This window comes from Chanodichthys erythropterus, chromosome 11 (assembly GCF_024489055.1).
Source record: "Chanodichthys erythropterus isolate Z2021 chromosome 11, ASM2448905v1, whole genome shotgun sequence".
NCBI lineage: Eukaryota > Metazoa > Chordata > Actinopteri > Cypriniformes > Xenocyprididae > Chanodichthys > Chanodichthys erythropterus.
Genome location: NC_090231.1, coordinates 4,332,336 through 4,476,514, shown reverse-complemented (window position 1 = coordinate 4,476,514; position 144,179 = coordinate 4,332,336). Strand labels below are relative to the sequence as shown.

Sequence of the window (144,179 nt, the reverse complement as noted above, 5' to 3'; positions counted from 1 at the left end):
TGTCTGAAGTGGACGTAAACAGTTGACAAAGAAAACGCATGTGTATCAGTATATTGGATCTGTGCAGCTCTTAAAGTGACAGCAGCCTAATATTCCTGCTGCCGTCTCTATAATAACATCAAACAACTAAAGACAAAGAGAAATTCACTCGCTGTTCTTCACTGAATATCTTTTTTAACTATATCTGTAATGTAGATTTTATTTATAAAGTGCAGTGTTACTTATTTTACATTTGATTACAGTTTCTGTACCTGAATACCTGAAAATCTTTGTCCAGTCGTATTTATTTGTGCAATTGCTAATTTGTTTATTTGTTCTTTTTTAATTACTGAGTGTTTACTTGTCTTTAATAATTCTTGAAATGTATATTAGTGAGGCTAGTTGTTTTTTTAAACCACAGGCAAAAGTTCCTTGTCTAAATGTTCTTTAGCCTATTGATTATTGCTCATGGTATTCAGCTACAATGAAATGTTTGTCAGTGACCTAGAATAAATGTGAATGATATCAGACATGTTTTTTTTTTTTTTACCTTATTATTGGAATCAAAAGTAGGAATCGATAAGAATCTGAACCATTCAAATTCAAATGATACCCAACCCTAAACACACTCAGGTAATCAACAGTAACATTATTCATGGATGTTCCACTGAATCTTTTTCTGGTTGGTCTAAATAAGTACAATGCATTGTTAACATGAAGTACTAGACTGTAATTTAGAATGGGAAAAAAAAGGAAAAAGAAAAAAAAACAATTATAGTCATGACAATTATAGTCAATACCACAGCTAGAGTTAAATATAGTAAGTCCTGCCACATCCAAGCAGTGCCAAACATCAATAATACAGTCATGCAATTTCATGCAGTGCGTAAACTAGGGATGCATAGATTCTTGTAGATACGACAAAATGATAATTATTTTCATGTAATGGCCAATAAAGGAATACATGGACATTTAAAATGACACTTTATGTAAATAAAAAATAAAAAAAAACACTAAAAACCAGAAATCATGCACAATTAATATGCAACCTCAATAAAACCTAAAACCTGCAAAGCAATATATGCAAAGAAACATGTTTAAGTGATCAATAGTTGTATTTTAGCACCACAAAATGCATGTTTTGTTACCAGTGGACACTTATTTGAACTCTGGTTCAGTATAAAGTGGGATTTTCCTAGTGCTGCGTACAACAAAAGTACAATCCATTGTTAGCATAAAGTAGTAGACTGTAATTGAGATGTGAAAATACAACCCAAGCCAATTCCACATTGGCAGCCACTCAAAACACACACTAGAGACAAATAAAATAAGTCACACGTACATCTGCCAAATGCCAGGATGCACTGCGAATATCAAAGTTATGATTTCTACGCAATGGTTTGCGCAAACGAGGGATGCACAATATCAAAAACTTTCACAGATACTATTAAGATGATAATTATTTTCTGGCTATGGATGTTAGATTTTATATAGATATGAGATTTTATAACCATTACACTTTAAATTATTACTGTAGTGTTTCTAAAGATCAACTTCAAGTGAGCGTTAGATGGCGACAAATCTGACTGTTACGTTTTACAGTATATTACTGTATTTTCCTTGATTACGGTAACCTGCTGGCAGCAGAGTTGCAAGTTTTTTTCTATAGTTTGTTCCCATAAATTAATTTACAGTTTATTACTGTTTTTCCTTGATTTTACAGTAATATACAGGCAGCAGGGTTGCAAGTAAAGTACTGTTATTTTACAGTTTGTTGTTGTAATTAAATATATAGTTTATTACTGTTAAATTATGTTTCACTCTGTTTTTTTCTCATATTACACCTTTAACCCTTTTAAACCCAACAGCAAAATCCTCGGTTTTAAATGAACACTTATATGTGTCCACACTATAGAGTGTTAGAGTAACACTGAAGCAGTGTTGAAATTAATGAGAGAATTCAGTGATTAATTAAGTGATGATTGAGCAGTATTGATGAACACCTACTGTTAGCAAGCAGAATCACTGAAGGAAAGAGAAACAACAAGAACAACAAAAAAAAAAAAAAAAAGATGAGCAAAAACACAATAACTACAACTGACTTCAGCCACAAGTCACACATGTCTGCCAAACACCAGGATGCATGTGAATATCAAAGTTAATACCCACCAATGTTAATCGATTTGGTGCAGATATATTTTGCATCTCTTAGTTGTAAACAATCAGTGCAATGCAATTAATGCAAAAAAAATAAAAAAAAGGTTGTATGTTAATGCCACAAAATGCAAGTTTTGTTGCTTCGAATATGAATTTGTATCCTAGCACTGAATGCAACAATGGATTATTCATAAATGAGATCTGACTGACAAAAGAAAGCTTGGCAAACCAAATACGAAAGACCAAATGTAAAAGTTTAACAAGCTGCCACTGGAAAAAAAAAAACAGAAAACTTCATATCGATCGACACTAATCTGAATATTGAGGGGGTCAAGCTTTTATGTCTTTGCTGGTTACAGCCCCGCTTGACAACAAAATCAAAGTCAATACCACACTGGCAGCCGTTCAACGATGTGCTAGAGCCAGAAACGCTAAATTAGGCTCAAGCAGTGGCAAACAACAATAATGGCTCTACAACAATATGAAGGTCAGATTTATGACTGCCATGCAACGTGTAAACAATCACAGCCATGCAATAAATATGAAAAAACATGCTGAAACAATCAATAATTGTGCTTTGTAATGGAGAAAGGCTGATTGATTGTGCATTAGTATGTCTCTTCAACTCTTTCTCTGAAAGATAGCTCCCTTTCTCTTGGTTATTATCCCCTGTCCATCGCATCCGTATACTAAACTTAGCTTCAGCAGGCGGGAAATATCGATTATGAGAGTATCATGGCCACTGCAACAGCATTAGACTTTCATGAAGACTGATTGGTTCGTTCTCGTCCCTTACTCAGCTCGGCATATAATGTTTCAGCAGTGTATCGTTTATCGGCTATTATTATTATTAGACAACAGTTCTGTCATTTCAGTCCGCTGTACATATGGAAGTAACTTGAGGACACAGTATGACCAGCCAAGACACACACCATATTCCTCCCATCCATCCATCTGTCCGTCAATGCATCGGTGCCACCGATGAGTTTGTCGTGTGTCTTCTCTTCATGTCACACTCCTCCCATATCTCTCATTTTTCAGTATGTGCCAGTCATTCTTTATCTCTGCCAGTGCCACCCCCTCTTCTTCTTGACACCAGTCAGACGCCATCCTGAAACATCGATTTCTTCTCTTTTTTACCTCACACACACACACACACACACACACACACACACACACACACACACACACACACACACACACACACACACACACACACACACACACACACACACACACACACACACACACACACACAGAAGAGTGTGGTGAACTTTTGAAATAAAGAGAAAAGCCTCCACTCTTGGCTCAAGTTGATTTAGCCCACTGTAAACCCTAACGCTCAAAATAATTCATTGGTTTGAGTAGGACAAACTTAAATTAAACAAATTAGTTCGGTCAAATTAACTTTTATGAATATTTTGCACTTGCACTTGCTCTTTTTCTTTCAAGTTCACAGAACTGATATATTTTAAGTAAACTGAACTGCTCCATTGTTTGAGATCATTTGGGATTTCAATTTCCCAGCATGCTTTGCCCATGGGACTTGAAAGGTAGAGTAAATGCCAAAATTGAGTGTTATAGAATTTTTTTTTTTTTTGTGCAAAATTAATGTTAAGTGTAAGATTTAGTAGTGATTGTTTTGTTATGCTAATTTAGAAGTTTCTGTTAATGTGTAATTGATTGATTGATTGATTGATTGATTGATACAATTTTCATCCTTACCAAGATTGCATTTATTTGATCAAAAATACAGTAATTAATTAATTTATTAAAGTATTAATTTATTATTTTTTTTAATCTTACTGCGTTTATTATTTATTAAAAGTCTCAAAGTTTATGCATTTTAAACATTATGCACTGCTTTAAAATAGTTTCTATACAGGGTGATTTGCAGACCGGTTGTGATAATTATTATGTTATTAGGGTAATGAGCCAATCACATGGTGGTCATTTGGTATATACTGTAAATATCAATCTGGCTGCAATATTTATATTTGGTATGGTGTCTCTGCAAGAGATTTTTGAACCTGATTGTAAAAATAGTCTGATTTAGAGGTTTATGAGACATTTATTCTTCTATTTGACAGATTAAGATGTACACCATGTCTCTCAGTCAGAAAGAAATTTCATTTGGATCAAGCTCAAGTGGATATTTTTTTTTACACTGAGGTGCTTACATGTTTTTTATTTTTTAAATTGAGCTTCAGCTGGGATTACTATTGGATTATTAGCCTGCATGTAAGCATGTCTTATGGGACCAGATGAGCTTAAAACATGTTGCTTCCTCCTGAAACTTCATCCGCTTTAGTGTAACTTCACAGTGCTTTACACACTATTTGATCTCATATTACATAATATTTGTTTTGTTTTATTTTTGTTCTGTTGATTATTTTCTCATTTAAATTTTGTGGGAGGGCACCGCCTTCCTCATTCCTCTGAGAAAATGCCACACGCACTCCTTTCAAGCTCTGCTTATCCCACCGCGTTCCCTAAAGCTCAAAGCCGAGGAACCGTAAAACAACACTCAGGTCCCACAAGACCGCAAAACAAAACCAAACCCCTGCTGTCTGTGCTGCCTCTTCCCAGATTCACCCATTAAAGGCATTTAAAGAGAAAATCAGGCCAGAACATAGAAAATGTGTGGGACTGTGTGGATGCAAATGCAAATGTACCCTTAAAGACAATGAAACCAAAACCGAGCTTATATTACTATATTAAAGAAATGCTCCTGGGCTTACTAATCAGTGCATGTGCATATTAATTATAAAAAAATAAATAAAATCAAGTCATTATTTTGTCATTTACTGCTCAATATTCTATTGCAGTGGTGTCCGAACTCGGTCCTGGAGGGACACTGTCCTGCAGAGTTTAGCTCCAACCCTAATTAAACACACCTGAAGCAGCTAAACAAGGTCTAATAGGCATACTAGAAACATCCAGGCAGGTGTGTTGGAGCTGGCTGGAGCAAAACTCTGCAGGACAGTGTCCCTCCAGGACCAAGTCTGGACACCCCTGTTCTATTGCAATTTAAAATACATTGATAGCAGGTTTAAATGTGTTTTCTTTAACATGCCAATATGAAATGCTGATCTCAAAACATTTTACTTCTATAACAAGCATAGATGAATCCTGCAAAATACAAGCGCCTCTGCAAAAGAAATCATAACGTCGCTCTCGGGCGTAAAAAATCTCCATATTTACTCTTTTTTTCCATAAATCATTACTATTGGTCATCTTTTATGTGTGTCTGCAAATATTTAACCAATGAAAAGTATTAGAAAGAGCATGTGACTAAACCTTGTAGCTCCATTGGATCTTCAAACTGGCTCCACCTCTATTGCGAATTAAGACTTTTGGAGACTCTGTCATTCGAATGACTGACAAAACAAGTATGTCCAACGAAACACACTGTTCAAAAACCTCGTAATACCATTTGAGCTTGATTTTGGTAAAATGTTTATAATATAATGAAACATGCAAGTGTCTGACCATATATAAAGCCACAATATCAACTTTTACAACAGTGGGGTTTTTTTTCAATTTCCTGAGAAGTAGCAGTTTTGGAAATAGGAGGTTTCCACCCAACAGTGGTGATAACTTTCTATTTTATTTGCATACACATGCATATACATTTGCATAAACAAAGACATACATACAGACATATATATACACAGACATAGACTTCCATAAACATACACATTGACATACATATAGATATATATGCATAGCATAGCATACACGTATGCATATACATATACAGCATATGCATAGAAATATGCAATGAGACATATGCATACACATAGGCACATGAATAGCATACACACATGCTGTACATGTACATAAACATGTACATATGCATACATACAGACCAACATTATGCATATGAATACACGCACATATGCACAATATGCAGACATAGATATATGCATACACATAGGCAAATACAAAGCGTATACAAAGAAATATACATATAGACATTTGCATATACACACATGCTATACATATACACATAGACATACAGTATACATATAGACGTATGCCTACACATAAGCTCATGAATAGCATACACTATACACACACCTATACATATATATATATATATATATATATATATATATATATATATATACACACATATATGTATGTATATATATATATATATATATATATATATATATATATATATATATATATATATATATATATATATATATATATATATATATATATATATATATATATATATATATATATATATATATATATATATATATATATATATATATATATTTACATGTACATTCCAAACCAGAATTATCTAAGAAATATGGGTAAATATGTTCAGATATGATTTTGTCGCGTATATGGTGGTACTTAGAAGTTGCGTGACGCAGGTAATCCAAGATAACACTTTAATAACAATAATCATGGAGAATACACAAGGTAAAGAAACTCAAGTTCAGGAAGTACTTGCACATAGGGAACTTAACTGGACACATGTGGGATTAATTAGTAACCTAGGTGACAAACATGGAGAACTTAGTAACTATAGAAATGAGAACTGAACTCAATAGGAACACAGTGAAACATAGCATAACCCTGACAGATGTTGGCCCGAATAGCTGGAAGACACTCACATATAAACAAGATAAACAGTGGCATTATGTTCCTTACTCAAGGCCACAGTGTATCTTATGATTGTCATGTGGACTGACCTTGATTACAGGGACCATCTCCTCGTGATTGTGGGCGAGGAACACCGAATCTGTGATTAAAGAGCTCCAAAGACTTGAAATAATGCAAGGTTTGCGGCACACACATTTGTTGAAGAGCTAATTTCACAGTCACATTCATATTTGTGAATGGCACAAGTATATTTTTAATATCGAAGGGTGTGTTTGAAATGCGTGTGGCCTCTGAAGTATTCGGTTATTGAGGGGTTGAAACATAGCCATGGAGTCAAAATTAGATCCTAAAGCAGCCACAAAGTGCAGGGTTGGTGCTTTCTAACAGCTACTCAAACCTAACCAGCCCTGGAGAAAAAGGTTAGATATGTGGGTCAGTGTCTGCGTACATGACGACGAGTGGAGGGAAAAAGTGCTGCGACAGCAGTTTGACTCAATCATGAGTGTATTTTTACTACTGAGCTTCATGCTGAATAAATATACATCCAAGTTCAAATGGTTTTCTGAGTGGATTTGAAATGATTTCCCCTGAAAAATATTAAAATGGTGGAGATGAAGCATTTACTTATGGGTATTTGGTAGGGGTGTAACTGTAACGGTACATGTATTTGTCCTGAACCGAAGGGTATGGACGTCACGGTTCGGTGCATACAGTCAGACGACCAATAAAGGCGATTCACACTCCAATCCAGAAGGGGGCGCTCGCAGTAATGCAACGCTGTTTGCAACCAGTAAAAAGAGCAGAAGAAGAGACAATTGATCGCTATTGCTGCGTCCCAATTCGCCTACTTATACTACGTCCTAAAAGTATGTACTGTTTTTGTAAAGAAAAAGTACATACTTTTGAGTGTGTAGCAGAAGAGTATGCAAGCTTTGGGACATACTACCTTGTCATAATTGCGTCATTAACGGACGTTTTGTCGCTTAGTTACGCAACCTGTAACTGTTTAAACTACACTGTCAATCATCTTGTCACAGTTAAAATCCTCCACATTTATTTAAATTTTATTTCCTACCGTTTCGAAGATAAATGTAGTCGCACGTTGATCTGCCAGTCATGGGTCTTTCATGCAATAACTCTCCTCGTCTTTGCATAATGATGCATTTAAAAATTAATGAACAAACGCATCGTTATAAAATATAATTTGGATAACATTTAATAAACATATTTTCGTCAGGTTAGATACTGATTATTAATCATTCAAGCCCCTTTATCTTTACCGCTCTGCTTAACCGGCGGACTCGCACATCCGCCATGTTTGTAGTTTTTTAACACTTTTTACTCGTATTTGTAGTTCTAATCGAATCCTCGTCCACAGCGCAATGTGTTATGGGCAATATTACCGGTTAGAAGTGTGCACGGATCTGCACTTCGAATTCTAACCGGAAAAAGTAGACCATCCGGGTATCTTTGGAATACTCATTTCAACATACTACGATTTGGGACATACTAATTCTTTTTTCGAATACTATTTAGGACGGATAGTATGCGAATTGGGACGCAGCATATGTTTACATGTAATCTCTCAACCAGTGTTTCAACTGTGGAACGACATCAATAAAACAGCTTGAGAATAATATCTCACATAGCATTACATTTACCTCAGGCAAGTCATTTAGTGTCCACAGCATGTTAGTTCACTAGTGAAATGACGTATTTCACCTAATATATGCACTATGTCAGCTTATACCTGTTAGTAATATCTTATGTAATGTATGTTTAAATAAATTTGTCATGAAAACAAGTTGACAACCACTGTGTTAATGATTATATTTCAAAAATTAATTGGAGTAGAAAAATAACTTTGTAAATAGATTTAGAAGTTGAAAAACCTGCTTTATGTGCAATTTACGTCTTTCTTCTCAATCATTTGAGTGTTGATTATTATAATTTAATAGTTTGGGCTCTGTTGTTAACTGTAACCTTTAATATTACAGGCACATTTGTTCAAAAAAACAAAAATCTGTGACTTTAATACTGAGGTACCAAACTGTCATGTTTGTGTACCATTACACCCCTAGTATTTGATATTAAAGGGGTCCTATTATGCTTTTTTACCATTAGTTAGTGTGCAATGTTGCTGTTTGAGGACAAAAAAAGATCTGCAATGTTACAAAGCTCAAAGTTCACTCCAAAGGGAGATTTTTAATTTTTTTAAAAGGTGCCATCGAACGTTTTTTTATAAGATGTAATATAAGTCTAAGGCGTCCCCTGAATGTGTCTTTCAAGTTTCAGCTCAAAATACCCCATAGATTTTTTTTTTTATTAATTTTTTTAACTGCCTATTTTGAGGCATAATTAGAAATGTGCCAATTCATGCTGCGGCATGTTCTTGCTTGCTTACCTAGTCTGATGATTCAGCTGTGCACAGATCCAGATGTTAATACTGGCTGCCCTTGTGTAATCCCTTGAACATGAGCTGGCATATGCAAATATTGTGGGCGTACATATTAATGATCCCGACTGTTACGTAACAGTCGGTGTTATGTTGAGATTCGGCTGTTCCTCAGAGGTCTTTTAAACAAATGAGATTTAAATAAGAAGGAGGAAACAATGGTGTTTGAGACTCACTGTATGTCATTTCCATGTACTGAACTCTTGTTATTCAACTATGCCGAGGTAAATTCAAATTTCAATTCGATGGCACCTTTAACAGAATCCACTTTCCAAGAACTACAATGAACGACTCGTTTGGACTACAGCATGTTTTTTCTGGGCTTTGTAAAGTCACAATGTTACTCATTTAAATAATCCCCGCCCACAGAATATGCAAAAAGGGGGGCGGGGCCTGTTTGAGCTGCATTAGAGAAGACAGTGTTATCAAAGAACACTGTGTTATCAGTATTTTCCAAAACTCATTTGTTTGACCTTCCTAAGGCTGACAAACTTTTATTTTAAACACTATTCCTGGACATTATAACCCCAACGTTTATCTGTGTGCTACGCATTTTATGGAGGACAACTTCCAGAACCTAAGAGAGCACAACGCCGGCTACACACAAAAGCTTCTCCTGAAACGGAGCAGTTCCCACATTGTCAGGACAATCTGTTGTTTGTGGATCACAACTTATAAGTATGTCTTATTATTTGTAGTTGCATTTTCTATTAACAATTTTATGTTGTAACTACGATGTAAACAAAGGGCCTCCTCCCGCCTGCTAGCCAACATTAGCGTTGATATAGTGTTTACTGTAGCTTTTGTAAGGCTGTTCATCACCCCTTAGGAAAATTAACAATGCTTTTGTGATCAGTTACTGTTTGTAATACCATAGTTTTCTGACAAATGTCATGATTATATGGCGTGTAACATTGTATCTAAAATTGTTGAAAAAATTAAAAAAAAAAAACAACAACATACCACTCTGAAACATCCTGTGAAATTTGTGCTTGCGAAGTCCGTGCACAAACTATGTTCTGCACAACCCTCTTGTTTAACATTCTTTAGTCTGAATCAGGCTTGAATTGGTTTGAAATTGACAACATCCTTAATACTGACATCGGAGGAGAGCTTGCAGTTATGAAGGGGTGTAAGCCCCTCCGGTTCGCACCTGCTCGCTCCAAGCGGGATACGAACCCGGGCCCGTCCGCATGGGAGTCGGACGCTCTAACAAGGAGGCTAAAGGCTGCAACCTTTAGCGTCAGTCGTGACATTTCCAAAACACGCGGTGCCAATCACAACACACTGGGCCAGCTAACCAATCACAGCACATTTTGTGTTTCGGAAGGAGGGGCTTTATCAAAACAGGAACTATTCAGTGCATTCGAGAGTGTGAAGATAGATGCTATAAACAATCAAGCATGAAAGCATATTCTAGTACACCCCAAAATCAAGACATTGTAAAACGGCATAATAGCACCCCTTTAAAGGAATAATTCACCAAAAAAGAACAACTTGTCATCATTTACTCACTTTAATTTCATTCCAAACTGACTTTATTTCTGCTGTGAAACACAATGAAATGTTTGGCAAAAAGTCTGAGTGTTCATATAATGAACGTGGATGGTTTCTACCAAGCTCCATAAGAGCATCACAAAAGCAGTACAAAAGTCTTTTAAAGACATATGATAACTTCAATTTAAGTTGCTGTTGCTCTCAAATCTGTTTGTGTTAAAAAATAAACACTACCATTTGTGTATCACACAGAATACAGAAAATTACATGGGGATAAGAAATTGTTCTACTTTGGATGAACTACTCCTTCAGTAGCTGAGTTTAACTATAAAAAAGACAGACTTGTGATGAAGAGAAAGACTACAATTTCTGTGAAGGAGATCATTATCGTTTTACCACAGAGACATCCAGCACACACACACACACACACACACTTATTTCAGACACATATTTTAGCACTTTACAATACAGACGTCCAGACAGCAGATAAGGGCTGTGAAGTGAAGGAGAGGAGAGAAATCTGAATGTGAAAAAAACTCATGTAAAAGAGATGGCAAGGACGAAAGAGAAATGAGAGAATAGGAGAGAAAGAAAGGCATTTGTGTGAAGGTAAGGCGGAGATGTTGGACAGGCGCGGTGCAGTGAGTATCCCTGCGGACCTGGACAGAATTTACACGGAACAAAAGAGCTCAGAAAGCCACACACACACACACACACACACAGACACCCACATGGTCATGTTCAGCACTGATTACACCATTGTACCAAATTCATTAGCGTCAATCATTCTTCCAGCCCTCCACTGGGGCTATTGTTGCACCTGTAGACTCCTAATTACGCGCTGGAAGACCAGCGGAGCTACAGCCACCTCCACCGCTGAGAAGCGAACAAAAAAACCCTGAGGTAGAGCAGCAGCGAGATGTGCGGCCCACAGAAAAGATGGCACGATCGAGTCAAATCATTTCCGGTAATTACCGCGACCGCCCGAGATCCAGAACCGCAGTTGAACGGCAATATCGCACAGCAACCAGAGCATCGCAATCACACGCTCCATGGATGACTGCTCTCAAATCTCCATAGCTGCTAATTATCCCGCAGACTAGGACAGGTTAGTTTTAGAAAGTTCAAGCGAAATTGAACGGTGGAGAACAGCAGATAAAATTACCCTTTTGGAGAGAAAAGATGAAAAGCATCGTGTAACAAGCACAACTTGGCTCGAGCTGAAGCTAGGTAATGTTTTTCATAAACACTTTCTGTTATACAGTTTTGTTTCGGAGGAGGCGTGGCTTTGGAGACGCTCTGAAGGGAGGGCGGGATCTTATGCGTTTAAAGCTGGCTCGCTATTGCTAGCCTCTACAAAACAGCTTTAATGTCAGTCTACGGAGTGTGGTGATAACCAAACAAACAACGGTCCTTTTTTTTTGCAATTCTGTTTGGTATTTTTAGTGGTGCACAAATTACACTAACGTTCAAGAGTTTGGTGTCGTGTGTCTACACCGGATGCGACCATTGACGCGCTGTCCTCACTGGACACGACAAAGCGACTGTTGCAAATCCATTGGTTCTTCCAGTGAGAAATATCTCAAGTGCTTGGAGTACGTCAGAACGAGGCAGATTACTGTCGGGGATTTGTCGTGTCGCGTGACGTCCAGTGTAGACAGCATCGCTGATTATAATGGGTTCTACTGTCTTTTGTTGCACCGCTTGTGTCCGGTGTAGACACGGTGTAAGATTTTTAATGTTTTTAAAATAAGTCTCTCACCAAGGCTGACCAAAAATACAGTAAAAACAGTAATATTGTGAAATATTCTTACAATTTAAAATAACTGTTTTCTATAGAAGCTTGTTTCCTCCATGAAATAAAAAAATAAAAAAGGGTAATTGCGACTTTTTATCTCACAATTCTGACTTTTTTTCTTGTAAATATGAGATTTATATGATTTTGAGTCATTATATGAGCTATTAATAGATTATCATTGAGTTAATATGAATTAATATGAGAAATGTGTGATAAAAACTCAGTTGCGAGGAAAAAAAGTCAGATTTGTGACTTAAAATCTCACAATTCTGACTTTATAATGCAATTTTGACTTAATATCTTGCAATTCTGACTCATGATAATCTCATAATAACTCATAATGACTCGTATAAATCTTGCAATTGTGAAAAAAATTTGTCAGAATTGTGAGATAAAAAGGCACAGTTACCTTTTTATTTATTTATGTATTATTATTTTTTGTGACGGAAACAAGCTTCCATAGTTTTCTGTTTAAATATATGTTAAAATGTAATTTATTCCTGTGATCAAACATCAAAGCTGAATTTTCAGCATCATTACTCCAGTCTTCAGTGTCACATGATCCTTCATTCTAATATGATGATTTGATGCTCAAGAAACATTTATGATTATTATCAATGTTGAAAACAGCTGTGATGCTCAACAATTTTGTGGAAATCATGATACATTTTTTGTTTTGTTTTTCAGGATTATTTGATGTATAGAAAGTTCAAAAGAACAGCATTTAGAAATCTTTTGTAACATTATAAATGTCTTTACTGTCACTTTTGATCAACTTAATGCATCCTTGATGAATAAAAGTATTAATTTCTTTTAAAAAAAATCTTCTGACCCCAAACTTCTGGATAGTAGTGTACATACTTCACCTTTTAATTCAGCTAATTAGATTAGCTTTAAGGCTACCAATGACAATGTAGCATTTCCTTTTCCTACACTTGCCAAAACATTTCCAAAGAGAAAAAAAAATAAGAGAAAGAGGGACAATGGCAGTCAGAAGAGAAGAAGGTCCTCCATCGCAGTTTATAAGTATATACGCACTTCAAGCCATCAAAAAAAGTTTTTTTGCAACTCAAATGTATTTTTTTATTAATAATTCAGACTGCCACTAAAACCATGTGTGTAATGAAGCCATAAACTCTATCGCAGCAGTAATGTCTTCCACTGTTGTGTAAAGAGTCTCTCCGCTGTGTGTCACAGTCATGGGTTGATTCAGAAAACATTCTGATCAAATGCACAGTACACTGCAACAATGAGCTGGAATCTGATATTGAGTAACTGAACAGAATCTCAGACAGTCTGCGGTCCTCTGGTCGAGGGTGTTACGGTGAAAGGACACTGGTCTCATCATCCCCATAGATACCCTTTACCCTGCAATTTTTACATTCTTCCATCGCCCCGAGACCAAAACTGTGCGTTTAGTCAGAACATGCTGGTGGAAAAATCATTCCAGCAATAATGTCAAATATGTTACATAATAAAGAGAGAGAGAGAGAGTTAAAAAACAGACTTAATTGAGTTATTTCTGCACAGGTCTGTTTCTCCATACATGAGGCTCACACACTGTAACATACAAGCGTAACTAACCCGAGCTCCCCATGGCGCTCTCTCAATGCACCGCTGGAGGCATTCAACCTCCTCCAGCCGTGACCTGCGTTACACACGGGACACCCGGATTCTGCCATGCACATGTCCATCTTTAAATTCAGCTATTTTTCATACACCATCACTCAAAAGTATGGGGTCTTTTTTTGTTGTTGTTGTTGTTGTTGAAAGAAATTAATACTTCTATTCAGCAAGGATGAATTAAATCGATCAAACGTGACAGTAACAGTTATAAGATTTATGTTTCAAATTGATACGGTTGTTGTATACAATATTGATCAATATATTATTATTGATTGATAAGAATCAGAAATGTTTCTGGAGCAGCAAATCATCATATTAGAATGATTTCTGAAGGATCATGTGACACTAAAGACTGGAGTAATGATGCTGAAAATTCATGATGCTTTGATCACAGGAATAAATTACACTTTAATATATTGTCAAATAGAAAGCACTTACTTAAGTGTAATAATATTTGAAAATATTGCTGAGTTTAATGTATTTTTAATCAAATGAATGCAGCCTTGCTGATCATAAGAGATTAAAAACATTAAAATATGAATAAAAAATGAATGAACATGGGTACTCAAATGGGTTGCACATTCAAACCTCAATCACAACTTATTCTGATACTGTTCCCACGGTAACACTTTATTTTAGGGTCTTTTAACTAGTTGCTTATTAGCATGAATATTACTAGAAAATTAGTACTTATAAAGCACATATTTATGCTTTATTCTGCATGACCTTATTCAACATTCTTAATCATACCCAATACCTAAACTTAACTATTAATAAGCAGTAAATTAGGAGTTTATTGAGGGAAAAGTCATAGTTAATAGTTTAATGTGTTTCCTATACTAAAGTGTTACCATTCTCACATCTCTTTCTCTATTTTTATGACATTTACAAATATTTGGATATGCACTACTGGTTTAAGAATAAATCAAAATTGACCCCAATTACGTCCTCATGCATGTTGTGTTAGCGCACAATTATTCAAATGAATAATACGTTTAACATCATGAACAAATTGCAACACAACAATGCAGATTTTTTTATGGTCCGATCAATTGAATTATTTTCAATTAGGGGTGTAGCGGTACATGTATTTGTCCCGAACCGTACAGTACAGACGTGCATATAGTCAGACGATGAACACAGTCATTCACAGGCGATCCACACTCCAGTCCAGAAGGGGGTGCATGTGGTAATGCAATGCTGTTTGCTAACCAAACAACTGGAAAAAGAGCAGAAGAAGCAGAACAGAAGATCTATGCATAGATATGTTTACGTGTAATCTCTCAACCAGTGTTTCAACCGCAAAACAGCTTGAGAATAATATCTCACGTAGCATTACATTTACCTCAGGCAAGTCATTTAGTGTCCTCAGCATGTTAGTTCACTAGAGAAATGAAGCGTTTCACTAAATATATGCACTATATTAGCTTATATATTAATTATATTTACTTAGTTATTATTAGTGTTTTTTTATTTTTTATTAGTAGTAGTAGTTATTTAATAGTAAATTAAATAAATTTGTCATGAAAATACAGGTGCTGGTCATATAATTAGAATATCATCAAAAAGTTGATTTATTTTACTAATTCCATTCAAAAAGTGATATTTGTATATTATATTCATTCATTACACACAGACTGATATATTTCAAATGTTTATTTCTTTTAATTTTGATGATTATTCAGTATCTCAGAAAATTAGAATATTACTTAAGACCAATACAAAGAAAGGATTTTTAGAAATCTGAAAAGTCTGAACATGAAAAGTATGAGCATGTACAGCACTCAATACTTAGTTGGGGCTCCTTTTGCCTGAATTACTGCAGCAATGCGGCGTGGCATGGAGTCGATCTGTCTGTGGTGCTGCTCTGGTGTTATGAGAGCCCAGGTTGCTCTGATAGTGGCCTTCAGCTCTTCTGCATTGTTGGGTCTGGCATATCACATCTTCCTCTTCACAATACCCCATAGATTTTCTTTTTTTTTTTCTGTGCGACACACAAAAGTAAAGACTCATAACTCCAAAACTGTAGCAAGGAGAGTCAAAAGGTAGGTAACATTTTATAGAACACTTTTAAAATTTACATTACATTTGGACATATTCATGCTGAGAAACAGCTGATAAAAGACAAAAATATATACAATATTTTTAAATAATTTTTCTTTTTTTATTATTTGACATGGAATAACTCAGGAACGCAATAAGATCAGATAAAAAATATTTTTGGTGATGCTCTCCTACATGTGAGCTGCATCTGGTTCAAATTTCATGGTGATAGCATAAAGTATAGTTGAATAAATCATACATTTTTTCCGCAGCCAGGTGGCACCAATGGGCGGTAAACTCTGGTTTAGAGGCACTTCTCAACACTCGTTATTCCACGTTGGAAAATGAACAGGATGGGTCCGGGAACATTGGATACACACTGCATCCCAGAAAGCTGAGAGACATGTTTTTAGCCAAATATGTTAAATCATTCCGTGAGTAATATCTTGTGATCAACGCATATATTATGTTTTTATATTATGATATAATTATGTTTTTATATGATATATTAATATCATTTTGGGCATTTTGAGCATGTGAAATCTACATATTTGTATTCAGTTAGCGGCTGTATTATTTTTGTTGTAAACGCATATTACTCAGACTTAGAGGGTGAAAACAATGCAACAGAAGCATGTTGGAGGACCATTCAGCAGCAGTCCAGTCCTTTTTGTCTTTAGGCCAGACGCTTCTGACGCTGTCTGTTGTTCAAGAGTGGCTTGACACAAGGAATGCGACAGCTGAAACCCATGTCTTGCATATGTCTGTGCGTAGTGGTTCTTGAAGCACTGACTCCAGCTGCAGTCCACACTTTGTGAATCTCCCCCACATTTTTGAATGGGTTTTATTTCACAATCCTCTCCAGGGTGCGGTTATCCCTATTGCTTGTACACTTTTTGCTGACGCATCTTTTCCTTCCCTTCACCTCTCTATTAATGTGCTTGGACACAGAGCTCTGTGAACAGCCAGCCTCTTTTGCAATGACCTTTTGTGTCTTGCCCTCCTTGTGCAAGGTGTCAATGGACGTCTTTTAGACAACTGTCAAGTCAGCAGTCTTCCCCATGATTGTGTAGCCTACAGAACTAGACTGAGAGACCAATTAAAGACTTTTGCAGGTGTTTTGAGTTAATTAGCTGATTAAAGTGTGGCACCAGGTGTCTTCAATATTGAACCTTTTCACAATATTCTAATATTCTAACATTTGAAATATATCAGTCTGTGTGTAATGAATGAATATAATATACAAGTTTCACTTTTTGAATGGAATTAGTGAAATAAATCAACTTTTTGATGATATTCTAATTATATGACCAGCACCTGTAAGTTATGACAGTAACTGTGTAAATGATTATATTTCAAAAATGAACTGGTGTAATAATTGTCACGTTTGTGTACTATTACACCCCTGTTTTCAATGAATATCCTATTTACATGAATGAAATGAGTTGCAAACAGCCTTTATTAATGCTATTAGTATTACAATTTTAGATAATCATTATGATTTTTATTATTTTCAGCAGGTGTTGATGTGCCATTAGAGCATGTAACTGTCCAAATCAGATAACTCACCCTCAAGGACAAGTATACTGCCTGATAGAGACTCCTGAACGATCGGCGCTGTGTATCTTGGCAGACTTCAGTTGAGATTTACACCACCAGATGTGTGTTGATGTGTTTTCTGCTGATGCACTGCAGCTGCGACGTGGCTGGGCCTTTTGAATTGCCAGCGACACCTGCTGCTCTAAGCAATGTGTGAGGATTTCAGAGAGACTATTGACTTGACCCACGGGTCAGTCCAAGCAGCCAGCTGATTACATGAGCCGCAAAACTCCCGATGCCGGGACTTTTCTTGGGATGTTGCAGGTGAGTTCAATCTACAGAAGTATTTGGACAAGTTACACTTACAAATGTCTAAATGTCACTGCGTTGTTTTGACCCAACCGCTGGGCCAAAACAACAACAAACAAAAAAACAAACAAACAAACAACAAAAGCTCACCAAAACCTGCCCAATCTGGGAACACTGCTTACAGCAGCTTTAAAGGTGCAGTATGTAATATTGACAGCTAGAGGTTGAAATGGGTACTGCAGTCCATATTCAAAATATTTGAGAGAGTTGTTCCCCGACCCTCCTCCTCAGACTTGACACTCAATCTGGGTTGCCAGATTGAGGACATGCAAACAGGAATGAGCGCAGTTGACAATGGAAGGCGATGAGCCTTATTCTGTAAGTTGATGAGTTGATTTACCCACACTTGAAAAGCCATCTGTCCAGGGGCATATTAAAGTTGGTTAGAATCTGTGATCTCTGAACCAGTTCATTTGCTTGAGTCCACAGCCGCAATACGCTGTGTTTTCCAACTGGCTCCCCGGGTGTTGAAATGCTATTGGGTATATTGGCAGTGGGTGGAGTCACACAGACCAAAACAAAAACAGACATTCCGACACGGAAGGCACATTTGAAAGTAGAATAACTGGCTGTATAGAATTGCTTTTCAGAGAAACAAGTGGACATAGTTTGTTTCCAAAATATCTGCAAACATATCATGGTATTTTTGTGCTTTAGTACAGTCAAAAAAAATTACATACAGCACCTTTAATATTTTGAAATTATAACTACTAAAAAAAAACAGGCATGTCCTCAGGCATGACTTTAAATACTGTTGCCTATATTCACTACAAAATCTAAAAACATTGTATATGTGGTTGAACTTGAGGAGTTGATTAGAAGTCATTAAAGGATTAGTTCACTTTCAAATAAAATGTTCCTGATAATTTACTCACCCCCATGTCATCCAAGATCTTCATGTCTTTCTTTCATCAGTCGAAAAGAAATAAAGGTTTTTGATGAAAACATTCCAGGATTATTCTCCTTATAGTGGACTTCAGTGGACTCCAAATGGATGAAGGTCATAATGACCATTTCAGTGCAGCTTCAAAGAGCTTTAAACGAAACTATAATTTTGACCTTCAACCGTTTGGAGTCCACTGAAGTCCACTATAAGGAGAATAATCCTGGAATGTTTTCATCAAAAACCTTTATTTCTTTTCGACTGATAAAAGAAAGACATGAACATCTTGGATGACATGGGGGTGAGTAAATTATCAGGAAAAGTTTATTTGAAAGTGAACTAATCCTTTAAGCAAAAATGGTGAAGAAAAGAAAGGGAGGTTAGAAAAACTTGCTACTTGGTTTAATATTTAGTTATCTAATGCAATTAAATTTTTAAGTGTTCAAATACTGTTTAAGGCCACTGTAGGAGAAGGTAAAACTATAAAAGGGGGAAAGTTGGCTTTAGATGCCTTTTTAGCTGAAAGAATAATGGGAGAGAGCCAGAGAGACGGAGAAAACAGATAAATCCATGCAGAGAGAGTGACAGTTGCCAGGTTATCTCAAACAGAAACTCACATACACACAAAGCCAACACGTCAGCAGTAATATGACTCACTGTACAAATAAACTGCTAAATCTGTTCAGTACATGAGGCTGAAGGTCACAGGGGGAAAAAAACACCTCTGAAACAAAACACAAACAATCAAACAATTAATAAGTCAATCAGTATCTTAAAAAAATGCCACCGATGTTAGATAAGCATTCATGAATATGGACAAAAGTTGTCCTTTACCCAAGGGTACCTCAAAAAAAAAAAATGTTAGTAGCCAAGACAGTCAAAAATGATACAAAACTGAACATCTATTCAAGAGTACCTCATTATAACTCTACAATGTATTGCCATTTGCCTTCAAAACACAATACTTTCAAACTCCCCTGTGACTGAAGCGTTCATCTGCAGGGAAAACACCTTAAACTGTTGCACTAATCTTATTTAAAACACTGGAAGCACACCGGTAGAACGACTGCAGCTTGGCTCCTAACAAAAGGTGTAAAATATTCAATTAACAGCCACTAATGATTTGCAAATCTTTCTCTTGTCCCCGCAGACCGCGTGTGACCCCTTAAATCAGGTTATAGGCCTGGTTTAAGTATCGCTTTTGTACTCACTTAAATTGCTCAGTCTCTTGTAGCTCTCTTTAATTCAATGTTGTTTTATAAGATTTCATGGATGATTGTGCATTACTCTAATTGCAAATCCGCTTAAGTCGCCCGAGGTGGTCACCAGGCAAACAGGTCTGGCGTTGGTTTTTAACGAAGGTTGTGCTAGAGAACTGAAATGATGACAATGGAGTCAGTGATAAAGCTGTGCATATCAGACAATGGATTAAACATTTATCTGAAGCGAAATCTCACAGTGGAGCTCCAGGGCTTCAGTCTTGGCTTCAACGCTTGGGCGAAATTCCAGCAGAAAGTCAGAGTTACACAACGCAGCACGCTGGCTAATAGCGGATTCCTTTTCACTGCGAGCAGACTTGACTGACATCCCACAATCCTGTAGGTTTACTGGCCTGAGAGAGCATATGTTTGAAATCAAGCAATAACTTTTACACTCAAGGCCATATGGTGGAAATTAAGGCCATAGATCAACTCATCGCTTCGTTTGCCCGAGCTTTGCCACGTTCTACCTCCGCCAATCTCTTGATTTTTATACTCCCTGTAAAAAAAGTATTTGCCAACAAACTTTTTGATTGATGGGTTTGTTATGAATGGAAACTGAGAACACAGGTTTTTAATTGTGTTATCAGAGTTGAGAATAGGGTAGTAGGGCTGCATCATAAATCGGGACGTAAAAATCACACTAGTCACTAACTAGTAGTAATAACTAAGTATTGTTGAAAAACAGAGCATTTAAGTCGTCAGCCAATCACAGACATATATGTTGAGTGCGTGAACACAATGGCCAATCAGAGGTGTTTTTCAAATCATATTTTTAAAATTTCTGTACTTTTAGGAACACTATGTGCAACAAAACATTCAATCAAATCAGTTTTCACTGCATCTCTTGTCTTGTTTTCTAATATCTAAATGTCTTTAAAACAAGGTAAACTTACTTGAGAAGTAAAAGGGTGTAAGTTAAGTAATGTGTGTGTGTGCACACAAAAAAAAAATCACTTTCAAAAATTGGAGTGACTATTTACACTAAGTGCAAATTGTCTGCCTTGTTGGCAGAGGCTATTTACACTAACTCTGCCCACTAATGTCTGGTTGAGTACCAAAAATGGCTGAGACCTGACAGCAGCAGTGGAGTAGAGATGAAGTCGCAGATACTTTTAAAGCAGAACTAAGTAACTTTTTACCTTCATAAATAGTTTTCTAAGTCCTTACGATGGTTAATTGACTTGTAGTGGTGTGTTTGAGGCGAGCACTAACCCCCTCTGGCACGTCTACGCCAGAAAACAGCACTTGCAAGTTGAGCTGCGCCGACGCGACACAATCTCGCCTCATGTTCACATTCACGCGAGAGTGACAAAATGCTTTACGATAATTCAAAAACAATGTATATATTATGACTTTATAAGACAATTTCGAAGATTACCCACCTCCATCGAGAGTTCTTGTACTGTATTTGCAAAACTACTGCGCTGGTGAGCATTGTAGTCCAGAGCTGCGCTTGGAGTATTTACGACAGTGTGATTCACTGAAGAACCTGTAGGGGGAGCTTCGCAAATCTTACTGAGTTCCGCTTTAACGCGATTGAACCGAGTTTAAATCCGCCTTTTGCCGAACTCGTTCTTCTCCCTTTTCCCACCGCATATCAGATTGGAAAGGCATTTATTTTTCAATAAATATGAGGAAAATATGTGAAAAGTGGAATTAAAGTGCCTAACGGTTATTTAATAATAAAGTGTTTATTTGGTAGGGTTAGGGGTAGGTGTTATTGTCCCAATAATGCAACATTTATTTAATAAATATAATCATTTATACTCAATATGTTATTATTGCATACCATTTTGTACTAAAATACTGAGATACAAACTACTATTTACACTTACTGCAAAGAAAATACTGCTATTTTTACATGGTGTAAATAGAATCTTTCGCTATTTGCAGTTAATAGCCGCAGCCACAATTAAATGTCAGATCTTGCTTCGAACATAAAGCTTGCTAAAGTTTACTAGGTTTATAGTTAAAATAACAATAATTTAACATATGTTACGTGCTCTAGATTCAGTAGTGATGCAGGAAACATTGAACTTTGATACAGTGTTCAGTGCAAATCATTCAGAACCAAACATCATCAAAACCATTCAGTTACATTTTAAAAATAATGATAAAAATAACCAGGATCGTATTCAGAACCGGTTCCCAGTCCCTAACCTTTTCAAGTTACAATTCTGGCTGTTATGACACTCTGACAAAAATGTGCACGTCGCCTTTTATAACACCATTGCTTTCTTTGCCAAATGTTCTGTGTTCCTGAACAATATCAGCCAGACAGTAAGTAGAACATGATCTGAAGCAAGACATGAATCACCTTTGACCTTGTCTGTAACAATTTCCCTGAGGAGCAAAGGCAGTCGGTGGCTTCTAGTGAGGAATGTACTCCAGTTGCACACGATACAAGCTAGATTGCATTTGAAGGACTTGATAAATGGGTGTGTCACTGCAGTGGACAAACACATACGCCAAAAGAACACAGAGCTTATTTGCCATTCGTGTCACCACAACACACTTTTAGCGCCCATCAAGGGGTCTCCAAAATGCTGGCGGAAATCTGAAGGGAAAACAAGCATGCTAAATGCATCCCCACGATCGATCATGAGATAATGGGAAATAAACCAGTTGTCACCACAGAGAGACAATTAACTCTCAGCACTGAATGTATTGCAGAGGTAACATACATGCTTAACTGTGTAAACGGTAAATTATTAAGATTCGCAGATTAGCAGAAATTCTGATGACAGGTTGGCAATTAGCTACCATGCTCAAAAGTTATGACAGTACAGCAAGACATCATATTAAACGTGCATTTGGGTTTTTCTGTATCAGAATAATATGTAGGCTGAATGCAACTTCTGTTGTATTCAGAATGTAACATAAGCAGCTAGCCACCCTGCTAGCACAATGCTGAAAGACTATATTTAGCACTCTGTCTCAGGCAAGCTGCAATATATTACAAGACCTTATACGTGCCCCGAAGGGTTAGGGGTCACAAACTAAAATATGAAGCACATTTTAGCATCCAGCTAAGTGGAACAAGCAGATGCTGTATTTGCCCTGGAGAAATGGATTTAGCTTTGAGTTTTAGAGTGAGTGCTTGTATAAGTAATGCATCTTCTGCAGCAGGTGCTTTAAGGAACTCAAAAGAAAACATAAGGCAAACAAGATGGTTTCAGTTTGTGGAGGCTGACAGTGCGACGTACCTGGACTTTTGGGGTCCGTATGTTCGGTATGTAAGCATCATCAACAGTGGCAGTTGTTTACTACTCTAGCTAGGTAGCAACGAGAAGATAAGATGTTTCACTGGGTTACTGAAATATTTGTCCCTTTGGATTTACCAACAAAACTTTACACAGCGCCGCCAACAGATGCACGCAACAGATGCGAAGAGCGCTAGCTGCTCTCCAAAGGCATTTTATTCAGAGGCAAGAAACAATGAGAAAATCATTGTGCTCTAATAAATGTGATGCCCAGACCAACTTTTCAGGCGAACTGGTTAGCTGGTGTGCACTTAAAGGGACAGTTCACCCAAAAATTAAAACTCTTTCATCATTCACTCACCCTCAGGTTGTTCTAAACCTGAAGTTCATTCATCTGCTGAACACAAAAGAAGACATTTTGAAGAATGTCAGTAACCAAAGAGATGATGGGCCCCACATAGTATGGAGAAAAAATAATATGGAAGTCAGATATCATTGGAATCACTTTCAGAATGATTTTTTCCAGCTTATGAACGATAAAAATACTGACAGCCAATCAGAATCCACCCAAATTGAAATAGAACTGCACTGTGGACATATCATCTGTTGGTGTGGATGCTAATATAGCTATTTTTACAGTTGTCTGTTCTTGCAGCGAACTAGGTGGTGGTATGGGGTAATATATGTTGTGCAATAGCCTACACAATAACGCAGGGCAGTCTGATTTCAGTTGCATTTACATTTCACTTTTTTAATGTTCTTGGCTTCTTCCTGTCGTTTGGTGCACTGTATTAATATTTTACAAACTTAACTTCAATATGATAGTCCACCCTATTTTCTAAATGCATGTTATTGATATTATTGTGAATGATAACTTGATCTTCCAGACTCTCCAATCATTCTCCAGTCATTTCGTCCACATAAACTCGAGCTTAAACTTTCTTACATTCAACTCCAACTGGCACGCCCCAGATAGCAAGCAACCATCGAAACAACATTAAATCAGTGTTAATGTGTCAATGTTAACTTCATTGACTCAATATCACTTTTGTTGAAGTTCTTTTTGAGAATTAACAGAGGTTTAGATGTTGATGTTTCATTGAAAATGTTTGGTGATCAGTGTTTCATTTAATTGGGCCGTTTTACTCTTTTATGTGAGTTTGTTGTCTTTGTAACAGTGTTTACCAAAACACACAATTTGTTGCAAAGAAAGCCAGACAAACAAAGATGATCAGGTGATATAGTTTTCAGCATCATAAAGTAGAATAAGTTATCAAATCATCAATCACTGACCGAAAGTGGTTATTTGTTATTAATATACTGTATTCACCAACAATACTTTCTCTCAACAGATCAGATATTCTGAATTTTGATTTTTAAATACATTGTAGGATTTTTTAAACAGACATTAAAAGGGATAGTTCACCCAAAAATGAAAATTTGATGTTTATCTGCTTAGCCCCAGGGCATCCAAGATGAAGAATCTTCAGTCGAACGCAAATTATGATTTTTAACTGCAACCGTTGCCGTCTGTCAGTCAAATAATAGCAGTGATTGGGAACTTGAACAATAAGAGTCGAAAAACTTCCATAGACAAATCCAAATTAAACCCTGCGGCTCGTGACGACACATTGATGTCCTAAGACACGAAACGATCGGTTTGTGCGAGAAACCGAACAGTATTTATGTAATTTTTTACCTCTGATACACCACTATGTCCGACTCCGTTCAGCTTCCGGCTAGTGAGGTCGGATCGCGCTCTGACAACGGAAGTGATGTCTAGCTCTCATTGAAGTATATGGGCGAGACATCACTTCCGTTGTCAGAGCGCGATCAGACCTCACTAGCAGGAAGCTGAACGAAGTTGGACATAGTGGTGTATCAGAGGTAAAAAATTACATAAATACTGTTTGGTTTCTTGCACAAACCGATCGTTTCGTGTCTTAGGACATCAATGTGTCGTCACGAGCCGCAGGGTTTAATTTGGATTTGTCTATGGAAGTTTTTTCGACTCTTATTGTTCAAGTTCCCAATCACTGCTATTATTTGACTGACAGACGGCAGCGGTTGCAGTTAAAAATCATAATTTGCATTCGACTGAAGAAAAAAAGTCATCTACATCTTGGATGCACTGGGGGTAAGCAGATAAACATCAAATTTTCATTTTTGGGTAAACTATCCCTTTAAATAATTAGCATATGAATCTCAACAGTGGCTCCCAGCATGCATTGCATCATGAAGCATGTCACCACTGTTAAGATTCATATGCTGATTATTGATGTCTGTGTGTGTCTAAAAAAAATTTCCTATAATTTTAAAAATCAAAATTCAGAATGTCTGATCTGTTGAAAGAAAGTATTGTTGGTGAATACAATCTATATATAACAAATAACCAGTTATGGTCAGGGATAAGATTAGTGAATTGTTTTATTTTATGATGCTGAAAACTATATCACCTGATCATCTTTGTTTCTGGCTTTCTTTGCAACAAATGATGTGTTTTGGTAAACACTGTTACAAAGACCACAAACTCAAATAAAAAGCCAAGAGTAAAACTGCCCAACTAAAAGAAACAATGATCACCATAATGGCGATTTTCAATAAAACATCAACATCTAAACCTCAAAAATTAATTCTCAAAAAGAACTGCTGAGATCTTGAGAGATTTATTGTCTTTTATCTTCAGTTGATTTCAGGCTGTGTGGCTTTAAGTCAGTTCTAGTTGTGTTTCATTTTCTGAGAGTAGAATGATGTTGAACCAACATCACATTGATTCAAAGCCATTACCATTGATTTGTGGATGAAAGTTCAACATTAATTGCAGGTGCAAAAGTGATGTGGATTCAATGCAGTTACCATTGACACATTAGCATTGATTTAACATTCATTTGTCACAATGGTTGCTTGCTATCTGGGTCAGATCTGCCTCGATCCAATCAACAACTGATGCACAGAAACAATACCTACATTTTCTTCTTTTTGATAATCCGTTTCACTTGGATGTACGTCACAATATGGAAGAAAAGATCTTTCACTACTTCTGTTACATTTCGTCTTGAAGAGGTTATGTAACCGGATAATGACTTTTGTCATTACAATCTGGCACCTTATAGTATTCATCCGAGTTCAAACAACCTAACGGATGGACAAAAAAATTGAATATTAAAGCACCCTTAGTTTCATAACTCATGTCTGAAGACATGAATTCAAAAATGGTCAATTTAAACTCCACAGACAAATCTGGGATTACTTTGCAGGTATCACTGGAACCTTTTCAGTTCCGTTAAAAATTCACCAATCAATTCTGATTTCCATTTTCCCAGATCTTTTTTCAGCTACAGTTCCTAATCAACAACCCCCCCCCCTGCTGCTGTTGTTTATCAGGATACAGCTGAATTACAGATCATCCGCTTTCCCCCTAAAATAAACCCCCTTCAGAATCAATAATCAGCATCCCTACAAACACAAGCGATTCACATGAGAAAACACTTGAGCAGCATCTCTCATGCCATAAATCATCTTTTTGTTGCACATTTCCATCTATCTGTCATCGTTATTTATAATTTAACCCTGCAACTGTGCAAAAAAACCAAAAAAACAACACAAACACTGCCAGGATGCCAAGACAACAGACAGCCATATCGCTCACTCCCTCACGCATGTTGAGGAGGGTCAGTGTGTCCTCAGACATATGGCTCCATTTCTGTCTGTCAGCAGATGGCGGAACTCCAACCCCAACCGCAGATGAAGATGATGATGATGATGATGATGATAAGAGTCCTGATACATTCTCCAAAACACCCCATCCAGGGGAACAAAGATCCCTCGAGGGGCTACGGGCCAGTCTTAGAGAAAGCAAGCAGCTCTCGTGCATGCAACACTTCTGTTAACATGCATCCTGGGGGAATACTAGTGTCTGCATTATTACAAGTTCATGCAGCAATCTCGCTGTCTTTCCTAGTAGAAACCCATACATTAGCGACCTGGACCAGGTGTTTGCTCCTGCCAGGTACGCATTTGTTTGAAGTCATCATTTTCCTGACAGCAGTCAGTCTACAGTACATTGCATTCCTTTTTACTTGCTTTACTACCAATTGGTGGTTAGCTTTACGATCTGTTGCGAAATGACACTGCATAACTGCAAGATCAAATGTCTTCAGTGCCACAAATGCATTGCTGAATGGAAGCAATTTTATTTTATTTATTTCCAGAAAGCTGTTGGTATTCCTCAAGCCTCTTCAATTTACCTTGTTTGTCGGTAACATCTGACAGTCTACGCTGAAAACGAGGCTGTTGCTTGCCTCCTGACAGCCAATGAATTACTCTAGCTTCTGACAGATGTCAGGCCTGACAAACCTGCTGTTCATTTCGTCGACCGGGAGATTATACGGAGTCCGAGAGATATGGCGCTGTCAGTGCACACCTGCAAATTCATAACCTTGAGGCTGCTCGGGATGGATTCGAGCGCTTTTTGGTCATAAGTGATGAACGCACACGTGCGGCTTCCTCACGATGCACGTTTATGATCAAGGTGAAAAATTTCACTGGGGTGATTTTCATCGATCTTGTAAATGCGCAGATGCGTGTAAGCGGCACAGCAGGCTTTGTAATGCGCATATGGCCGAAATCAAATTGTTTATACACGGCAAGCAAAGAACCCATTCATCTTCGAGACTAATCTAGATATGCCAGGTTATTTAAATTGCTGATTTGCGTTGTTATGGAGGAATTTCTGTCGTGTTACAAATAGGCCTGGGTGATATAACAAAATAAAACACGGCCTTTTGATTATAATCAGTACAGAATGTCATCAATTAGAATAAAATGATGTTGAAACTTTGTTTTACTATCATTTCGAACAGTCATTGCCAAAGACTCAACATGCAAGTCCAATTATTTTATGTGTTTAAGATATGATTTACATACTTTTATAAAGTATGCAAATACACAAATATATCAAATTAGCAATATGCTACACAGACTCTGTTTTAGTGTGTTGCAAATAAAATCTATCCACCATTTTGTTTTGAATTAATGTACTGAAATAGTTTGAATTTAAATATACAGTGTTATAATTCGCCTTGCTCTTAAATGACTCCTTTTTGATCAATGCATCGTTTCTCCATTGCCAGCATTTTATAAAGCAACAACTGTCAAGCATTCTCAAGACTTATAGCTCAATCAGGACTCTTACACGGCACAATCTGACAGTGAAACGCATCTATAAACCCTTGACAGCACACAGGTACGGCTTTTAACCAGAACCTAGAATTAACCAATTAGCAAATCTTAATAGACCCTCCATTTACACCTCAAACCCAAATTAACCCATCTATCAAATTTCATGCACATGAAAAGAAAATCAAATTCATTTAAGCGTTTCAATTGACTCCAGCTCCGTGATAAATAGAGATGGGCCTCTTGTAGATATAAATCAGTACATTCACTTGCCATCTTCTCCCCGTTTTCAATATTCATGTCAATATTCCACTTCCAGTGTAGTTATTCATTTACATGGAAATGAGCTGGGGTAAGTGTCATGACATTATGTGGATGAACGCCGCAATCCCCCTGACTGCAGCGGGCCAAAGCCAGAGCTCAGACTGCACTGGAAATATCACACAAATACACATACGCTCCATACATACAAAACACTACAGGTGCCGGTCGGTGCAAGGTTTGTTTATGAATACAAGTTGACCAAATGTGCTTGCAATTTATAAAATAAGCAAATAGCTGAAACTTATTGCATTATTTACTGATTATTTACCCTAATTTCGTTCCAAACCATTGTAAGTTGTTATTTTTCTCAGGTAACACAAAAAGACTCTTTCCAAAAGTCCATTTGACTTGTTCACTATATTCCAAGTCATACTATAGGTTTGTGCGGGGAATAGACTGAAATATAACTGGTTCTTCACTGATAATCTTCCCCTATGCGGAATCAAAGTGAAATCTTGACACATTGTGCTTTAAAAAAATGAAAAAGTTCCGATTTGTTTTTCACACAAAGCTATTATATGGCTTCAGGTGATTCATTTCTTTAATGGGACTTTTGCATTTCACAGTGCTATATTTAGATTTTTGTCTATGTAGGCATGCGCTAGGCAACGTCTTGCCAAAATCTGGCACCATGTGCGGCGCATTTTTAAGACGCCACATTAAAAATAGTTAGACTCCTGAATTCTATTCCGCTCCGCTGCGTCTAGATGTTTTCTAACACAAGGACGCATCTTTAAAGGGGATGTCTAATGCTATTTCATGACTTATTTACACTGTTAAAGAGTTAGATTCTCATGCTAAACATAGCCAAAGGTTCAAAGTTGGACGTGTGCTCCTTTAAGGTTTGTATAAGCTTTTTTTTCAAGTATGGCCCTGTATGATGTCATAAAGGGCGGAAATCCTTACATGGGAAGAGCGAGTGCACACATCAACCAGAGTGAGAGCAAGAGCCGCCATCATCGCGCTTCGTTCGGGTTACGGGAGTCGTCGGCAGCGCTGCACAGGACTTGCTCGAGAAATATTTGTCATTTTGTTTTTAGACCACGACATCAACAATGTCACCAAAGGAGTGTGTTTTCTGGTTGTGAGGGAAAGATAACCTTGTTCAGCTTCCCAAAGAACCAGCGTTAAGGGAACAGTGGATGCAGTTTGTTTTGCCAGGGCAGAGTTGTGCAAGAGTGTTTGTTTGCTGCAGGCATTTCGGCGTTGAATTGGATTTGGATTTGAAGATCGTTTGAAACTGAAAGATGGAGCGGTAAAAAGCTCCCGGTCATGAGTCGGAATCGCAGGTGGTAAGTAAAACTACATCAGATATCTGTGTTTTGTTGGGATTCGGCGCATAAGAGCATACAATGTAAACAACATAAACGTACCACAGTGAATCAAAAGTTATCCAGGGATAATGTGATGAGGTATTGCATGCTCGTGACTCAAAACTCGATCAAATCCTTACGCTTGCCCATTTTTCCTGCTTCTAACACATCAACTTTGAGGACAAAATGTTTATTTGCTGTGTAAAATATCCACCCACTAACAGGTGCCGTGATAAAGAGATGATCGTGATTGGGTGTAATAGTATACTAAAATAACACTTCTTGGCAGTCACGCTCACTCTGAACTGTTGTTGGGCGAAAAAGGATTGCACGGACTGTAACGTAAATAACGACAGAATGTTAATTTTTAGTGAACTATTCGTTTCATGACTGCAGGTGGGTCTAACATGTAGTTATCAGGGAACTGAGCAAAAAAATGACTTCATGTATAAGTCATGAACTAAAGCCTTTTATGACACTTTTCCAGCTGCAGATTGAAACATGAGTCATTGTTGATAAGGTGCTACAACATGTACTCTTTCATAAGTCTTTAGTGATATTTCAAGGATTTTATCTGTTGTGGTCAGGTGTGGATTGTGGTTACAAGCTGTTTTATAACTCAGACCTAGATTTCACCCAGAGGCAAGAGAGAGGATGAAAGAGAGAGAATAAGAAACATAGGCAACTGGGAATACAGACGGCTCTGTTCTAATACCTAGTATGCTGCCTTGCTGTCTACTAACCACATCTGCCTTCTAAGGCAGCATACTAACTGAAATAGAACCTCAAAACTGGCCGATTTGGAATGCTCTACAACTAGACGCATGCAAACGATGAAGGTACCTGCCAAATTCGAAACGCTGTATCCTAAACTCGCGTGCATATCTGCACACACACTGCAACAGGACATCTGTCCACCTCCACCTGTCTTCAACTAGGTCAGCCTGAAGCGAGCCATTGCATCTCATAGGTGTTTAATGAACAGCCTAAAATAACTGGCACTTGCACAAGACCCCTGCCCACAATGCACAAGTTACGACTAGCTGAAAGCTCTCAATAAAACATCCAACTGTGCAGAGCTGTAACTGGACTGCGTTCAAAAGTGCATGCCACCGTTTCAAGTTCAAGCATGGGTGTACTGAAAATCTGGACACTGTAACATCACATGCACAACATTGTTTTCAAAGAAGGTCTCTATGATGATATTCTGGTCTCCATCTACACTAAAAATGCTGGGTTGTTTCAACTTCAAGTTAAATAAAGCATGATTCCAACCACAAGTTAGATCTCCTAATGCAGTAATGCTTAATACTTTCATAAGCATAGCACTACTAGTTCCACTAACAAGTACTCTAATCAACCAAATAACCTCCAATCCTCTCACACAGCACAGCTAAAGAGAGAAATATCGGCCCTTTACGATTTCACACACCATTTACTGTCTGATGAATGGGGTTTGAAAACAAACAACTGCCCACTTGCTGGCTGTCATTTCACAGATGCATGAAAAGAAGTCGCTGCCAGTCAGCATTGTTCGGATTCCACACATGAACTTGTGGCTTTGGTACCATGCCCATTCGTCTGGTGGCCAAAAAGGCGGAGGAGATGCCACAACAAGGACCTTTTTCACACCGTTTGCAGTAAGGAACTCATCTTCTGATACTGGATACTGTGAAGCATCACAGGGAAGGGGGAATGTGGCTCTTTCTCGACTAACGTCAGGTGCTTATTCACATCTACACAACATACTGTTACACATTTCTCACATGCACAATAGAGAGTAATGAAGCGTTGCATACCTTGATTTCCAAGATGATGATGAAATGCGTGGAAACTGTCGTCCTTCAGGGGTCCTACTTTCCAGGTGTCATGGGAAAGGTAAAGGTGCATGCTTATGTTTAAAGTATATGAGGTGCATATTATAATATGATTCCACATTTTACTGTAGTATTTAGCACTATGCTCTCAACCACACTACACACTATCGCATAGGCTACTATATGCCACACTAGGTGAAGTGCATTACACTATACTACATCTATTCCTTACTGTGCAATATTAAAGCACATTCTCATAAAACACATTACATGTCACAGTTATTATATGTAAATTGCAGTCGAAAAGTTTATCTCCGCTATGTAATGTAACAACAAATCGATCAGGTGCTGATGGCGCGCGGACGCTCAGGTGGAATGATGCGCGTCACAATCGCGAGCTGTTAATGCGCTTCTTTATGTTTGAACTTGCACCGCTGAAACATGTTGCCACAAACACTCGCAAACTCACAGAACGGGAATAGGTTTCTCTAATCTGTGTCTGACTGGTCTTGCCTGCAAAAACGCGCCGGTTTGTTGACACTATACTAACCCACTGGATAAAAGGCACGAGCGCGTAATGGATGGCACGGAATGAGAACAGACGCACCTTGACGCACGAGCTTCTGGTGAGATAAAATCCGCAGAAATCAAAGTCTCACTCAAGCATACTTGAAAGTATATGTGACAGTGAAATCATTCATGAGTTTCAAAATCCACAAAAATAAAGGTCCAGAAGTGCAGACCAACCTGTAGCATGAGCAGACTGCCGAACAGCTCCACGGAAACAGCGCGCGGACTACAAGCAGCTGATGCGCGGCATGAGTTCACAAGACAGCACGAGCGACTGATATTTATACACACCTCCAGTCTCCTGCTTTACACTGTTTACAACGCCGGTGCGAAGCCGCGCCCACTGCGCCACGATTGGACGGGTGAATTCGAAGGCACGCCTACTTAAGGCTCACTGGATCCCTGTGGGGTTTAAGAACTCAATGTACAGTATCCACCGTTCCAACTGAACACTTCGCATGCATTAAACAACCTTCTGACTGTAAATGAGATGATTCATCCGAATCAGTATCTTTAATGCCGTGTATGTTGTCCTGATGACAGGAGCTTCCAGCACAGACTAAAGGAAAGGTGCGATAGAAGTCATTAGGGATGTATTAAAGGTAATGGCCAAAAATGAACACTGAAATCAGCACTTATGTTTGTGTCCATTCAGAAATAACAGGTGATTATTAGACTTCAATTCTATTCCACCCACATTTCAGCAGGTGTTTATATTCAAATCAACAGCACAAGTGATTCTGTTCAATTTACTTATGTTAATTTAGCAGATGCCTTTATCCAAAGTGACTTTTAAATGAAGAACACAATAGAAGTGATTCTATTCACTGATGGAAAAATGTTTTGTCTACATTTGTGGAAAGCAGCACTGCTATAGAATAATAATGAATATGAATTTGTATGACCCGAGAGAGAGAGAGAGAGAGCATTGACACATACTGCATGAATATAACAGTTATCAGTTTTAATCCATAGAGGTCGCTATTATCATTGTTCCAAGAGACATAAAACTTAATAAAGTGACATTCTGTGGTGATTCATATTGAATTCAAACGGAATTTCCAAGTAAACAGGTGTTCCTAAATGACTCATGTAGATGCATTTAGCTTCATATCTTTTTTTTTTTTACTAAAATGTAAACTGCTTTGAGAAGCATGATGAATCAAACTGTATTCATTTACTGATTTATAAAAATGTAATTGGCATCATTCTCTTCAGAGGGGTTTTGAACTTTTTAAACAACAGATGGCCTTCACTGTTGGAGAGAAGATGTTTTTATATTTCTGATCAGCGGTAGTAAAGATCTGGGTACTATACAGGGAATAACAAGGATATAAAATCAAGGAATAGCATGCATGTTATAAAGCAAAACTGAAAGTAGACAACTGAGAGCAGTATGATTATTTTACAACCAAAACTGCAAAATAATGTTCAGTGGGCTGTGATATGGCCACATTTAATTTCACAGTGGCTTGATGGTATCATCTCCATGAATGATGCATTAATATTTGCAGACATCTAAAATGAATCTCTCAGGATTTAAACTTCACCCATGCATCATAAGACTTCAAAATCCCAGTGTTATTGCCTGTAGGACACAGACAACCAAACACACACACGCATGTAGGCTGAGAACATTTATTTGGTATTCTGCAAGACAATTGAGAACACTACAGCAGCATTCCTATTTGAATTAGCAAAGACTCTCTGAGGACTTAAAAACAGACAGAAATGCAACCCCGGGGCTCATTAAATGGAGTGATGAAAATTGGAACGCACATTGTTTTTCCTGGAAAGAGATTATCCCAGCGGAGATGCTGACGCTGTCATGCCATGGCTTGCTGAGATAGGTAAATGACTTGTCCTCCTTTGCATTCAAACGTAAGGACATGTGAGTTCACAAACCTCCCAGCTACTGAAAATAGTGAAGTTTATTGGCCCCTGAGGTTGAATGCAGGTCGTTCTGACTGCCATCTCATGTGCTCTGCAGTTTCTTAGGGAAAGGCAGAAAGATTCAAAAAAGCTATATCATCAAATGTTGCTTTATCTTTTAAGAAAAAAAAAAAAAAAGAATTCAGATGAACATTTTGTCCACAAAGTTAATGTGTTAGAAGCAGGAAAAATGGGCATGCATAAGGATTTGAGCGAGTTTGACATGGACCAAATTGTGATGCTAGACGACTGGGTAGAGCATCTCCAAAACTGCAGCTCTTGTGGGGTGTTCCCGGTCTGCAGTGGTCAGGATCTATCAAAAGTGCTCCAAGGAAGGAACAGTGGTGAACCGGAGACAGGGTCATGGGCGGCCGAGGTGGGGAGCGAAGGCTGGTCCGTGTGATCCGATCCAACAGACGAGCTACTGTAGCTCAAACTGCTCCAGAAGTTAATGCTGGTTCTGATAGAAAGGTGTCAGAATACACAGTTTGTTGTGTATGCAGGGTATCTGCGGGGCATTAAAAAGCATTAAATGGATTTTATGCCTTAAATGGCATTAAAAAGTAGTACATTTCATTCCTACAGGCATTACATTTTTTAAATAGTTTTGAAGGAAAATAATACCATTTTATATTAAATATATACAGCGGCAGGGTGTGACCTGCAGAAGGCTGCATCAGTGTTGCCAACTTAGCGACTTTTCAGACCCCTTTTGTGACTTTTTTCCAAGAAAGCGTGTTGTGACGAATATAGCGACTTGTTAACCTGATCTAACTTCCGAGACCCACCGGTACTGCAGCGTGAGATCTTGCTTTCCTGCCACTGGCGTACCTGCGTCTGCTCTGTTCAGAGGAGCAGCGCATTCAGTTGAGTATGTCAGAGAACCAACAAAATAGATACTATTGCTTCTAACCTGAGTGATCATTTTATATATATAGTACAGTCCAAAAGTTTGGAACCACTAAGATTTTTAATGTTTTTAAAAGAAGTTTTTTCTGCTCACCAAGGCTACATTTATTTAATTAAAAATACAGTAAAAAACAGTAATATTGTGAAATATTATTACAATTTAAAATAACTGTTTTCTATTTGAATATATTTGACAAATAATTTATTCCTGTGATCAAAGCTGAATTTTCAGCATCATTACTCCAGTCTTCAGTGTCACATGATCCTTCAGAAATCATTCTAATATGCTGATCTGCTGCTCAAGAAACATTTAATGTGTACAATTGTACAAAATATTTGTGTACAAGGATCATGTGACACTGAAGACTGGAGTAATGATGCTGAAAATTCAGCTTTGATCACAGGAATAAATTACTTTGTCAGATATATTCAAATAGAAAACAGTTATTTTAAATTGTAATAATATTTCACAATTTTACTGTTTTTTACTGTATTTTTAATTAAATAAATATAGCCTTGGTGAGCAGACGAAACTTCTATTAAAAACATTAAAAATCTTAGTGGTTCCAAACTTACTGTACATAAAGCCAAAAGTCTTTATCTTGTGTGTATTGTGATTTTATCAGACAACGTCTCGATTATAAATCAGGATTTTAGCGCTGGTTTAACATGTAGGGCCTCAACACTAATGCTTGCCAATTAGTCTGGGATAAGTGGATTTTTTGAAGGGGCAAGTGAAAGAGAATTTTTGGACCTGATTAAAACGTCAATACAAAAAAAATAAATAAAAAAGTTGTGAGGTGGATCCTCCAAGGATCAGACTTGTTGGTCCAGCACATCCCACAGATGCTCGATTGGATTGAGATTTGGGGAATTTGGAGGCCAGAGCAACATCTTGAACTCACAGTGATCCTGGTGCGTCACTTCCCCAGTTAAACAGAACACACTTACACTGCTGTCCATATGATGTAAAATAAAACGGGGCTCATCGGACCAGGCAATCTTCTTCCACTGCTCCAAGGTCCAGTTCTGATGCTCACCTGCCCACTGTAGGCAATTTCGATGGTGGACAGGGGTCATCATAGACACTCTGATTGAGCCTTGCCCTCATGCAGCGAATAGCCTTAGACGCCCAATACCCTGTTGCTGGTTTGTGGTTTGTCCCTCCTTGGACACCGTTGGTAAATTCTCACCACTGCTGAACAGAAACAACCCACAAGCCTTGCCGTTTCAGAGACCCAGTTGCCTTGCTATAACAATTTGGTCCTTGTCAAAGTCGCTCAGATCTGTATTCCTGGCCATTTCTGCATCCAACATGATGATTACGAGAACTGATTGTTTGCTTTCCATCAGTTCTTCCCAGACCTTAATATGTGGCTTTCTTATGAAGGTTCATCTGTGACTGTTCATAATGTTTTGGCTCATCAGTGTACACTTTTATATAATATAAATTATGATTATATAAAATTATAATATATATAAATTCCAACTCATCAAAATAATTACAAAATTAAAAAATAACACGACCTCATGGGAAAAAAGGTAATGCTTTAGGGTCCATTTCTCACTATTAACTAGTTTCTTATTAGCATGCAAATTACTAGGATTCTTGCTGTTTATTAGTACTTATAAAGCACGTATTAATGCCTTATTCTGCATGAGCATATTCTACATCCTTTAATCCTAAACTTAACTACCTTACTAACTATTAATAAACAGTAATTAGGAGTTTATTAGATACTAGTTAATTGTGAGAACTGGACCCTAAAGTGTGAAAAAAAAAAAAAAAAAAGGTATGAAAAATTCAAGATGGTGTGGCATATGAGACCGAATCAATCTCTGTCTGGATGATTGAGGGTTTTATTTGGAAAGTCTGCACTCGGTCCTGGTTAAACATGTTTCAATTCCCCAATAAAGAATTTGGCAAATGCAGAGCAGGCAGTGTGAGCCTGATTCCCATTCCCAATTAATCTGTCACTTATCCAAGCTTGGGAGAATGGCCCGCGTATGCTCTCCGGAAAGGTAAACTTCCTGTGTGGATTACTCAAGGCGGACTGAGATGCCTCTTGTCTGGGTATCTGGGGTGGATTTCTACCCAGGGAAGTGTGGGAACTCCTGAAGTCCTCCTGGGAATGTGGGACAGCGGATAACAGAGGATCAGCCCTCGGTCTACACTACCCATTACTAATAAGATGTTCGGTTTCATTTTTTGTCACCCTATGTCATACTGTTCTTTTGCATTTTTCAAATACGCCATTGGGACCAGGTTAGGGTGACGTCTGTGATGTCAAACATTGCTGGTTCTCACGGGTCTCTTGATTTAATGTCACATTTTTGGAAGCACGAATGATATTTGTGAGCTGCTGTATACTACAGAACCCCACATATGACATGCAGGGAAAAAAATTGTAGGCTAAATCGTGCGCACAACTTACCATTTTGTTCCCTCGATTTTCTGAATTGTGCAGACGATTTACTATTTCAATCCTTCAATTTGTTAAATCAGGCGCACAATTTACCATTTCGTTTCCTCGATTTGCTAAATCATGAGCACAATTTACTATTTCGCTCCCTCGATTTACTAAATCATGCAGATGATTTACTATTTCGCTCCCTCGATTTACTAAATCGTGCAGATGATTTACTATTTCGGTCCCTCAATTTGCTAAATTGTGCAGACAATTTACTATTTCAATCCTTCAATTTGTTAAATCAGGCGCACAATTTACCATTTCGTTTCCTCGATTTACTAAATCATGCAGATGATTTACTATTTCGCTCCCTCGATTTACTAAATCATGCAGATGATTTACTATTTCAGTCCCTCAATTTGCTAAATTGTGCAGACGATTTACTATTTCAATCCTTCAATTTGTTAAATCAGGCGCACAATTTACCATTTCGTTTCCTCGATTTGTTAAATCATGAGCACAATTTACTATTTCGCTCCCTCGATTTACTAAATCATGCAGATAATTTACTATTTCGCTCCCTCGATTTACTAAATCATGCAGAAGATTTACTATTTCGCTCCCTCGATTTACTAAATCATGCAGATAATTTACTATTTCGCTCCCTCGATTTACTAAATCATGCAGATGATTTACTATTTCGGTCCCTCAATTTGCTAAATTGTGCAGATGATTTACTATTTCAATCCTTCAATTTGTTAAATCAGGCGCACAATTTACCATTTCATTTCCTTGATTTGCTAAATCATGAGCACAATTTACTATTTCGCTCCCTCGATTTTCTGAATCGTGCAGATGATTTACTATTTCAGTCCCTCAATTTGCTAAATTGTGCAGATGATTTACTATTTCAATCCTTCAATTTGTTAAATCAGGCGCACAATTTACCATTTCATTTCCTTGATTTGCTAAATCATGAGCACAATTTACTATTTCGCTCCCTCGATTTTCTGAATCGTGCAGATGATTTACTATTTTGGTCCCTCAATTTGCTAAATTGTGCAGACGATTTACTATTTCAATCCTTCAATTTGTTAAATCAGGCGCACAATTTACCATTTAGTTTTCTCGATTTGCTAAATCATGAGCACAATTTACTATTTCGCTCCCTCGATTTACTAAATCATGCAGATGATTTACTATTTTGCTCCCTCGATTTACTAAATCATGCAGATGATTTACTATTTTGCTCCCTCGATTTACTAAATCATGCAGATGATTTACTATTTCGGTCCCTCAATTTGCTAAATTGTGCAGACAATTTACTATTTCAATCCTTCAATTTGTTAAATCAGGCGCACAATTTACCATTTCGTTTCCTCGATTTGCTAAATCATGAGCACAATTTACTATTTCGCTCCCTCGATTTACTAAATCGTGCAGATGATTTACTATTTCACTCCCTTGATTTGCTAAATCATGAGCACGATTTACTATCCGCTTGTTAAATCGTGACGTAAGGAACGCCGTCACCGGGTCCTAGCCCTTGACTCGTTTCACTGGCAAATGCCATCGAAGGTCGTTTATGAGCTATTTATTCAAATTAATCATCAATCATTTTACAGTCTACACAACGGTCTCCGTGCTCACAGCGTCACAGTTATTAATATTTTAACGATTTATAAAAGATGAATCATTGTCTGGCCATCTGGTATGGAGATAAAGGTTATAATTATATATATTTTTGTAGTATTACATGTGTATATCAGCACCATTTGTTGTTTTCTTGTGGTATGAGAGAGCGTTTGGACCCGGAAGCGCTGCTGCGTGACGTCAGACTTAACAACCGAATTTCATTCCCTCGATTTGCTAAATCATGCAGACGATTTAATGTTTCGTTCCCTCAAATCACCAAATCGTGTGCACAATTTACAATTTTTTCTTTTATGTCGTGTGCGTGGCTCCGTACAATACAAGGGAAAATTAAAGCAAATAATGTTAAACATTGGTCTGTTTCTCACACAAAACTATCATTTGATTTCAGAAGATTTGGAATAACGTCTCACGTTTTTAAAAGTCAAAACGCTTTGTGTTAACGAGATGCTTTTACACAATTTATTTTTTTGATCTTTACCTTGACTGCAGCCGTTGGCCAGTGTCTGCTTTTGTTCTGTCGTTTCATTGCAGCATTTTGTTGCATCAATGTTCTGTTGTATAATTTTAGCAGTTTGTTACATCAGCGTTCAGCTGTTTTATTGTATCGTTTTGTTGTTTCATTGTTGTGCGAGTGTTCCTTTGTATCACTTTGCTGTAGCAGTTTTTGCACCAGTGTTCCATTGTTTGTTCAGTGTTCAGTCTTCAGGAAGAACTTAAAGTAGAAAAAATGAAACCCAAATGAACAATATTTACCTTCTCATTTTATGTTTCAGGTCTTACACCCTACATTTCCCCTCACTAAATCTCTTATTTCACATACATCACATTATACAGTTTCATGTTTACCTTAAAACACCTATACACACCTAAAGCCTACAGAAATCAGATCATCATGTATGCATCCACACCCCTGACCCAGTGAAAACTTCCACATTGGCCCTCTCCACCCATTTGGATCAGCAGCTCTGCCAATTCCTCACCCTCGCAGGACTTCTGGTCCCTGGCCAATGTAAACTGTTACTGGCTCCAACAGACGAGGCTTAATGGTCGCCTCCAGTTGCACCTGTTTGTCGCGTGTGCTTTCAGCGCTGACACCTCCAGAACTCTGCTTTACAGCCTTCCTCTGTTTGAAAATGGCTTTTGTGGAGTGAGGGAGAGAGATAGAGCAAGGGAACAATGGAAACAAGGAAACTGCAGAGAGAAAACCAGCTGAGAGACTACCATTTATAGATAATCCTACAAAAAACAAGGAAGAAAAGGTTCCGTCAGGCACTTCATAGAACCTCTTTGGGGTTCCCATCATGGGACCATATTATGGATTTAATTTTAATTCAGTTTTAGGTTTGTTCTGTTCAAATTTAATGAATTAAACTGCTCAAATGGTTTATCGCTACAAATAAACTGAAGCAACCTGTTAAACACAAAAGTATTATGCAATTATTTAAGACATTACTCTTGATGCAGAAACTTATTGGCATAAAATGTTCTTTAAAATTTAGTCAAGAACCCTATTTAGAACCCAACTGAACCTTTTTTCTATGATTTTCAACTAAAATCTGAAAACTTTTGCATTTTGGCAGTTCATTTACACAACAACTGTGTTTTGTGTGCCTGAAAACGCAAACTTTTGAAAAAGGGTTTCACCATTATCGTCAAACATGTAAACATGTTGTGTGTCATGCACACGAGCACTACATGTTCAGTTGCGTTCAGTAGTCTTTCTTTACAAAATGACATCGCCATCTACTGGCCTGGCAGCAGAATACAGCATTTTTAGTCATTTTCGCAAATCCATCGGATCGTTTTGTCGTCTGTACATGAAAAATGCTTGTTTTTAGTACCTTTTTGTCGTGTAAAGGTACCCTAAAAGAGTGCATGTTCAGTGTACTGCATACTGTGCAGTATGTACACTGTATACTGCCTACTATGCAGTAGCTAAGTGAAACAGAAAGCTAATTAAGGCAGTGTCAAATGACAGCTCTTATTTTGCATTTTCAAACTAATTTGGTTTAAAAACATATCAGGCCAACAAATAATGAGTAAAGAAAGGCATTAAAAATCACTTTCATTCATGGAAACTGAAAATAAAAGGTTAAATGCACTGCATTGTTGGTTACAGTATTACATGCAGCAATGTTATATACTGTAAGCAACACATTTCAGCAAATTAAGTACAAAACTACAGGTATTAAACATTCAGAAAATGCACACACAGTGCAGAGTGTGCATATTACATACTCCAGCAATAGTAACCGTATTCTAATCCAAACAAGTTATCACGAACACCAGCTCTTTAAGTCTGGACACGGCTGATTCACTTCACTGTTCAATTTAAGATGATGTTTGAAGGATCAAAAGCAGGTAAAATGTTTTATGTATTATTATCATTATAACTGCATTGAGGACAAGTTCAGACAGATTAGTCTCACATACTCTAATAAGGTAAAAAGCACCAATATGGTTATTAAAAAAAAAAAAAAAAAAAAAAAAAAAAAAGACTAGTTGTAAGAAAAAATTCCAAACATAAGTGTGAAATCAACTTGTTGGAATCGAAAGTAACATGTCAATAACGAAGACGTGTGGCCTGTCAAAACTAGATCAGTCCTATTATAATCAATAACACTGTCTGCATCTGTTGTGTCGCGCCACTCTGTCAGCTGATGGACACCTGCTGTTAGACGCTTTCTATTTTTGATGCACTGCACAAAGACCTTATTTTCTCTGACTACAGATGTTAGATAAATTTGATCATAAAATCATAGCAAGCTGGATATTGCTTATTAATTCTGTATTAACTATTCAAAAGTTTGGGTTATTGGCATGATGAAGTTATATTGTGAAATATTATTAGTATTTAAAAAAAAAAAAACCCAACATTTTCTACTCTAATATATTTTAAAATGTAATTTATTCCTGTGATCAAAGCTGAATTTTCAGCATCATTACTCCAGTCTTCAGTGTCACATGATCCTTCAGAAATCATTCTGATATGCTGATTTGCTGCTCAAGAAACATTTATGATTATTATTATCAATGTTGAAAACCGTTACTGACAATCCTCATTTTGGCTGCGTGAGATTCTCCAGCTTTGTTGTTGTTGAGCTGTTAAAGCTCCGCCCTCTTCTGGAAAGGAGGCGGGAGCAACAGCTCATTTGCATTTAAAGGGACACACATTTTGTGTTTTTGCTCACACCCAAAAAGAGGCAAATTTGACAAGCTATAATAAATGATCTGTGGGGGATTTTGAGCTGAAACTTCACAGACACATTCTGGAGACATTAGAGACCCCCACATCTTGTGAAAAGGGGAATAATAGGTCCCCCTTTAATGGACAAATGGAACATTGTTTTAAGCTGTTGAGCTAAACAGTTATGCCACATTCCTTTGGATCACTGGATAAGCTAGTTCAATAATCTAGAAGATGATATTGCTATGTGACACAAAGCATTATAAACTGCTACCTTCTGGAGTCCCATAATGGGAACAGTTACGACTGGAGCTGAACTGCACACATCTGACCTATAAAACACACAGAGCTGTCTGCAGGTAAACATTCTGAACCTAAAAGAAAAAGCAGCAACCTGAGCAATTAAAAGACTTCACATATTGATCTAGTTTGGGTTTCCATGCATCCTTTATTCCTTTATAATCAGTACAATATCCACTGTGTTGCAATGAAGCAACCACCAACAGAAAGAACAATAATCTGTCTTGCAGCACATTTAAGGCTTTAAAGATTGTTAAAAAAAAAAAAAAAAAAAAAATCCTACAAGCAAAAATGTCTGTACCAACTAGATTTTTCTGCATTATATTTGCATACTGTGATTCCAGTGTCAATAAAAATCAAAGCTAAATACCATTTACTTCAGATTTTAGATACCTATATATATATATAGAGAGAGAGAGAGAGAGAGAGAGAGAGGGAGAAGGTGTACAGTACAGTTATCTTACAAACCAGCATTAAAAGAGGTGTAAATATTAATCATTACTAAAAAAACCCAAAACAAAACATTGTAAAAACGTCAGTATCAAAAGCAATGACGGGCTCAGATGTGATCAGTTTCAGCCATTCCTTAAAAAGAGTCTCAAGTCCACTGAGGTCAAGCATGGAAGAGAGCTTCATCTCTGAACAACAGCATACATGAACCGCCACCGCATAACCTTACAGCAAAAGACAAGTCAAGTGAACGAACATACAATCAGATGATCGCACCAGTTTGATAGCAGTCGACGTCCTTCATTAGCATGGAAAACACTTCCAAACATTCTGTTGTGAAATGTCTACAAACACAGTCCTTCAGTCCGCGTGTGAGGGACTGGGTTTTGTGATTTGTCTGGAAAAGGGGATAAAGTTCAAAATGGAGAGGTGGTGTTGTACCTTATTCATATCTACTGAAGGTTCAGTTTTCACAGTGATTTTCCCATTGGAGTAGCAGCGAGCGGGAGCCCAGAGAAAATCTTCAAAATCCCATTTCCGAGAAATCACTGACAGGAATGTCGGAGCGAAATGTCTGAGAACATAAGGCTTATTGTAACGCCAATGCTAAAAGCAACAGAGAAAGCTTGAAAATTTCACATTTTTTATACAACCCACAGTTAAAACGATGTAGTGTTTATGCAGAAACAATGCCCTGAATGCTGTGCTGCAACAAAGCACCATGTTTCCCGCTGAAAAGACAAAAAGGACGCCCCCTTCCCACTGTATTCCCAGTCACGGACAGTAAATCTTCATTATTCACGGGTCAAGCCACTTTCACAGGTCTTCCCGTTTTAATTAGCCCAAGCTACAATTATTTCGACCCAAGAGTCAGAGGCCTTTACCACACAAACACGTGTGCGTATAAACGCGCCTAAACACACACACACACACACCCACACCATGTAAAAAGTCACTCACTTGTTTATCTTGCACTAATCTACTTGAAACGTAATAAAATGGAATGCTATGACATAATTCCCGCCCCTACCAAAAAAAAAAAAAAAAAAAAAAAAAAAATCACTGAAAACAAAAATATATCAACCTGAAAATGTCTGCACAATAAAAGTGCATCGGTTTAATTAACGCTTGAAGTGCATTAAAAAAAAAAAAGAAAAAAGGAAGAAAAATGTTTAAATCAAAACGCAACGTACTGGACGCGGTGCAAATCTTCAGTGTTTCTTCATCAAGTATAAAAGAATAGAAAGTGGTTTGAAATCATTAAAACGCGTCTCCCCTCTAGAGATGAAAACGCCCCGCTCCTAAAGATCAAGAGATCAACTTTTTTCTTCAGCAAGTGCAAGTACTGATGGCGTCCTCAGCCCTGGGTAAAGGGGAACCCTACACGACACGAGCGAGTGTGTGCGCCTCGGCCTGCCGCGCCGCGCCGTGTCTTCAGGAGGTAGCCAGCTCAAACGTGATGAACTGCTTGAGTCTCTCGAGGTACTGGGCGTACAGCTCGATGTCGTTGTGCCCGGCGCCCTCCACCCACAGAGGCTCCACGGCACGCGGACATCGCTCGTAGATGGCCAAGCCGTGGGAGAAATCGATCACCTCGTCTTCTGTGCCGTGGATGACCAGGACTGGAGACGCCACCTTTGAGACTTTGTCGATGCTGAAACACATGAAGACACACAGAAGTCGTATCAGACAAATAAGTTAATTAACGCAACTGACTGATATTTTTCTGCTTGTAAAAAGTTGTAAATTTCATGATTTATTTTTTTTAAATGGCAGCACAACATCTAATCCACCTTACAACTTTTTCTGGTCAAGCAGTGTCAAACTAAGGCAGGAAGAAACTGTCTGACATGTAAAACATTTAAAAGTGATCAACAACATTTTTCTTTTTACAATATGGAATAATATATACCAAAAAAAGAGAAGAAAAATTAGATTTTTTTCTTACAATCACTGTGCATTCAAAATAAATAACATTTTCATGGTACCAAAATCTCAGTTGTTGGTACTAATATCAGTGAAATTGAATGATTCTCTGCGGAAGAGGATTAGGGCCAAGCAATAATAAAAAAATAAAATCTCGAGATTAAAGTTATTAAATTTCGAGGAAAAAGTCAAAATAAAATGTTGAGAATAAAGACATTAAATTAAAAGAAAAAAGTTGTTAAATTATGAGAACAAATTCGTAATTTAACGAATTTGTTCTTGTAATTTAACAACGTTTTTCTCATAATTTAATTACTTTATTCTCAACATTTTATCTCGACTTTTTTTCTTGAAATTTAACGATTTTTTTTCTCCAAAATTTAACAACTTTAATCTTGAGATGTTTTTTTTTTTTTTTTTATTATTGCTTGGCCCTAATCCTCTTCCGTAATTCTCATTACCAATTTCATTTTTTTTTAAAAAGAAATTAATACTAAACTGATCAGTGACAGTAAAGACATTATATAATGTTACAAAAGATAAACTGTTCTTTTGAACTTTTTCAAAGAAACATCACGGTTTGCACAAAAATTTTAAGCAGCTTTACATTGTGACTTTCCAGAAATATATACTTCACACTTCAAGACAAAAGTGACATATATAGGGATTTGATTATCTCTAAAAATAAATTAAAAAGCAAAATGTGTGGAAAAATATATATATGAAGGAGCGGAAATGGCTAATGAGCCAGTAAGTGCTAGTATGGTGGTTATAAATGTCTTTTCTATTATATTATTATTATTTTTATTTTTAAAAGTAGTGTTTGTTTTTCACCAAATGCTAGTTTTCCTACATCATGAAACTTTTAGTTTTATAAATGGGGACTATCTTTGAAAGGTGAACAAAAATATGATTCAAACTTTTGAGCAGTGAACTGGACAAGGTTGTGTGAAGTACTTGAAAAGTCCTACATTCTTAACAGTGGTCTATAACTGTCTACTTTGCTGGGTCATGATCTTCAGTCTGTCTGGCAACACATTCGTGACACTCCAAACCTTACAAAATCCCATGTATGCACATGTGCATATTAATAATCATATAATTGCATTAAACACAGTTTATGGTGGTGATCACAGGTTAATCTCCACACCTGCTTCACTACAGCTAGTGCAGAACTGCTGACTCACTTGGTCAAACAAGCATACTAATTAATTTGTTGCTCAACATGCTTAATTGTTGCATATTTTCCTCATTGGTGCACAGGCAATCAAATTTGAGTAAGCAAGGAGATTAATGCAAGACACTAGCTGATGGAATAATTACACCGCCTATGAAGAATGATGCCGTTATCCAAATAAACATGCAGCATGGATTTCAACCCAGCACATTCCAATGGATGACTGACAAAGTGTAAATACTGTATTTTATCATGCAACAAACAGCGAGCGTGTTTTGCTAAACTGATAGGCAGGAATTCTCATTAAAAGACCGTTTTTTGTTTTTTGGCATATTTACTACTATAATTTCCCCTCTTTAGTTCTAATAGGATGCAGCAAAACAAACAACCAAATATTACATTTGGTGGGCTTTGATAGCAAAGCTTAAAGACCCCATGAAAGAGCTTGATGAGCGCAGTGTCACTTCTTGTCAAACAAGGATGTCTATAATGCACCACAGCGAAAAGCGTTCGCCTCTGTCAAGTCATCTTTATTTTTATAGCGCTTTATACAACAGAAAACATTTCAAAGCAGCTTCACAGTAGTAAACAGGAAAGCAGCAGTATTAAAGGGATCATGACATGAGAATTAGAACATTTGACATGAGAGGTCTTTGTTTATAATGGAGGATGTTTTAAGCTATGAAACTTGCAGGATGTTTGAGCTGGTCCTCACTGCAGAACACGAGATCCAGATCCAACTCCTCCCACTTTACATATCCCTTAACCTTACCCGTTTCTGCCCTCTGCAGTGAGGGGCTACTGGGATGTTTTAATGGCACAAAGCATTTAATATTAAGCTCCAAAAACTCGTTTTGATATTGTGTGATCTGTGACATCGCACAGGCAAATACATTTGCATACATTTTGCCCGCCTCCAAGACATCGACTAATCGAAATCATTGCAACATAGGCCCTGCCCACTTGCCTTCAGTGACTTAATGGCTGACATTTGCCTACACTGGATATAAGTGTTGCATCAAAATCAACTAGAAGTCATTATAATGACTGATGCTGTCTACACTGATACAGAATAAGGATTCAGCGCATTCAGTTTCTGACATACTCTACGTGCGAGTCTGTCGACAAGAGGACAAATGGAAGAGTGAAAGAATGATTGCTTTGACGCTTGTTTCTGTCTCTGTACAGACTTCAGAAGGGCCTCAGAGTCTGAAACAAGTGGATGGTTTATTTTAATGCCGTCCCGGATCCTGCTGGAGAATTACATGTTTGTTCAGAGCATTTGACTGTAGATTGTTTTGTAATGAAGAGTTCACAAAGAATCTTTTGTAGGAAGATGAAGCAGCCAACTGTACTTGATCTGACAAAGGCTGCATCACAAACCACAAGTAAATGTTTTCATAATGTTGTGTCTGTATGTGTGTGGCTGTTTTGGTTTAAAATCTGATGACGTGTAAAAATCGGCACAAATGCACAAATGAACAATTGGAAATGTTTAAAAGGCATATCTGCTATACAAGCATATATATATCCTCAAAGCTAACAAACACTGAGTAAAAGCCACAAAACTGCCTTTTGATAAAGTCTATAAAGCTGCGTTGACGCTGGCACAAAAAATCCGATCTTTTGACCACATCTGACACAGATTGGAATTAGTTGCACACGTGTAAACACAAAAATCCACACGAGATCCGATTTTTTCGCATCCGATCTGAGCCACTTCCAAATGTGGTTTTAAATCAGATACATATCCGATCTCTGGACATGCAATCTACGTCTAAACACGCATATCTGATTCCCATTGGAATTCCAAGCCATCACAAGGCGAGTGCGGCACAGTTGCTCACTAAAAGGTAGCTTTAATGTTGTATTATAAGCAGACGTGCCTGTGTGCACTCACACTAAAAATGTGCAGCTTTATTATTGAGGTGGGAACTTTATATATCTACTGTTATCTATTTTTCTAGAAAGAAATTGCCACACACATACATTCAGCACCTGAATTTCAACCTTGGCCCGGTTAATTTAAAAGAGACCGCCGCCGTGTTGTTGTTTTTCTTATAAGCCAAAAGCTTCACTATGGCAACTCTCTCTCTCTCGCACGCGCTCTCTTCCTAGCTTATTCGTACTCATTCCAAAAAATGGAATTCTAAAACCAATAACTGTAGATAAAATATCAAACACAAATTACCTTTATTTTCCAGTCTATATCCGTTCAGTCAGAATTCGCACTGCAATACATCCATAACACTGACAGCTGTTAACTTCATCTATCCATTCTGACTGGTAATCATGGCCACATGACGTGAAATACATAAATAATTTTGATAGCACGGCCATTCAAAACCTGAGGGTCTACTTTGTGCATGTAAAACTATCAATGCCAATCATTTTGTGGCAGGAAGTAATGTAAACACAGATATCGGATACCAGTCACGTCTAAAGTGAATGTAAACACTGATACGGTCAAAAGATCGGATCTGTGCATCAAGACTTGCAGTGTAAATGCAGCCTAAGGGAGCAGAATTGATTTGAGGCACTGGCTGACTTCACCCGCCTCATCTTTTTCATATTAACGACACACAAATACAAAATGTTTTTTTTCCCACTCTGAATTATTCACTCTTGCCTAACTTTGGACATTCTGTCCATTCCTGGATTTGCACCTGACATTCCGCTCTTGCAACTTATAAAGATTACACATCAACTGGTAGTGCTTTCATGATACTGGAAGTTCTAATTTGAAAAATATTGATATTCAAAACAATTTGATACCACATGAAAAAATTTCCACAGTATCCAAGTTAATTTACCTCTGGCCACAGTCATAGTAAAAACCAAACTTACTTCACCAGAGACGGTAGAGAGAACAGTGAATTATTTATTCCAGCGTGTGCTTCGCTTTAAAACATGAGCTCTGTCATATTCTGTGATTGTCTCTGAAGATCGCGAGACCTCATGCATCTCACTGTGTGAAATACAGACTGAACAGAACGTCAAAACATACAAACTATGTTTCTCAACTGAATAAAGCAAACTAGCATCTCGCTAGTAAAGTTGATGGATGAGGATTGCAGTCAAGGTAAAGATGATTACGGTGATGTACAGCAAGATCGTATCAGTATGTTACTATTGGTGTGCAAACAAACTGTGTGCGCACGCTCTCGATGACTTGATCACACGCTGTATTTATGCACAGACATATTTCAGTACATTCACATTGTTTTCACACACATTAAGGACAATGTTTTGATTTGTCATGTGTATGTTGCTGTGTTTAGTAATTCTGAATGGATCCGTGTACTGTAGTAGGTATATGCAGTCAGGTCAAGGTGGTTGGTTTAGGGTTTTTTGGCATCTCCATGTGGTCATTGTTCACGTGTCTAAAATGTGAACAAGCTCTTTGCTGTTGCACTGTACACATACAGTGTTTTTTTTGTTTGTTTGTTTTTTTCATGGGTGATTTGGTGTGCATAATTTCTTAATTATATGGACTCATTTCATTTGGTGTGCTTTTGGAGTCTCCAAGTGTCCTTTTTTTGGAAAGACACCTAAATTTAACTTAAAAAGCTTATAGAAAATGCAGTGTTGTGAGAATCACCCTTTAATCTGATTTCTGACAATCTAATTTACTTTGCTGGATATGGCAAAAGGATGACTGAACATGTTAAATAAGATAAGTGGTGTAAGCTTAATTTCACGATAAGTGTGCGATTAATCGTGATTAACAGCACAAAAAGTGTGAAAAAATTGTAATCTATTGACAGCCCTAATTGTAATTATTTAATATTTCTAATAATAATAATAATAATAATAATAATAATAATGCATAACTATTGTAACAACGTATTGAAACATATATATTACTGACATCACTACTGACTAGAAGACCGGTTAAAAAGTTGCCCATGTTTCAATTAAGTTTAAGAGTTCATTTAAAAAAAAAAAAAAAGCTAAGCCAACATGACCCACAGAAAATGGAAGCAATTCCACAGGCACCAAAACAAGACTACTACAACTACTACTACTACTACAAGATGACACACTCCATTCACATCGTCTCTTTGTTCGGCTTTACCCCTTGTTGGTGTCTAAGAGACCTTGACTGTAGGAGTCACCCCTCACTTACTCTCCCTCACCTTATTTTAATATTCAAACCATGCCACACTGCAGCTGGCAAATCTACAGAGACAGGCGAGTCATTAAACTTTCATTCAGCTTGTCTGTCCATTCACAGCCTTTGCGAACAACCAACCTAACCACACACACACTCCCTCTCCTAAGTTCCACGAGCCCACTGGATCTGAAATCAGTAGCTGGAAGAGAAACCCTGGACTTGGCAGTGGTGGTTTCCAGAATTTAGACCACCGGATTTGCTTCCATACTTGTAATCGGATGATTGTTCAGGGTATGTTTGTTTGAAGGGGCGTGCACACTGGCAGCGATTTAAAGCGACCTGAGGTCAATCGTTCTCAAGCAACTTTTGGAGAAAATTCAGTAGAGTTCATCAATGCAACAAGAGCAGAAAGTCGTCTGTAGCCTGACAGAGCTGAGGTCAAATGCCTACTCCCAACAGAGACCTCGAATGTTTAAAAACAGCCAGTCAATATCTCTCACCATTGCATGGATTGGCATAAGGGGTTGTGTGGGGGGAAAACAGCTGTTGCTCTGAAAGACAGTTGTACTGCACTCTGATGGTCAAATAACAGATGTGTCCAAACTAATTATGAAACCTCAGTCTCTATCGACCCCAAAATGCACCATTTCTTTCTTCATGTTATATACTCTCTCCAAACCAGTATGTGTTGTGTCTTTGTGTAGAGCATAAAAGGAGAAAATTTATATTAAAGTGGAACAGACATTGATTTTTTTTTTTTTTTTTTTTGGTGAGCAATGATCAAAATATTGGTCTAATACTCACAAAAAGCTATAAAAAGACTGCTTTTTATGTAGATTTTTTGGTGCTTGCAGCAGATGTGTTTACTATGAGCTGTTATGGAAAGAGCTGCAAGATGATTATTATTAAAATTTTCCTTTGGTGGTTTAGGAAAAAGAAAACAAACAGGTTGTAAATGGAATGGTGTATAAGTAAAGTTTACAGTGCCAAATTAAGCCCTGGACTTTGACCTTGAGCACCATCACAACCCTCACTTGACTTCTGTAAAACTCAATCGAAAGCAAAAACTTACTTTTTCCAGTCATAATCCCCTCTAACTCTACTTCTCTTCTTGTTAAAAAACAAAAAAAATCCAGATTTCGAATCTGCCCATTCCAAGATTTCACATTTTATTAAGAGAAAAGGACGACGTGTTAAACCATAATGCTTTTGACAAATTGCAAGCCGGCGTCAAGACAGCTAGCTCATTAACACCTCCCGTCAGCTGGCTTCGTGTTCATTACGGGTCTTTGACGGGGCCGGCTGGCGAGCTATTAGAACACAGAGACTGTTCAATCTCTCACGACTGTAGCCTCTCATTATGAAACACTGACAGTGCTGACGGGGTAGAGAGAATCAGGCCTCTCAACCTCCCATTCATCACCCAAAAGAGAGCGAGAAAAAGAGCATCTGCCTCCGAGAGAGAATCACTTTGATTACAATGAAGCGCGCCCCCGGCCATCGCTAATTCCACCCAGACGGAGTAGAGAGTGAGCGAAACAAAACGGAGGAGGACAGGGGAGGTTTCCGTCACTTTCGTTTTGTCTACACATTTCTTAAGCCTCAACAATATTCTGTCTGAGAGCTACAGCTGTAATCTTCCCATTACAGCCCTTAATCTTGCGATTTGATCGTCGCAATTTAATTAGATTTAAATATGAGTTTGGATAAAACAGGATCAACGATTAAGAGACGTTCCAGACCGGTCGCTACCGTCTAATCGTGTTTAATCCAGAAATCCGCATTCTGCTTTCCGACTCAGACACAAATTAACCGAGGCTTGACTTGTGAAGAATGACTCGGATATTTTATTATTTTTGACCTCCTGTTCCTTCCTCCCTTCAAGTACTGCAGAAAGAGATCAAGGAAATCTTTCATGAACAGTCACTTTCTGAGTTTAAACACAGGGATTGAAGACCTTTGACCTCAGCCAACATTTCAAAAAGGCCTTGAAGAATAAACCCATGGGTATCGGGTCAACATCCAAATGAGCAGTCATGTGAGCTCCTTAGAGGCGTTACCCATAGACCTTTTGTGATGCCTCTTAAGGGCGAAAGTTGATCTCAGCTGAAAGGTAGCATTCTTAGACTGAAGCTAATGACAAAAAAGTGAAACCAAAGTTAATTTAAAAACTCTTAATTACTCACCCTCATGTCATTCCAAACCCATAAGTAGGGCTGGACGATTATGGCCTAAAATCAGAACCTCGATTAATTAAACATTTTACCTTGATATTAATGAACAATTATTTGTTTGTTTTTGCCCTCATAGTTCACTGACAAGGTTTGTACAGTAAATATGCTTGACTATTAAAGGTGTGATTTTTGTCCTATTGAAAGAGTGATCTGACATAACAGCTCACTTTCAGCAGTTATTTTATCAATGGTTTGTAACATTTCTTACAGATTTCTGCTTGTTGTAAATCAGATAAAGAAATTAGCACATTAACAGTACGGGTGAATGTGATTTCACCATGTGCCACAATGCAGCTGCGCGACCAGCTCAAAATAATATACATCCAATCGTCTAAAATCGTTTTAATGTCCAAACTGACAAACCTTAAAACAAATACAACTGACAAAGTTTAGTGAAGACGCAAGGCTCACCCTCCGTGTTGCTTTTATGCCACTGATGGGAGGGGGCGGAGTCACGTGACTACACGCGTGGTAGTATGTTTTTAAGGGGGAAGTATTAACAGGATTAAAAAAACAAAATAACCGACATGGGAAAATTATGTCGGTTAGAGGTTCTGATTTTCGGTTTCAATTACTTTTCAATTAATCATCCAGCCCAACCCATAAGGACTTTCGTTCATCTTCAAGACACAAATTATGATCTTTTTGATGAAATCTGAGAGCTTTCTGTCCCTCCAAAATGTTGATAAAGACATAAAACTAATCCATATAAATTGAGGGGTTCAGTCCAAATTTTCAGAAGAGAATCTATATGGTGAACAGATTTAATTTAGGCTTTTATTTACATATAAACATTCATCAACACACATCAGTTGTGGTAAACAGAAGCTCAAGCATTTTTAATTGACGTACGAGTTCATTCTCGTGTTACGCAGCACATTGAGTTTCATCAAGAACCAATGAGGTTCATTCTCGTGTTATGAAGCACGTTTGAGCTTCCTCAAGAACCAATGAGGTTCATTCTCGTGTTATGCAGCACGTTTGAGCTTCTGCAAGAACCAATGAAGTTCATTCTCATGTTATGAAGCACGTTTGAGCTTCAAAATAACCAGTAAGGTTCATTCTCGTGTTATGAAGCACGTTTGATCTTCAGCAAGAACCAATGAGGTTCATTCTCGTGTTACACAGCACGTTTGATCTTCAGCAAGAACCAATGAATTCTCGTGTTATGAAGCACGTTTGAGCTTCAGCAAGAACCAATGAGGTTCATTCTCGTGTTACGCAGCACGTTTGAGCTTCTGCAAGAACCAATGAGGTTCATTCTCGTGATACGCAGCACGTTTGAGCTTCTCAAGAACCAATGAGGTTCATTCTCGTGTTACGCAGCACGTTTGAGCTTCTGCAAGAACCAATGAGGTTCATTCTCGTGTTACGCAGCACGTTTGAGCTTCTCAAGAACCAATGAGGTTCATTCTCGTGTTACGCAGCACGTTTGAGCTTCAAAAGAACCAATGAGGTTCATTCTCGTGTTACGCAGCACGTTTGAGCTTCAGCAAGAACCAATGAGGTTCATTCTCGTGTTACGCAGCACGTTTGAGCTTCTCAAGAACCAATGAGGTTCATTCTCGCGTTACGCAGCACGTATGAGCTTCTCAAGAACCAATGAGGTTCATTCTCGCGTTACGCAGCACATTTGAGCTTCAGCAAGAACCAATGAGGTTCATTCTCGCGTTACGCAGCACGTTTGATCTTCAGCAAGAACCAATGAGGTTCATTCTCGTGTTATGAAGCACGTTTGATCTTCAGCAAGAACCAATGAGGTTCATTCTCGCGTTACGCAGCACGTTTGATCTTCAGCAAGAACCAATGAGGTTCATTCTCGCGTTACGCAGCACGTTTGATCTTCAGCAAGAACCAATGAGGTTCATTCTCGTGTTACACAGCACGTTTGATCTTCAGCAAGAACCAATGAAGTTCATTCTCGCGTTACGCAGCACGTATGAGCTTCTCAAGAACCAATGTGGTTCATTCTCGCGTTACGCAGCACGTTTGATCTTCAGCAAGAACCAATGAGGTTCATTCTCGCGTTACGCAGCACGTTTGAGCTTCTCAAGAACCAATGAGGTTCATTCTCGCGTTACGCAGCACGTTTGATCTTCAGCAAGAACCAATGAGGTTCATTCTCGTGTTACACAGCACGTTTGATCTTCAGCAAGAACCAATGAGGTTCATTCTCGCGTTACGCAGCACGTATGAGCTTCTCAAGAACCAATGAGGTTCATTCTCGTGTTACGCAGCACGTTTGATCTTCAGCAAGAACCAATGAGGTTCATTCTCGTGTTACGCAGCACGTTTGAGCTTCAGCAAGAACCAATGAGGTTCATTCTCGTGTTACGCAGCACGTTTGAGCTTCAGCAAGAACCAATGAGGTTCATTCTCGTGTTACACAGCACGTATGAGCTTCTCAAGAACCAATGAGGTTCATTCTCGCGTTACGTAGCACGTTTGAGCTTCAAAAGAACCAATGAGGTTCATTCTCGTGTTACGCAGCACGTTTGAGCTTCAGCAAGAACCAATGAGGTTCATTCTCGTGTTACGCAGCACGTTTGAGCTTCAGCAAGAACCAATGAGGTTCATTCTCGTGTTACGCAGCACGTTTGAGCTTCAGCAAGAACCAATGAGGTTCATTCTCGTGTTACGCAGCACGTTTGAGCTTCTGCAAGAACCAATGAGGTTCATTCTTGTGTTACGCAGCACGTTTGAGCTTCTGCAAGAACCAATGAGGTTCATTCTCGTGTTACGCAGCACGTTTGAGCTTCTGCAAGAACCAATAAGGTTCATTCTCGTGTTATGCAGCACATTTGAGCTTCAGCAAGAACCAATGAGGTTCATTCTCGTGTTACGCAGCACATTTGAGCTTCAGCAAGAACCAATGAGGTTCATTCTCGTGTTACGCAGCACGTTTGAGCTTCTGCAAGAACCAATAAGGTTCATTCTCGTGTTATGCAGCACATTTGAGCTTCAGCAAGAACCAATGAGGTTCATTCTCGTGATACGCAGCACGTTTGAGCTTCTGCAAGAACCAATGAGGTTCATTCTCGTGTTACGCAGCACGTTTGAGCTTCTGCAAGAACCAATGAGGTTCATTCTCGTGTTACGCAGCACATTTGAGCTTCAGCAAGAACCAATGAGGTTCATTCTCGTGATACGCAGCACGTTTGAGCTTCTGCAAGAACCAATGAGGTTCATTCTCGTGTTATGCAGCACATTTGAGCTTCAGCAAGAACCAATGAGGTTCATTCTCGTGTTACGCAGCACGTTTGAGCTTCTGCAAGAACCAATGAGGTTCATTCTCGTGATACGCAGCACGTTTGAGCTTCTCAAGAACCAATGAGGTTCATTCTCGTGTTACGCAGCACGTTTGAGCTTCAAAAGAACCAATGAGGTTCATTCTCGTGTTACGCAGCATGTTTGAGCTTCAGCAAGAACCAATGAGGTTCATTCTCGTGATACGCAGCACGTTTGAGCTTCTGCAAGAACCAATGAGGTTCATTCTCGTGTTACGCAGCACGTTTGAGCTTCTGCAAGAACCAATAAGGTTCATTCTCGTGTTATGCAGCACATTTGAGCTTCAGCAAGAACCAATGAGGTTCATTCTCGTGTTACGCAGCACATTTGAGCTTCAGCAAGAACCAATGAGGTTCATTCTCGTGTTACGCAGCACGTTTGAGCTTCTGCAAGAACCAATAAGGTTCATTCTCGTGTTATGCAGCACATTTGAGCTTCAGCAAGAACCAATGAGGTTCATTCTCGTGATACGCAGCACGTTTGAGCTTCTGCAAGAACCAATGAGGTTCATTCTCGTGTTACGCAGCACGTTTGAGCTTCTGCAAGAACCAATGAGGTTCATTCTCGTGTTACGCAGCACATTTGAGCTTCAGCAAGAACCAATGAGGTTCATTCTCGTGATACGCAGCACGTTTGAGCTTCTGCAAGAACCAATGAGGTTCATTCTCGTGTTATGCAGCACATTTGAGCTTCAGCAAGAACCAATGAGGTTCATTCTCGTGTTACGCAGCACGTTTGAGCTTCTGCAAGAACCAATGAGGTTCATTCTCGTGATACGCAGCACGTTTGAGCTTCTCAAGAACCAATGAGGTTCATTCTCGTGTTACGCAGCACGTTTGAGCTTCAAAAGAACCAATGAGGTTCATTCTCGTGTTACGCAGCATGTTTGAGCTTCAGCAAGAACCAATGAGGTTCATTCTCGTGATACGCAGCACGTTTGAGCTTCTCAAGAACCAATGAGGTTCATTCTCGTGTTACGCAGCACGTTTGAGCTTCAGCAAGAACCAATGAGGTTCATTCTCGTGTTACGCAGCACGTTTGAGCTTCAAAAGAACCAATGAGGTTCATTCTCGTGTTACGCAGCATGTTTGAGCTTCAGCAAGAACCAATGAGGTTCATTCTCGTGTTACGCAGCACGTATGAGCTTCTCAAGAACCAATGAGGTTCATTCTCGTGTTACGCAGCACGTTTGAGCTTCAAAAGAACCAATGAGGTTCATTCTCATGTTATGAAGCACGTTTGAGCTTCAGCAAGAACCAATGAGGTTCATTCTCGTGTTACGCAGCATGTTTGAGCTTCAGCAAGAACCAATGAGGTTCATTCTCGTGTTACGCAGCACGTTTGAGCTTCAGCAAGAACCAATGAGGTTCATTCTCGTGTTACGCAGCATGTTTGAGCTTCAGCAAGAACCAATGAGGTTCATTCTCGTGTTACGCAGCACGTTTGAGCTTCAGCAAGAACCAATGAGGTTCATTCTCGTGTTACGCAGCACGTTTGAGCTTCAGCAAGAACCAATGAGGTTCATTCTCGTGTTACGCAGCACGTTTGAGCTTCAGCAAGAACCAATGAGGTTCATTCTCGTGTTACACAGCACGTATGAGCTTCAAAAGAACCAATGAGGTTCATTCTCGCGTTACGTAGCACGTTTGAGCTTCAAAAGAACCAATGAGGTTCATTCTCGTGTTATGCAGCACGTTTGAGCTTCAGCAAGAACCAATGAGGTTCATTCTCGTGTTACGCAGCACGTTTGAGCTTCAGCAAGAACCAATGAGGTTCATTCTCGTGATACGCAGCACGTTTGAGCTTCTGCAAGAACCAATGAGGTTCATTCTCGTGTTACGCAGCACGTTTGAGCTTCTGCAAGAACCAATGAGGTTCATTCTCGTGTTACGCAGCACATTTGAGCTTCAGCAAGAACCAATGAGGTTCATTCTCGTGATACGCAGCACGTTTGAGCTTCTGCAAGAACCAATGAGGTTCATTCTCGTGTTATGCAGCACATTTGAGCTTCAGCAAGAACCAATGAGGTTCATTCTCGTTGTTACGCAGCACGTTTGAGCTCCTCAAGAACCAGTGAGGTTCATTCTCGTGTTACACAGCACGTTTGAGCTTCAGCAAGAACCAATGAGCTTCAGAAGAAGTTTGTTCCTGCGTGTCAAGCAGGATCAGTTGAGCTTCTGTTTGTTCACTGATCAATGTTTATATGTGAATAAAAGCATAAATTAAATCTGTTTATCATATAAAGCCATAAAGTTTCTTGAGTTTCTTGGAATAAGGACTAAACCGCTCAATTCATATGGATTAGTTTTATGATCTCTATGAATTTTTTGAAGCATTAAAGTGTCAGTTGTGTAGCTGTCAACAGTAGAAAAGAAAGCTCTCATATTTCATCAAAAAGATCTTCATGATGAACAAAAGTCTTTACGGTTTGAGGGTGAGTAATTAATGACAGAATTTTCATTTTTGGGTGAACTAACTCTTTAAAGCAAGTAATTTCTCTCAGCATGCATCAAAGTCTTTTCACCTGAAAGAAAATAGGCAGAAAATAGCAAAAATATGGGGATCATGTGCATGTTGCTTTTTCTCCATGTCAGTTTAATCATTTTATATATAAATGCTGATGGTGATATCCCGTCGGAAAGAGCTCACATTTACAACTGATGGTGCGACGTGCACGCCTGCTCTGATGTGTTATGAGATGCATGCTGAGAAATCAAGACGGACAACGAGAGCTCAATCTCACTGATTGCAAATACAGTTTACATTTACTTTTCCTAATTGGACACAAACAATATATGGCGATTCAAATGCAGATATGACTGTACAGTCCAAAAATCAATTTGCCATCACCTCCTCAAACAGTCCCTGCTGAAACATTTAATGCTTAACAGCAGGAAGTCACTGAAAAATGTCTTGCAACATTTAACTATGCTTTCTGCTTGTGTGTCAACCACTTGCTGCAAAGATATTGATAAGACTGATCTAAAACAGCAACTTCACAGAGTCACATATTTTGATGGAAATCTGACTTCCAAAATAAACTATTATAAACTAGAACATGAAGCTGAAGCAAAAGAGTTTACGTGCCAAGCTACACAGCGGGTCGTGATGAGGGTCTATCATGACTGATGTAAGTGATTGTGGAATAAAGATAGGTGCCCTCCGCCTCACAGGTGAGCTGTACACACTTCTGCTGTTTTTCACCAGCTTTATCTCAGCAACCAGACACCGTCGTTACAGCCTGAGATGAAGGGAATGAGAACTGGAAGCAAAACACGCCGTCACCTGACACTTTCAGGAAAAAGCGATGCACGTTCACAGAAACAGTCAAAGGTGTCAACTATCACGACTGGGGTTTTTCAAAAGAAGTACTTCGATTTTACCAGGAATACCTGAAGATAATCTGTGTAATCTGACATATCTCAAGCTGTGTAATATAACAGTACGAGAGAAAATGGAGTCTCACGCTGCTGTACAAGGGTTTCGTGACGGGTTACAGGGGAGGCTTTTAAGAGCAATTACTCGTAGAAGTTCACAACATGTCCAAGCAAAAACACCTTCTGTCAGCGTAGACGTCCTGTAATTCTCGGGTTTGAGAAGACTTAGCAGGAGAGATACATTTGACAGAACGAGCCAGTTTATCTCCTTGCCAATGAGACTGAAATTCAGCCTGTGCGTGAGCGTATTTGTGCACTTATACTGTATAAGTCACAAACGAGACTTGTACGAGTTAATTGCTGATCTGTCATATTAGGCATGGCATTAAAGGGATTATGATTTCAGTTTTTTAACTTTAGTTAGTGTGTAATGTTGCAGTTTGAGCATAAACAACATCTGCAAAGTTACGAAGCTCAAAGTTCAATGCAAAGAGATATTTTCTGTTTAAGGACTACAACGAATGGCTGGTAGGGACTACAACGAGCTCCTTCTCGGGTTAGGGACATCACTAAGCGTAAAATTTACATAAACCCCGCCTCGAAAAAAAACACAACAAAAGGGGCGGGGCCATGTTGGGCTGCTTTAGAGAAAAGGAAGAGTTGTTGTAGTAGAGTGTTGTTGACATGCCTTCATTTTACGCCGGACTGCTTCACAAACGAGGGTCAATTCAACACAAAAGATGAACATGACGGCACATGCTAGTGGATGAGTTGAATCAACTCCACAGCAACTACATCAATTTATCCACTATCCATTCAGAAACGTCCAGTTTCATTCTAAAAGTTGTAACTTCTTCCTGAGTCTCTCCATCAGTGTCGACTCCGGTTTGAACAATGTAAGGCTGAACACCAACACTGACAATCCTCATTTTGGCTGCGTGAGATTCTCCAGCTTTGTTGTTGTTGAGCTGTTAAAGCTCCGCCTTCTTCTGGAAAGGGGGCGGGAGCAGCAGCTCATTTGCATTTAAAGGGACACACACAAAAACGGCGTGTTTTTGCTCACACCCAAATGGGGGCAAATTTGACAAGCTATAATAAATGATCTGTGGGGGATTTTGAGCTGAAACTTCACAGACACATTCTGGAGACACCAGAGACTTGTATTACATCTTATAAAAGGGGTATTATAGGTCCCGTTTAAAGTTCCCTCACCCTCATCTTAGAATAGCAACACAATACAATAGGCAGCTATTAATTTCTTCATGACTAATGCTGTGGTGTTATATTCCTTTATGCAATTTTTACATGACAGAATACACAGTTTAAAATATTGGGGTCAGTAAGATTTTTTTTTTTAATGTTTTTGAAAAGTCTTATGCAGACCAAGGATGCACTTATTTGATCAAATGTACAAAAAATGTGATACTGTGAAATATTACTACAATTTATAATAACTGAATACATTTTAAAATGTAATTTATTCCTGTTTATGATTATTATCAATGTTGAAAACAGTTCTGCTGCTTCATATTTTTTGCGATAGATTGTGATGTATTTTTTCGGATCTTTGATGAATAGAAAGTTAAATATAACAGCATTTATTTGAAGTGATATTTTTAACAACACAAATCTTTTGATCAGTTTAATGCATCTTTGCTGAATAAAAATATTAAATTCTTTCAAAAAAGAAAATCTTATCAAACTTTTGAACAGCAGTGTGTATCCTGATCAATTCTGGAAAAGCGACTTGGAAACTTCAAGCAGCAAGCTACTTCTATAATTAAACTAGGTCAACTCTTTTGATGAAGTAGTTAGATACATTACAAGCTACTAAATAGTTGTTTGTGCTGCCAACCATTTTGTCAAAAGAGTCTAAAGAATCTGAGGTGACATTATCTTACATTCATTACTTGATTTTTCTCTTACAAATATTTTATCTTATAAATCAACATAACTACCGGATGATTTTTTTTTTTTTTTTTTCACTTTTATTTTGAGTGGCATTTTTTCCTGGTACAAAAACAAATTTTTTTAAATAAATTTAAAAAAGAGCTGACAGCCAGTTCAAAATTTCATTACATTACTCAGCGCCTGCAACTACTTTCACTTTTAGGAATAAAAGAACTAATGGCTACAGCTGTGAGAGACTTGAAAGCCATCGCTTCAACTGCTGAAAGGAAGGCAAATGGCAACTTTCAGCACTTTCTAGCTCAGTGTGGTAAAAGAAAATGTAAGCCACTTCCAGAGTTTTAAAAAGTTCTAAAAGAGTGTGGAAATGAAAATACATGTACAAATGGAAAAGAGTAAGTAAGAGAACAAAGCTTGAAAGAAAATGGCATTGAAAGTCAGTTGAGAGGATGTAACAGTGGTTCTCAGTCAAGGAAAATTTGCCATGCTGACTCAAATTCAACTTGTCTCTTTCAGATTTCTGTTCTATGAGGGATGAAGCCATCCTGAGCTTCCCCATGTTCCTGCTATCATCTGTGCGGGTACTGCGGTGTACTGTGGACAGCTTCAGGCTGTTACCGGTTACTAGTTTGATCCTAGATGCCAACAAATTGCCTGAAGTCCATCCATGGATCATCTACAGCATATTGCACACAAAATCGGAACACGATGGATAAAAAAAGATTAAGTACATTACCGTTAAAAAGCTTGAGGTTGTGATTTTTCAGTTTATGAAAGTCTTTCATGCTAATCAAGGCTGCTTTTTTGATCAAATATACATTTAAAAAATATATATATATATATTCTGAAATATTACTACCATTGTAATTAGTGTAATTTATTCCCGTGATCAAAGCTGAATTTTCAGCATCATTACTCCAGTCTTCAGTGTCACATGATCCTTCAGAAATCTTTCTGATATGATGATTTACTGCTCAAGAAACATGTTGAAAAGAGTTGTGCTGCTTAATATATTTGTGGAATACATGATATATTTCAGTATTATTGAATAGGAAGTTCAAAACAACTGCAATTATTTGTAATAGAATTCTTTTGCAACATTAACCCTCAGGGGTCTGAGGATTTTTGGGGCTTGGAGAAGTTTTGACATGCCCTGACATTTGTGTTTTTTTCAGTTGTTGATAAACATATTAATGACACAAGTGTTATTACACTGTATTCAGCACAAACTAGGCTACCATAATATGTGAGGAACATGTATGTCCATGTTTGTATTTTTGAAGGAATAATGTTTATGCGTGGTTATTGAAAAAACAAAAAACTTAAGTCACTGAAATAAAGCCAAAATATATATATTAAATCTGTGTTCACAAGACTTCTGGGTATTGGAGGCTGCAGACTAGAGTTTTTGCTTCAAAATGAGGTAAAAATTATGCTGCCTGCTTGCTCATATTAAACAATAGAGAGATTTAAATATTTGTATTAGTGGATAATGAGCTGAATCACTGACTTCTGACATGGCTCTCTTTTCATACAGATTACATAAACACAGAATTTTTGTTTTCGATTTGACTTAAACGATTTAAAACCTGACATTTCAACGTTTTTTTAGACATAAGTCTAATTTTTTTGTGATTAGTATCCACTAAGTTACAGTTCATTTTCTGAGAACTATCAGATTGGAGTTCGTTCAGAGGGAGACGAGAGATCACGCATCAGAGCAGTTTCTTTCACACTGGTAAGAAAAAAACGCGGCGGTATCGCCGGCGTGACCGCCGACCCGAGAGTCTTAAAAAGTTCTAACCCTTACTATAAGGTCTCAGTTAAAGGCACAGTATGTAAGTTTCACAGCTAGAGGTCACTAGTTCAAAACAATAAAGGCACAGCTTGATGTCACCGTGAATGAGCACGGAATCATGGGAGTTGTCGTCTTCACCTCCACAGCTGATTGAAAGGAATCCGACGGGACTCGGGCAGAAATCATGTTCATGGATGAGCTCATGTATTAAAGTTTTATTAAGGTTACTGTGGTATGAAGCAGAGCGGGGCCAACAGCGGAAAGAGGCCAGTGGAGCAAATGCTAATGAGAGACAGATACCTGCGAGACACCAGCCACAAGTCCCGGAGGAGCTCCGGAAGGATATAAGGAGGAACAACGGCAGTGAAGGGCAAGAGAGGAACAGGCCTGGGACATTTCATATTGCTGTTTTTATTATGCCATTATAGGCCATTCTTTTTTTTTTGTAGTATTCTCGTCGCGTCATAACATTAAGGTTGAACCACTGTAGTGAGGCTGACTATTGTAACAATATTGGTTATGTTGCTTTCTATGGGGGATAAAAAAACCTCTCGGATTTCATCAAAATATCTTAATGTGTGTTCAGAAGATGAATGAAGGTCTTACAGGTTTGGAATGACATGAGGGTGAGTAATTAATGACAGAAATTTCATTTTTGGGTGAACTAACACTTTAATTTTAAAGTATATTGTATGGTGGACAAAAAAGCTGTGTTACTGTTACTACAAATACAGCTCTATTCTGTCAAGTGGCTAACATAGCATTATCAGAAAGTGTCTCTGAGTCGCAAACATGTTACTCAAGGTAAATAAAGAAAACAAGTTTCAAACAATCAGACTAGCCGTGCTGAGCTATAACAACGATTCGTTTTCTGTTGATAAAAGTTTCCAAACAGTTGCTCACCTGTCTAATAAAACACATAATATATTAAAGCGTCTTTGGTGTTTCTATGCTTTTTAATGGAGGTAAATTGAGGGTCGAGGAACACGGGATGTTACACTGGTTAAAGCAGTGTAAGAACTGGTTAAAAGCTGATTTTTCTGGATTTAAACATTCTTGGAAACATCGGGGATAATACAAGTACACAAGCCAACAAAACATAACTGTTCTAGTGGTTTTTGGATATTTTAATGCAAAAATCTTAAATATTGTGCCTTTAATTTTAGTTAATGGATTAAGAAATATTGAGCAAAACATTTGTACAGTATATTAATAAATACAATTGTGCATTGTTAATTCATGTTTACTCAGGTTCATTAAATATGAACAGATCCAACTTTAACATTTACTTTTCATCATGTTAATTTGGTTAGCTTACTAAACGCTTCAGAAGTATTTTTCACTGATAGTTCATGTTATGTAATATAGTTAACTAATGTTAATAAATGGAAACTATACTACTGTGTTACCAATAGGGTTGCAAAGTGGCGGAAAGTTTCCGGTAATTTTCCAGAAACTTTCCACGGGAACCTAACCTGGGGAATTTTGGAAATATTCCAATTTGGAAACTTATCAGGAATTTATGGGAATTGATTAAATTTTAGGAAATTTATATAAATTTATAATATTTATATTAAATGTATCACATAAAAACAAATACAACTTTTTTTTTGTCATAACATGAAATAAGTTATTTTTCGCATTCAATTAATTCTATTTTAGTAAATATGTAAAATAAATATATTTTTATTGCAGAAATTCTTATTTCAGTGTCACATGATCCTTCAGAAATCATTCTAATATGCTGATTTGACACTCAGTTATTATCAATGTTGGAAACCGTTGTGCTGCTTAATATTTTTTGGAACCTGTGATACTTTTTTCAGGATTCATTGATGAATAAAAAGTTAAAAAGAACAGAATTTATTTAAAATAGAAATCTTTTCTGACAATATCACTTTACTATCCCTTTTTATCAATTTCACACATCCTTGCTGAATAAAAGTTACTGACACCAAAATTTTGAACGGTAGTGTATATTGTTAGACAAGAGTTCTATTTTAAATAAATGCTGTTCTTTACATTTTTATTCATCAAAAATCCTGAAAAAAGTATCACAGGTTATTAAGCAGCACAACTGTGTCCAACATTAATAACTGAGTATCAAATCATCATACTAGAATGATTTCTGAAGGATCATGTGACACTGAAGACTGTAATGATGCTGAAAATTCAGCTTTGGTCACAGAAATAAATTATATTTTAATGTATATTGAAATAGAAAACCGTTATTTAAAAACTATAGTTATATTTCACAATATTACTGTTTTTTCTGTATTTTTGTGTGTGTCCTCAATAGCCCTGCAGCAAGCAGTGTGCTGTGTGAATGTGATTGAGGAATGTGCAGGGTAAAAAAAAAAAATCAGCTAAAATTGAATTAACCCTTGTGCAACGTTATGGACATTTTTGTCCATTTCAGTTTTTTTTTTTTTTTTGTTATAAGTGTATCTTTGTTAATGCCAACTACATGAATTTTGGCTCAGGTGTTTATTTTTATTGGAATTTTAATATTTACCCTCATTTCCTTCAAAAAAATCAATTTTACTCTCCGTACAAAAAAATACTCACACTCAGGACCTTAAGGACAAAAATGTCCACATTTAAACCCATTAAAACTGCAATTTTTTAACCCAGGGCCATTTGACTATAAAATGATACAATATTTGCACATTCTATCAGCAAGGCTTCAAATTTTACATTTTTACAATTTTTTACTAGATTGTGCCATATTTTCAAATTTGGCATATAAAAGAAATAAATCAGTCAGTGAAAGTGGAAAAAAAAATAAAAAAATTAATATATAATATTTCTATGAGTTTTTTGGCATGGACATTTTTGTCCATTATGGTCCTAAGTGTTAGTTTTTGTAAAAAATCTGACACTACATAAAAAATATAAATGCCTCAAAATTAAATGTTGTTGTTCTTCATTGACACCCAAGAATCTAATAAGCAAAGAAAAAAAATCTGTTTAGCATTTAGTTTATGAAAATAAACTACTATTTTTAATTTTTTCATAAAAAACACTCATGGCATTATGTAAACAAACCAGCATTAAAAGGGTTATAGTTCTTAAAATTAATGAATGTTTGGCATCTATGGACAGAACAGATGCTGGTTAAAAAATTGACAGTGAAAATGGAAAATAAAATATTAATAAATCATATTTTTATGATTTTGCTCCTATGTGTAACTTTTTTTTTTTTTTTTTGATGCACAAGGGTTAAATCTGGTTGTCCAAAATTATGCTGCAAGATGTTTTTATTTTCAACTACATTTAAGTACCCTGTTATAGGCTAACCTGCAATTGTGCAAATTCCGTTTATTCCTATTAATTCCCGTTAATTACCATGGAAAGTTTCCAACTTTGAAAATTCACGGAATTTTGCAACCCTAGTTACCAACCTCTCTTTACAGTTTTGATCAATTTAATGGCTCCTTACTGATAAAAAGGAATTAATTTCTTTAAAATATACTGTATACATCTTTTCAGCAGTAGTTTAGCTAGAAGGGTTCACAAGCATTACATTCTGGATCACAATGTTTGTATCTTACCTCGGGAAGGCATCGAAGCAGTAAGTTTTGCGGGTGTCGGGGAAGGCCACACGCAAGCCGGACATGAGGGGAGAGTGAAGGATCACTGCCGCGCACTCGTACCGGGACGCCAGGTCTACCGTCGGCACCGTCCCTATACTCTGACCATACAGGATGATGTTTTCTGGGGTCACTCCATACCTTCAGAAGGAAAAACAGCTATAAATCAACACGTTTCATATCAACACTTCGAAAGCGTGGTTTAAATCTGGAATCTTCTCATCTATGTGGGTGAAATTATGTCACAACACAAACAGCTTGTGCTGATTACTTTGAATTGCACTCGTGTCTATAGTAACAATACGATTTGTGGCAAAATATATTTTCATCAAGTCATATTAATAGACAATACAACTGGACAAAAATGGCATGTTCGGCCAAGAACAGAGGAGAAATCATTAGAAACAGAGACATGAACTAAACCAACGGCACGAATCCAGCCTCCATAAAAGAACTGAAGGAGTCCCTGAGCTTGTGAACACAGGGCTGAAACTTTATTTGACACTTTAAGATGCGCTCAAAGGAAATGCTGGAGGCGCAGAGCGAGAAGTCAAGGGAAAGAAAGGAAAAACACACTTTAGGTTTTTGTTCTCTGACTTTCCTGGCCAGTTTTGCAGTCGGGCCTGATCGGCGGAGGTGGCATTGGAGGTGAGCACCAGGGTCACCGACAGAAAGAAAACATGTTTGATGTCTGACCTCCGATTAGATTTACCCCAGGCCTGCCCAGGGCCAGGGGAGACAAGGTAGAGAAACAAAGCAGCAGCGAGTTGGAAATCATGCATCCATCCACACACAGCAGTACAAAGTGTACCGTAGAGACTGCAGGCTACACAAGCCTCTGAACTCGACTACCCCTGCAAGAGCTTTGGCGAGATTTTATCAGGTAACCGAACATGATGTCTCCATCTCCGTCTCCCACACAGACAGATATTACAGGGTGAAGAGAGGAGGCACAAAACGCTCCTGTAAGTAAACATGCACCCATGTGACCGGGCTGATAGACTCAGTGTGAAATCAAGTTTCTAGAGATGAGATGAGAGCAGAGAGAACACACATCAAGGTAATTCATCTCCATCATGAACAATTGTGAGTCAGCTTGCATTTGGGAAAATGTGTTTGTGAACCGCAGAAGTGGATTGTTTTTATAAACATGGCTTAAAAACTGAAACCTTATTTAAAGAAATAGTTCAACCAAAAACTGAAAGTAGTAATGTCAGGCCTAAAAGTTCATCTTACATTTCATACAGTTGATTGCGTGATCTAGCCTATAAAATGCAGTAAGAATGCCCTTAAAAGTAAACGATATCAGGGCGAAAATGCCTCTGGAATCACGGAATCCATTCATAAAAACGGAATTTACTATATAACACGGAATGTCACGGAATTTGTAAAAATTTTGATAAGTGAATTAAAAGCAGGTCAGTACACTTACATTAAATCGTGATATAGACTAGTGTCTGTGAATATTAAACCGCAAAAAGACTATTTAAACATGAATCCTGCATGCCTGTGTGACTGAAATGAATGATGCGGAAGCGCAGTTTTATTTACCTCACACACACTCGCGCTGAAGCAATGGAATTAAATGGAATTTTTTTTTTTGGTTAAACTTTTATTAAATTGTTGGTAAATTGGACAAGATGCATTATTTCAATTAATTAGACATGCTTTTTGATTACTAAAATTTAATTTACCAATAAAATGGAGTCAAAAAATAAATAAAACGGAAAAAACTGAATCCAGAAAAATTAAAATGGAAAAAACGGAATTTGGGAATTTCATAGGGCCCTAAATAGCCTACCATGAGTGCAAATGTGATATTGATTTTATACAACAGTTAAATAAATGAAAAAAATTATTATTATTATTATTATTATTATTATTATTATTATTATTATTATTATTATTATATATATGAGTATATAATGTTAGATTTTAGACACAATATTGGCCGTTTTTGCTCAATTTTCCATAGAAAATATTACCTATAAAGTCTCAGGAGAACTGTTGTGCGTCTCTAACCAACACAGGCGTGTTACGTTACTGAATGAATCCGCATTGAGCGAATCAATCGGGTGAATCAAAGATTCAGTGGACCGTCCATAATTTACTACATTCTTGAATGAATCAGCTGTTTGAACAGCACAAATATATACAACACAGTCTATTTAAACCGTTATTCACCAAAACATCTTCCTGTTTAAGAAAGCACTGAAATCAAATTAAGTCACTAAGTTGTCAAAGCATAAGTTGATCTTATTGACCTGCACAGTAAACAGTAAAATAAGAAAAATAAGCAAATACATCAATAAATACAAAGAAAAATTAAAAAGATAAAGAAAATGCACAAATAAATACACAAACAAATAAATAAATAAAATGTTCCATGGTCATGAGGGAACAATTTATCAGTTCACAAATGCCTGTATTATCAATTTTTGTTCACCTGGTTTGGAATGTGTCATTGTTTTCAATGTAAACGCTCTAGACTAACATGTTTAAACATTACGTCTTTGTGTCCGCCAAAAAAAAAAACGAGATCTGTGTTAATGTTTTGCCGCAATGATAGTTTGACAGTTCTTGCAAAATACCAGACTATGATACATCATCTCTCCTGTATCCAAAATATTCCCAAACCATGGATGTTGAATTTTTTTTTTTTTTGGCTAAGTTCTTATCCTGCCCTGAATTCACCTTCCTTGTCTCTGTGCTTTTTTCCATGTCGTAGTGATAAACCTGCTCTCACGCTAGACTTAAGCGTGCTTTCTGCGGTTTAGAAATCGCATATATTTATTTATTCGTTGCATTTATATAGCACTTTTCTGGGTACTCAAAGCGCTTTACATATGGAAGGGGGAATCTCCTCAACCACCACCAATGTGCAGCATCCACCTGGATGAAGCGACGGCAGCCATATTGTGCCAGAATGCCCACCACATACCAGCTTATTGGTGGAGAGAAGATTATCATTATCAGGAGACAATCAGTATATGGGGATGATTAGGAGGCCATGGTGGACAGAGGCCAATTGGCAAATTAAAAAAAAAAAATTCGAAGGACATCCTGGTATTTGTAACGACTAAAGAGAGTCAGGACCTCGGTTTAACATCTCGAAGGATGGTGCTTTTTGACAGTATAGTGTCCCCATCACTATACTGGGGCATTAGGACCCACACAGACCACAGGTTGAGCACCCCCTGCTGGCCTCACTAACACCTCTTCCAGCAGCAACCTACTTTTCCCAGGAGGTCTCCCATCCAGGTACTGACCAGGCTCAGCCCTACTTGGCTTCAGTGGGAAACCAGTCTTATGCTACAGGGCGATATGGCTGCTGGCTGCTCACATGCTCACATCACGAGATTCCTGAACCTAACAGATGCTGTCACAGCATTCAGCTTTCCAAATGGAACTATAAAGAATTTAGAACTGAAAAAGAGAAGTTCAAAAATGTGAACAGAAAGTCAGCACACTTGCTACTCCCTAGAAGTAAGTGTCCTATAAAGATGAATGCAAGGGCATGTCATGGAGTCTTCAGAGAAGTTACAAAAATCCTCGGATGACAGCTGAGACTGGTGTCCCACTAGAGTACCCTCCAGTCATTCTTTTCATTTATGTTTGAGGAACAGAGCGAGTCTGTGTGCTCAGGCATCTCTCAAAGCACCTGCAGATCTCTTGATAATTCACTGATCTACAAAGACCCGAGAAAAACACACTAACCAACTGCAGAACCATTCGTCAGAGCAGTCTGAGGACAACAGCGCCAGGCCAGCAGTCTCACACCGGTGCTGGAGTGGAGCTTAAAGCGTCATTAAGGCCCTGTATCCACCAAAGCATTTTTTTCCCAGAGGCTAGCATATTTTTCCAATTGTTTTCAATGGGAGCGGCACATTTTTAAAACGAGGTGCTGAGCGTCTATTTCACACTGAAGCACTTTGCGCTTTACCAGTTGCAGAGAGTTGAAGAATGATCAACATTGGGTAAAACGCAGCGCTCATTGTCACTTTGCATCCAGCCGTCCAATCACAGTGAAGGAGGGGCGGGACAAATACAACACAGACCAAGCATAATAACGCAACAAAATAAATTTGAAATGCTTTACATTGTGTCAACATTTTTATATAGAAACAAAAATGTAAAATGAGATATCCACTCCTGCAGATATTCCGTATTATGGCAAGCAAAGCGTCTCAACTGGGGAAAAACAACAAAAAAACAAACAAAACTGTGCTGCCGAAGTGTTTTAAGGCAACCACAGATAGGCGTTTCGAGCGGACTAAAATGCTTTGGTAGAACACATACCGGTTTGAGTCACGGATTGGATCATTTTTCGGATCAGCAAAAAATTAAGCAAACACTTTGGTTCCCAATTATTACAAGTACTTTGATACCTCAGCAAAAACTCCTAACTAATAAAGCTCAAACATTATTAAAGACAAACGAACATACAGTAAAAATAAGAATATACAAATTAAAATATAGAAAAATACTATAGAACAGTTACAAATAGTTAGGTCTAACAGTAGCCTAGTATTCAGATACAGAAATATAATAATATAAATATAATTATAATTACACTGCATGCATAGCGATCACTGTATAAATTAAATCGATTAATCATTGTAAAAGTTGTTGTTTTACAATTAATGATGGTTATTTTTAGGCATGCTGTCAATAAATGCAACGAACCAATGTACGAATGCACGACCAAACGCACGGAGCCAATATGATGAAACATCCGATTTCTTTATCAAGTTCTCAACTATTTAGGTTCACTTAAAACTTTATTACCAACTATATACAAGAGTTAGGGTTGTTCCAATTCCGATACCAGTAAATACCACCGATATCAGAAAAAATTCTAGCATCGGTATCGGCGAGTAATTAAACTCATGTACCGATCCGATACCATTTTCCTAATATCTAGTTGTGCCCGCTATCTTTGCTTAATGCAGCAAATCGGAAATCAATTCTTCTCAGAATGCAAACACAGGAAGTTGTGCTGTGTTTCCATAAGCAACCACTGTTTAGAGCAGCGAAGAAGTGAAAAACGGTTATTTATTAGAAATAAAACTAAATAAGATGCTAAACTAATTCATTTAAAATGAATCTGAAGCCTACCTTTCTCATTCGGCAATGTTTCCATTTTCGAGACGAATGCTAAACTATTAGGCTATTTATTATGTAAGCTTTGTACTTCACTCGCATTATCGACATCATTCTTCACATAACAGCACAGTCAGACGGTGGTCACGGGACGGCAGATTGTATCACAGAATTGAATTGAGCAGTGTAAAGTTTTATATGTTTGGTTGATTGTATTTTATTTTAATATTTAACAGCTGCAATATCAAGTAAGCATTGCAAGAATTTGTGCGCGCGCATGAGGTGCCGGCGCGACCACTGGAAAAATTTTTTTCCTAAACTGTACTCCGTAATTTATGGTTTATGGTCGTAATTTAAAAGCCAGACATAATTCATACATTTACAAAAGACATTTAAATAACGAAAACAAGCAGAATGTCTGTTTCCTTTCCTATATCGTTGGAGTGCGCCACAATTTGTTAATATGTAGACCTAATTATATGGTGAAATATTTCGCAAAGCCTATAGGCCTAAATATTACCTTTTATTGTATATGTGTTATGTAAGCCTATAGTTTTATTCTGTTTTCTCCGTTCACCGAACCGCTGCATGTGCGTGATGTGGCTGTGTGAACTTGTTGTAAATATCCTGTAATTTTCACTGGTTTCAAAACGCACAACAAGCTGCATTATTAGCCTACATGACTTTCAGTTTCACTTCAATTTAGTCCTTAATGGTGACATATCATCGGAAAAACTAATGCCAGCGCATTGCCATTGTAACTTACCTAACCTATGATGACATGACAGCTGAGCCTGAGTGTGTCAGCGTGAATTTGTCAGCGTAAATTCGTGATTGTTTGACTGCCAAATCAAAATATTAAACAGAACAAAAAAATAACGTTATTAACCAGTTAATGGCCATTTCAAATGAGCGTTTCTGTTCAAAACGATTAAATCTGATTCAGTTTCCATTTCTGGTTACGTTCCGGTCAAAATCTCGTTCGTTTCCGGTTTTCGCTTTCGTTCCTTAAACCAGTTCAGAGCCCTGCACCCTGGTATCGTATCAGTACTCGGTATCGACCGATACCCTGAGCTCAGGTATCAGAATCGGTATCGGGAATGGAAAAGGGGTATCGGAACATCTCTAACAAGAATAGTTGTCGAGACAGGGATTTTGAGATCTTTTTGTGAGTATGTGTCCGTGCGTGTGACAGAAAAACAGCTTTCGTTTCTGCTCTGACCGGTCGAACGCTGTGAGTGTGTATTAGAAATCAAGAATGTTGAGAGAACATTGTGCTTGGTACATTTTTCATCTTCAAAACAAACTTGGGTCAAAAATTTTAAATCTTGTCTGGCTAGAGCTCTTCCCATAATGTTTACGCATTAGGCCAGTAGACTGAGAGTAGATGGTCTTTCGTGGCTGTTTGAATTCGTTTTCAAATACCTCTGGAAGTGATCGAAAGTGGACAAGTGTTTTACACCCCGTTTACACCTGTATTTAGTGTCATCCACTTGTGATCCGATCGACCAAAACACACCTTAACACCAGGTGTAAACAGGGCCCTAGTGAAGGGTAGGGCTAGTGGTTGGGGCTGGTTGTGTGATCTTCAGCAATACTCTAATTTCAGATTTGGCACTGTTGTCCACAGACTGCTGAGAAGTGCGATTCTGTGGTTCTGTAGTTAGATAAATCTCAGAAAACACTGCACAGGAAGTTGCTCACAGGAGGTTACAGAAGACAAGAACAACATACTGCTGTCCATCTTTCAGAAGACCACCAAGACATTAACAACACCACTGCAGCAACACTGTGTAAACGTACTGAGAGGACAAAAGTTGAACCTTCTGGTGAAAAGTACACGCTGTTATGTTTAGAGGAAAAACAGCACATACCACAGAACTCCTCAGCAGAATGTCAAGCTGGAAAAACTCATAATCATCAGTAATGCAACATAATGACCCAAAACACAAGGTTGAACAACAACTACATCATGGAAGAAATGTCATTTTTATGAAGGCCCAGATGAAAAACACTTGGAGGAAGACAGAACATAGCTGGATATCTGGAAGTGTCAAAAATTTGTATGGATGAGCAAACATGTACATTGGTTTGGAAAGGGAACCGGGTCTTTTCAAGCCTCAATATGCTTAATGTCACTCATGCAAGAGGACAGCAGATTGAGCTGCTAGTTCACGGTCTGAAAAGAGAAAATGGTAACACTTTACTTAAAGCATTTATATATAATGCACTATGAAAGTATTTTTAAAGCCTTTTAATGCACTAATGCATTCTGTGGCCTCATGAATAATTGTAACCACAGATATAATGCTTATCTATTCAGATAACACACCTTTAGAAAGTATAGTGCATTAAAGCACAACAACCAACCAATTTCAGATGTACCAAGGAATCTGCAAATATTATAATGCATTTATGATTATTTGGTTAAAGTTTTTTATGAAAAGATGCATTATAACGTACATTATGAATACCATAATAATGCATTATACATAAAGGCTTCAAGTAAATTGTTACTTTAAAAAAACATGTATGGAAGTTAATTATTCTTATCTGATACTAAAATCTCATTTCAGGAAGGTTGATGGTGAGATAGCGAGAACAAGGGTGTGATAATACCTGAAGAATCTGCCAAAACAAATCCATTTCCACACACTGAAAACATCAGAAATCAATCCGGAATCAAACTCTGAAAAGAGGGAAAACTCTTCGAGCCAGGACAAACACCTAGCACAAGCATCCCCTTTTTTCCAATGTGGAAAACTACTGAAAACACAAGCATGTGCACACAAGCGAAAACACACAAGTCGATGCAAATGCTGTGTTTCCTTAGCCTGAATTAAAGCAATGAGAAATGGCTTGTCCAAACAAGCACCGGGGTCCGATTGCATGGAACAACTGGAACGAAGACCAACTTTCCGAGTTTATAGCAGAAACGGCACAAACAGTTAGACTTGCAAGTGATTCGCCGTGTTTTCCCGAGCTGAAACAATACAAAAACCTGAGAGAGTGTGGGAAAGAGATGTGTTGTTGTGTGTGAATGTTAATCTGGGAAAAAAATAGGAACTCTGTGATTCTGCTCAGGATGAACGGCGTATACACAGTAGTCTGTTTCACGTAACAGTCCTTCAGCCAAAGCAAACATTTACAGATGGATTTTGGGCTGAAATCCGCGTGCTGTTGCCAACCCAAAAGGTTTACCCCGAAAATAAGGCTCCTCTCTCGCTCGCTGTGAATGCCCTGCTGGGTTCTCAATGGAAACAGATGCATGTCTATGCCTTACAAATTCTTAAGTAATCCATATGCATATGAATTATGGATATGCAAATGATGCTTCAAGAGAGCACTGATGTGTGTAATGGAGTACCAGCGCTGTTTATTTCAGCTATTACTTGCAGGAGGAGTCTAATTTTATCCTATAGAAATGCACAAACCCTACTGATGGCTATGCAAAAGCTGCCTTGCATTCTGGCAAAAATTGTTTTCAAGCAACATCTTGTTTTAGATGGCTCTCGGTATGAAAAGCACTATTGAAAATGAGTTTCAGTTTGGACAAACAAAGTACTTCATGCTAGAAACTTGTGTGTCACATGCAAAAATGCAACATTAATGATAAAAGCTAGCTGTTCTGTATCTTGCACCAGACTGAACAGAGAGCAAAGGTTGGGTTCAGGAAGTAAAAATCCATTGGGAAATAGACTTTTAACTTAAACATTTAAAGATGGACCTACTGTGAGCAAAGAGGTTAATCAATGGTATATGCTTTGTTGAAAGCATCATTTCAACTTTTTTAAATAATTCATTTTAAGTTTAACAGGAGATTTCCTGGTGGAAAAACTACATTATTCATGATTCTGCAGAGAAATCTTTGGCTTTCTCAGACACAGGTGTGCCATCTAATAAGAAGTCAGTGATATCGGTCAAGTGATAATTTGTTGTTTTGCATACAGCACCGTGAAGTGTTTAAATGTTAACACTAAAAACATTGAAGCAACACTTGTTGTATTGTTTGTAAGAGTCAGCTTAAAGGATTAGTTCACTTTCAAATGAAGATTACTCCAAGCTTTACTCACCCTCAAGCTATCCTAGGTGCATATGACTTTCTTCTTTCTGATGAACACAATCGGAGCAAAATTGCAAAATCTTTTGCAAAAACAACAAAAAACAAAACAATTGGAGGATTATCAGGAATTCACAATATATGGCAAACAGTAGGTGCCCTGAGTCAGCTGAAGTTTAAACTCTATGAACTTCCCAGCATTTGTGCGTAGGGCTGGGCGATATGGTCAAATCCATAAAAAATCCTGAACTGCGTTCTCGTTCACGTCTTGCACTTGAATGGACAAATTCACACAAAATTATGTAAAAACGCCAGTCTTGGCGAGTATCCTAGTAAACATAGTTGGTTACATCTCAAATTAACACAGTATATTCATTTTGTATCCATGCATTCAGTCTTAAAGGGAACAAAGATCACTCACTGCTCTTGACTCAATACATTTTGTAACTTTAACCATTTATATTATTTTATTATTTTGTGCAGCCAAAATAATGTACCAATAATGTACCAGATATCAATGTACCTTTGTTTTATTTTATTTGTGCTATTTGTAATTTGATTATTTGTTATTACTGATTAGTTGTCTTTAATAATGCTTTAAATTTACATTAATAAGGCTAGTAGAAGTTGTTTTATTATCAAAATTGGAATAGAGAATTGTGATATTTCGCCAATACTTATACTGATCCCTGCTGAAGCAGCTCTAAATATGCACTGTGCTATTAAATGAATGACAAAACCAACTAATATGATTCATATTCTTTTGGTTTCTCTACCCAATATATTTAAAAATGACATGCAGTGAAAATATTGGTATCGGCAAGTACCAAGAATGAAAGTATCTGTATCGGACTTGTTCTGGAAAAAGTGGTATCGGTGCATCCCTAGTTTTTAAATGTATGGAATAATTGACGACGGGCCGTTGAATTATTAAAAAAATAATGCACATCCGGGGTGGTAATTCGGTCACGACGCAAAGAGGATGTGCATTATTTTCTAATAATTCAACGGCCTGGAGACAGTTATTCTGCTTTTACTATGGGTACCACACCTCAAGACACTGTCCAGATGTTGTATTTCAAGACATTTGTCAGGTTTTTGTCCTTAAAACACTCGTGTGTGGGACTAACTTCTTACGCCTCCGTTGTTAATTCCAAAACTTTTTTTTTTTTTTTGTGCCCATGCGTTTGAGCTAGAGAGAGTGGAAGAAAGAGAGTATGGCCTGTCAGGATATAATAAAACATTTTGTTGCAAAAATCTTTGAAATAACTGCAACGCGGTCAAGACCTGCCTAGAACTACTTTAGCCGTGCATTTCCCTGAAAATAATTGCACACCTTAGAACATTGATCAACCAATTAGATTTGAGCATTCAACAGCCCTGTAGTATAACACAATAATATATTTTACAATTAATGGGGAAGGAAATGTTTTCCACATAATTATTAGACCTTGAGAATGAATGTAAACATGTAAATTTGTTTGTTCAAATACAGAAACTTTTAACTTTTAATTCAGGGCCCAATGAAATTCATTTTATTTTTCCCTAAATTCTGTGTTTTCCATTTTATTTTGGGAGGATTCTGAGTTTCATGATTTAAAACAAATTTATATAAAATAACAATGTAATCAAGCTTTTAAAATGTAATCTAATGAAAATATCATTAACTTACACTTTTATTTCTTGTCAAATAAGATGCTGCACAACAGAACTGTATAAATGTAAAACATGGATGAAAAAAATATCTTTGTTGTATAATATTCCTTAGAAATATTATTATTATTACTTTGAGAAGCACATTTTAGTGTACAGTCGTGATTTCTGTCGTCATTGAAGAAATCACTTATATGTGGCATGTTGTGCTTATTTCTGCTGTGATGGGCTCTTGATAAATTCTGGACGTTTTTATATGGATTAATCTATTATTGACAAATTAATCAATTTCAATATAATATTGTTTATTACCCAGCCCTACTTAATCGACATATTAAACATGACCTTCCTCACCTCCATCCTCCATCTTGAAAATAGCAAAGTTACTAGAAGAACAAAAGTTGAGAATGTGCACTGACCAAGACTACAAACAACAACAAAAGGTTAAGAAGTTGCTGTTAATTTGCTGGTGAAATCCTTCTTAACATGGCTTCCCAGCTGTGCCGGATTAGAAGACTTCATGTATCTTTATCTACATAGCATTTTTTTCTCTGCAGTAAATGAATGTCACACGGATGTGGTTCAGTGTTCCTGACTGTGGGTGAAAAGGGCATTTTAATTAGCCAGCATTACTGATAATAAGTTGAGCTTTAGCCATAACTAATTTTCAGGCAATTCATTAGCTGTCCTCGCAAAGACAAAAACCTTACAGCTCCGGTGCACAGCGAGAAGAATCCAAAACAGCTCAATGCTAGAAAGGTTAAAATTCAGGGGCGTTTGTTTAGCCCTTGCTGAAGATCTCTGAAACAATTAAGTTTTTACCAAAAAGGATAAAGTGAGAGACGTTGATTATAGACATTCAGTACTAAAACTACTGATATTAATATTGATAAAATACTGAAAGCAATTCAGTGTAAATCCCAAACTCTAATGGAATCAATTGCGAGTCGATTCTCCAATGCAATGCACATCATTTGTATGATGCACAGATAGTCATTGCATTCCAAATCAATCGCAATTGCAGTTAGGATGCTGCGGATGTAGGCAGTAGACAGCAAGGCAGCTCATTCCGTTTTGGAACAGAACTACTGAATACTAAGTAACAAAGTCACAAAGCCTCCATCAGACACAACAATCCCACTTGCAATTACAAATAATCCCCCTAAAACCTCAACCCCACAATTGACACCAAATATTCTCCCTTTGAAATCAGTATTTTTTTCCCAAATTCCATTTTATTTTTTTCCAAATTCCATGCATTTTAAATTTTTTAATTAAATTTTAATCATCAAAAAGGCATGTCTAATTAATTGAAATCATGAAACTTATACATCCCAAAAAAGTCCCCCCAAAAAAGTTCTCTGGATTCCATTTTAATGGTTTAATTAAATTTTAATAAATCAAAAAGCATTTCTAAATAATTTAATTAATAAAAATAAGATTTTGTGTTATATTTATTTATTTAAATTTCTATGAAATGCATTTTGATTTTTCTAGCAATCAAATGAAGGCATAAAATATTTAATTTCTCTTTTAATCATATGACATTAAACTTTGTCAAACAAACTTTCGTCTGTCAAAAAAAAAGAAAAAAAAAGAAAAAGAAAAAAAAAAAATTGGATCAGGTTCAATTTTCTGCATTCTCTCACATCTGCAACACAAGGTGTTCTGAAAATTCAGAGCCACCATACAAGCAAACTCCAAAATCCAGAATGCAGTCTGATAAATTGATCCACTTCATCTTGCTGCACAAAGCACTGTATGACAAACAAAGTGCAGAATACATATATATTAGTGGTCGTTTTTAATGTGCCTCCAGTATCACTAACAAAGCATCAAACTGATCCACTGACATCCTGAAGTAAACTCTGAATTGCTCGGGATAATCCTGCAGTCTCTCTCCTTCCTCTCTATGCAATCTCAAGATTGAATGGACCCAATATTTCCTCTTTCTTTTTCTCTTTTTAAGAAGAGAGAGGACAACAAAATCATCCTCACTGCTCGAAGACTCCATTTTGTATTGTTTTGTTATTTTCTTTTGGCATTAATTAATACGCATCGGACTCCGTGTGCAAGGTTTCTGTGCGTATAATAACCCAAAAAATATAAAAATATATATATATATATATATATATATATATATATATATATATATATATATATATATATATATATATATATATATATATATATATATATATATATATATATATATATATATATATATATTTCACCATTAATATATACCTTAAAAAATAAAGTTATAATAATTTATTGTTATTAGTGTTAGTATTATTAAATTGAGATGTAGCTAAATTTGACTGTACAACAGTAATACATTTCTGTCACAATGTTTTATTTTATTTAGTTGGGTTGCAGTGAAGACCTTTGATTTTCTGGGTTTATGATATGACGATAGTTTTTCTCAAATGGAATGGTGAAATGCTCATGAAGTGACTCTGGAGATGAAATTCATGCATTAATGTCCTCATACAGTGAGGCAGCAGTGGCTGAAAACAAATGACTGAAAAAGAAAACGACTGCATCCATGTAACACATGCAGTGAAAATGTGTTGGGTAACACAGCGTGACATGCATGCTTCCACCTGTCTGTGTGCCGGCAGTAAGTTAAAGCTGTTTTAAGAGGATGTCCTCTGACCTCACATGCCTCTTTAAAGAGAGACTCCACATGTAAATGTTACGGAAAGGTTTAATTTATTGCATCAAACAAGCTCCTAAAGCACTCTAAAATCCTTTTACTGCTTTCCTGTGCATTCAAGAGTGACCTGCCAACACTAGCTTACCTCAGGTTCATGAGATTACCTCTCTCAATGGAGGAGTCAAACACCACACGGATGCAAATGCAAATACTCAAGCAAATTTGAATCTCCTTTGGTACAACCAAAAGGTGAAAATTACTCGTGCTCATGTCGCTCTAAACTTGTCTTTGTTTCTTGTGTGGAACGCAAAGGATGATATTGTGAAGAATATCTCAGGAGGTTTCTGTCTGTACAATAGAAGTCATTGGGGTGTTGTGTTGGACAAAGAGGGGCCTCGGAGTAAAAAAGGTTGAGAACCACTGCTAAGTTTCACCCTAGTTTTGTCCAAGAGTCACAAGTAAAAATCTGCAGCCGACACAGGAGGCCCAATCAGAGCTGAATCAAATCCAAGCTGAAGGTCTTCCTGAGAGCGTTATTCCAGCATCCGGACTAAAAGACACCTGCCTGAGCCTGCAGGTGTAGTTAGCATGCAGTCGGCAGCAGAAACGTATTCACAGAACTGGGAAGGACTACAAGAAGGGAAGGAAGCAAATATAAAAGGATCAGTGAGGAGAGATGAACTGTGGTTAAAACTGCGTAGGTGTGAAAAGCAGAGGAAGACAAGCCAGATTTTATAGTTGCTATGTCTGTCACAAACCCAGGGCGGTTAAAAATCAGTCCAAGCTTCGTTGCAGAATACATTTGCTTCCTTTCTCTGCTCTCAACCCACATCTCTGAATGACTCTGACGACAGCTTCTTACTAGCCATTTCTGAGTCATAAGCCTCAATGACAGACTAGCAGAAGAATCAGACACAGCCGGTCTGATCTCAGCGGGTGAGCAGCTAATAGCTCTGCTGAATCAAAACAACTTTCCACTAGCTTGAAAGTAGTCTGTGGTGGCCTCTCGAGGTCTTTGAGATCACTGAGCCGCTTCTCACGTCGATGAGCTCATAATCTACTGCCCTGCTTGGATCTGGTCTACGTGTTTCCCCTCATCAAAAGCCAGTCGTTATTCGAAGGGGTTTTACTACACTTAAAAGACTTACAAAATAAGAATGTAAGGTCAGAACCATCTTTTTACTGAATAGAAAGCTGCCAAATAGAGTGCTACATGGATGATTTTGTGTGCCAACCTGGACGTTTGCATCACCACAAAAATCTAACAGGATTTTCCCATTGGCTTTTAGATCATCTCAAGAAAATACACTCCATGACCAATGCAAACTTCACAAATGAACACAAATATTAAGAATTTTGAAGCCTAAATACAGTAGGCATTAGGGTTGTCACGATACCATAAAAATGTCTTACGATACTATACCAGCTGAAGTATCGCGATACCATGCAGCAAACAAAATGAACCAAACTTTCATAAAAACATGAAAACAGACCAGATTTTTCTCTGAATACTTCATTAATGAGAATGAATAACAGGATTTATTACCAATCAAATTAATTATTGTAAACAAAATTCATCTTAGTACTGCATTTATGCATTTGCACTTACATAAATTACAATTGCATAAATAATGTTATGAGATTAATGTTTCAAATATAAAAATCTGAATATTGAAATAAAAATGTTGGGGGAAAATGATAGAATAGGCCTACTTTTAGATGGGAGAGTAGGTGGCAGCAAGTCTTAATGATTAAGTCAATAAATCATTCAACCAATTCATTCAAAATGGCTGATTCATTCAGAAACAAAGCAAATGACTTTTTGTTTGTTTGTTTGTTTTTTTTGGAATGGCTTAGTGAGTCAGTGACTCACCCAATTTGTTCAAAAAAGGATTCATTTAGAAACTAAGCGGAAACAGCGCTCTTGCGCATGTCATGAACCATCAGGAGCATTTTTGGCAGCTTATCTTGAAATTGCCAACCATGACTGGAGAGCAGTATGTAAATTAAAACATAATAAATGTATAATGTTAAAATCACGATTGATATGATTGATAAGAACCGAGTGCAAAGCTGCTATAGCCTATTGATGAATGGAATTACGTTTGCCTGAATTGTCTTTGCAAAGATGTTTCTAGAAACAAACTATTACACCTTTTCCAAAGGTCAAATGAGCAACGGAAAAACTGTGAGAATTTATTCTTATATAAAGATGTTAAGTGAATTTGACACTTTCTCCAGAAAAAATGCAGTGCGAACAACAACAACGTGCAAGTGCAACCATCTCACTGCAAAATTAACTGAAGCATCAGGAAACAATAAGGCGCTAATTCTACAGAGCATTTACTACACAGGGCACAGCAGACAGGCAACGGCAGTCTCTTGTAATGTTTTTGCAGGCATGCATGTTGAACTGATGTGTACCTGCCGCACATACAACATTCCTTACGGTACTGATGATACTACAGTTTAAAAAAATACTGGCATCTTTAGTATCACGATACTACCGTAGCACCGATACACCGTGTAACCCTAGTAGGCAAACATAAAAAGCTAAAATTAGGATATAAACTAACTACACCAAGGTTGAACGACTTCAATGTCTCCACCATTAAGCTTCTGATAACTTTTAATATTGATGTAAAATCTACAATTTGGAAAGTTTAAGCAAAAATAGTTCAAATAATTATCTTTTTTCTTAGAAAATATCTTGAGCTTGTCTGTGGTTAACACCTTATTTTAGGCATGTAACCAAAAACCCTTTCAAAAAAAACCATTGGGATTATGGAACTGGAAGTTCAAAAAAGGAAACTCGTTTCAGGATTTTAGGACTCTATAGTGACACAAACATTTTAGAGTATAGGGATAGTTCACCCAAAACTGAAAATTCTGTCATGGTTTACTCATCTTTAGCCATGTTTCCATCCAAAGCAAATTTGACTTATGCGATGTTCCAATTTTGCGCATAGCGAATAAAGCACCGTTTCCATCCAGTGATTCGAAGAGAACAAAATCATCACTTCCTGATAAACTGGCACTAAATATCACTATGAAAAGTAGGAGAAGCCACTGTACATAATAGTTTTCGTATATAATACATTTCTTGTGTCTCAGAGCATGCAGTCAAAATGCAATAAGCACGTTTTCTTGCTTTGGGAGACAAATGCTGCTGTTTGGGAATGCAGTCGTGTAAGACAGTTCTGGAAGCTAATTATAGCGATCCACTTTGACAACAGACTTTGCTCAGGCATTTCAGATGCTACGCAAAAAGATCGGTCCAATGGTTAGTCCAGTTACGCCACTGTGCAAAGTCACATGATTTACTCTGTAAATGTGTTTCAATAGTTTATGCACATGTTTCTTATAGGATAAAAAAACCCATATCTGATTCAAACAAGCGCATAAGTTTATGCAAAACTGTACAACTTTCTTTCATTTGTGAACACAAAAGATGATATTTTGAAGAATGTGAGTTCATATAATATATGTCCGTACAATGAAAGTCAATGGGTTTTGTGTTTGGAACACCACAAATAGCTTAGTTTATGAGTGAACTATCCCATTATTAACAGTAGAAAAACAACTCCACAAACTGTGTCCTAAATCATTTTACTACTGCGGCAATCCTGTTCTTAGTGCAGCAGGAAACAAAGAAACATCTAAGACAACCACTTAGTCCTTCCCCTCGATTTCATTTTGAATCTGGGAGCATGACTGACCTCTAACAGATGAGGGCGAGATGTCAGAAAAAAGTCAGTAGGACATCCCCTCTCTAAAATTGAGTTGTTTGGAGTCAGCTAGTGGGGTGCTGCCTTGAGCTCAAAGTAATTTAATAGAAGCACATTTCTCCTTTTCTATTTGGTTGGTGCAAAACAATCCAAGTCCATCACACCACTGAAACTACTCGTGTCAGTTTACTGCAGTTTTTTATTGTGAGGCTCTAGTGACCCACTGTTCCTCTCTTATCATTTGGGATTTACTGCTTTGCTGTACACAGTTTACCAGTAGGAGCCCCATGTCTTGTGCACAAAGGGAGAAAAACCTTAATCTTAAATGGGAAAGTGGGATGGGGAGCCATGGACCATGTAAGTCTTAGGCTCAAGCTCACCCGATAAATCACACCTGTGAACGTTCTCTGATTAAAAACTGCTGTCTGTCCTCATGGGAATTATGAAAGGATGTCGCTCCAAAATGGGATTAACTGGCAGGCGTGGAAAAACGGCACGCATTGAACGGGCATACACCTACCTACTCTTTACAGAGAGAGAGAGAGACATTAGGGGAGTGGCTGTCTTGGAAAATGCTGATCCAGTGACTGGAGTGATAAAGAGGGCAAGGTCTCCACAGAAACGCCAGACGGGATGGATTGCAAACAGGAAGAGATTTGATATCAGTAAATAAACACTCTGAAGTGCAAACCAATTTTAATCATTCATTCCTGGATTTATAAATTCAAAATCTGGATTACTATTGCTCATACTTGGGGATATGAAATCCCAAACCCCAAATATTAAACTTAAAGGGATAGTTCACCCAAAAATTATCCCATGATTTACTCACCCTCAAGCCATCCAAGGTGTATATGACTATCTTCTTTTAGACAAACACAGTCCGAGATATATTTAAAGTTGCCCTAGAACATTCTTTCACAAGATGCAATATAAGTCTAAGGTGTCCCCTGAATGTGTCTATGAATTTTCAGCTCAAAATACCACATAGATTTTTTTTTAATTATTTTTTTTTACCTGCCTTTTATGGGGCATCATTAAATATGCACCGATTCAGGCTGCGGCCCCTTTAAATCTCTTGCTCCCTCCCTCGCACTTTTTGTAAGAGAATATCTATACTTAAAACTTTATAAACTATAATAACTAGCTTCCGGCAGAATGCCGTACGCTAGTCCAGTTCCGGAGGAAGAGTGACCTCGAACCCAACGCATGACATATTGACGAACATGGAAGCGCAGATGATACACCGGTCACAAATAAGAAGTCTAAAATGATCATTTTTAAAGAGAAATTTCAAAGGATTTCGATATAAGAGAAACTTGAGCTTGACATTTTAAAATCCTGATGGTACTTGTTTTTCTATAGTACAGATGGTACCGAACATTTATGAATTATAGCATGTATGTTGAAGACCGATTATCAGACATAATGAAACATGAAAAGCACCATTTTCTTTTGTATGTTTGTTATATTTGTGTTATTGCTCATAATAATAACAACAATAATAATAATAATAATAATAAAAAAAACAAGATTTGAAATCTTTATGAGTTAGGCTAGTAGTTTTTGGTGCCAACCTTATTTATTAAGGTTACGGGTCAAAAACTATGAAAGAAATGACTACGCCTGTTTTATTGTATTTATTTATTACTTTTTTGTAGTGGTAAAAATTTGAACCATTATGACTATTCTAAGTGATCAGGGTTTTCTACTTGCAGGCAATATAAGGAGAGACCTAGAGACCAGAATATCAAAAAAAAAAAAAAAAAAAATGCAAGTAAGCAACCACCCAGAACACCTTAACCACAACTACTCAACATCCTAGCATTGTGGCAGAGAGTTCTGCATTGGCAAAATACACATTTTCTTCAGAAAACATAAAAATCTAGTTGATCTTATTATTTAAGACTTAATGATTTGTATGCTAAACTTGGTCCACAATTACCCCTAAAATTGTCTGATTTCCATGTAAACTTTAATTACTACCACCCTCAATAAATGATAAGCCTCTTCAGATGGAGGCCGAGACAGGAAAAAAGTTCATTCTGGACTGCTAAATGGGCCTGAAATAACCCAGAATTCAAGAAAAGTGTATCTAGCTGTCCAAGAGTGCACCATTGATCAGCCATGCAGATCATTTTCAGGGCAGAGCTGTCAGCAAAGAGGAACGCTAAAAGGGAGTCAAACTGAGGGACCAGTGCACATAGTAGTACAGTAATTACGGTGGAAGTTCTGCCTTTAAAAGCAGGACAAATACAACCTAGTAAAAGGGGAAACAGACTTTAAAGAGCGTGCGAAAAGTTTCAAAATCTTTTTTTAAAAATGAAAACAGAAATTTAGCAATAAGAAATACTTATTAACAGGAACCGCCTCAGGACTGTGTGACACGCAAACAATGTGCCTTAAAATAAATGCCATTTCAACATGGCAGTAGAAACTGTAACCTTGAAGGTTGAAGGTACATAAATCGGAGATATAAAAAATTTTGGGCTGCAAGATTTTTTTTTTTGCATTACACATTCTGAATGGATTATATGGTTCAATACGAGCATCATAAAATCATTACGTGGAAAAATACAGTTTTATTTGCATATGGCTCCGGGAAAAGGTTGATCGACAACTTGGTGTCCTTTAACACAAGGACATAAAACAAAAACAGCAAACTCGCCTAGCTAATCTGCTCACTGTGTTCATGTAACTCCATGTTCTTTTCTAGTTTGAATACAATTGTAATCAGTCTAAATGCCAGCATATAATGTACGTGCTGTAATCGTGACAGATTAGTGCAGTTCTGTTTTCCTCTAAAACCTTTTAGACTTGTTCTATCCTCCCAAGCTCTGAGGCTACAACAGCAGCAAAGCTGAATAAAATGTGGAAGTGCCATAACTCCAAGGCAACTGTCACATTTCCACTAAAAGCCTCCAAGTTCCAGCAATTTGACCCATCGCAAACTAGACGAATTCTGCAAAGAATACATAAACCACTGCCTAAGGACTGCATGAAATGCAAAACAAAGAAATGGGATTGAAATGGACATTGTGAAAAAGATTGTTCTAGAGTTTGTTTGTTTGTTTTTTAAATAGTTTGATGCACCAACAACTCTTCAGTATTCAGCAGCTCAGCCAATCCTGATGAGCAATTACACAGATAAAAGAGGTTAACCAATATTAAGGTCAATTCTAGAAATCTTAAAAGGGGTCATGAACTGCGTTGTTTTATTGTTTTATAATGTTTCCTGAGGTGCACTTATAATGTTAGTATGATTTTACATCAAAAATCATGCATTTTTCCAACCCTGATTTTAGCCCTCTGGTTTGAATGCTTGGTTTTAAGGGGCGTGTCTGCAGTGAGACCTTAATGTTGCTCACTGCTGTGATTGGCTGACACCTTTGCATATGAATTAGCCAAGTATTATTCTCTCAACTTTTAGCATGTTTTTAATATTAAATCTCTCAAGGCTAACTAATCATGAAAAGTGTTGCATTGCATTTAGATCGTGGCATGAAAGGTTGCAGTGATGAACATTGTAGTCGATCACAGACATGTTGTTGAGCGCATGAAAGCAGTGATCTCATCATTGCAACTCAATTTCTGCACACTAACGAATGCTTTCATCATAACTTACAGTGCAAACTTGATGTAACAAAGATTTTTTTAATAAAACGGTAGTTTTGGTGAAAGTCCTCAACTCAAGTCACTGATAAACTCACACAGTTTGATTGACAGCTCCAGTGATTGTAAAGGGAGCGTTCTTTGATCGCTTTCTATATAATTTAATCACTGTTTAAATAAGATTGTTTTCATCTTACTAAGAGAAACAACGTGAAGTTGACCATTTAGTCACTGGTTTGATTTACTGACACATAGACAAAGAACATCTGACTGTTCATTCTAATGTCTGATCTGATATTAATGATTCATGTACACAGTTACTGACATGTTGTTGCATTACTGTCGAGTCCATATCGTTAAAGTCTGTTTGCAAAGCCTTCGCTGAAATGCATTTGATTTACCAAATAATCCACAGTGAAATGTAGCGAATACTAATAAATAAAGCTTAACTGAGACATTCATATTGTTGAAAATAAATAACCATATTCCTGCATTAGGATCCTTTGAAAGGTAATGTTATTTTAATCCTGTATCGCTCTTCTCTCCTCCTCATCTCACTGACACACCAGTGGGTGGGGCTAACGTTGAAATGATGAAGTAGGCGTTGATTTCTTCTGTGGAGGCGGAGTTTCACCTATAGGCACATTCCAGGAACTGTCGTTTGCTGGGTCTGATGTCAATAAAAGCTTTTATTGGAATAACAAGGAAATTTTCAGTTCTGAAACTTACAGGATATTCGTATAATATGATGACCTCATATATCAAAAGCTCAAGAAAAAGTTGGTTTCTCAATTCATGATCCCTTTAAAAGGTATTTTTTGGGAAGAAAGTAATATGCTACAAAAGTGAAAAACATGGCAATGTTCAGCCAGATACTTTTCTTACCTTTTATTCTCAAGTTTATCACAAGACTCAACCGTAGCCCTGGACTTGCAGGTATGAGACAGTATCCGAATTTGCCATCCAACAGTCCGCGGCGGCTCTGTCTGGTTCATTAGGTGCACTGTAAATAATTCACACCGAGACACTGGAAGTGCAACGGTGAAACCTGCACTGTCAGGCTGAATTTAATGAACACTTTAAGTTTTAAAACCGTTATGGGGAACGTTTTTTTCCTCTTTCTGATGACTTTAGGAAAGTTTAATTGAAGGGCTTTTTTCCTCAGAAAACCTCTGAAGTTAATTTATTACTTGCATAAACTCCTAAAACCCCACACACACCTGGAAAGTCGCAAGCAGGTGCACAGAATACAGACAATATTATCGCCTGAAGAGGGTCGTAAGACTGAAACACTGCTGACTGAATGAATATTGGACATTTCACAAGACGTGGCAACATGTGGGACTTCTATCATTTGTAGACCAGCAACAGATTAATGGTAAGCACAAAGTTATAGAAACTGCTCACCATACTAAAACTGGAGAAAATGCTCCCAACAGACCATGGCATTCAAAAAGGACAAAAAAAAAAAAAAAAAGGAGCTTCCTCTGGACTGTCCAAGCATTTCTGCCCATTTGAAATGCATTACGTTCCATAAACAGAAAAGGACTTGGTGCACAATGGGCCAAATACAGGCCAGAAACCCCAGGAGGAAGCGCAGGAGGTAAATGACACATTAAAAAGTCAAATCCTTTGTGCATTATCTTACTTGAGCAAACACCTCGGATAAATCCGGCAAATGTTTGGATGGAGCAAATGGCCTCAAAAAGGTGTCAGGTGCTGATATGGTAATACTTAAAACAGATTAGCATTAAAATGTACTGTGAGCTATGTTCTCAGTTTAATGAGTTTTAATTTATTCAAATGAGTTTGAAGATTTTGCATTGAATACAAACATTACAGTTCAACTTCAGAGAACTTTTCAACTTCAGGTTATTAAACTTTAAAGTAAACTCTGAATTATATTAATTAGGCCCCTTTTTTTTACAAGATGTAATATAAGTCTCTGGTGTCCCCAGAATATGTCTGAGTTTCAGCTCAAAATACCCAAAAGATCATTATAGCATGTCCAATTTGTCCCATTTGGCAAAAACACCGCATTTTCATGCGTGTACCTGTAAAGGGGACATATCATGAAAATTGGACTTTCCGTGTTTAAGTGCTATTATCGACCAACCCAGAAAACGTGAAAAAGGACATCCCAGTAACTTTGTTTTGGCAAATCTTTCTCTGCAAGCATGTGAAAAAACTAGCCACTCAGGTTTCACTCCCCTTGTGACATAGGAAGGGATCTTATAATATTACCATCCTTTAATCTGCACGTTTTCACCCACGGCGCCACCATTTTGTTTTCACAAGCGACGGCGGTGCTTGTTTATACACTGCGGACACACACCAGTGTTCAAACACCATGTAAAAGTGAATTTTGCATAATAGTTAACCTTTAAACTCATATCGATAATGGAGAATGTCAATTGTTAGCTGATAATTCCCTGCATCAGCCAAGCACCACTATAATGCCAAAATACTTAAAAAATACCCAAAATATTAAACTTTCAACTTTTAACTCGTAGTCGTACTGCACAGTTTTTGCTCTAAACATGAACGGCATTGGCAAGTCATATGGCTTGTTGATGGAGCACTATTACTCCAAGCTATTGGACTAATGGCTCCCTTTCCAAAACATGTTTTCCAATAGCATTGGAGAACTGACAAAATAATTTCAAAATGTCACAATTACCACCACGGCCATACAATTATATTTTGCTGGCTTCCTAACACAGCAGCACGGAGGGTCCTCGGACTGTTGTTTCTGGCATTCATTTAATTCACTTCACAATCCAATGAATTTTAAATTACTCCATCAACTCTGAAATACAGTTCAATGCGATTATGATCTTTGCATCAGCATATAAACATGACATTTACATCTACAGCAAATGTTTGCACATCCTGTGGAATCTACAAAAGGATGCAGTCACTTACTACTGTTACACTAGCAAACACACAACAGACTCAGAGTTAACTTACCCCGTCACACGAGTACTTTCAACATCAGCAGATCAATTTCAGGGTAGAGCTGTCAGCACAGTGGAAGGTTAAACTGAGTCAAACTGAAGTGCTACTGCACACAATACAGTAATTATGAAGTTCTTGTGCAACCATTAAAGAGAGGCAAACACAGGAGGAAAGGCAATAAGCATGTGCGTAGTACGTGCATGTAGGGCTGGGCGATATGGCTGAAAACTGTATCATGATATCAGTGTTTCATATTGGTCGATATCGATAATTATTGATTTTTTTATGACCCATTTAAAATAAGGACCAGGACAAAAATATATTACATTTAAACATTTTTATTTTAAACTTAACTTTCCTCTGATCATAATCCCCTCAGTTAAGACAGAAATGTCAACAACCATGGAAAACTCAAATTAAAATGTAAACATAAGTCTAAAGTAGGGTGACCACTAGTCCCGCATTTTACGGGACAGTCCCGAAATTAGGAGCTTTGTCCCGCAAGACTTAAGTAGTGTCTCGCATTTCATTTATGTCTGTAATTTTTTTTTCATCCCTGAAATTACAATACCACAGTAAATATAAATATAATATAATATAATGCTGTGAGCATTTAAAAATCTATTTGTGCAGCCGTCATATTCTAGCTGTGAAAATCACCAACCAGCGCAATCTAGAGAGGTTTTCCCTCTGATGACAACTGAGTGGACGGCGCAAAGAGCAGGCCTCAACAAAATCACAACTACACCAGCAAGGATTTCAACTTCCATACTGGATAAGTACCTCAAGAGCTGCTCAAAGCTGCCCAAATCGATTATTGAAAGCATGTAATCATCCATCCTGATGTTAAATATTTCCAAAGAACAGCGGCGATCAAGCGCCACACACGGAAATGGTCGAGCACCAACAGAAAAACGAGATATTCTCCATTTGTTTTAACCAATACAAAATTGCGAAATTCAGACACGACTTTCTTCTCACGGTAATATTTCATTTATTGCGGGTTCTATGACTTTATTATATCGAAAAATGGCGAGCGTGCATCAAATGCGCGAGCAATCTCTCCACTCACAGGCGGATTCCCTTGCACAAAACTGAACACGCGCACTCTCTCGCTTAGATATCACATCTGCGCGCTCAAACTTTTGTCCTCCTGCATGTGCAGCCGTGAATATAGAATTGTCTTCTCTCCAGGATTTAATGTTGCCATAAGCGCAACATTATAGTGTGGGCACCCATCGGCAGAAACATTATTCGGCACATATGCCAAGTTTGCCAGCAAATGTAAATCAATATTTACATAGTGTAATAGATGTAAATTTATCTGTCTCATGTGTCCCGCATTGTCCCGCAAAATCACATCTACTGTCCTGCAACAGATCAATAGTCAGGTGGTCACCCTAGTCTAAAGTCACAATGAACACTTTTCCTCTTTTATTTACAATTTCCTCGCTCGCTGCGGCACTCATTTTCTGCTTATCAGTCGCCGGTTACTGAAGAGGAATCCAGCACGAGACGATAATGGCGCAATCAAAATTGATACCGTTACATGATTGGCTGTTAGCGTGTCACTTACTACGTTGCTAAGTTACCAGAGAGCGAGCGCCTTTGTTAATGCAACCAAACTTGCTTCGCAACCTCTGTTTTCTTCCGACGAAGAATAAAAAATATAGAACGTTTTATCGAACACATTTTTTATTGATATCGATCATGTGTCTATCGCGATACATAACGTTATCGTTTTATCGTCCAGCCCTACGTGCATGCAAACATTTCAAGCTATACAAGCATTCCAGACTGCAATTCATAATGCAGCTCAAGTACATTTGCATCCAAGATTTTGCATTTGCATAGAATGGTTCCAGGACAAAGAGGAAACAAAAGACAGATTCTAAACTACGGTTAAACTTAGGGCGATTACGATTACGGATGCCATGAACATAAACGTAAACGTTCAAAGGAGAAAATCCAGCGCGACTGAGCGGACCAATCGAAACACGATTTTGTATTTCTGCTCAGCTAGCCACATTGGGCATCAACCACACGGCAAACGCTAATACTTTTTCATATACTATCTACTTTCTTTGTATGACAGTTCTATCTAATAGACAGGACTGATAGATCATAATCTAGTCTAGTGAATAGGGCTCTGCACGATTTATCGCATGATACGAAAAATAACATTGACCTTAAACGAGATTATTGCTTCAACGCGATTCTTAGTGCGATTATAAAATCGCAAAGGCTGTGATTATTTTTTTATATTCGAGCTTGTCAATGAAGTATGGCTTCAAATACATCTGAAAGCACTGCATGATTGAGTGTCTTATAATGTGCATTTGAAAAAGCAACATGCGTCAAACATCTTTCCAGACATGAGAAGCATTTATTAACAACTTGTCCAACAAGAGAGAACATTTAATAACATGTTTTTACTCCAAACTCACTTCATAACGAGAGTTGAGTGTCCTTCTGTGAGATGATGTGTCTTCTTACACATAAGGCAGCTGTGTGTTTATTAATCATGTTTTATCAAAGCGTTTCAATCTTCTGTTTATTCAGATACAGCAGTATGACGCGTGTTATGTACTTCTAGTGCAGGGCATATTTAGAGTTTCAGTGCATAGGGAGAGGCATAACAGAGGTGTACAGCTCTGACAAGTTATGCATAAAATAATCGCAGCCTTTGCCATATCGCGTGCAGGTTAATCGCGATAAATAGTGCAGCCCTACTAGTGAAGACTGTGAATATGAGCACTGTGAGCTCGGGACCTGGCTGAGCTGTTCTCAGCGCCGTCAAAATAAAAGTCACAACAACAACAAGCTCAGTTTGTGTCACTTCAGAGTTCCTACTGGCGGTGTGAATGCAACCAGGAAAATGGCCCATTTGTTTATTTTTTCTTATTATTGTTTAAAGAAGAAACTAAAGTGAGGCTTAATGGTATAGAAAAGCTATTAAAAAAAAAAAAAGTCAGGAGAGTTTTCATGTTGTTTCTTATTTTTATATAGAAATATGGCATGCAGTTGCTTCAAAAAAAATGGTATAAAGCTATCAAAACATCATTCAATGTAAATTGTTATAATCGTAATTATAAGTAATAAATCACAATTACAATTTCAAGGGAAAGCAATTAGGCCTACAATAAATTTTTCAATGCAGTGCTTCCCACAAATAGACTTTACTTGGGCGGGCCACCCACGTATAATAACGGCCGCCCAAGTATATTCAGAGACACATTTTTGCTTTTATTATTTTTAATCCTCTTACACTTTTATATCCTCGCAAGATAATGAAACCATCGCGATCGTCGTTTCATACCTGCTCGTCATGTGTGCGTCAGAACTGTTTACTCCTAACATTCAAACGGACGCTGCATTTTGCAAAGTCACAAGGGGGCACTGTTGCAATTTCTAAAGGCTCGCGCAACAGCGCTTCAAAGTGATTCTCAAACAATGAAAAGCGCAGATTTATGCCAAGCGATTGCTAATGAACTCAAGTTGATGAATTATTACAATGTCTACTTCATGGCCTTTACATAAAATGTTTTAGACGATTGTAAGAATCTGAAGGATCAGCCTGCAATAGTACCGACATTTCAAAATAAGAGTCTCAGTGTATTTCTGGCTTGTTTATAATTAAGTCACATGCAACGTTTTTTTCTTTTGGGCATTATTGGTATTTTGGTTACACAATAAATTGTATTTAATTTGATTTCCATTTAATTCATAGTAAATTATTGTAGTCTCCCCCACAGGAAGAAAAGACTAAGAACATTATTTGACATTCATTTTATAAATTTTACTAGTAAAATCTGTCCCATTCACTGAGAGAGACACTATATGACAGTAAGGAGAACATAGGAAAATGTGAACCATTTTAATGCATAATTTACAATGCATAATATTAGTATGCAATTAAATGCAATATGTTATTTAATTAAAATGAATTTCAATAAATAAAAATACTGTTAAAAATCACACATTGTTTGTTTGTCACATGTAGTAGACAATATTTGTGCTGTGGGTAATATTTCGCCCGGTTACCACTGCAAGTATATTTCAAACCTGTGGGAAGTACTGCAATGATGATTAAATCTAACGATCGCTTAGCTCGGATCATGCCAAACCGTACAAATTATTATTATACTTTGTTCTCAAATTGGTAATGTTAACAACATCAGCATTACTATGATTATGTGTATATTAGAGTTACCTGTAGATTTCAATTTCTGTAGCAATTCAACAGCCCAAAGTCTTTTGCTTTTTGACTAAGGCTGAATCTCCAGTTGTCACTGATGATTGTCATTTGGATCTTTCTGTATTACAATCCACCATTAAAATGATAAGTTTAATTATTTCAGCTGCTGTGAGAACAGGCTATAAATGACCCGCTACCAGCAGCATCCTCACATGATAAAACTGACTTGCCTGGACTCCTCCTTTCTGTTTACGGACGTGACGTAATGACGCACAGAGGAACTGCTGCATGCTCAAATTTCCCGTGGAAATCCACCATGTCGATCTTATTATAAAACATTATTACAAGCTTACCGATGTGAATCGAGACAAGATAATGAGAACACTGGCTGGTTTGTACTTGTTCAAAAATTGATTTTGTATCATTTTTAACCAAAAAAAAAAAAGTGTTACGGACTGCAGCTTTAAACTCAACTATTGCCCAGAAAAAAGCTTGGGAAACTGATATTCAAGCTGCTGATTAGGATTGAGATGTAAAGAAACTACATAAGCAAGACTGAGCATCCCAGTTTCAACATCAGCATTTACAGAGCAAAGATGAACTCAGACTCTATAAATAATTGATCATTGCTATGAAGCAGTATTTGAGCGTCCTTACGGTCATAATGAAAACACTTAACTTCCTAATGTTTTCCTGGAAAGTTTGATTGACAAACTAGCACCTCAGTAACCCCAGGATAGCCATTAAAAACAGAAGAGACAGAAAAGAAAAAAAAAAAAAAAAAACTTGCCAGCTACAGTTCAAGAAAAGTAGTTCATGTGTGAAACTAGGAATTTCCATGTCACGCAAATACCAATTCTCAGCAGAGAATGGACCTTCAACTGAACCCACATGGAATAATATATAGTTTTTTTTTGGCAATGCCAAAATCTTGGATTATTTTTTCCACTGAGCACAATGTACTCTGGAATTGCTTTCTACATGAAAATAAGTGTGATGATACCTTAGAATGTGGCTAAAACAAGTGTGCATATGATGCCTTAAAATTAACAGACCAAGACATTTACATTTTGTATTCAACCAACCTCCATTGCTCATTAGACAACATAACCACTGCCAGATGTGCGAACAAATGATAATGTTCCTACTACAAAAATAATTACAGACATTTACACTCTCCAGTGTAAACATGCCCTGTTATAAATTATTAAAGAGAAGGCACTTTATGCAATTGTCTTCAACTTGCCAAAAACACAACTTCTAATGAGTTTGTCAGAGGATTATAAATCAGTCGTCTCTAAAGGCATTGTGGCTATGTTCATACTGTCAGTCCACATCCGATTATTTGCGTATCCAATTGGAATCTGATCCAAGTTATTGACTATCCACACCATGTATTGCAACTGTTCAGATCCCATGCGTGTCCCATTTCGCTCTTTCATTTTCCAGAATATCTGCATTGGTTTCTATGGCAGTGATATTGCGTTAGAATGTTTACACCAAAAACAGCAGCAACTTGGAGGGGATTGCAATACAGATGTTGTCTTATTTACGACATGACAATAGCCATCTTTCCACCTGGTATTAAGATGCATTTCAGTCGATCAGATCACAAGTAGACGAGGACGACACATTTACACCTGGTGTTTTAACAGAAGAGGTTGAAAGTGGACAAAAGAGACGGATTAAAGCACCAGGTGTAAATGTCTCCCATTTACACCTGGTGTTTTAATCCGTCTCTTTTGTCTACTTTTAACCACTTCTGTCCTGATTTATTCAAAGGGGAGGGTCTATGGGTGGGTAAATGAATGGGCTTTTTTTTTTTTTTTTTTTTTTTTTTTTTTTTAGATCTTTCGATCTAACAGACAAAATAAGCTTGAGCAATTTACATTTGATCGTGACCGGAGATGACGGAAAAACATATGGAGAGCATCAGCTTTCGTTTCTGCTCCGACAGCTGCAAGACCGGTCGAACGCTGTTAGTGTTAAAAATCAGGAACATGTTTTCAACTACCTCTGGAAGTGGTTGAAAGTGGACAAGCTCAAAACGTTGTATATAGTGTCGTCCACTTGTGATCTGATCGACCAAAACACATCTTAAAGAGGTGGTTGATTATGATTTCTTTTTTTTTCTTTTTTTGTGTAATGTTGCAGTTTGAGCATAAAAAACATCTGCAATGTTACGACGCTCAAACTTCAATGCAAAGAGATATTTTCTGTTTAAGGACTACAACAAACGGCTGGTAGGGACTACAACAAGCTTCTACCCGGGTTGGTGACATCACTAACCCTAAAATTTACATAAACTCCGCCCCCAGGAACACACAACAAAGGGGGCGGGGCCATGATGGGCTGCTTTAGAGAAGAGGAAGAGTTGTTGTAGTAGAGTGTTGTTGACATGCCGTCATTTTACACCGGACTGCTTCACAAACGAGGATCAATTCCAACACAAAAGATGAACATGACGACACATGATAGTGGATGAATTGAATCAACTCCACAGCAACTACATCAATGTATCCACTAACCATTCAGAAACGTCTAAAAGTTGTAACTTCTTCCTGAGTCTCTCCATCAGTGTCGACTCCGGTTTGAACAATGTAAGGCTGAACACCGTTACTGACAATCCTCATTTTGGCTGCGTGAGATTCTCCAGCTTTGTTGTTGTTGAGCAACCGAAGCGTTCAAGCAGTCAAACTGAAACGGATTCCAGAAATGCGATTTCAACCACATATGAATGTAGCTCAAAATGGATTTGTAAAAACCACATTTCATGTGATTTTTTGCCATTCACACTTGCTAAGTCTGATCGGATTTCAATCGGATATGCACAAAAATTGAATATGGACTGACAGTCTGAACGTAGGCCTAGTCTTGGTTTGCTTCTGGAAGATTCTGTGTGGCCAAGAGAAAGTCCAATGGTGAAAATAGCATCCATGAACCAAAAATGAGGTCAGCTGTTGTTCAGACTGATTATTTGAAAAGTTCTGCCAATAAGTTTAGATAAGTTTGGTGTAATAAAAACACCTGCTTGGACATAATTATGTAGTGAGATAATACTACAGAAGCAGTTAGCGTGCCAGACTGCAGTCCTCAACTTCTCGTGAACAATCTACAACCCAATGACTAATCAGTAAAGAGGTAGTGATCACACACAAGCCCACATAAAATCTGCACCCACAGAATTCAGTGGAAAACGCTACAGATTTCAGCAGAAACAGAGCATCTGACAAGCTCTCCACATCCTACGTTTATAAAAATACTTTAGCTAATTTGATCATACTTGGAGCTAACGATAAAACTGCAATGCTCTCAGCACCATTTGAAACAGTTTATCAAATTAAATTAATGTTCAGCACTGAAAATACAATAAAGTCAGCAGACTGCCATCATTCAATAGACAGATATCCCATTCCCGAGTCGCATTGCACAGCAGCTTCAGAAACTTTATTTTCCCTGAAAATAAACAAAATTTTAGACATTTAACTAAATTATTATACTTGCATGCATTACATGTGAATTGACTGCTACAAATTTCGCTCATTATAACTTCTGGTGGTGACAGACTAGAGGTGGGACAAAATATTGATATGGCGATATATCGTCGTCCTTCTCTGTGCGATACGAGAAACGATACGCTGGCGCCAAACATCAATATTTAAATTAATAAAATAAGGCGTTCTAAATAGATTTATCTGCTCCCAGTGTTCCTACTTTAATGCAGTGCACAACACATAAATGAGAGAAACGTGAACATAAGGTATCTATCCCAAGAAAAAGAGGTTTTTAACAGGATAGTGGCCAGCAGTGTGAGTAAAATAATAGATGCGTCTAAGTTCACAGTTTGGACGCACTTAGGCTTTTATACCATTAATGTGACATTTTTGACGTTGTTCACCGAGCACTTACACAGATATACACAGGGAATTGGAAATTTTGGGAAATTTATATAAATGTATAATATTTATTTAAAATGTATCATATACAAACATAAATATAAACATTTTGTTTGGTCATCATAACATGAAATAACTTTACTGCGGCAATTGATCCTTCAGAAATCATTCTAAAATGCTGATTTGATACTCAGTTATTATCAATGTTGGAAACATGCTTAATATTTTTTTGGAACCTGTAATACTTTTTTCAGGATTCATTGATGAATAAAAAGTTAAAAAGAACAGCATTTATTCAAAATAGAAATCTTCTCTAATCTTTTCTAACAATATCACTTTAATTTCACTTTTTATCAATTTCACACATAATTGCTGAAAAAAAGTATTAATTTAAAAAAAGAAAAAAAAAAAATACTGACCCCACAATTTTGAATGGTAGCGTATATTGTTACAAAATATTTATATTTTAATTAAATTCTATTCTTTAAATTTGTATTCAAAGAATCCTACGGAGCCCCGCACGTCACCTATAGGAGAGAAAAAAACAATCCGTCCCCTCAGTTTATAAACCGTGCTCACGGATTCTTAAACTGTTCCCTTGGTTTAACAAATCGTACCCACGAATTTTCAATCCGTGCGCTCAGATTTCGCAAACAGTACCCTCGGTTTTTAAAGCCGTTCCCACAAATATATAATCCGTGCGCACGCTTTCGCAATCCGTTCCCACGGTTTTGCAAAAACTGTACTCACGGATTCATTTTAGAAGAACATATACTTTACTACAGTAAACTGTAGTGTATATAGTAGAAAACTTAGTGCAATATTGGGTAAAGTAATTTGTTTATATTACTATAGGCTAGTTGTTATATTATCACAACAACTATAGAATTACCACAATAAATTAATTCAGGTACTATATATGGTTCAAAAACACTAATATTTACTATAAATTACTATAGTATTTTTTCACATGGGCCAGGTACGTGTTAATGAATCTTATTGTTTTATTGTGTATTTTTCATCATATTATATTAACTGCAGTGACTCTCTATCAACGGGTAGCGGAATAATAAGAATGTGCGTCAAAATCTTGTGTTTATTTGTTATAATCTTAGCACTTTATTATTATTGCCCAATAAACCTGGCATTGTGACTGACTTTTAATTTCTTTGCTCATCTTTTCTTCTAAATGCATGTAGCCTAAATGTAACAATAGGCTAATAATAATAAAAACAACACCAACTATTATTATTATTTATTGTAGTTATTATTTAAATGTATTTTTTTATCACTTATTTTTATTCATTCATTATTTTTATTATTTATGACTATAAATGAGTGCACGTAAGACAGAATGTTTATCATAAAATAATTAATGAATGCTTTATTTAAAAAAAAAAAAAAAAAACTTTTCGCAGTTTTAGAAATGTTTGTAGCTACTAGGCTATTCCGTCTTAACATGAAGACCTGTTTTGGTGATTTTATTATACTAAGCTTTTTTTTACCGAAAATAGACTTTAAAAGATAAAAATAATGGAAATTCTCAAATGAATTCCGAATGGAAGTTCAGGAGATTCTCCATTTTGTAAAATAAAGTTTACTTATTTAGGATAGCATGCATCCCACACCTAAATAGGTGGCCTGGTTGAATCTGCCGACAAAGATTGGAGGTTTTTACAAAACCGTGGGAACGGATTGTGAAAGCGTGCGCACGGATTATGAATTATGAAAAACCGAGGGTACGGTTTGCGAAATCTGAGCGCACGGATTGAAAATTCGTGGTTTCGGTTTAAGAATCCGTGAGCACGGTTTATAAACTGAGGGGACGGATTGTAAAACAGTCGGCACGGATTGTTTTTTTTTCTCCTATAGGTGACGTGCGGGGCTCCGTAGAATCCTGAAAAAAAGTATCAAAAAAAGTATTACAAAAAAAATATTAAGCAGCAGGGTAAAAAAAATCAACTAAAATTGCATTAAATCTGGTTGTTTTAAACAAAATTATGCTGTAAGATTTTTTTATTTTTTTCCAACTATATTTAAGTACCCTGTTATGGACTAACCTGCAATTTTGCAAATTCCCTGTTTATTCCCATTAATTCCCATTTATAGTTTCCAGCTTTGAAAATTCCCAGAATTTTGCAACCCTAACTCTATTAAAACTCATAAGGCAGTGATGTGACGTGTTTATGAGCAGTTATGCAATAACATGTCATCGCTCAGCTGAAGTGGGCTGGGTCAAGGAGGTTTCAAGTATTTAAAATCAGCAGGACACTAGATAAACACGAATGATAATTAAGGTGTGAACAGGCCTCAATGATGACTAGATAGATAGATAGATAGATAGATAGATAGATAGATAGATAGATAGATAGATAGATAGATAGATAGATATCCCCATTACCACTACTACTAATTTTTTAGTTGCAAAGATGGAGAGTTTTGCACTTTAGTTTTAATACTCTCATCATCACAGAATAGAGTGATATTTATCTGGTATCCACACAACAACAATGCAGATTATTACAAATCAGGAACTTCATGGGCCAAAAATTGCATTCACTCATTTCACAACATCACATCCTTTCATTCATGAACAGCACAAGGAGCACACATATCATCACACAACCAGAACAATCAAACACACTCACTTGTTCCTCAGCACCTGCCAGGCCGCCTCGATATCCGCGTACAGATTCTTCTCGGACGGTTTCCCGGTACTGACCCCATAACCCGAGTAATCATAGGAGAACACATTGCAGTTGATCCTGGACCCGAGGCCGATGTAGAAGCTGCACATCTGGCCCAGATCCACGGCGTTCCCGTGGGAGAACAGCAGCGTGTAGCGGCTAGTGGGCGCGCACCGGACGAACATGCAGCCGACCCGGTTCCCGCGGCTGGTTCGGGTCACGAGCACCTCCACGGCGTCGAGCTCGCGCTGCGAGTACTGCCAGTCGGCGCGCTCGGTGAGATGCAGGCTGGTCGCGCCGCTCGCGTCCGTGTGGATGGAGTACGTGGGCTCGGGCGGCAGGAACGCCAGCTTGGCCGCGATGCGACTCGGACAGGGCGGGCAGCAGAAGAGCCAGCACAACTCACCGAGGGAGAAACTGTTCATTCTCGGGCCTTGCTCGGGCATGGAGAGCGGCTGATACCGGGAGCGCGTCGGAGGGGTTACGAATAGCGGAAAAAATACACCAACGGTCTCGAGGATGCTAAAGCCGTGCTAAGTCGTAGTGGTTTGACGGATCAGTCACTAGCATTTGCTTTTTGACATTTTAAAAAATATATATCCGTTGCAATCCACCACTTATCCGTCTCGATCGTGGGCTGAAAATGTCTAAAAGTCGATCATTAACACTCAATATTCAGCCTCAAGCTAGCCGTTCACATACAATGTAAGCTGCCATTGCTCCTGCTAAGAATGCCCAAATATGGGATTTTTCCGGTCATGGCGGATATCCGGCTCCTGCTGGATGAAGGCGACGTCACGAGGCTTTTCCCTGGATGAGCTGCAGGAGATTCAGGATGGTGCTTCCTTTCTTGTGCTTTAGTCATCATAACTGTGGGTTCAAATAAAAAAAGGAAATATGGAAGATGTTTATGTTTACAAATATTAAACAAAAATAAAAACTTTATATAATTTATTTAGTTTATTCCATCCCACACTCTGGATATTCACTCAGCCACCTTCATTAGTCACATGCTAAGATGCTTCTAAACAGGATTGATCACATGCTGGAACGAAATCCATAAGTAGGAACAATTTATTTTTGTCTATAAAATTAATTTCAGTAATTTATGCAAGCTTTTAGATTAAAACACATTAAATCAGAAGAGTCCATGAGAAAAGATGCATTTAAATCTTTGTGCAATGCAAGTAACACCACATATATATATCTATATATATATATATATATATTTATATATATTTATATATATATATTTCTATATATTTATATATATATATATATATATATTTATAACCATTTTTTTGGCCAACAAATGTTCCCTGACATTAATGAAAAATACAGTTAAACCTTTCTGTTAAAATATATCTGTATCATATTTGACTCTGAATGTAGGCCAGTGTGGTTAAAATCCCTGAGCAATTTATACATTTGAAATACATTTTGTTGAGTTTACTTAAAGGGATAGTTCACCCAAAAATGAAAATTATCCCATGATTTACTCACCCTTAGGTCATAGGTGTATATGACTATCTTCTTTCAGATGAACACAATCAGAGTTATAGCTTTATAATAGGAGTGAATGGTGCCATTTTTTAAGCCCCAAAAAGTGCATCCATCCATCATAAAATTAATCCATTCGGCTCCAGGGTCTTTATAAAGGCCTGAAGTAAAGCGATGCATTTCTGTAAGAAAAATATTTATAATTATAACTATAAACTGTAATCATTAGCTCCCAGTAAAGGCTTGGAAAGGCCAGGATATTTTTTTAATATAACTCTGATTCCGTTTGGCTAAAAGAACAAAGTCATATACAGCTAGGATGTCATAAGGGTGAGTAAAATATGGGATAATGTTCATTTTTGGGTGAACTATCCCTTTAAGAATGAAGGAAACAGGACAGCAAACCCAGAAGTTTCAGCATTTATCTTTGTAATGAGTGTTTCACATTTCCCGTGATATTTCTAAACTTGCAGTTTTTCATTAATCAGATTTTAGTGGGAAAATTAATTCTCAACATGGCATAAATTTATAACTACAACACTTTGAAGACATTTTGAGCTCATAAACATCAGAAAATTACTCATGGGAATGTCCTGAATGAAATGGGAGAGAGAAAGAGAGAGGCTGGCTTGGCATTCCTCATACTCTCGCCTAATCAGTAAAAAGCATATGGAGTCCAGGGTGGAATGGATTTATCATACCCTAGAGGATGAAGCACATTTCCTAGATAGTAATAATGTGCTCGTTGGGTGTAGAAATGCACTGTGGGACCTGCTCAGTAGAAGTGGGGATGCACGGGAAATGCAGTGGGTGCTGATTGCTCTGGCTCCATCTGCGTTTTATATTTTCAAGGAGATAAGGTGCACCCATTTTTTTTTCCATGCATAACTTTTATTATATGGAAAAAAAACTGACTGGTGGTCAAAGGACAAACTAACTCACATACTGTATCTCCATCACCATATGCACCACCACATCGTGTTATCAAGGCAATGAAGATTATATTTTCTGGAATTTGGGAGCCAGCAGTTTAAGCATAGCAATTGAACCTGTTAGTGGATTATTTAAAATGATTTAATGAACAGAATCAAATGCATTTCGCTTTTTATCAGTTTTCTCATGGTTCATTGATAAAATCAGCCTGTTATTTGGCATGCCATCAAAAATACACAACTGGGCATTCAACAGCTGTACCCTCTGAACTTTGTTATAAATTTCAAAAGCATGCAAAGCAATTTCCTCAAATAGCTGTGATACCAGACATTTTCTGTAAGCCTTTCAAAACACATAGTTGGTAAAACACCAAAGTCCGTTCACTTTTCAGCTGTTGGTTATGAAATGGAGTTTTGTGTCGGTAGGGCTGTACATGTGTCCAAATGAAAGAGCAGACAGCTGGATTCTGGGCATTGACTCCTCTGATCTCAGGAGACCTGAGCCCATCACGGTCAGTATTATCAGGATCATATGAACCTCACAGGATTGGGGTTTAATGCGTCAGATAGCAGTGTTGTGAGAGCGGCAAACCTGCAAATCAAAAGCAGGAAAAACACTATAAAAACATGCTTTTTTTTTTCCAACAATCACCACAGGTAATTTCCTTCACTGGCACACTCAAGTATCTCATTATATGAAAATTGGGCCCATAATATTGCAAAATGGGAAATATGAAAAAATATAACCACTCTACGATCCTGCAGCTAAAAAAACGAGAATATGAAATCGGTCATAAACAGGTCATGATCATGTCTGACTTTATTTAATGTCTCTATACATAGTCACTGTGTGGTTGCAGCAAGGGATGAGTTGAGGATCTAAATGCAGTAGTCAACTTTAATGAACAATAAGGCAAAATAAACACTCAGTAGATCAAGATAATGCACAGGAGAAAAACCAACCACTAAACAATAACATAATAGACATAAGAACAGACAAGGAACTGAACTAAACACGGAGTATATACACATATGGGGCAGAAAAAAAAAAAAAAACAGAAAAAAATGTCCATAGGGGAGTCAGACATTAGAGGGAAGACCCAGGAAGGAGATGATGGAAAGAAGAGCATGGAGTGACCAGAGCATAGCCAGGATGAAGGCCCATGGTGGGTAGAGCCAGTGTGGAGTTAGATGTCTGACCACCAGCAGTGGAGCCAATAGAGCTGAAGTCCATGGAGTAGGCTGAGTGATGATTGACCAAGGCGAGCAGGAGGGACGAGGAAGCCAGTGGAGCTGTAAGGACGACTTGGAGCTGGACGGGACCTGTGGAGATGCAGGAGACTTGGAGCTGGATGGGACCAGTGGAGACACAGGAGACTTGGAGCTGGGTTGGACCTGTGGAGTCGCTGGAGACTTGGAAATGGGCAGGACTAGCGGAGACTTGGAACTGGGCACGACAGGCTCAGGCTTCGGTTCTGGTGCTTGCTTTGAGGCAGGCTTTGGCTCTGTGTCTGCAGTGGGCTCAGGCTTTAGGTCCTGGGCTTTGGCACTGGCTTTGTGTTCAGGGTGGGCGTGTGGAGGAGTGGAGAAGTCTATGGAGGATTTTCAATGTAGGAGTGTTCACTGGAGTGAGGAAGGGTGATGACAATATGATGGAAGTGGGCTGGGTAGGCTGTGGCTGAATAGCAATGTCCTCCTCTTCCATCTCGCTAACTGTAAATGGCGAGCCTCTCAGCCAAAGAGCATAGTCTATTCATTGGAGCTGGGCAGGACCAGCAGAGATTTAGGAGACTTGGAGCTGGACGGGACCAGCGGACATGCAGGAGACTTGAGCTGGATGGGACCTGTGGAGATATAGGAGACTTGGAGCTGGACGGGACCTGTGGAGATGCAGGAGACTTGGAGCTGGACGGGACCTGTGGAGATGCAGGAGACTTGGAGCTGGACGGGACCAGCAGAGATGTAGGAGATTTGGAGCTGGGTGGGACCAGCTGAGACTTGGAGCTGGGCAGGACCAGCAGCGATGTAGGAGACTTGGTGCTGGGCGGGACCAGCAGAGACACATGAGACTTGGGCCTGGGCTGGACCCGTGGAGATTTAGGAGACTTGAAGCTGGACGTGACCTGTGGAGATGCAGGAGACTTGGAGCTGGACGGGACCAGTGGACACGCAGGAGACTTGGAGCTGGACGGGACCTGTGGAAATGCAGGAGACTTGAAGCTGGACGGGACCTGTGGAGATGCAGGAGACTTGGAGCTGGACGGGACCAGCGGACACGCAGGAGACTTGGAGCTGGGCGGGACCAGTGGAGACACAGGAGACTTGGAGCTGGACGGGACCTGCGGAGACGCTGGAGACTTGGAAATGGGCATGACCAGCGGAGACTTGGAGCTGGGCATGACAGGCTCAGGCTTCAGTTCTGGTGCTTGCTTTGAGGCAGGCTTTGGCTCTGTGTCTGCAGTGGGCTCAGGCTTTAGGTCCTGGGCTTTGGCACTGGCTTTGTGTTCAGGGTGGGCGTGTGGAGGAGTGGAGAAGTCTATGGAGGATTTTCAATGTAGGAGTGTTCACTGGAGTGAGGAAGGGTGATGACAATATGATGGAAGTGGGCTGGGTAGGCTGTGGCTGAATAGCAATGTCCTCCTCTTCCATCTCGCTAACTGTAAATGGCGAGCCTCTCAGCCAAAGAGCATAGTCCATGCATTGTGACAGCATGAGGGTGGTAGCTCCCATTGGCAGCATTTGGAAAAGATTTGCTGACCCTCCAGGACAGGTTGCTGAGCTCGAGGAACTTCTCCACGTAGTCTTCCGGGGCATGGCCATCTGTTCTAGGAAAAGGAGAAGGTCTTCAGGGGTGACGGCTGAAGGGACTGCTCACAGATTCATATTTTTGGTCCATTCTTCTCTCTTGGAGGTTGAAGCAAGGATGAGTTTGAACGGGATCTATTTGCAGCAGTAAAACATTAATAAATTATAACTTAAATTAACAAAAACGGAAGAAGATTTTTGAGAAGATCAAGAAGATCAAGATCTTGAGAAGATCAAGAAGAAGGAGCAGAACAACCAAATTAAATAGACCTAAAAACAGAAAAAGAACTGAACTATACAGTGAGTATAAATACACACACTAAGTGAGTAAATTAACAATTGGCAGGTGGACACAATAGGTTGTTATTGTAACTTCCTAACAGGCACACACTATGAAACTAGGTCAACTAAGGAAGACAGGAACACAGGAACTGGAAACACATAAAACAAAACAGAACATAAACCTGATGCATATTATATATATATATATATATATATATATATATATATAGAGAGAGAGAGAGAGAGAGAGAGAGAGAGAGAGAGAGAGAGAGAGAGAGAGAAAAACAAAATGTCTGCACAGTGAGAGAAACAAATTTTACTCAGTGCTCAGGATAAAAATCTTCCCCTCTATACTGCAGCTCTCAAATGCCGTTTACAGATCACTGATGGTGTCAGTGACATCAAACCTTGTCTATATTCATCCTCGACTTGTGTGTTTTGCACAACATCAGGGTGAGTTGATAACGACAATCATTCCGGTAAACTGTAATTGTTTGCCTAAGTCATCACGTCATTATACATGGGATAATGCGGCAATGATCTTTTAATTAGACACCAATGACACACCAATGCACAGGAGAATAACATTTAGAAGAAATAAACACAGTGATGTCACAGGACTGTTTTTCCTGCTACTTTCCCACCATGCATCACCCCCTGCCTCATCACTTCTGCCTGGTCATTTCCACAGTGTCCCAGTAGGATCTGAGAAGTTCTGGCTCCAAACTCTATAACAATATCCGGATCACTCATCACAGTACATTGGGAATGTTCTCAAGTGCACCCTCTTACACTAATACAATGAGACAGTGGCGAAATTCTCCAGATGGTGCAATAAAAATGGTTTTACTCAAATGGACAGCAACTGACTGGAAGCTTATGTTATCAACGTCTGGAATGCTCCTGCTTTTGTTTTCTGTAATGTTACGGTTGGTTTAAACTAAGTTAAGGCAGCTGGACAGCTGGCCAATCATATGCCCCGGACTGATGCGATGTGTCTGGAAACATGACTTTTAGCATCTGATAGGGTCATGGCATGGCTTTGGAAAGCTGTCTGGACACAATAACAATATTTATATAAGAAGTGAGCAGTTCTTCACCCAGGACTTGGTTGTTCGCTTTGAAAGCATCATGGGCTGTGGTTTTGGGGAACTGAAAGCAGAAATATTTACAATGTTGTGGGATGAAGGGTTTGCATATACTTTCATTCACTGGGATGATGGGAAGAGTAGCAATACAGGGTTTGGAGATTTCAGCAACTGTTCTATAAATTTGAAAGTCGGGTAATGAGTAGGCTGTTTTTTCCAAAAATGACTTTAGACCAGGGGTAGTCAATCTTGTAGATGTTACAGACCCCCAAATATTGATCGTCCTCATGTGAGAGGCCCCATTCTAAAATTTTAAAGCTATCTATCTTTTATAAACACCCAAATTATACACCGAAAAATTAGGAATATAAATCTAAAATGAATTTCTTTTAAGTTGCATTATTATATATTGTTCCGTATAATAATTTGAAAACCCCTGCTTTAGACTACATTTTCATCAATGTATTGTGGTTGTGAAGTATATTCTGTGATTATCTCCTGAGTTCTTGTTATTAAAGCCTGTTTCCTGTGTTCATCTTACTTGTGTGATTTAATACTACACCGTTATGTAAAAGATGATCGAACTGAAACCAATCAGCATGAATTCACCTGCTGTGCTGCTGCTTTACTTGGAGCAGAAGAGCCTCGAGAGCCACACATGAGGATTTCTCTATCTGGCGAGCCTCACGCACTATCCAGACTACTCCCTGGGTTCTTTTTTTTTTCCAGTTTGAACAAGCGCACAAAGGTTCATCTGCCTGATGTGGGTCCTCGAGGATCATTCGCCAAGTTTGGCGAGTGGGTGTTGGTGAACTGTGGTTCAGCCTACACCATGACATCGTCACCAGTCCCACTCTGAACACACCACCAGAGACCAGATATCCACCACCATTGAGCGACTTGACAGAAATGTTGCATGTGCCCACCACAGACAGTGGAGACTGGCCTGCCACGATGCACGAGCCCCATCCGAGGAAGATGTCGGAAGAAGTCATCGCCCTGGAGCCCTTACCACAACCAGCGTCTGACTAGGTGCGCGAGTCGGCAACACCGCGGATCTCTGAGAGAGTGTTAGTGGAGTCTGTCGGCTTGGAAGGAAGCCCTGCCGACAACCCCGCCACAGTGGATGTGATAGTGAAGATTTCTGGTGGATATTTTGAAGAACTGAAGGACATTTTTGAGGTGGATTTAATAGATTGGGTAGGCGAGGTAATACCCAATGTCCCTGTATTTCCAGCATCTCCTAATTCTTCTGAATGCCCATCCAGCCTCCCTATCCCACCTCCTTAAACAGACAATTCCTTGGCCCCACCTCCACTGGTATCCCTCAGCTCCTCTGCATCTACTACACCTTGTGTGGATCTTCCTCAGAGCTTCAGGCCACCCTGCTCTACCTGGCCCAGAGGATCCCCTGACTCAGCCTCCAGCCTCTGTACCCATCACTCCACCGTGGCCTGTGGACACATTGGCTTCACCTTGGCTCCCCCCTCCCTCCACTGGAAACCACTGGACATATGGCTCCACCAGGCTCCCTTGGTCTTCCGGCTCCGCCTTGGTCAGACATCGTCCTGTCTGTGCCTTCGGCTGCATCTGGCTGCACCCTCCCCCCGGCTTCACCTTTGGTTCTTCTGGCTCCACCTCTGTCCTCTGGTTCACTGGTTCCACCTCGGATACTCATCACTGCGGCTTCACCTCAGTCTCCTGGAGCATCGGCTTCACGTGGGCTCATCATCTCCACCTAGGTCTCCAACATTGGTGGCTGCATCTGTGTTGGTCATCCCCAGAGTGTCGTATTCCATCAAGTTGTTATCTCCACCATGGCTCCTTCTGCCTTCGACTCACCCTGGCTGGCCTGTGGCTCACCATTCGGCTCCTCCTGCTCCTGGCTCCTCCCACAATCTACTCCTCCATGGACTGTACTTTCTTCTTCCCTGGACTCTTTTAGATTTGCTTTTGCTCTTTGCCCTCCTTCAGAGCCCCTGCCCTCCCTAATCAGTTGAACTGTTTTGGACGATGTGGAGACACGCCTTTTCAGGAGGGGGCGTACTTTTACATGTATGCCGTGTTTGGTTGTGTTTTTGGTTCTGCCCTGTGACCTTATTTTCCTCAGTCAGTTTAATTAGCCATTTCATTCAATTGTCATCTTTTAATTATCTCATTAGCTCCCTTTGTTTGATCTGTCTATTTAAGTAATGAGTTTTCTGTCATTGGTTGTCCATTCTCATCAATTGTGTTGTGAAGTATATTCTGTGGTTATCTCATGAGCTATTGTTATTGAAGCCTGTTTCCTGTGATTCCACTTCATCATGCAATTTAATACTACAGCATTACGTGACACATGTAGGCTATGTTATCTTTTTTGTATATGCATCATCAAGGCAAAAATGACAATTATACTCACAGTAGCTCCGGTGCTATTATCGCTGTGACTTTCTCCAGTTCTGAATATGAATGTGACAACTGGACATTGCATGCATTTGGACTTCATTGTTCATATAAACCGTACTTTCAGAACTTGAAATTTAATTTAATTCATTTGAATCAATGGAATTGTCTCGATTTGGACAAATTTGATGAACTGAAAAACATTGGTGCATGTAAACATAACTAAATGATTTTAATGACATTCAGGAATATGTAGAATAGATATGCTATATCCTTTTGGTCTTCTTGGCACCTGACAAAACATCAGTTCATCCAGAAGATTACGATCATTTGTATGATCACATAAACCAACAGACATGGGCAGAAAAGCAAACAACCAAAATAAATAGAATAGACAACAAATTACAAACATGTCAAAGCTTCAATTTTCTTGTCTCACATTCAGTGAAAAAGCAATAGATTTATTGTCTGTTACACCATCAGAAACATTTTCAGGGGCCAGCTGCCCTCTCTTTGAATGGTTTGAAGGAGGAGGTTGTCGAAATATCTTCTCAGACTTGTCCATCACAGCTTTGCCTCAGGTCCTCAGGGTAATTGATGTCTTTTTAAGAGTTTTAGCTGTAAACAATGTGGAGGAACCTCAAGAAAGTTTTGCCCAAGGGAGCTTCTCGTAGCTAATGATCACCGACACCACAGTTTCACTTAGGAAGGTAAAGCATGTCAGCTTACATTCAAGAGGAACCAGAAACCATCTCAAATTACACACATGGAGGTTACACATAACTTAATTGAGGTACTGGGGGAGATTCTAGGAATCTTATCGGAACCAAGATTGAGCTTGTTCTCCTCTAATGAAGTTGGGAGTTTCTGACTTCCCAAAGCAAGAGTCAATGCACCAGATAACAACTAACAGCTTTCATGATGGAAAAAAGAGAGAATTTGGCTAAAAGAAGACATATTAGAAGGCAGTGTAATAATACCACACATATAGTAATATAATATAATGTTATATTAATGTTATATAACATATAATGTTTCCTATGAAGGCAGCATGGGTTTTAGAACAAAGCCAGTGTCTTTTTAACATTGAAAAAGTGAATGTTTCTGTACTTAACTGAACATGTGCTCAAACTGAGGGCCAGTAAAGTACAGCGGGATGTGTTGTTATTTTAGGGGCCTCTGAAATTTCTGAGAAATCAGAAAGAAAAGAAACATCACTGAATATATGTCATGTATCAGGATAGGTACAGCTGTTTAAAGGATACTTCTTCTGTCATATATAAATAAAAAGAGTGAGATTTCTGGAATAGTACTAATAAATTGAATGTGTTTTAAATACCATATTTTTATCATTCAATCAATTTGTTTCAATCTACATTTTAACTAAATATTTCTTGTTCCACAGCTTGCCATACTTGTTCATACTTTTTAACTGAATAAATGTAATTATCAAATGAACAGATTTATGCTGATTCTAAGCAATTTGAATGAATAAATCAAATAGATGATAAACTTTTAAATTCAGGAATTTGACCAGTTTAATTTATGCATGACAGACAAATATGAATAACGTTAAGTTTATTAATCTATGTTAAAACGCTGTAATTGAAATGGATGGAAATTTTTTATACAAATGCATTAAATTTAGGCCTAAATATTTTTTGAGAGTGCAGACTCACAGTACTTGAAATCAAAATCAAATTAGACAGAATATTAAATAAATTTACACAAAGAACGAACATAAAACAAAACGGCCTGAAATGAACGTATCTTTCTCTGTGTCTGTGGTCTTTGACATCACACTTCAGGATAGTCACTATAGTGAAGGGTTTGGGACTGTGTGTTCTTGTGGAGCCATTAGTCAGCGTTTTCACGACGTCAGTTTTCCACAGTGTTCAGACAGCAGGAACATCCAGCAGTGTGAACCGACAAACATGGGAAATCTAACGGCCTGGACACTCAGAGTTGCAGAAACTGATTTCACAATATATATCATAAGGATAACTTATAGGTAGGGGATTATGGTTAGGATTAGATATTTGGACAGGAATGTTTTTTTCCAGGATCAACAAATATGTTGACCCAGGAAAGCGTCTAACTGCAAAATCAGGAGATGCCTCAGAGTTAGCCATCAAAAGTCAGTGGAATTATACCTAACCCGTTAATCTGACAAAGAAATCCATGTCATCTTCTTTTCCTCTCCGTTTGGCCATCATACAAAACAATTCGAAAACATCCCCGCATGAAAACAGCAGGGCAGAAGCAGTGTTTTTATTTGTCACTCAAATGTTAATGGTTTTATTGCAAAACCCGCTTTGAATGTGCCTGACCTGATCCTGTCAGATATGACAGTGTATTGCACGCAACATTAAATGAATGCGCTGGTAGAGTTCCAACACAAAAACAAGGTTTGATTAAATTGCTGCAGGCCTGTGAGGTGGGGAATGAAACTTTTCCTACAGACCTGTAAAAAATACTTTTTTTAATTGAATTCATCTTCATTGTCCTAAATAAATGTATTCACTTAACTTTGCACACTAAAAAAGTTCTGGGTTGAGCCCTTTTTTTTGGTCATTTATTTGGGTTATTTTTAAAATTCAGGTTGTGTACATTTTATTTTATCTAAAAATTCATTATTTGTTTAATTTTATGCAAAGCAACATACAGGAGCGTGATGTGAGTCACCTAAACGAGTGTCGCTTCATTGTTGTTTTTTGTTTCATTTTATGATTTTATTCAAAAAGATACAGAATATAAATACATAGGATGTTAAATATGTTCTCAGAATTGTACACTGATTATTTATGGACAAGTTACGGAATCAGTCAAGTCAAGTCACCTTTATTTATTTAGCGCTTTTTACAATGTAGATTGTGTCAAAGCAGATTTACATTGATAACTGGTACATTATTTTTGCTGCACAGCAGCTCTTCAAGAATAGTGTCAATGCAGGCAGATCAAAGCACTGTTGAATACATGTCAAGAATACTGTTGAATATCAAATGTCAAGTCAAATGTCAAGTGTCCCCAACAAAGCAAGCCAAAGGTGACAGCGGCAAGGAACCCAAACTCCATCAGGTGACATCAGGTGGCAAACAAGTGGCAAATAGGCATTAAGAAGGAGAAAAACCAGGCTTAGTCGGGGGACCAGTCCTCCTCTGGCGAACAGTGCTTTGTTACGAATCAGGTTGCTATCATAAATCCGATAGGATCGCAACATTCAAAGTATTTATTTCAGATCCATCCAGTTGAGGATCGTATTCATCACGCCGGTATGGACGGTTTGTTGAGGAACTGTGGCACTGGTTGTCGTGTTGATGATGTTTTCACAATGGATGATCTAGTCAACTCGATCTCTGCTGATACTTCAGGGCTGCGTTGTGGTCGTGTCAGGGCACAGGTTCTTGGTCTCAGCTGGATACGGCCTGGATCCGGTTGACTACTGTAAACATCGGGATAAACAGAAAGACTAATATAAGCGTAGATGCCATTCTTCTTCTGATGTAACGAGTACATCTGGTGTTAAAGGAAGTGTTCCTGGTTCCGGCTGACCTAATTTATGCAGCCTAATAATCCTTTAACAGATCAGTCAGTCAAAGCATTTTTTGGCTTTTTGGCAGGTGGCGGTCTGAAGTTATCAGTTCCCCCGCCGAACGTGAGCCATCTCCGGCACCAGATCCAGCGCCGTTACAGTGGAAACACGACAACAGAGACTGGACGATTACACTTGAATAACTTCTAAATGCTTAATTTTTACTTCTAATATTTATTAAATGTAGCCCAAATTGGGTTGTTTTTAACCCATTGGTTTTTGGAGTGTAGATTAAGTCTAAAAAATTAACAGTTCAATGCAAATTGTTCCATTTATTTATTTATATGGTTTTAAATGCTGCGACATTGTGTATCTCAAATATGTGCTTGTTGTCTTACAAAAACTAAACAACAAATTGTAACAATTTACAATAAGGTCTCATTTGTTAACATTAGTGTATTAACTAGCTAAAAACATCTAATAATCTTTGCCAGCGTTAATTAATAAAAAATTCAGTCATTCATTGTGTTATTTCACAGTGCAACTAATGTTGACAGATATAACTTAATTTTAAAAATGTATTAGTAAATGTTGAACATTCACATTAACTAAGACTAATAAATGCGGTAGAATTACTTTTCCTTAATAGTTCAATTAATGCAGTTAACTAATGTTAACAAATGAAACTTTTTTTTGTGAAGTGTTACTGAATAAGCTAAGCAATTATTTCAAATAAAGTAACTAACAATAAATCAGCAACAATCAAATGTAATCAAATAAATGCAACCTTGATCAGTAGAGGAGAAGGAAACATTAAAAATCTTACTAGTCCCAAACTTTTGAACGGCAGATTATTGTTCATTGTTAGTTCATGTTAACTAATGTTAACAAATAATAATCTTATTGTAAAGTGTTACAACGTTATTTTTAAGTTGGCATGAAACAGAGTTTGCGATTGTCTTTTCCGATGGTGACGTATATCTGAGTGAAATTGCTTTGCAAACAAGAACAAATGTAGGGCGGAACTTGATTTTGTCTGTGGAGAATTGATTAGATAATTGTGGTTTGCTATTGGTGGATCTCATGTGAGTGACAGGTTGCCCCGCCCTCATCATCAGAGAAGAGAAGAGATGTTGCTGCAAGAGGGAGGAGAAGTTATTCTGATTCAAGATTACATTTATAATAAATACTGCAATATTCCATAAAACGATTTTGATTTCATGGTGACTTTCCCTTTCTTCCCTTTAAAGTGAATCCCATTAGTTTAAGAAAACTTTCCATGCTGTTACAAAACATGCAGGAATGGCAGTGAATGCAGCCAGATTGAACTCTGCAAAACATCTCAAGTTTCTCTACTAAACAGATCTGAGGTGTCATCCGAGCGTTCAGACAGTCTAATCAAAGAGCATCAAGATCCGCTGGAATGCTGAACATCTGAACAGAACTCCTGCATTAAACCGAGGCACGCAATGAACGTGATTAACGGAGCTGCTGTTTACGCTTCTAGCCAGTCAAGTCATGTCACGCTTCACCCAGAAGGAACTTAACATGAACATTTTTGACAGTGTACAGAAATGCAATTATATGACAAGATGATATGGTCTCTCAGCGCTCACATGCAGATGAAAACCACCTGAAAAAAAAAAAAAAAAGTCATGTCAGAGTGATCATATACAAGATGAGCGTACATGAGATTTACCACATGGTTACAACATACCGCATTACAAAACTGCCAGGTGGAAACTTGACATTCATAATAAACAGTATAGTTATTAGTAAGTAAAACTATTAACAATCTTGGCAACACTTTATTTTGATGGTCCAGTTTAGACATTCGACTAACTACAGTTATGAGAGTTTTAGTAGACTGTCTGCCAAAGGATTCACTTTCAAATGAAAATTAGCTCAAGCTTTTCTCACCCTCATGCCATCATAGGTGTACATGACTTTCTTCTTTCTGATGAACACAATCAGAGTTGTATTAATAAATATCCTGATGCATCTGAGCTTTATAATGGGATCGAGCGGGATCAATGAGTATGAGCTGAAGAAAGTGCATCCATCCATCATAAACACATAGGCTCCGGGGGGTTAATAAAGTCCTTCTGAAGCCAAATGATGCATTTGTGTAAAAAAATATCCCTATGTAACAAGTTGTGAAATAAAATATGTAGCTTTTGTCAGACCACCATCAATATTCAAGTTAGGAAGAAAGTGTAAACTGGCGTCGCTTCACTTAAGCTTTTTCCGTAAGTTGAATAGGGAAGATGTAGGACGTAGCGTAAGCTTTTTGAACTGCAAGAGTTTTACTCTTTCTTTGTACGTAGAATACAGAAGGCGGTCATTCAACTGACTATAAGTATAATTGCAAGTGTGTCAACTTATGTTACTAACCTTAACCTAACAGTCTACTAATACACTAATAAGAGTTAGTTGACACGTAGTTGCAAAGTTAGCACTCTTAGTAGAATGTCTAAACTAATAAAAGACATGAATTTTTTTGCTCACAGTCACTGTGGCTAGTGGTTTTCCAAAGTTACTAGCTACTCAGCATTTTCACTGGCCACAATTTTGACATTGATACCATAAGGAAAAACTGCTATATACAGTTGTGGCCAGAATTATTAGACCCCTTCTTAAATATGATCAAAGATGACTCTAAAAATAAATCTGCATTGTTTATCCTTTTGATCTTTAATTTATAAAATTAGCAAAAATCTAACCTTTCATTGAAGGAAAGGAATTGAAAGTGGGGGGGAAATAACATTATGAAATTAACGTTTTTCTCCAAAACACGTTGCCCACAATTATTAGCACCCTTTTATTCAATTCTTTTTGCAACCTCCTTTTCCCAAGATAACAGCTCTGAGTCTTCTTCTGTAATGCCTGATGAGTTTGGGGAACACCTGACAAGAGATCAGAGACAATTCCTCCATACAGAATCTCTCCAGATCCTTCAGATTCCAGCTCCATGTTGGTGCTTCTTCTCTTCAGTTCACTCCACTCATTTTCTTTAGGGTTCAGGTCAGGGGACTGTGATGGTCATGGCAGAAGCTTCATTTTGTGCTCAGTGACACATTTTTGTGCTGGTTTTGATGTTTGTTTTGGATCATTGTCACGATGGAAGATCCAATCACAGCCCATTATAAGATTTCTAGCGGAAGCAGTCAGGTTTTGATTTTTATCTGTTGGTATTTTCTAGAATCCATGATGCCATGTATCTGAACAAGACGTCCAGGACCTCCAGCAGAAAAATAGGTCCACAACATTAAAGATCCAGCAGCATATTTAACCGTGGGCATGGGGTACTTTTAATCCATGTGTGCACCAATTCCATCTGGTGGGTTTGCTGCCAAAAAGCTATTTTTTTTAGTTTCATCTGACCATAGAAGCCGGACCTGTTTGAAGTTCCAGTCGTGTCTGACAACTGAATATGCTGAAGATTGGTTCTGGAAGAGAGCAGAGGAATTTTCTTGAAACTCTCCTGAACATCTTGTGGGGATGTAGGTGCTGTTTGATTGTTGTTGTTTTTTTAGGCTTTCTGAGACTCAAGACTCAACTAATCTCTGCAATTCTCCAGCTGTGATCCTTGGAGAGTCTTTGTCCACTCAAACTTTCCTCCTCACTTCACATTAGGATGATTTAGACACACGTCCTCTTCCAGGCAGATTTGTAACATCTTTAGTTGATTCGAACTTCTTAATTATTGCCCTGATGGTGTGAATGGAGATTTTCAATTCTTTAGCTATTTTCTTATACCCATTTTCTATTTTGTGAAGCTCAACAATCTTTTGCTTCACATCAGAACTATATTCTTTGGTTTTGCTCATTGTGAGGAATGATTAAGGGAATTTAGCCTTTGTGTTTACACATATTTGTACTCCTGTGGAACAGGAAGTCGTGGCTGGACAATTTCATGTTCATGATCACCCTGGTGTGCTAAAAAAATGTAAATGTGAATGGGAATATACTTCAGAGATATTTTACTCATTAAAAATTCTAGGGGTGTTAATAATTGTGAGCAATGTGTTTTGGAGAAAAACATTTATTTCTTAATGTTATTTCCGCCCCACTTTCAATTCCTTTCCTTCAATGAAAGGTTAGATTTTTGCTAATTTTATGAATTAAAGATCAAAAGGATAAACAATGCAGATTTATTTTTAGAGTCATCTTTGATCATATTTATGAAGGGGTCTAATAATTCTGGCCACAACTGTAGATGCATTAATATTATCTCATAATTTGACAGCAGGTTTATTAGACTGCTGTTACTTTAAGGCCTGATGCACGGATCCATTACACTGTTACACATGCGTTTTCTTTCTCAACTGTTTACTTTCACTTAAAAAAAATACTGACTGTTTACGTGAATACTCATCAAGACTGGCATTTTGACATTATTTTGTGTGTATTTGACTGTTTAAGCAGTGAAAAAGAACTCAATTTAGTACTGAGAGGCGGCTTTATGTGTGCGTGAGCACAAAATCCCACAATCCCACGCTGAAATTCAAGCCCTGTAACACCAAAAACATTCATTTGGAGCAAATGAAACGAGTGAGTGAGGGGAGGAGGGTTTGTGTGTCGACTCGCTGTCGGAGACATGAGAGAGAGAGAAAGAGCAGATGGTATCGTATCAATTCTGAGGAAAATGAGTATCAGAAGTGTTTCAGATATTCCAGTATCGAAAAATCAATATTTTTGCCAACACTACATTGCACTTAGTTTATTATTTCAGACGCCTTTTTAAAAGACATTACATTTGAAAAATGTATATATTATATATAAAATTCAACCCACCAAAGTGGTTAGTAGAGTGACTGTGTTACAAGCCACTGCTGAAAATAACACTAAGTTGTAATTGTGAATTGTTACTGTACGATTTATTTTGCTCCTGCTAATCCAGAAGCTGCTGAACTCATTTACCGTAGCTGGTTTATGAAGCCACAGATTGCACAACAAAAATACATTTCTCATCATTCTCTGTGACGGTGTGATATGATAAAATAGACCAAAAATTTCAATACACTCTAAATGCACATCCTTCGCTCTTCATTCTGTTGAATTGGTGCTTCCTGTGTGTTAGGAAGAGAAAAAGCAAGATAGAAACAGGAAATAGCTTAACGTTAAATCAAAATCATTTAATTGCACTTTAAAAAGTCATGAGTAGAAACTTCACAGGAGGAACTGAAGGCAACGAGAGCACCTGGATTTATTATTAGATGCAAAAATGTCAAAACACCAAAACAATAAGATTAGGAACGACCGGCCCGTTGCAGAGCTGGTCTTCATGAGCGAGCGCAGTATCAAAGACCTTCGCTTTTCTTCTGTGCGGTTTGAATGTCCAAATGAATTCAGAAAGCATATTTAGCGTCTGCTGGTGTTTATGAGTAATTCCTGTGGTCAAATCCCCTTCCTGTTCCCTGTCCAGCAACCTAAATAAGCAGGATAAGGAAGCATAAATTACCAGGCAGCAAGTCTCAAAGTGTCCATTGATGTTTCTTGGAGCAGCAATAAAGAATATGTAATAAACGGCGCAAAACGCTATTTACTATGGAAGCTTGTTTCTGCCATGAAATAAAAAATAAAAAAGATCATTGTGATTTATTCCCCTAGTTTCACAAACAAGGCTTAAGAGGTGGTTGATTATGATTTCAGTTTTTTAACTTTAGTTAGTGTGTAATGTTGCAGTTTGAGCATAAAAAACATCTGTAAAGTTACGACACTCAAAGTTCAATGCAAAGGGAGAGATTTCGCTTTTTAAGGACTGCAACAAAGGGCTGGTAGGAACTACAACAAGCTTTGTTGTTGTTGTTGAGCTGTTTAAGCTCCGCCCTCTTCTGGAAAGGGGGCGGGAACAGCAGCTCATTTGCATTTAAAGGGACACACACAAAAACTTGTTTTTTGCTCACACCCAAATAGGGGCAAATTTGACAAGCTATAATAAATGATCTGTGGGGGATTTTGAGCTGAAACTTCAGACACATTCTGGAGACACCATTATATTACTTAGATTACTCTTATATTATATTAGACTTCTATTACATCTTGTAAAAGGGTAATTATGGGTCCTCTTTAAGCTTGTCCAAGACCAATATGTCATTGTTTTGTCATGCTTTTTTTCTAAAGCACATTTGTAAAAGCTATTTAGATGTCTTAATTAAACCAAGGTCTAATCCTGGCTTAATCTAAATCTTGTCTGTGAAACCAGGCCTTTATCTCACAATTCTTTGTTACAATTGCAATTTTACATCTCGACTTTATAACTTTATATCTGAATTTCAAGATATAAAATCGCAATTGCCTGGTGGATAACTTCCATAATTTACTGTAACTCTATGATTGAGTAATCATGATTTTCTTGTTTCATCAGGATTGAATTTACACAATTTATAACCTGTTAAACAAAAACTGGCAAAATTATATAAACATGATATAAATTGCCATAGGATCTTATCACAGATCATCACATATCTGAATGAATGCAAATGAGATTCAAGAGCTACAAGTGATTAATTCACCAAAATAATCTCTCACAGAAAACAATCATATGATTTTAGAAGATTTTTTTTTCTTTCTTTTTAGAGCGTCACAGACATGGCAACTATGATTAATGATAATTAATTTTATTTAACAAAATCAACAGATTAATTATCTATTGTTAAAATAAATAAAGCTGAAATAAAACTTGGCAAGTAACTGAAAAAGTTTAATTTGAGGTAACATTATAAATTAAATAAATTACTATTTAATTAAAACAAAATAAATTAAACCCGAAATAAAAATAAAGCTAAATATAAATATAGAAAAACAAATAAAAATGAGAAGTGCACATAACAAAATTACTAAAACTTAAATTGAAAACTGACTTTTTTTCTCAGATTTGACAGTTTATAACATAACTTCTGAATTCATTAGAATTGTGAGATATAAACTCAATAACAAGAAAATAAAACAATTACCCTTTTTTTTATGTTCCCCATATAATAACCCAATAAATTCAGCTCAGTCTGTTTGAATGAAATCCACATATTCAATGAGAATTTATTGTCACAAGCACAATTTCTCGTCATAAAGTTACACAAAAGTAATGGAACACATTTACACAATTTATACAATCCTAAACTCATTGTACAATGGACAGGCTAACTAATTACCGAGAGTTAAATATGTACTCACATTGCACACAATGATGTTAAACCTACACAAGTATATATAGCTGGATGTCAAATTAAACATGGTCTGACATAAAAATCACATTATTTACATTGAACATCCATTGAATTTTTCAAAAAGGTTTAGATTTCCTGTCGAGGTCTTTCCATCAGTCCATGTTTGTGGCATGATCGAGTTTCATCATCAAAACGAGATGTCCACGTTATCAGTCCAAAAGTTAATCGCAAGATTTGCAGCTGCCACCAAGATTACAATGAACACTGTAAGATGTGTGTGTTTATGCTGCGATTGTGAGGCTGGTGTCGATTACTGCACAAAGTGACACTGTTGCAATAGTGTTTTTGTAAGAACAACAAAAGTTAGTTAAAAAAAAAAAAAAAAGTTTTTTTTCTTTACATCGTCTACATTTATTATTAGTTCAGCTAGGTTATAGACATCACTACATAGACTACATTTTACACGGTAAGCGTAAAAATCTCAGCAAGATGCTGTTTGGCAATGAAAAATGAGGTGCAACACTTGAAGAAAATGATTCTTCGCATCACGAAAGATTCTGAAAACACTTCTTTATGATAAAAAAAAAAAAGAAAAAGAAAACTCTTCATTATATTTTTGTTGGATTTCTGCGTGGATGTGAAAACAGTCCTGACACGAGGTTGCTGTGTGAACATACGGTCATTCTGACACAAAATCCTGTGTCATATTCACATTTCACCCAAACCAGGCATTCAGTTCAGTTGCTTTCTTAGTAAATTAGGCGTATTATTTATTGCGCTGAAGTACATTAATGCCTGCTGCAAATAATCTTGCACTGTTATCGCTCACAAAAATTGGATTATAAATGCAAATCTATTTAAAAGGGATGTTTACATATATTTTCTAGTGATAATGGCAGCAGTTAATCATCACATCATGATCAAATGATGAGCATCGAGACTGGGATATATTTATTTTCGTACCGTTTGTGTGTGTGAATTCAGAAACGTGTTTCAGCAGCGTCACGTGAGAGATGAAGGTACTGCAGTCTGAACCAAAACAAAACTAACAAACACACGAGTCTCCGGTTACTCGGAAAACGGTGGGAACATGCCGAGGTCAGCAAAGTCTTCAATGTTGTAATTGGTCGTTCCTTGAGTGGGATCGCCTGGCATCGGCAGCATATCCTGTGGGACACGGAGAGAAACAGAGTTACTGAGTTTGTCAGTGAAACTGTAAAGAGTGTATATGCAAATCTAGAATCAATCTGTGTGGTCAAATTGAAATATTCCTTTCTCAAATGTGACGCATAAGGTTTGACGTCAATGGCGTAAATGGTCAAACCATCACTGATGAGTCATATTTTATGTAATATATATAAATCAAAAGTTAATTATTGTGTTTTGCAAGCCTGGGATTTTTCTTTTTCTTTCTTTCTGTGTGAACGTGATCTCCTGCGAGAGTTTCCTGTTTTGTGCCAAATATAATGCTTTAGAGAGAGGAATCATCTGTGTATTGTATATTTATTGATATATATGAATGTGAAAAAAAAAAAAAAAAATTTCACCAAAAAAGTCTCACACAAAACACAGAGAGTAATGATCAGTGTTGATATTGTTAAATTAAATAATTAAATTAAATTTAATAGATAATTAAAACTCATCTATTGTTAAATAAAGCATTATGACTCCACTGAAGCGACTGTCATCATATTTTTTTCAAATACTACTCTTTTTGTACCACGAACACGAACTTTAAGAGTTGTTTTTAGGTGAGAATGCAGCTGTTTAGACTCATGTGACTCATATTTAATCATAGCGCCTGTTTTACAATGTGTTTAGACGTTTTTTGGAGCTCCAGGCCGTCAGCAGCCGTTCAGTGCTCGAGTACCCGCTGAGAACAGCTTCATCTCGGACAGTGCTTCGGGATTTGACGCTGTCTCTTATAGTGGATAAACATGAGATATAATTCATTGTGGGTACATAAAATGGGTAATCTTTGGTCTTATTAATCTATTATTTGTTCATGAGCAAATGGAATTGGGCTGTTAAATTTAATAATTTAACTTTAAGCGTTATTTTACTATCCTGTAGAGCACTGCTTTTGTGCGTTTGACTGAATTTGTTGTGTGTATTTCCTATTGTCATTTATAATGACTATTGTTGTTCATTTAAAAGGTGCACTATGTAAGATTTCTGTCTGCTAGAGGCCTATTCAAAACAAAGGCTTAGCTTGGTGACGGTAAGTTTGAGCGCGGAACCTTTGGACATGTCGTGTCCAGCTCAACGGGCGGTGCAAAAGAATAGGGATAGGACTCGGGAAGAAATCGTGTTCATGGATGTGATTATTAACGTTACTGTAGTATGAAGCAGAGCAGGAGCGAGTGTTGTGGAGCTGAACGAGGAGCTGGAGCGATTGATCAACACACGCCTCACGAGCAGCGGGACTTTTATTATACCACAGACACTGACGCCGCTTCTGCTTTTCCGGTCATGAGTATGAGGTAACGCAGCTCTGTTTATCATATTAGATACATTTGAGAGTGTTGAAAATGATGTTATAACGTTACTCTGTGCGTTCGCTCGGCGGCTGCTGTGAGAATCTGTTACACACTGCAGTAAGATAGATCCATTTTACAATATCAGATTAAATGCTGAACAGCTTGTGTTGATAAATGGCATGGGATTCATTTTAAAACGTGTTGTATGATGGAGAAAATTCTGTATTACTGTTACTAAAAATAAAGCTGCATCTGATTATGCTATGTTAGCTACTTCACAAAACAGTGTTTTTCTCTGAGGCATGGTAAAGCATGAGACTCGCAAAAAATCAAGAAAATTAGATTTAAACAATAAGACTAAACGTCTTGAGATATATAACTATAAGTTTTCTATGTATAAATATATCAAAACAGTTGTTCCTTGTCTATTAAAACATGTAAATATTAAAGTGTCTTTGGTGTTTCCATGGTTTCTACAAAATAAACCGTAAACCGAGGGTAACGCGGGTATGACGCAACTGACAGGCGACTCCTCACACGTCCCGCAGCCTTGGCTAATATTGCAATTTTCTCACGATTTACAAATAGTTGCAAACATTTGGGATGTTGTAAGTACTCAAGTGAACAAAATATATGACACTGGCCTAGTGCAGGGTTTATGCAGGTTTCAGTAAGTCAAATTTAAGACCTTTTTAAGACATTTTAAGACCATAAAGACTGAAATTTAAGACCTACACGACGCATTACCAAAAAATATTAAAATCAAAGAAATTCTGAAAAAATCACTTTATTTCAATGAATTCAGTCATTGAAAAAGCATTTATTTAATTTACAGATAAAGCAATCACATTAGTAACCTTCCACACACATCAATGTGCCAAATGCCCAAAACCTTAGGCCCAAAATGAAAATAGGCTAAAACAAACTTGCCCTCAAATAGAATAGATTTCATCTCATTATTTATTTACATTACAAAACAGCATATTAATAGCCTAATAAAGATTGAACAGGCTACTCCAACCCATGTAACAACCAATGTAGCACACACACACACACACACACACACACACACACACACACACCAGATAATCCATTTTAGATAGATAGATACTTACCTCGGGATAATTAGAGTATCTATCTAACATGGATTATCTGATATATGTATGTATGTGTATGTGTGTGTGTGTGTGTGTGTGTGTGTGTGTGTGTGTGTGTGTGTGTGTGTGTGTGTGTGTGTCCCGCACTGTCCCATGAACTGTGAGTCCAGGTACATCGACTAAACTATTTCATTGTTCCAGAACAATGGTCCTGTTGGTCTGATTTTGGCTTTCACTGAACGTTACGACATACGGCCCGGTAAGAGTACGAATCAATTCCCTCTTTATAAACTCCCCCAATCCAAATCTCGCCGTAAGCGATCTTGTTGGGCCCGCAAGAGAACGACTTCGCGATTACTGAATTGGGGAACATCACTTGGAAGAGATCGCTAATCTCACTGTTGCTATTAAATGAGTGGTGTTTGTTTAGTCACCGTGTGTAGTATACAAATCACCTCGGCTTTCGATGTGTCAGTCGCTCCAAAAGTACCCCAAAGGTTGTTCGACGGAGCTGTGATGATATTGCGCTGGAGACCGGAGGGACCAGGCATTGAGGAGGACGACGGCAGTGGTGAGGCTAATTGGCCGAGTCCGCAGAAGGGATTTTGCGGCTAGCTTGTGTTTCTCCGCTCTGTCGTGTGACTCCAGCGCCTTTACACCGCTTCACACCCAGACTCTCTAGCTGATTTTTTTTATTTTTTTTTTTTGCAAAGTTTGCAGTGAGCCTCGTACCTGGAGCTGGGTACCGCTTGTAACCAACAGCAGAAATCGCTGTGATCTAGCCATGTCTCGTTGAAAGTACACTTTCCCATTTCACCATCCACACGTAGCCGAACTTTAACAAACTCTGAGGAGACGCAGACGTATTTCGCGGGCAGGTATTGCATTTATCACGGGATTTGTAGTTTTATCACCGCGTATACCAACACCAATATACCCCAGAAAGAACTACGACTCGCTACTTTTTTTGCTACTTTGTAATAACTTTCAGCAGGTAGCGTTTCTGGAAATGGGTAAAAAAATTTAAGACGTGACTAAATGAAATTTAAGACCTCTGATGAAAATCTGGCCGTTTTTAAGACTTTTTAAGGCCTTAAATTTAAAGTTCAGAATTTTAGACTTTTTAAGACCCCGCGGAAACCCTGCTAGTGGTTTTTGGATATTTTACTGCAAAATTATTACATATTGCACCTTTAAATACTGTTGTTCAATAAATATTTTATATAAATGATATGTTGTATTTGATATTGAGAAAGAGTCCATTAGTGTGTAATATTGTTTTAGACTCTAGATGTATGCCGCAATTTGCATGGCAGCAAATACTCCGAATTAATGAGTACGTCACAAGAGACTTTTAAATTGAAAGGAACTTTTGTAAACAAAGGATATTGTTTTAGCGCTGTATGTTATAGAAAATTCCCTTAACTGTAAAACAGACACATTCAAAGATATCACTTTCCTCAGCGGACATTCAAACAGGTTTTTATAATGATATAATATTATGGACATGGACCTGAAGAATGAATGTTATATCAGACACAGGTAATGCTCGCTCAGGTCATCCCTCTCTCTCTCTCTCTCTCTCTAATACTGTACAAAACACAATGCATGAGTTTCAATGGAGGGACTCAACGTTCCTTCGTTACTAGATCTAAAGAGACATTTCAGGATTAGTAACGGATCTTGGGCTCAACTGTTAAACTGTCAACTTGAGATTTGAATCGGTGGCGAAAGGAAGTACATCCTCACAAAAGAGGGTTTTAAAGACACTTTATTAGGGGCCAAGCACCGAAGGTTGTTATTGTTGGCGTTCCGTACGCTTATTATTCTTCTTCTTCCGCTCTTGAAGTCTATGGCAGCCCATAGAACCGCTTGCGGGAAAGTTATGAAATTGGGCACACAGTTAGAGGACAGTCTGCCCTTTGTCCATAGCAAATTTGGAGTCTGTAACTCAATCCCTCTAGCGCCACCAGCTGTCCAAAGTTGCACTTATGTTTATGTTAATAACTTTTGAACCGTAAGGGCTAGAAACAAAATTCTTCCCCCCCCCTGATTCCTTGGCTCAAGACAAATCGACTGTACCATATGACGTCATTTTCCGTCATGACACCATTTTGAATTTTCTGAAAAACGTACTTTTTCGAACTCCTCCTAGGCCGTTACTCCGATTTTCACGAAAATTGAATCAGACCATCTTCAGACCATGCTGACAAAAAGTTATGGAATTCAAGTCAATTCCTCAAACCGTTTTCGTAAAATAAGCGAACGAATTGTGCAGAGTGCTTGCGAAAATGGACATAAAGCTGTATCTCCGCAACGCTTTATCGTATTCAGACCAAACTTGGTACATGTCATCACAAGCATGACCAGAGGCATCATGCAGTGTTCCGGCGCAGTGCCACCTACTGGTGCGGAGATATGAAAAATTGTCATTTTTGCTTATAACTTCTGATGGTTTTGTCCAAAAATCATAAATTTGGTCTCGTTGGATTCGGGGAAACAAGCCGAGTCGAATGATATCCAATTTTCCCATATTGGCAATTTTGGCCGTCAGCCATTTTGAATATTGTGCTAAAATGCTGTATTTTACGAACGCATTAGCGTATCTTTACGAAACTCGGTATGGGTCATCAGGACAATGCCTTGAAGGAGCCTGAGAAGTTTCGGACCAGCGCCACCTTGTGGTCAAAAGTTATAACAAATTTACAAAAATGCTAATAAATTTTGACTGTATTCACCAATTGTGATGAAACTGGTCTCAGTATATTCCTTGGGTCATGTTGAGAACATAGATATCAAATTTGCTATAGTCGGCTGAACTTCCTGTCCGCCATATTGTTTTTCTTTAAAAACCTACTTTTTCGAACTCCTCCTAGACCGTTGCTCCGATTTTCACCAAAATCGAACCGTATCATCTTCAGACCATGCCGACAAAAATTTGTGGATTTCAAGTCGATATGTAAAACCGTTTTTGTATACCGGAGTAATGAATTTGAGGCATGATGTAAAAATGACTCTTGAAGCTGTATCTCTTCAGTGCTTTGACATATTGACACCAAACTTTGCAAGTGTCATTGTCACCTCACTCTGACCATACCACAACAATCTGGACACAGCGCCACCTATTGGTCGAAAGTGATGAACCAGTAAATCCTAATTTTTGATCATTATTCAGCTCTTTTGCCTAAAATTATCTTAATAGGTCTTTAATTGCTCACTGCTGCAGTTAGCCTGATGCTCCCAGTCGTGTTGGCTTGCTTCTTGTGCCGTTTTTGTGCTTGGCCCCGTAATTGCTGCTTGCAGCTATATTTGTTATTTCTTATTTGTATACGGGTGGATGATGTTTGATGTGTATGAACGTCACCTGGAAGACCTCCGTCTGGCTGGACTGAGGATGAGGGTGAGGGTCTCCGGCCTGCTGGCTGTGGTGTTGACTCTGCCACTGAGACCAGACCTCAGACGGGCGGCCCTGGAACTGCCCTCCGCTCTGGCTGCTTTCACCCGACACATCTGCGGAAACAAACACGGTCTGAGCAGTCACATCTTCAGCTCACAGATCAACAGATGATAACAGAGGACTCGTTCATGAAGGTCTTTCTGGAATCCCAGAAAGAAATGTTGTATGGAAATGAGCTGTGGAGTGTTATTATTGTGAATGAAAACTATTAAAAAAATGAAAAACTTAAAATGATAAACTAAATAAAATAAAAAAAACCTGAAATAAAGTGTTAGAATTGTTAAAACTATGAAAAAAATCATTTGTTGATTGCAATGAAGCTGAAATAAAGTATAAATATTAAATGAAAAACCTAAACTTAAAAGAAAATTTTTATTATAAACTCAAAATATAAATAAAATGTGTGTTATAATTTTTAAAACTTTTAAAAATCATTTTTGATTGAAATAAAGCTAAAATAAAAATATTAGATGAAAAAAAACCCCTGAAAAATTATAAATTGAATAAAATAAAATAACTGAAATGTGTTATACATTAACGAAAACTATTAAATCATCATTTGCTGATTGAAATAAAGCTGAAATAAAATAAAGTACAAATATTAAATTAAAAACTTTAAAATTATAAACTGAATAAAATAAAAATGAAATAAAATGTGTCATCATTTTTAACTAAAACTATTAAAAACCATTTGTTGATCGAAATAAAGCTCAAATAAATAAAAAATGAAAGTTTAAATATTAGATGAAAAACCTAAACTTAAGCTTCAAAGAAAATTATAAACTCAAAATATAAATGAAATTGATATAAGTGTTTTAATTGTTAAACTATTCAAAATAATTTTTGATTGAAATAAATCTTAAATAAAACAAATATTAGATGAAAAACGTAAAACAAAAAACAAATTATAATATAAAAATGATATGAAAAAATATAGTGTTGCTATAAACTAAAACTATTAAAAATCATTTGTTGACTGAAATATAGCTGAAATAAAATATAAATATTAGATGAAAAAAATAAATTATAAACTAAATAAAATATTTTGTTATTGTTAAATAAAACTATTAAAATAATTTGCTGATTGAAATAAAGCTAAAATAAAAAAAAATATTAGAAAAAATTAAACTGAATAAAATTAAAATAAGTAAAATAATGCTAAAATTACTAAAACAAAAAAAAATATGTTAAATAGAAAAACAAATGAATAAAAATGACAAAAGCACATAAAATTTAAAACAAATTAAAATGAGAACTGAATATTAAAAAGATTAAAGCTAATTCTGAACATTATTAAATACTATAACAGTACAAAAACAACACTGGAAAAGAACATTTAAAAAAAAAATAATAAATCAATCATGGTGAATGGATGATGGAAGAATCTTCTGAAACGGATCCTCCTCCACTTCTCAACACACATGCTTAGACTTTGCAGTATCAACTTTCACATTAACTCCAACACGTCTACTTTTGCAGCATCTCAATCGAGCGTGCGTGTAAAACACTCCAACCGTACGACCTCCATTTCGCTCAATTTGTCGCACAGGAGGGGAGCACATTTACTCCAGGCTGACAGAATCATTTAAACGCATACATCTAGAGTCTCTTCACCCGCGGGGCCCGAGTCTTTGGTTAGGAAACGAGCGAGTCGACAAGACTAATGCGCGGCGGGCGCGGGCGGAGGTGACGACGTGGGTGGGTGTTTTGCAAGATGGCACAGCGATGCCCTCGGGCTGTTTCTCATATTCTCCATGTTGATGAGGCAGTGATGTAAGGTCAAACTTCTCATTTCCCCACTGTGTTAGCGCTTGCCACGCAGACTTCCCTGGCTCCGTTTCTGGCTGTCTTTCCCTCAAGGTTCGGCTGTTTGGCTTCACTGACGCGCCTCGTACATCTCTCTATCAATTTTTCTATTTCTCTATTCTCCCCTAGCCATCTTTCTCCGTCCCCATCAATCTGAAATCGGCGCGCTTCACGTTTTCCCTCGGCATCTGTAGAGCTTAGGTGCCGCTTATTCTCTGACCGCTCCATCAAACGTGATTCTCAAAGATGCAACGGTACAAAAAGCAAAACGCCGTGACAAAAGCGAACGCCTTTCAAACAAAGAGCCTCGCTTCGCCGCTGGTCCCGAGTGCTCTTCGATCAATGCGAGGAATGAAAGCGCATTCTCTCGCTTTCACAGCGATGAAAGCATGCTCGGTTTCACGTAAGCACATAAAGACTGCAATTAAGTCACAATGTAACATTATCTCAGTATGAAACATTTGTAATGAAGGCAGTGTGATTGTTGTTTATGCACTGCAGTAATTTTGGACAAACTATGAAGCAGGAGCTGGTATTTAATCTGAAAATAAAAGGTTGCATTGATTTCACGTTTTTACATGACAATTCTCTCATTCTTACTCTGCTGATTTTCTTTTCTTTTATCTCTTCGCATATGTGAGTGATTGAAAACTTGGAAAAAGAAGGAATAAATATATTTACACAAATTAAACAATAACAATAACAAACAATGACTAGCAATCTTACATGGGCCCTATTATGCCTCTGGTGTCTCCTGAATGTGTCTGTGAAGTTTCAGCTCAAAATACCCCACAGATCATTTATTATACCATTTTTTTAGTGGAAGGAAAAACATGCCGTTTTCATGTGTGTATCTTTAAATGCAAATGAGCTGCTGCTCCCCACCCCCATTTCCAGAAGAGGGCAGCGCCTTTACAGCATGTTTTTTTAAAGCCATATCGGTCTAAACTTCTGATATATTGTTTTCTGAGCACACATCTGTCAGACGGAGCATCCTGTGAGTATCAAACTAAGTTCTCTTCCAAGTTTTATTGCTGTTAAACTGCCAAAAACACACAAAGTTCACATAAACAGCCGGTTAAACAGCAGGGAAAGAAATCGCATGTGAATATTAGATCTGTGTATTAAAGTGACAGCAGTGTAATATACAGTATCTACTGCTGTTTATGCTGTTAATATGAACCAAACAACAAAAGAAAAATGCCTTATTTTGAGACACTGTTTCAGATATATGGGGAAGATAACAAACGGGTGGTTGTGTACACACACAAATATGTTCAAAACAATATAAAAGTGACTTTTGCATAATATTCAATTCACATTTATTTGTATAGCGCTTTTCACGATACAAATCGTTTCAAAGCAGTTTTACGGAGAATGCATGTCAACATTACAATTTAGAGAATCTGGTATCAGAAGTGACTGAGGAATGTACATATAATCATGCAGTTAGCTAATAAAGTAATAGGTCCCCTTTAAAGCATATACCAATAAAAAGAAATTGAATTGTTGAAATATGCAGTGGTTTGGTAATGACACCTAATAAATCTGCCCTCAGATCATGATATAAAATGTTAAAATTAATGACATTTCTGATCTTCAAACTGCTGCTCTGGAAGAGATGTGCTCCCTGTCACGTCTCATTTCCATCTGAACTGAATATGAAAAAGTGCAAAGTACAACTTTCCTTTTTATGAATTTATTATAGAGAGAAAGTCATTACAGAACAAGCCCTTAAATATATTCTGGCAAATCTGGCAATTAACAATGTAACGAAATTAAGATGTACATAAAATGTAGGTAAGCAAGGACACGTTAATTTGATCAAAAAGTGACAGTAAAGGCAATTGCAATGTTAAAAAAGATTTCTGTTCCAAATAAATGCTGTTCGTTTGAACTTTCTGAAGGATAAAGTAACCCTAGAAAACCTGAGTATGAGCTGCTAAAAATTCAGCGTCGCATCACAGGAATAAATTGCATTTCAAAATTTAAATTAAAAGGATTAGTTCACTTCTGAAAAAAAAAAAAAAAAATCCTGATAATTTACTCACCCACATGTCATCCAAGATGTTCACGTCTTTCTTTCTTCAGACAGAAAGAAATGAAGGTTTTTGAAGAAAATATTCCAGGATTTTTCTCCATATAGTGGACTTCACTGGGGTTCAACGGGTTGAAGGTCCAAATGTCAGTTTCAGTGCAGCTTCAAAGAGCTCTACATGATCCCAGACGAGGAATAAGAGTCTTATCTAGAGAAACCATTGGCCATTGTAAAACAATGATGTCGGACGATTTTGAAGTTGGAGGAGAAAATGAGAAATACTGCAGTACTTCTACCTTTGTCACATGTGACCTTTCCAACATGATTACATAATGCGTGGAGCATCACAGAGCAGTGCAAGACAAGCATTTGTGGTTAAAAAGTATATAATTATTATTATTTATTTAGAAAATGGCTGATGGTTTCTCTAGATTAGACTCTTATTCCTCGTCTGGGATCATGTAGAGCTCTTTGAAACTGACATTTGGACCTTCAACCCGTTGAACCCCAGTGAAGTCCACTATATGGAGAATAATCCTGGAATGTTTTCATCAAAAACCTTCATTTCTTTTCGACTGAAGAAAGAAAGACATGAATATCTTGGATGACATCACAATTATCAGGAAATCTGTATTCTGAAGTGAACTTATCCTTTAAAATAGAAAACTGTTATTTTTGTGCACATACTGTAAGTAATTTCACTAACTAAGGATTACATTACAGTACAATCATGTGCTCAGTTTGCTGGGAAAAAAATAGCATTAAATGGATTAATCCCAAATAGAGAAAAAGACATCCCAGCAGTCTCGGCTTCTTCCTCCTGTTACGTGTTGAAGGGACGTCCACGTGAGGAGGTGAAGATAAATGTTCCATTTCCTTTAATGACACCATATTAAAAGAGAATTATCTGGACATGGATTCATTTCTTCAGGGCTTGGAAAGCCATTCGGAGCTCGATACACTCGAAATTGAAGTGGGATTTTAATGTCACCTCTTTAACATAAATTACTTATTAAATGGAAACACTAATCACAGGTTCAAGGTAGAGAGTTCCCCTCAAGGGACACAACAATGGGAAAAATGCCATCCTATAAGTCTCCGTACGTATGCCCTGCTGCAAATTAAATTCGCTTCATAGATCTGAATGAGACGGAGAAATTCGAGGCGGCTTTAAATGGATGTAATGCAATAACAACGATTCTACAGTTTCTCCCTTTAAGCCGTTCAGCATGTTCTGCCTTCGGTCGAGGAATGTGAAGTTGCACAACTGTGTTTGTGGATCTTTGCCCTTCGTGTCATGCTGGTCAAATTCCTAACTTTAAAGTGTCAGGATACAGAAACCAGATCTCTGTTGCATGAGTTAAAAGGTGCAACTCATGACAGATTAATTAAACCCACTGCAGGCTGTTTGTAGCCCTGCACAATACAAAAGAAACACGTCAAGAGCAAGAGTTTGACTGATGCATGATCAGCGTGATCTTCATAGGACAGGACAGAGTGGGCGATTCGACCAAGTCTTATATCATGGTATAAGGAATTTTATATGACAATAATGGTGAAGTGAATAATGGAACGCGCTCCCTCAGCTGGACTGAGTGGCAAAAGAACCTGCTGCGTGACTGGATTTAATAGGGGAAACTGCGAAAACAAACGATTATACTAAAGGTTGGGCTTGAAACTGTTCCTTATGACATGTATCCATGGATACTGACATGCAGCCGTTTCCTGACATTTATATGTGCCTGATTTCGATGCCGGGGAAACACATAAAGCAAATCTTCCTGTGAACGCTTTATATAAATACAATATAGGTAGGTCTAAATCTGAGTAATCACTTATATCAATGTTATATATATATATATCATCATATTGTCCAGCCCTAAAACTTGTATAGTTTTGTCAGTGTTTATTTAAAAACATCCAATTATGCAGAATATAAGATGATAAATATTTAATTGATGAGTTGTCAACACAATATATTACAATACGATATATAGGGTATGATTTTACCTCAAAATACAACATTTTGACACAAAATGATAACTGCAAATCCATGTTTCTCTGCTGGAGTCGAGCTGTTTCTGTGATTGCAGTGATCCATTTGCTTCTTTTTTCTGTAGCTTTCGGCAGTCTTTAAATATAGGTTTTGTGCCAAAGCTATTTGTAGAGTCAATCACAAAGCTCTTTGCTGTTTTGGAAGTGTTTGGTGTGTTTTTCGCGGCATTCACGCTTTAAACCAATGCTGCCACTCAGACTTTTGCCACTCAGTGGGCGTGACCGCAGTCATAACGGTCGACAGTGATGTCACGTGCATACCCTCTATACCAGAAACAATCCTGAGAGCTTGTGGTGTGATCTGCTGTTTTGACTTACTTCAACTAAACCGTAAAATGGTGCTACCATTCTATCCGGATGGAAACATGTTGGGGTCCGGATGCAGACCGTATCCGCCATTTGAATATCAGCAGTTTAGTTCGATCACAGAAGAATAGGATACAGGAGAAGGAAGTTCAACACTCTTATTTCTAAATCTAATATAAAGTAATTTTTGCTTATTAGTACGGTTGAATTAGATCAGTGAAGGTCAGCAGCAAAGACATTGGTTATGAAAGTCTAATAAGAGACCTCTAGCGGTGAAAATGTACATATTGTGCCTTTAAATGAACACACAGAGTTGTGAGAAAATATAAATGTCATGTGTGGCAACTCTTAAAGTGACAGCAGCCTAATAAACCTGCTGCAGTCTGCCAGTAAAGTTAATCAAAGAACAAAAGAAAAAGAAAATCACTCACTATTCTTAATTGAATAACCAAGCTGTAGCTTTAATAAAAAATAATAAAATTACGGTACGGGGGCATGCACCAATTTCCCTGGTGTACATATGTGCATTTTTAAGACGTTTTAAGGCCAACAAATTGGATAACAATAGCTTTAAAACCATGTCAACAAATACATGCATGCACAGTTTTGGTAATTTCATGACTTACAACAGAATAATGACGGTCATTGCTCGTAGTTTCTCTTGCGCTTTATTTAAGCTATAATAAAGTAAGTATGCAGCGCGCCGGCGCATTTGCGCATGCATTTCTTGAGTGCGCACCATGAGCACAGTATAACAGCTGATTGAACAGTCCTGTTAATTTTTCAGAGTTTTACCAACATAGCCTGACAACATCGCATCTGACCGCAGTTCACTGTTGTTCAACTGAAGCTCCCTCGTCATCACCTGCACCTTTTCCACACTCGTTTGACTTGCGCATTGCGTCTGAAAAGTGTCCCGTTTGTTGTGGTCGTAAAGAGACAGTTCTATATAAACGCACCGTTTTACTTGCCGATGTTTTAAAATAAGATTTTTATTTTTGGTATTTTATATGCTCTGTTGGTGGTTTGTGGAGTAGCTTCACCCGGGAGGGATATTTTTTTTTTATCCCCACCGGGCATAAAAAAAAAAGCACACTTTATCGTAGTAAACACTGTAATGCATGGCCTCACACGGCCTCGTTTTTTTTTGTGACAGCATCTTTCTTAATGTGTGTTTTGATTACATAAAATTACAATTAGATAACTTATTTGAAAAGCAATTTTACAAACTTATTGAATAAGTTATGCATGCTGTGTAACAGTCATGATTAATAGTCGCTATTGTGTTGAGAAGTAATTCAAAAGAGTTTTCAAAACTAACTGCCTGATGTCCAACGATTGTGATCACTCGAACCACAGGAATCTGTTTTTCATATGGTCTATTTTAGAGATTAAGTGGCCAATCTAAAGAAACCAAAACAACAAAACCGTTTGTCTCAATATGGATGCCATTCAATTCTCACACCATCTGCTGGTAATGACACGTTCTTTTGTTGAAGACAAATGTCTGTTTCAGTCATTGTGTGTTACAGTCTGTGTTTTATACGGAAATCTATAAATCCCTGTACATGTAAAAGACCGTTCACACAGCCATCTGAAAAGGCCCATGGGAGGATTCTGTTTCCCAGAGGTGCTCTGATGTCACCTCCATATGAAGGTCTATTAATCTTAGACTGATGTCAGTCTGGATCAGATCACGGTTTGAAGGACACTGGGGAACTTCTGTCAATCATGCGGTGAGATCATTCGACCGTTTCAGGTAAAAACAGAGCTCAAGGTCTCTACGGTTGGCACAATACCAAACGTTCACTAGCTGATATCAATAATTCAATGATTATCAATGGCAATTCTTTTAACACAAGGCAAATGAACTAGGGCTGGGCAAAAAAAAAAAAGATTTTTGCAATTATTTGCGCTACTGCTTACAGTTAAATTATCATAATTATTTTAATTTATGACTATTTACTTGTCTTTAATAATCTTTGAAATTTATGAGTTAGATAGTAGCGTTAGCTATGGCATCAAAAACTGGAATCGAGAACTGTTAAATTTCACTGGTATCTAAAATTTTGGGAATACATGGGTCAAAAACAATGCATATGTTATTCATGTAATATCATTTTTTGTGGTGGGGCCAGTGAAAATTGAATAATTGAATTCAATGAATCGAATCGAATCAATTTGAGATCTTGTGAATCTGAACTCGAATTCAATGTTTTAACACAAATTCAGTTGAGACCATCTACTTTTAACCACGATGTTAACAAATACATCTGTAACACAACAAGTCAATGAAACATCTGACATCCCAAACATTATTGGAAATCATTTCTATCTCAAATAGTTGAACAATAAATGATTCAATGAATGTTAAAGAGGCCATATTTTGCCTTTTTTCAAAGTTTTGATGTTGTTTCAGGCTCTACTAAAACAGGTTTTCACGTTGAGTGTTCAAAACACATTATTTTCCCCATATTCTCCATTGTTGCAGCTCCTCTCTTCCCAGTCTGTCAGTAACACTCGGTTTAGTTACTGTCTCTATGAAGCCCCTCCTTCTGAAAAGCACAGTGTGCTCTGATTGGTCAGCTGGAGCAGTGTGTTGTGATTGGTCAAGCGCTTCGAGCGTGTTTGGGAAATTTCCTGCCCCTTACCATAACCGCAAGTTTCATCACACTACTAAACTAACTCAACCAGGCCCCGCCCCTTTATTCTGCATATAAATTATTTAAATGAGGAATATTGTGACGTGTTCATTCACGGAAGAAGACTACAATGGAGGTGTTTCAGGGAGTTCAGAAACAGTGACACTGATTTAGAGAAGAACTCCTGCTGGAGGGACTGAACAGATCTTACCAAAAGCAGTGCTGCGATTGGCCAGGTTGGAGTAGGCGTTTCCGGAGGGCGAGGAGGTGGCGGGGCTGGACAGAGGGCTGTATGAGGACGGGTCGGCCTGGTAGCTGTGGCTGGATCCGATGCCGAACGGTGAGGACTGGGCCTTATTGGACTGAGCGGGAATCTGCTGCTGTGGGGGAATGACAGACATGATGATGTTAAAATACAGGGCAAAATCTTATATACTAACGCTCAAAAAGTCCCTTTATTCAGCAAGGATGCATTAAACAGATCAAAAGTGAAAGACATTTATAGTGTCACAAGTGATTTCTATTTCAAATAAATGCCGTTCTTTTATCACAAGCTCGGTTAGGACAGTGTAAGTGTCAGCTAAAGAACAAAAAGGAACTCAACACTTTCAATTTCATGTCAAACTCAAGATTAACAGTAAATCAGATTATACAATCGGACTAAAAGTCATAACTGAGCTAGGCAGAAGGGAAACCACTGCAATCACACAATTACAGCTGCAGACAACAAGCTGTATTTGTAATCAATGGAGAGCCGCAGAGCTACGTGTGGACCAGCATTCCTCTGTTCTTCTGCACAACACAGGGCTTTATATGATTCACTTTACATATGCTGTTATTTACGATATTATAAATATGACATGACATTAAAATGATATACATGCAATTTATTGCTTACTAAAGAGACACAGATGAGAGCATAAAGCACAAACACACACTCTTCAGAGATGATTGAAAACACAAATATAATAACCCTTAATAACCCCAGTAATCTTCGCTAAGGGCAGAACTCAGCATTAAACATGGACTATTTAAGAGCGAACATGTCCCAATTCTGTCCCTCCTCTTATTGGTTCATATTACTTTAGTTGCACTTTATGTTGAACTATAGTTTGTACAGTATCCATTTATACAGCTTTGCAAATAAAAACTAAAAAACTATATTATATATATATATATACACACACACACACACACACACACACACACACACACACACACACACACACACACACACACACACACACACACACACACACACACACACACACACACACACACACACACAGTACATATACAGTGTAGAACTGCATTTATATTAAATTGAAATTATTTGCAACAATATAAATCTATCTACCGTCACTTTTCAATGCATCTATTTAATGCATCATTACTGAATAAAAGTATTAATTTCCTAAAAATTTTTTTTTTTTATAAAATTAATACTTTAAGGTCCAATTCTCACTATTAACTAGTTGCTTATTAGCATGCATATTACTAGGATATTGGCTATTTATTAGTACTTATTATTAGTTAGCAAGGTTGTTAAGTTTAGCTATTGGGTAGAATTAAGGGATGTAGAATATGGTTGTGCAGAATAAGAATATATTAAACATTTGAATAACATTTAGGTTAATTGAAATAAAGCTGAAATAAAATAAACTATAAATATTAGCTGAGAATTTTAAACTAAAAAATAAGAAATGTTGGCAATAAAATAATAATACAATGAATATAATACATATATACACACATATTATATATATTTTTGGTAAGACAAGTATTAAATCACATTATTTATTGTAGTATTTACTCATTTATTAGTATTTATTGCTTTGCCCTGAATGATTTTTTTCAGCCACTGCTGTACATCCAAACATGGATCGGGTTTTAATTCTCTCATCACAACACTAAAGAGGAATGATGCATTACTTTAATTAAGCTGATGGAGAATAGAGCGGCAGTGGGCAGCGGCTGGCGCAGAGATGGGTTCATCCTCACCTGGCCAGAGAAGGGCGGTCGGCTTCCTGTCCAGGACACCTGGCTGGCGTTGATCTGCCGGGATATCTGGGTGAGGTTCTGTCCAGCTGAACCAGCTGTGGACTGGATGTCATTGACACCTGGGACGTGGATCACAGATGAGCTGAAAGACACACATGCACCACATTATGACCATCCTCTTGATTCACGTGAAGCATCTAAAGGCCTTCTCACACCACATTTTAGCCACAATGAAGCATTAAAGTAAAAAAAAGACCCCTTTACACCAGGCCCTGCAACAAAGTGCCAATTGTTATGATCATGAAAGCAACATTCACTGCATCCAAAGAAAGCATTTTAGGCACAAAATCACGATGGGAAAATAAACTATATATATTCCCCATCAAATGTCTTCTTTAAAAACAATACAACACATCTAATGCCACAAATATTGTCATAGCCAGCAAGAAATATTTACGACTAACAAATGTTACGACTCCAAACATGTATTTTGTAGACAGCCATAATTTACATCCTGATATATTCCAATATCAGCACTTTTTTTGGTTTCAAGAACATGACTACATACACTAGCGTTCAAAAGGTTGTGGTTGTAAGATTTTTATAAATTGTTTTTCAAAGAAGTCTCTTCTGCTCATCAAGGCTGCATTTATTTGATCAAAAATACAGTAAAAACAGTGAATTATTATTACAAAAAAAAAATGTTTAAAATGTAATTTATTCCTGTGATCAAAGCTGAATTTTCAGCAACATTACTCCTGTCTTCAGTGTCACATGATCCTTCAGAAATCATTCTAATATGATGATTTGCTGCTCAAGAAACACTTGTTTCACACATTGTCACAATGTTTCCAATGGCGCAAAATATCTGTAATAATAATAATGGAAGTTGCTGTGCCTGTTTTTATCTACATTATAAATGACAGACTTTGGCTCAGGCATTACAGTATGATCAGACCAACACTGTGAAATGAAATTGGTCCGCTGGTTAGTCCAGTTATCCAGATGAGGCAAAGTCACGTGAGTTTATTTTTTTACTTTTTTGCACATCAATGGATTTATTCTTTACATGTGCTTCCATTTTAGTTAATGCGCATGTCTTCTCATCGGATAAAAAATTATCTGCATCAATTGTTTTTTTCGATGCGCACTTTCAGGATTTATGCACATTCAGGAATTTCCATCCAGCGTTTTTTAAAGCGATATCCCAAAATGTGCATAAAAAGAGGTGGATGGAAATGTAGCTATTGTTAAAAAACAGCTGTGCTGCTTAGTTATCTTGTATGATTATTTTCTGGTGAATAAAGTTTAAAAGAACAGCCTTCACATGAAATCGAAATTATTTGCAACATTATAAATGTCTTTGCAATCACTTTTTAATGCATCATTGCTTAATAAAAGTATACATTTCTTAAACAACAACAACAACAACAACAACAACAACAACAACAACAACAACAACAAAAAACAACTTTTGAGTTAATTCTTATCAGTAACATTTAGTGATTTTGCATTAAAACACATGCAATCAGGGGTTGTATTCTGAATAAAATAACATTTGCATAAAAAGCGTATTTGGATTTCATTTGAAAACTTGTTGTGAAGAGATTTTTAAATTAATGAAATGTGTTCATCCATACCCGAAGCTCTTGCCGGAGTGTCCGGGCTGGAACGGGCTGCCTTGAGAGTATAACTGCTGCCCACCAGCAGTGGAGGAGGGAACCATCATCTTTTTATCAGCTAAACACAAACAAACCCAATAAACAAAGCTCTCAAAGTTACTGAATGACTACATTTAAGAGTCACACATCACATTACAGCATCAGCTTTATCGACCACAAAACGCTGAGGAAAAATAAAGAAATAGAGACAAACTGCAGAGGAAAGTCATGTAACCTTACCAGAATTACCCAGCTAAAGCGGTTTGGACCAGCTAATGACCTTAAATAAACGACTCTGGATTTTACGTGTTTTAGCTGGAATTTCCGACTTAATTTCTTTGTAATACCAACCAAATGTAGCAATCATACATTGTATACACATCATACCATGCATTCAAATAGTGTACAAACTGGAGCTGGCAGACATCCGCAGGCTTTGTAATTACATTATGCAAAATTACAGTAAATTGCATGTTTAGATCAAAATCAGTGTGTGATGCAGTGCAAGTCAAATGTAATATATCTAAGAACATACATCCAGAGATCCCTGTGTACATGTCGCTGAAGCGAGGGTCTCTCTCCTGGGAGAACAGCGAATCGGTTTTGTCGATAGTCTTGCCCGCCTCGTGAACTCCGGATGGCACGCTGGCAACCGGCACCTGTGGGTGTCAACGTGAGAGGGTCAGTTTGTGATTGACTATTTAACTTTAATCAAAACTAAATGCTAATAAATGCTAAATAAGATGTGAAGTGAATGCCACAAGGATCAAAAAGCTAACTTCACTAAAAGTGTTAAACTAAAAACACAGGAATCAATAACGATGACCAAAAAAGTCTTTCTAAAATTGCAGACAGGTGCTACCCAAGATCCCATGTGTGAGGAGTTATCTATTTTCAACAAATAATCCTCTCTGCTTTAAAAAGACTGACTCAAATGACCCCTTTAACGTAAACAGCATATAATATAGCATAACAACATTATCACTTATGATTCAAAGCAAATCTGCATTAAGTTGTAAAAGTTGTTAAAGATAAAGACAGATGACATATTCCATACAATGGGTGATATGTGTGACTTCATCTCATAGCTATATCCTATTTTTATTGCACAGATCCACAGAGAGTTAACGATCCACAACTAAAATGACTAAAATTATGCAGATTCTCTATTGAATTTATCAGTCATTAACCACAGTAATATACAGCACTCTTAAGCAATTCTAGAACACATATTGTGCTAACTAACACATGATGTAAAGCATAAAGCACACAACAGTGACCTCGTTCTTGCTGAAGCTCAAACGTGCTGCGTAACACGAGAATGAACCTCATTGGTTCTTGCAGAAGCTCAAACGTGCTGCGTAACACGAGAATGAACCTCATTGGTTCTTGAGAAGCTCAAACGTGCTGCGTAACACGAGAATGAACCTCATTGGCTCTCGCTGAAGCTCACTCTCAACTCTTTCTTCTACACAGTAATAAAATTAAATAGAGAATAAATTGTGATAAATTGTATGATGTCAGTAAATGGTCTCATTATGTGCAGTTAAACAAATAAAATATTATTTAGAAAGTATTTAGTAGCCGGCAACCAAACATTATCAATCTCAATATGAACTCACATTTCTCACATACTCAAACTAAAAATGATCAGAGCTGCTATCCACAATCATATCATATAGTATGAAAACTTGTTGTAATCTAATTATACAATTGTATATAGTAATCAAATCATATAGTATGACAACAATCAGGAATTTCAGGAAACATCTGAGACAACGTTGATGAAACATGACAGGTTAACTCCATTAAGTCTCCTGAGCTGTTATAGAGCACTTCTAGAGAATAAAATTTTCCTCTGGGAGTTTCACTGTCTGATATTCAATTTGAAGTATAAATCTAAAACCGACTCAGCTGAGACACTGATGGAGGAACTTGCATATAAAGCAAAGGAGGAGAAATTAAATGTACTACACAAGCTAAAAAGAGTAATGAACCTGTAAGGGTTAGGTGACTAAATGACAAACTATAAGAAAAGTGTACACACACCTGCGACAGATCGTAAGCAGTCAGTCCATCTCTCTGGTGAACCTCCAGTTCGGCCTGCTGCTGCTGCTGAAGCTGCCTGGAATCAAACAACCAACATACAACTTTAACATCAACACCTACTGTTCATCATATTCCACTGAGTAAAGACATCATTAACAGAGCATATAGATACACTAGTCCGATAAAAGACCTCAAATGAATATTCGGTTTCAGTAAAAAGAGATCAATCATATACATAACACTCCAATCCATATTCTTTATACATTGCCCAAGATCCTCAAAGCCAAAAATCAGCCTTGGTGAAATAGTGTAGTAAATGACATGATGTCATTATGAATGTAGCACATGCTTTTTTTTATTGAAAGCGATGTACAGAATATTTTACTGCAGTGATTTAGTGGCTTGTAGCTCATGTAATATTACTTCTGGAGTTCAAATCTGAAACCTGAAGAACAAATGGATTTGCAATGGTCGCTTTGTCAGATTTAAAATTATTTATTTAAAATTTAATTAAAAAATTTAAACCAACGGTTGGTTTTGTCCATATTTGACCCAAATATAGGTTGAAAGTGTTACCAATTTATTTTATTTTTATCTATTTTTTTGTGTATTGGAGGATCTCGATTATACTATTGTAGGATTATACTATTGTTAATATAATTTTGTGTGGTTTAGTGGTTAAATTTCTTAACTTGCAACACGAAGGCTTTGGGGAAAATAGTACATTTTAAATTAGACCATTATTTTTATTGAAGGGGTCAGAATTGAGAAAATCAACTTTTCCTTGAGCTTTTGATATATAAGAGGTCATCATACTATAAGAATATCCTATAAGTTTCAGAACTGAAAACATCCTTGTTAGACCAATAAAAGCTTTTATTGACACCAGACCCAGCGAACGACAGTTCCTGGAATGTGCCTATAGGTGAAACTCCGCCTCCACAGAAGAAATCAATGCCTACTTCATCATTGCATCATTAGCCCCGCCCACTGGAGTGCTAGTGAGATGAGGAGGAGAGAAGAGCGATACAGGATTAAAATAACATTACCTTTCAAAGGATCCTAATGCAGGAATATGGTTATTTATTTTCAACAATGTGAATGTCTCAGTTGAGCTTTATTTCACTGGATTCTTCATAAATCGATCGCATTTCGGCGCAGGCTTTGCAAACAGACTTTTATTATATGGACTCGACAGTAATGCAACATGTAAGTAACTGTTAATTCTAATGCCTGGTCTGATATTAATGATTCATGTACAGTCAGATGTTCTTTGTCTATGTGTCAGTAAATCAAAACAGCGACTAAACAGTTGTTTCTCTTAGTAGGAAGAAAATAATCTTATTTAAACAGTGATTAAATTATATAAAGAAAGGAATCAAAGAACGCTCCCTTTACAATCACTGGAGCTGTCAATCAAACAAGTTTATCAGTG

The 144,179-nt window shown here is 37.6% G+C and overlaps 3 protein-coding genes across 13 annotated transcripts in view; all 3 read right to left on the bottom strand.

Moving 5' to 3' along the window:
- cemip (cell migration inducing hyaluronidase 1) overlaps nucleotides 1-32,901 on the bottom strand; it is a 161,606-nt gene extending 128,705 nt beyond the window's left edge. For 2 of the 3 annotated variants that reach the window (XM_067401066.1, XM_067401068.1), the window contains exon 1: nucleotides 32,820-32,901. The gene's annotated coding sequence lies outside the window, so the exon portion shown is untranslated. Of the gene's footprint in view, nucleotides 1-32,054; nucleotides 32,109-32,819 lie in introns of all 3 variants that reach the window. The other variant, XM_067401067.1, reaches the window with a different exon arrangement.
- A 10,271-nt stretch (nucleotides 32,902-43,172) lies between these two features.
- On the bottom strand, nucleotides 43,173-102,357 carry abhd17c (abhydrolase domain containing 17C, depalmitoylase). The gene is made up of 3 exons (XM_067400403.1): nucleotides 101,421-102,357; nucleotides 66,867-67,046; nucleotides 43,173-45,141 (listed from the first exon to the last, which is right to left on the bottom strand). Exons 1-3 carry the CDS (start codon nucleotides 101,903-101,905, stop codon nucleotides 44,922-44,924), a joined length of 885 nt encoding a protein of 294 aa, XP_067256504.1. The 5' UTR covers nucleotides 101,906-102,357; the 3' UTR covers nucleotides 43,173-44,921.
- An 18,652-nt stretch (nucleotides 102,358-121,009) lies between these two features.
- Nucleotides 121,010-144,179, bottom strand: part of arnt2 (aryl-hydrocarbon receptor nuclear translocator 2) — a 108,379-nt gene continuing 85,209 nt past the window's right edge. For 4 of the 9 annotated variants that reach the window (XM_067401069.1, XM_067401072.1, XM_067401071.1 and 1 more), the window contains 7 exons: nucleotides 142,745-142,820; nucleotides 141,231-141,354; nucleotides 140,675-140,774; nucleotides 138,966-139,176; nucleotides 137,245-137,413; nucleotides 128,094-128,239; nucleotides 121,010-122,319 (listed from right to left, as the gene is read on the bottom strand). In XM_067401069.1, coding sequence (XP_067257170.1) covers nucleotides 122,221-122,319; nucleotides 128,094-128,239; nucleotides 137,245-137,413; nucleotides 138,966-139,176; nucleotides 140,675-140,774; nucleotides 141,231-141,354; nucleotides 142,745-142,820 — 925 coding nt within the window. In that variant the 3' untranslated portion in view covers nucleotides 121,010-122,220. The remainder of the gene's footprint in view (nucleotides 122,320-128,093; nucleotides 128,240-137,244; nucleotides 137,414-138,965; nucleotides 139,177-140,674; nucleotides 140,775-141,230; nucleotides 141,355-142,744; nucleotides 142,821-144,179) is intronic. The other 5 variants (XM_067401074.1, XM_067401076.1, XM_067401073.1 and 2 more) reach the window with 3 other exon arrangements.

Bases quoted from the DNA above. Each gene is read 5' to 3' on its own strand.
- abhd17c (XM_067400403.1), bottom strand. From the start codon at position 101,905: ATGCCCGAGCAAGGCCCGAGAATGAACAGTTTCTCCCTCGGTGAGTTG. The intron at 67,047-101,420 runs GTGAGTGTGTTT...TTCCTTCTGAAG, and splicing joins TGGCAGGTGCTGAGGAACAA to GTATGGAGTGACCCCAGAAA. The intron at 45,142-66,866 runs GTAAGATACAAA...CATGTGTTTCAG, and splicing joins TGCTTCGATGCCTTCCCGAG to CATCGACAAAGTCTCAAAGG.